This window comes from Scatophagus argus, chromosome 7 (assembly GCF_020382885.2).
Source record: "Scatophagus argus isolate fScaArg1 chromosome 7, fScaArg1.pri, whole genome shotgun sequence".
Classification (NCBI taxonomy): domain Eukaryota; kingdom Metazoa; phylum Chordata; class Actinopteri; family Scatophagidae; genus Scatophagus; species Scatophagus argus.
Window position 1 is genome coordinate 26385706 of NC_058499.1, and position 144179 is coordinate 26529884.

The 144179-nt window shown below is 41.1% G+C and overlaps 3 protein-coding genes and 1 non-coding gene across 9 annotated transcripts; 2 read left to right on the forward strand and 2 right to left on the reverse strand.

Annotated features, from left to right (window-relative positions):
- The first annotated feature begins 1397 nt into the window (after positions 1 to 1397).
- Positions 1398 to 32794, forward strand: pard6a (par-6 family cell polarity regulator alpha). The gene is made up of 6 exons (XM_046394479.1): positions 1398 to 1910; positions 12433 to 12655; positions 24223 to 24512; positions 25837 to 25962; positions 28995 to 29194; positions 30662 to 32794. The coding sequence occupies exons 1-6, from the start codon at positions 1797 to 1799 to the stop codon at positions 30981 to 30983; spliced, it is 1275 nt and encodes a 424-aa protein (XP_046250435.1). The 5' UTR covers positions 1398 to 1796; the 3' UTR covers positions 30984 to 32794.
- On the forward strand, positions 3834 to 3997 carry LOC124062628. Its single transcript, XR_006843967.1, has one exon. It is a non-coding gene; the product is annotated as a U1 spliceosomal RNA (small nuclear RNA).
- Positions 32795 to 54116: 21322 nt separating the features above from the next.
- tesmin (testis expressed metallothionein like protein) lies at positions 54117 to 95746 on the reverse strand. 5 transcript variants are annotated; one of them, XM_046394473.1, is made up of 13 exons: positions 95577 to 95743; positions 94658 to 94863; positions 94279 to 94371; positions 93654 to 93744; positions 93459 to 93563; positions 91109 to 91232; positions 81325 to 81353; positions 81146 to 81231; positions 80327 to 80398; positions 58500 to 58602; positions 56229 to 56366; positions 55549 to 55649; positions 54117 to 55062 (listed from the first exon to the last, which is right to left on the reverse strand). In XM_046394473.1, the coding sequence occupies exons 2-13, from the start codon at positions 94855 to 94857 to the stop codon at positions 54882 to 54884; spliced, it is 1323 nt and encodes a 440-aa protein (XP_046250429.1). In that variant the 5' UTR covers positions 94858 to 94863; positions 95577 to 95743; the 3' UTR covers positions 54117 to 54881. The 5 variants fall into 5 exon arrangements, with proteins under 5 accessions (XP_046250429.1, XP_046250432.1, XP_046250433.1 ...); XM_046394476.1 differs by lacking the exon at positions 94658 to 94863; XM_046394477.1 differs by lacking the exons at positions 93459 to 93563; positions 93654 to 93744 and having other exon boundaries at positions 95577 to 95745.
- Positions 95747 to 105376: 9630 nt separating this feature from the next.
- On the reverse strand, positions 105377 to 113771 carry gal (galanin/GMAP prepropeptide). 2 transcript variants are annotated; one of them, XM_046394482.1, is made up of 7 exons: positions 113274 to 113771; positions 113070 to 113150; positions 112324 to 112378; positions 110693 to 110764; positions 108076 to 108162; positions 107130 to 107201; positions 105377 to 105958 (listed from the first exon to the last, which is right to left on the reverse strand). In XM_046394482.1, the coding sequence occupies exons 2-7, from the start codon at positions 113148 to 113150 to the stop codon at positions 105897 to 105899; spliced, it is 429 nt and encodes a 142-aa protein (XP_046250438.1). In that variant the 5' UTR covers positions 113274 to 113771; the 3' UTR covers positions 105377 to 105896. The 2 variants fall into 2 exon arrangements, with proteins under 2 accessions (XP_046250438.1, XP_046250439.1); XM_046394483.1 differs by lacking the exon at positions 110693 to 110764.
- Positions 113772 to 144179: the final 30408 nt, after the last annotated feature.

Consider the following 144179-nt stretch of genomic DNA (forward strand, 5'->3'; position numbering starts at 1 on the left):
ACTAAGCTGTGTGATCTTGGACTGAACTCCTCCCTGTGCAGGTGGATCCACAGCTTCCTTACTGGCAGACAACAGGTGGTACGTGTGGGCCCCCATAGCTCCTCCCCCCTCACCCTCAACACTGGATCCCCCCAAGGCTGTGTGCTGAGTCCCCTGCTGTACTCCCTGTGTGTCCACGTCAGACAGCAACACCATTATAAAGTTTGCTGATGAGACAGCCATTGTGGGATTAATCCACAACAAGGAGGAGGCTACAGGAAGGAGGTCACCCACCTGGAGAGCTGGTGCCTGGAAAATAACCTCCTGCTGAACGTCAGCAAAACTAAGGAGCTGATTGTGGACTACAGGAGGAAGCAGTAGAAGGACATCCGTCCACTCTGCATTGGCGGGTCTGAGGTGGAGAAGGTGGACAGTTTTAAATACCTCGGTGTGACCATCACACGGGACCTGTCCTGGTCACTGCACATTAACAGGACTGTTAAGAAGACCAGGCAGCGTCTCTTCCACCTTCAGAGACTTCAGGCTCCCCCTCAAGGTGCTCAGGAACTTTTACACCTGCACCACTGAGAGCATCTTGAGTGGGAGCATCACCACATGGATGGGCAGCTGCACAAAGCAGGACCTCTCGGCCCTTAGGAGGGTAGTCCGCTCAGCTGAGCGGACAATCAGAACAACTTTACCCGACCTGCAGGACATTTACATCAAATGATGCAGGTCAAGAGCTGAGAAGATCTTCAGGTAGCCCCATCACCCCGGACACTCACTCCTCTCCCTGTTGCCATCAGGCCGTCGGTTCTGCTGCCTGAGAACCAACACTGAGAGGATGAGGAAAAGCTTCTTCCCCCAGGCCATCCGTCTGCTCAACAGTGAGCGTTAATCTGGACAATTAGCTACTCCCACCTGCACTAGATGTAAATACTGTACATGTAAATACTGCACATTTTCACTTTTTTAATTTTATTTTATTATTTTTATAAGGTTTCTATTTTACAATATTTAATTTTACTTTTTCTATTTTACTTACCTATTTTTGGTAGCAGGGACAAAAAGAATTTCACTGCACATTGTACCGTGTATGATTGTGTGTGTGACAAATAAACCTGTCTTGTATCTCTTGTATCTTGTGTCTTTATTGATCATCCATGTTATCGTCTAATACTATTTAGCTTGGTGTTTACACATGTAACGCCGTGAAATATTTTCAGCGCGATGAAAGTCACTTTAACATTCGATGGTGTGGTCAGTTATAATGGGATAATGGCTGTAGCCTAAACTTGCCAAAGGAGGAGCAGTGTAGGTTTTCAATTGTCACTCCAGTGCTTGAACAAACAGCGCTAAGTGTTACATCTCTGCAGCTATTGATGTCAGCACCGCAGTACACAGCACTATGGCAGCCGAAATGTAGATCAATCCATGTATAACGTTGTCTTACTATTGCTCCAGCGTCATGCCCCGCCCCCTTTGTTGTGTCCTCCTGTCTCGTCAGATTGAAGGAGGAGGACAGGGAGGACGGGTCACACTAGCACCTCAAATCTTATACTGGATTTACCTGACTCCACCTGTCGCGAGAGCTGAGTCATTTAGTGTCCGTGTTGGTAGAGAATGATAACAATACGCTCTGACACAGGACGACACGAGACACAAGCAGAGGACCGAGACCTAGCTGCTATTTAAAACGAGTGTTGCATGAAATTACCACCCCGGCTCTCATGGCCTCCTTTATGTTCTGAATGATTTTTTTTTTTTTTTACTTTGACCGCGTACAAAGTCGGAAACAGCGACCATAATTCCGGTCGATGGTTTTATCCGCAGTGCCTCAGCCAACCAGCCAGCCGAGGAGCAGAATGTCAAGGCAGCAGCACCGGGCGCTGTTTAAAGTCACCGACAGCGTGGTGGAGGTTAAGAGCAAAGTGAGTAGCAGGTCATTCGCGCCATGTTTCACCGTTAATTTTGATGATAAAGACACTATAGAGGGTCTGGTTTTGTGCTACATCTCTGACACCAACGACATAACAATCAGCTATTGTTCAGATAGGATATATGATTTCAGTCTCCTTGGTTCTCTAATAAACAACCTGTTTTACGGGTTAACGCCAATAACACGTTCTGCAACAATTAAAAGCGGTTGGAGCAGAAGTGACAGACGGTCTGAATGCCCCCGTAAGCAGACAGCCAGAGCCGAACGTGCTGTGGCCCTATTCATCCTGCATTTATCCCTCTGTGTCATAACACCCATACTACGATTTACCTTCCCTCTGCTCTTTCAGTGTCTCTTCGTTCATCACTTCAGTATCATTCAGTTACTTCTCAGCTAAGCTGTGCTGCTGTAATAGTGTAGTGTAGTAAGTGTAACTGTAAGTGTTGTATCAGTGTTGATTTGTTAGCAAACTTACAAAGGATCTTAAGCTTAGGCAGTATTTACCTTGTAACTACATCTAGCCTACACACTTTGTGTACTTGAGCCTCTATGTTTGAAGTAATGGTGGTTATTTTAGGCTATTTGTAGGAGGAGACAGGCGTTTACAGCAGTCAGGTCAAGTCAAGTCAACTTTATTGTCTTTATTTAATATGCTATACATGCACGACATACAGCACAGATGAAATTTCAGTCCTCTCGGACCCAAACAGGCAATATAATAAAAATAAACATTCTCAGGTAAAAACAAATAATAGGTAGGTAGTAGGAAAAAAAGACATAAAATAAACAGTCAACGGCAATAGTGATAATAGTAGATAGTAGTAAGATGAATAAAATATAAAATACCCAGGCAAGGTTAATTATAGTTGAGTGTGAATATTGTGTGTGTGTGTGTGTTGTGTGCGTGTGTGTGGGCAGCTAACTTAATAAGGATTATAAGGTCGGCTACATTCACGACATTCCAAACATCCAGCTGTTCGAATATGATACATAACGACGTTGACATCAAGGGGTTTCATTTTCAATTAAAGTCAAGTTAATTTACACTTTAATCCCAGTACACAAAATATATTATTCAGACAGTATTGGGGATCCTTATTTTAATCTACTTTCATTTGGTAATTCATTGTATTTGCTTGATTCAGAATCAGAATTCCTTTATTTATCCCCAAATTCTTTTTTGTACAGACATTGCACTTGCGGTTTTTCCGACCAAGAAAGAAAGTGAAAGATATAAAAATAGGGTAAACAACAAGATAAGTATAAATTTAAAAAAATACATGTATTTACATGTGTAACAATGTACAATGTGTATATACATTGTATATAATCAGTGTGTAAATAGTGTATATTGCTGTAGGAGTTTCCGAAAGTCTTAATTAGACGCAGCAAGCGTCCATTGTGTCCATATGTCCTGTAAAATGAAGACTGAGATTCACGCATGCAGGCATACTTTTCACACTTTAAGGACATTTCCACTGCTGTTCCTAAGCGAGAACAGATTGCAGAATTACACTTTTTCAGTGCTGCAGTTTAATTTGCTGTAGTTTGCAGTAGTTGCCTGTTGCATTCCAGAGCAAGGCTGTGCTGAAGCAGTTGTAGTAGATGATTTCTCTGTTGTTGACGTTTGCTCTTTGTATTATTTTTATCAGCCAAATAGTATGTGAAAGGCATGTCACATACTGAGACTGGGAGTGCCTTCTGACCTGTTTGTTCCCTTCCAAAAGGATCACAGTCAATTTGTCATACAACTGTTGCACTGTTCTAAGTCAGTGTTATGTCAGCTTTCAGAAGCCATGCAAATGACATTGATTGTAGAAATATAATTTAACATGGGCCTCGCACATTGGCTTGGTAGTGCGCCCTTGAAAATGTTCACACTTCACATGCCAAACTGACTAACATGCTTACTAGCATACTTACCTGGCAGGGGAGATACCATGATCAAGAAGGTGGTTCACCCAGGGCGAGGCTCAGCCATTGCACTCCGGTTGTGCTGACCCCTGCGAATTCCCCAAATGTGGGAATCTCGACTGCATAATTTCTGGTAGTGGGGGACTGCGTTCGCGCTCTCCCCTGATAGGGGGCAGTCGTGGATCAGCGGTTAGGGTGTCGGACCCGTAACCGGTGGATCGCTGGTTCGATTCCCCGTCCCGGTGTCCATGGCTGAGGTACCCTTGAGCAAGGTACCTAACCCCCACTGCTCCCCGGGCGCTGCACGCGGTCGCCCACTGCCCCGGGTTTGCTGTGTGTGTGTGCACGTCACTTGGGTGGGTTAAATGCAGAGAACAAATTTCGTTGGAGTGAGTTCCCTCCAATGACAAGATATGTCACTTTACTTTACTTTATGCATGAAACTTGAAAGGCATATGTAACACCTCCAGACCTACAATAGTGTCTCTTGGGTTGGTGTCAGTCATTTTGAATTTATTTTAATTTTTTTCAGTTTTTTGGGTCATCATAATTCACACAAGAAACTGGGACTGTTGTGGAGGGCTTCACAAATAGGCTGGCCCCAGTTCTCCTCAATATGAATTATATCTCTTTATAAAAAGTAGAAAATGGTATGGTTTCTTAAGAAGAAGAAGAAGAATCAGCTTTATTGACAGTATATATATTTTCACAAACACACACTGAATTGGTTTTTTGCCTTAGTTGAACACACATGCAACACCCGACAAATTACATGCAGTGAAACACACACAGGAGCAGCGGGCAGCATCAAGTGGCCGGGGGACAAATTGGGGGTTGAGTGCCTTGCTTAATGGGGCAGTCGTGGATCAGCGGTTAGGGTGTCGGACCCGTAACCGGTGGATCGCTGGTTCGATTCCCCGTCCCGGTGTCCATGGCTGAGATACCCTTGAGCAAGGTACCTAACCCCCACTGCTCCCCGGGCGCTGCACGCGGTCGCCCACTGCCCCGGGTTTGCTGTGTGTGTGTGCACGTCACTTGGGTGGGTTAAACACAATTTAATCAACATCCACAAAAACAAATCTGAAAATGTGCATGTTTTTGAAGTATTTCAAAAGACCAACATTAACTTAACAAAAAAGTAATGAGTACTAATAGCTACTGCTATTTTGTTTATGGTGTAATTACCTTATCTGCTGTTTTTCAGACCTTTTTTCTTGTTCAGTGAGAGTAATCTAGACTTTTAATGGGCTTGAACAAGTCCGCTGAAATCAGGTTGAATGTTTGAGGTGGTTATGCAAAGCCTGGAAAACTCACCATGCAGTGCTTGCAGAGGTGATCAGCTAATGATGTGGCTTCATTCAGTGTTGGCATGTGGATGAGGATGTTCCCCTCCAACTGAAGAAGAAGAAGAAGAATCAGCTTTATTGACAGTATATGTATTTTTACACACACTGAATTCGTCTTCTGCATTTTAGTTGAACACATACATGCAACACCCGGCAAATTACATGCAGTGAAACACACACAGGAGCAGTGGGCAGCATCAAGCGCCCAGGGAGCATATTGGGGGGGTTACGTGCCTTGCTCAAGGGCATATCAGCCGGCTAATGAAGGGGGGGGGGGCATTTTTTCTCATTAATCACTCCACCACACTCATTAATCACTCCACCAACACCCAAATTTTTCCTGCCCCGTCCGGTGGGGGAATCGAACCGGTGACCCTCCGATCACAAGCCGCTTCTCCAACCTATAGGCCATGGCTGCCCCCAACTGGCTTGAAAGAAACTGCAACTTTCTTATGAAAGCCCTCACCAGACTAGGGCTGGGCGATATTAGAAAAAATGATCATACGATTTTTTTTGTTCAAAATGTTCGATAACGATATATAAAACGATATACATGAAATCACTATTTTTTCATTCTTTTTTAATTGGATTGCTGTCTGCGAGAAGTGCTTGCGGCCTGGGAGTCGATAACGAGGGTCGATCACTTTCATTAGATTTTTAAACCCGGCTGTTTCGACAGTGCAAATTGGCTGCATGCCTTTTGCGATGAATTGTGTGATGGCATGTGTGATGTCTTTGTGTCGTTTCGATGTTTTTTCATACACCATGGCGCTGGAAAGAGCGGACTGTATGGTTTGTTGATCAGCCTTCCTCTTATTGCTGGTCGAGGGGGCTTTACCAACCTGGCCGCACTCTGTGTGCTCTAATGGGTGATATTGTTTTAAATGCTGAAATAAGTTGCTGGTGTTTCCTGTTTTAGTAGGGACGTGACTTCTACACATTTTACACAGGACTTTGCTCTGTTGTTTATCCGATTTCAAATAGCCAAAGTACCTCCAGACAGCCGAGCCCTTCTGACCCTTCTTCTCAACGATTTCCTCCTGGGAAGAACTGAGGCTTAAATGCTGTGCAGAACTCTGCCCAGCCGTATTTTCGCTCATTTTTATATAGTCTTGCCTGGTTGGTTGGAGACACGCTGTAGTGGCTGCAACCACTACGCTATAGAATCTTTGCCGCAAACTTTGATGAGATGCTTCTGTTCTGTTAGCCACCACAGCGGGCCGTGTGTGTATGTTTGTACACACAATCTAATGTGAGTGACGTGGTGGCTCTCTTCAAAAACTGATGGGCTACGTGCGTCAATTTTTAGTTATGATTGGCTACTCGCTTGCCCGTGAAAACGTTGGAGATTTTTTTTGTGAAGGCGTGCGCTATCGAATGTTATCGAATGTGTCTTAATTTCTAATCGTATTAATTATAAATCGCGCTTAAAATCGAAATCGAAAAAAAAATCGCCCAAGCCTACACCAGACTGTATATTTCACGTGCAAAGAGGCCCTTGCCTTGCAGTTTGGTATTTAGTTCATTCAACAGCAACATTTATCCAGTTTGCATCCGAGAGCTCTGGGATGTCCTTGCTTTTCCTCTGACAAACTCCTGAATCTCTCTTCTCAGGTTACGCACTTTGCCCAGGTTGAGCCATCTGGCAGTTGTGTGATAGCCCATGTCACCATGCTCCTCCAGACCTCCAGACAACAAACTGTCTGAGATTCAGTGCTCTTGCTCTGATGAAGTTCACCCTTTTTTTACAACATCATAGCGTGATTAATTTTAAACATTGATCTAGCAATGCAAAAATACAATTTTCTGATATCTGCTCTGGGTTCATTTCAGTTACTTTATTTTGTTTTTCCCTGTCAGATTTAAGAACCATCAGTTGTAACACCTGCCAGTTTGTCCCATTTCAATCCCAGCTTGCCCAAGCATGCATTTATCTCAATGAACGAATCACTCTGCCTCATTGCCCCCTTCATGGACTGCATTGCTGCCAGCTCCTGTATAATCTATCCCCAGTTATTCCAGATGAGTAACTGGCCTGTGTCACAGACATCACAGCTCTCCTCCAGAGCCAAGGAGAAAGAATCAAAATTGCTTGCTGTGTTTTGCTGATGAAACTACAGATTTTCCCATGTCTTCAATCCGTGTTGTTATGGTTTGCCTGGGGACAGCGCCACATTCACAAAGGCTTCCTGTATATGAGGGAATATTTTCACTGTATATTCCACCAAACATTCTTTGATAAAGTTTCCAACAGAGAATTGTTTACAATTTCTTGTGTTTTTGTCAAATATTACAAAGCTTTTGCAACTTGAGACGCCCGTGCCCACTCAGCATCAGTTAAGTTCTTGTATTTCTCTGCATGTTTAGTCTTGTAATGATTCAGATTGTAACCCTGAAACTGATTCAGATTGTAACCCTTAAAGAGCAACTAAATCCCAAAACCACTTTTTTGGAAAATCAATTTCAATAGATATTTAATACTGTTACTGACCAATTCAGGTCCAAACTTGACATTTTAGCGCAAAGTATTTGAATTTTACATTTTGTGTTATAAATATGCATAGCAACTGCCCTCTACAGGTTGAAACCCAGTTACTGCAATTGAATTTTTGAGTTACTAATCTGGAGGCATGTGGCCCTGACATGTGCAGGCGTGCCAGGGCTCAATAGATGTTAGATAGAGATAGATAGATAGATAGATAGATAGATAGATAGATAGATAGATAGATACTTTATTGATCCAGAGGGAAATTCAAGCATCCAGTAGCCCATTACAGCAGTGTAAGTTAGTCAAAAGTAAGCAAACAAACAACCAAACAAGGCCTAACTGTTAGAGGGCAAAATAGACTAAACATACAAAATATGCTACAAAAGAGAATAAAAATCCACAGTGTAAACATATGTAAACGGATTGCTACTCAGAAATGAGTTATAAACTGCAGGTTAATTGTGCAAAAAAACATATAAGATAAGGTGTGTAGGAGCCAAATGCAATGTTATGGGGAAGCATGGTGACTCTGTATTTGTTGTGGTTACCACAGGGGCGCTGTGGTCGTTCAGGCCATAAAAGGGTATATATGTAATGAGAAATCGGGAGCCATCAGGTGTTGTGTGACACCTGGAAGGGCAAACATTTTTTTGACCGCTAGGACATCGCTAGGGCACATGTGTTGTTGTTGGAGGATGAGTGGACACATTTTTGTTGCACCAAGAATAAACCTCGTATGATGGAGCAGTCAATGGAGACGTGTGGACTCAATCCTGATCAAGAAAGAAAATCTGGACAATTTAGCGTGTCAGAAAGGTCACTCCGGGGTCAAACCCCTCAGTAGCTTGTAGTATACTAAGCTCCTATAAGGTGCATAGTGGAATAAATGTCCAATAAATAAATGTGATTTTTTACACCTGATGTGACTCAGGCACTGACTGTCGCTTGGATCGTGACCCCTGAACACCCAGATGTGTTGTAGAGTCTAATGGCCAGGGGAACAAACGAGTTGCTGAGTCTGTTTGTGGAGCAGGTCAGAGACGGCAGCCTGGTGCGGAACTGATCAGAGTCCTGTGCAGGGGATGGGAGGCGTTGTCCAGTATGGACAGGATCTTATCCAGGGTTTGTTTTTCTGTTACTGACACCACAGAGTCCAGCTCTGTGCCCACCACAGATCCTGTCCTCTGCACCAGTCTTGTCCAGACGTGTTGAGTCCCTCTTCCAGCACACCACAGCATAGAAGCTGTCCAGATGTGGATAAGAACTAAAAGAGGTTTCTAAAGGTGGCAGTATATTGGCTATCGTGGAGAAATATTGATTGATTTTTCTCTAATGTTAGTGATTTTATTGGTGAAGAAACTCATAACGTCTTCACTACTAAGAGTTGCAGGAATGCAAGGCTCAACAGAGCTGTGAGTCTTTGTCAGCCTGGCTACAGCATTAAAGAGAAAAAGAAAGGAAAAGGAAAAGATGAACGTTATTGATCCCGCAGTGGGGAAATCCACTTGTTGTGGCAGCTCACAAGGACAGAAGAGGAGTGCAAAAAGCAAAGAGTGTGCGAAAACAGTTACAAAAGAATGGAGGTAGAATAAATTAACAATTTACACGGTAAGTAAAAACAGTACACTATAAAGCTATATACGTATAAGTCCTCATAAGGGAAGAAAAAGGACTAGACCACAGAATTATACAGTCTAACAGCAGCGGGAATGAAAGACCTGCGGTAGCGCTCCTTCCTACACTGAGGGTGTAGCAGTCGGCCGCTGAAAAGAGCAAAAAGCAAAAAACAAAACTAATAAAAGTGGTGTCCCTGTGTGCACATTTGCTACAGGAATCAACCACAGTAAACAAAACACATAAAACACACCAAAAAACAGTAGAAAAACTAAGAAGAAGAGAAGAGGGGGCAGAGCTGCCACAACTTGCTGCTGCTCCTCCAGCACCATCTTGAAAGTATAAGATGAAAAAAATGTGGGTTGTTCTTGTTTTGCTCTATTAATGAAGGGCCTTTTTATATGTCAGTAGACTATCTTTCCAGGCCCTCTGAGATTCAACTGATTTGGAGGAGTACCACTTCCTCTCCATCTGTCTTGATACTTGCTTCAGTGTTTGGATATTTGAATCATACCACAGAGCTAGCCTCCTATGATTTATAACCTTCTTTTTCAGTGGGGCAACAATCTCTAAAAGTGTTTGCAATGTGGCTGCAGTGTTGTTGACAAAGCAAACAATTTATGCAGGAGTAATATTTAAATCGGTATGTTCTATTGTACTGTTATGGACTAAAACTAATCAACAAACACAAGCAACTATATTACAGCAAATCAAAAGCACACAGGTGATATGTGGATGTGTGTGAGTGGGTATGCGTGTATGTGTGTGTGTGTGAGAGAGAGAGAGTGTGTGTGTCAGGGAGGGGGAGAGGTAAAGATGGCGGACAAGGTCACGTGAGTGATGTGTCTCACCAGGTTCAATATGGTGGCTATACTGTGAGGGTTTTAACCAAGAGAGTGGGGAACAACATGATCTAACACATATCCGACAACGAGATGGTCAGATGGTCGTGGATGTCCGAAGTGTGCATAAGAAGGTTAGTAAGAAGGGAAGAGAAGAAGAAGAGGAAGCAGATAAAGCAAGAGGATCCTAACTATCACTGAGGCATTATAAACTGGCTTATTTTACCACAGGGTAACTAGACAGGCAGACTATTTTTGGGTGAGCAAAGGCAAAGGGAAGAAAAACAACGTGAATTAGAAGTCAGTGCAACAACCTCCTTAAAGCTCTCAAACAAACATGAAGGGATCTAAATAACCTAATTGTTGAAAAGATTGAGTCCAATTTAAGGTTCATTAATGATCAAAATTATAAAAATGGTAGCAGAGCGGACTGTTAGCATTAAGACTTAGGAAACAGTAATTATTCAAGAGAGTTAAAAAAATAAAGGTCAATAACTCAACACTCACAAACCTAATGAAATTTCACAGTCTTTTGCTGACTTTTATAAAACTCTGTATAGACATACAGATACTTACACAGATGACCAAGATGTGGCACATTTTTTGCGAGATATCAGATTAATAGAACTATCTGAGCCTATGGCAAGGGAGCTGGACGAACCAATCATTAATTAATTCATTCATTCATTTTCTATACTGCTTATGCGCCATGGTTGTGGGGGGGCTGACTAAGGGCGAGAGAGTCCAGGGTGTACGGGGTACACCCTGGACTGGTTGCCAGTCAGTCGCAGGGCTGACACACAAAGACAGACAACCACATACTCACACATTTGCAACTAGGAGCAATGTAGAGTAGCCAGTTAATGTAATGTGCATGTTTTTGGTATTGTGGGAGGAAGCCGGAGTACCCGGAGAAAACCCACGCAGGCACAGGGAGAACATGCAAACTCCACATAGAAGTACCCGAGTTTTCATCAGGCCCATTTCATTGCTGAATACAGATCTACACATTTAAAATTATTACAGAAATTATATATCCTGACCAGACTTGGTTTATTAATGGAAGATACTACTATGTAGACGATATCTGAAGATTATTAAACTTAATGACCCATCCAAAAGTTAAGCATGAGGAGACAAAGACGCTATGAAAGCATTTGACTGCATTTCCTGGCAGTAGTTATTCCAAACACTGAAACAATTCCAATTTGGCACCAATTTCATTAAGTGGATACAAAAGTTATATTCTAATCCACAATCTGCAGTTAAAGTGAATGGATTCCTTCAGACCGCTTTGCACTAGAACATGGCTGTAGACAATCACCCTTGTCCCTATCACCGCTATTGTTTGATATCAACACTGAACGACTAGCACAGCTCATAAGGGATGACAATAACATAAAGGAGTTAACAATAAGTGGAGAACATCATAAAATATCAACGTATGCAGATGAGATACTTCTGTATTTAGCCAAACCTGCAACAACAACAACAACAATCCCACACTTAAAAGGTCTGATCTCGACATAAGGATATTTCTCACACTATAAAGTTAGATATCTTGGCATTTATATCCCAGCATTATTTGAAAACTTATATGATGCAAACTGCAACTGCATAATTCTAAATATTAGTCAGGCCCTCGACTGATGGTCTGTACTGCCCCGTCTTTATTATTTATAGAGTACTTACGCATGTATACGTTATACGTTTCTCGTGAACTTGGCTGTGCGTCCTAGCACTGACTTTTCGTGCATGTGCAGTGCAGTGCAGTGTGCAGTTACTTACTGTGATAACAATGATACAATGATACAATGATAGAGACAACTTTAATGACTTAATGAGTGCAACTCATTTGAGTTTTTTTCTTAATGTGCTTGTGTTTTGCCTGTTTGCATGTTTGCTCTTAGTAAGTTGCAATGGACAGAGCTTTCTCAGATACCTCAGTTTCTCTCTTTCCTCTCTGTCAGATAGTCACAGACTGTCCTGGTTCTTTATTAGAAATATTACTGGCAAAGTATAATATACAAACACATGTTAATTTACAAAAACATTTTCAACCCTAATGGCAAGCTCAGACTTTTAAAAACTTTTTAAAATCTGAACAGATTTTCAACTGGAGCTGGAATAAATGCACGTAGAGAAACTTCAACACAATACAGGATATTTATTAAAATTATGGTGTCACAAGTCTCTGTGCACCACCTCACATGACATCACCTGATCTCTCATTCAAGCAGATGTAAACAAAAGGAGACTGACCTAAAATTGGAAACACCAGTTAATGCTTTTGTTTATTATTTTCTTCAGTTTGAAGCAGAATACCGTCGCTTTGCCTTGAAGAGGAACGGACCAGGTGCCTTCCAGGAATTTTACCACCTACTCCAAACTATCCATCATATCCCTGGTGTCGATGTGCTGTTGGAATATGCTGATGTCCATGGAGACCTCCTTCCAATCAACAATGATGACAACTTCCACAAAGCTGTCTCATCAGCCAGTCCTTTGCTCCGCATTATCATAACCAAGAAAGGTAAGACAAGTAAGCTGGTTTCAGAAACAGTCACAACCCAGCATCTCTTAATCACTAACTAGAACTCATAGAACAGTTTGGGATGAGTATAGGCTTTTCTTGGTGCCTAGCTGCTCTACATGTTTGCTTTCCTTACTTGCTTTCAAGAATGGTAATGAAGACCATGTAATATGGAAGAAATTCCAGCCCCTGAGTTGAATTGAGAGATTATTTTGTCAATTTATTTGTCTTATAGTAGTCAGCAAGATATAGAGAACCAGAACCATTAGAAGACTTGTAACAACAGAAGATTAACTTTTAGACTAACTGTTTTTTTCAGACATTTTATGGTGAGCTGAGGTAACTGAGCATGGCTTCACAGTGCATCCATCCATCCATCTATTTTCTATACCGCTTATCTGTCAGGGTCGCAGGGTTCACAGTGCAGATATAGGTTCGAATCTCAGTCTGTGCCCCTCTGTGTGCAGTTTGCATGTTCTCCGTGTGTCTGCGTGGGTTTTCTCCAGGTACTCTGGCTTCCTGCCACAGTCCCAAAAACATGCACATTAGGTTAGGTGTGAATATGTGTGCATGTGTAGTTGTCTCTCTTTGTGTGTCAGCCCCACAACTGACTGCAGGACAGAAGTCAATAATTGCTTCTGGGATAAATCTCTTGACTTGTCCAGCAGTTGAGGAAATAGTAACCACTACACTGTAATACATACATTTACACTCCCATTCTCATATTCATTGTTACTTTTCTGCCACTTACACTCTCTCTCCCTCAAACACACACACCTTATGCACTGCCCTGTGCAGGAGTAACATTTATGTTGCTCTTGTATGAAATGTTAACTTGTAACCTATTGCACAAATACTTTTTCCAGTGTTATTCACATTTCTCTCACTTTTCATCAGTTTGGCACCTTACAGATTGCGAAACGAAGGACTTTGTGTACATCTATCCATCCCTCTCCATGCCTCTTCTATCATGTATTATTTGACTAATTATTGTTTACGCTCCTGTCCTGTTGTCTCTCAGCACAGCTTATCTTGTTGTGTCTCTCTCTGTCTTGCCTAACTCATGATATAATGATATTTATCTGCTCCTTAGTAGGCTGCTATTGTTGTTCACAATCACAGACTGCTGCAAGTTTAATTAGATTAACTTAGTGGTCTGGAATATAGAGGGAGAGGAAGACAAGTAGAAAAGGAAGGTTTTAAGGCTGAGAGACTGAGTATAGATAGAATGAAATCAACTTCATGTGCTGCAGGGCCATGCATTTTATCTTGCAAGCTCAGCAGCCAAAACATGTAGAAATAATTGAGAAATCCAGTCCAATAAAATCTCAAACACACACTAGGAACTAGGAACTTGCACTAGGAATAATGGTGTAATTGAATCTCCGTTGAGCTTTAGAAGCCAGCCTAACTGGCCAACTAAAAATCTCCTCACCCAATCACTTTTTTTCCTCCCTGAAGTGTAAATGTGTTTATGCACTACATGGACAAGAATAGAGAGAAAGAAGAGCAGCAGTATGTTTTCTCTTGTTAAGTAATTCAAAGTAGTTTCTGCAACATTTTAGCAGCTCTGTATACAATTGCGTTGTATTAAGAGTTCATCGTTTGTTTATGTATGTAGTGTATTTGTATATCTATAAGCATTAACAAACTAGTGTGGAAGGTCCATGTAGAGGATATCTGCTGTAGACACTGCACTTCCTGAGAAGGCTTAGAGCCTTTAATATGAGCTGGGAAGTGCAGCTTTTTTTCTATCATGCAGTGGAGCAGAGCCTTCCATGCAGTGGTATCTCTAAATGTTTTTAAGTCAAAGGTTAGACATCCTGCTCCTGTGAGATTTGCACTGGTATCTCAGTGTTTGACTGCCTTTTTTCTCAAACTGGTGTGCAGTTTCTGCTGAGAGCCTGTTTCTCATGCTTTCACTATCTTTTATGTCTGTGAATTACAACTTGTCTGAACTTTATTACATATTGGATGAAAACTGACTCACTTCATTTTGTTGTCAGCCACACTTCTTCTTAATTCTGATGGGGGGGCTTTTTTAGTGATGCTATTTCTGTTGCACGCTACAAATTGGGCAGCATGTATGGATAGGGTAACCTTGTGACAAGAGGTAAGGAGTCTGTTAGCTCTTCGTGAACATGATCAAACATGATGATTTTTCACAAATCCTGTTTGGCCTTCATCAGTTAGTTCTGGGAGAAGATTCTCTTGCAATAATTGTTGTGTACAGTTTATAATCTATGTTGAGAACTGAGATAGGCCTGTAGCTACTGCTGTATTCTCTGATCTGATGATTGTTGTAATGATTGCCTCCCAGACTTGAAATAGACTATGAATTTCTCCATTTGCACCTTTGAAACACAAATTTGCATTAATGATAGTTATTTTTGGCCTAAGATGCTCATCCTCCTCCTTTTAAATAGAGGGAATGATTCATGACCTAATTCATGACAATTTAGCACATTTATTTTTCTGTATATTCAGCTCCTAATAACAGCTAATTTTCAGATGCCAACATTCAAACTAGTCTGTAGACAAGTGAGTGTCTAGTTAGACAGTTATTTATTGTTTTCAGTGTTTTCCAGGGAAGAAACAATTTCATATCAATAAACAGAGCACTAAACTGTTATAATATAAGCATTCCTTTATGTTTACTTTTATATTCTTTAAGCTTTTAATTACTTATGAGTGATGAATTTTTTTTAATTTAGATTATAGCCTTTGTTTTTGTTTGCATTTGATCCTTCAAAGCACTTTGTAAAGTCTGTTTCAGTATCAGCTAAATAGATTTCTGTCTTTACACAGATCTGTTTTAGAGATCTTTTTTTTTTTTTTTTTTTTTTTTTTTAAAAAAAAGTACTCCAAATGAGCAGGCGAACAAAGACCGGGTAAAAGTTAAACTGTCTTTACTCAGCAAATATTCTCAGAAACAAATAGTATTCTTCTAAAGTCCAACTAAAAACAACCCAAGTCTGGGGGGACAGAAAATGCAAAACGCATCCAAAAAACAGGTAAACAAACGTAGTCCAAAAAATCCAAACAGAAGGTCAATCTGAAGAAACAATTGTTAATTCCAGAGAACGTATAACACGGGAGAAGATGCATAGAACCTGACTAAGTACCACTTCATGAGACAGTATAATCTGACGAAGGTGGAGTGGGAGAGCTGGTCTTAAGTAGCGGAAGAGATTGGCTGACGATGAGAGACAGGTGTGTGGGTAATTTGCCTGCTCCGCCCAGTTTCAGTCTGGTTGGACTGATACATGAAAACACTGATGAACCACTGGGAGATCAGGAAAAGGGAAAAAAAAGAGAAGAACAAAAGAGCAACACAATACAAGATAGTGATCCTAACAAGATCTTCTGACATTTAGTCATTCTGATTTGTTCCCACCATTTGATGCATAAAGAGGCACATCAGAGGACAATAAGAACTGCTGAGAAAATCAACAGATGTCCCTTGCCTTCTCTGGAGGACATTGCCAGCTCCAGATGTCTCAGCAGAGCCAGGAACATTTTAAAGGACAGTACGCATCCTCGATACAAACTGCTTGCCCTCGTGCCCTCTGAGAGGAGATATAGGAGCCTGAAAAGCAGGACTGACAGATGTATTTTATATATTACTTTATACATATATGGTATTTTATATTTTATATTAAATCACACATTATATATTGCCCTTATGGCTGTATGATTGTGGATATTGGTAGTTGTGTGAATGGAAATCTTTTATCTTTTATGCTTTACACTGTTCAGATGAGGGACATCTAATTTCATTGGGCTGATGTACAATGACAATAAATCATTCATTCATTCAGATGGATGATGTGTCCCCAATTCCTTCCACTGTACAAAAGTGAAATCAAAATAAATACAAGCACTGCTATGTTGCAGTGATGATGTCATTCGGGGCCTGAGTCTGTGCAGTAGTGATCAGGTGGTAGAGCTGCAGGATCAAGTTCCCACCCTTATATCTGTCTGACTCTTATCATGAGTAGAGCTCAGCTCAGTCAATTGTGAGTTTTCAACCCTTTTTATAGCATCAGATATTTTAGATAAAACCAAATTTATCAGAAATATGAACTTTTCCACATACACTGGTGTGATAAGAGCGAGCTAAAATTACAGAAACCATCTTTGGGATAAATTTATTTGATGCGTACCTAGAATTTTTACTTTGATCTGTTTCCCCTGTGCTAACATGGAGGGGGAAGAACCTATACTGTAGCCAGAAACAAAGGAGCAATCAAGATGTGCACTTCTGGGGAGCTGTCATTTCTCGTCTCGTCTCATCTTCCTCCACTTACCCTAATTCGGGTCGCAGGGGCAGCAGCTTCAGCAGGGAGGCCCAGGCCGTTCCTCTCCCTGCCCAATTTCACGAACTCATGCCGGGGGATGGGAAGGCATTCCCAGTCCAGATGATAAATATAATCCCTCCATTGTGTCCTGGGTCTACCCCTGGGTCTCCCCTGGGAGAAGTCAAGTCAAGTCAAGTCAAGTCAACTTTATTTGTATAGCCCATTTTTACAAGTCGAGAAAGTATCCTAACCAGGTGCCCGAACCACCTCAACTGGCTCCTCTCTGTACTCTGAGCCCCTCCCGGATGTCCAAGCTTCTCACCCTATCTCTAAGGCTGAGTCCAGCCACCCTGTGGAGAAAGATCAGGGTTGGTGAGGGTTGGAACATAGATTGACCGATTGAATCGAGAGCTTCACCTTCTGGCTCCGTTCTTTCTTCACCACAACAGATCGGGACAGCGTCTGCTGTGATGCGATCCACCTGACAATCTTTCGCGTGTGGACACACTGTGACAAGCACAGATGTTCAATAACTGAATACAACTCAGGCAACCTCCCAGTCACACCTCTCCAGGTCACACCACCGTTGCCCACGTGAGCGTTGAAGTTCCCCAGTGGAACAATGGAATCCCTGATAGGGGCATCTTCCAGCACCCACCCCAGGGACTCCAAAAAGGGTGGGTACTCTGAACTGCATAAGCACAAACAACAGTCATGACGTTCCGTTCCCTCAACCCACAGGCATAGGAAAGCAACCCTTTTGTTCACTGGGGTAAACTCCAGCATACAGGCAGAGAGCCATGGGGCTTTAATTAAGCCCACTCCTACCCTCTGCCTTTCACCCAAGGCAATTCCAGAGAAGAGAAGAATCCCACCCCTCTCAAGGAGACTGGTTCCAGAGCCCAAGCTGTGCATTGAGGTGAGCCCAACTGTATTTCTCAACCTCTCGCACCATCTCAGGCTCCTTCCCTGCCAGTGAGGTGACATTCCATGTCACTAACAGCTAGCTTCACCAACCAGGAATTGGACTGGCAAGGTCTCCACCTTTGAGCTGTCATGTCATCCATGTTTATTTACATTAAGTGGTTTCCACAGAGACGAAATTATACACCTATGAATAAAATCTGACTAAACACATTTTTCATGAGCTGGCAGATTGTAGACCAGTCAGTTAACCATTATTTGCCACTTTTAGAATAATATTCCATGTGACATCAGATACTTTTGTACTTCAGAATTTTCAAACATAAAATTAACAAGTTGTATAAAACTTGTATTTTGACAGTGTCACAAAGCGTCACTGACGCAGAGTCTTTTAATAATTTAGAAATTCAAAAAAAAGCACACACTTATTGTGGCAACAGGAGCCAGAAAACTGTGGTGAAAAAATTTGGCATGACATGACAAGACAAAACAAGGCATGGAGACGAAACAGAAGCTACGAACTGACAAACAGTGAATGGGAAGACGAGGACTAAATAGACAAGATAACAAGACACAGGTGAAACACATTAGGTAGGGGCAAGCAATGAAGGGGAACTGAAGTAAAGCTACATGAAACAGAGACACACAGGGGAAGTGATGCTCTCAAAATAAAACAGGACATGACAAAAACCTGACCTGTGACATGTGGAGCAAAGCCAAAAAACAAGACAACTAAAACTAACACGGCGTGACAGATATTAATATTTTGTTGGTCGTATTTGTACATTTAGCAGTAGCAGTCTGCGTCAAGCACAGCAGGAGTTCCAACCACAGTTCATGAGAACCTGTGAGACAAGAAAGCACAAAGATTTCAGAGGAAGAGGCCAAGTTAGTAAAATGCATTAATAGGACAAGAATGTTTACAGGAGGAGATGGATAGCCTATGGCAGCAACCAGTGAGCAAGACTCTTCTATTTAGGCATTATCCCATTATCTGCTATATTTGTTTGCCATTGTTAAACTTCATAAAAAAGAGAAGAAACTCTTGAGCCTAATTTTAAGAATGGCATATAATTTCCATCCACTATTGTATTAGTTCTATCACAGTGATGTGGAAACGGTGTGGAAAACAGTGTTAGTGTTTTTAAATTTATGTCTTGAACAGTATCTCAAGGAAATTCAATCGAATGCAACTGGACTTAGCTATTTAGTTTAGTTTAGTTATTTAGTCCCAGCCTAGTCAAGCGAGCATGAACTGATGAAGCCTCTTGGATGAGGGGTGAAACGTCTTCAAAGACAAATAACTAAGTCCAGTTGCATTCGATTGAATTTCCTTGAGATAACCATGACCTGGGTGAATGAGAATATTCACAGGCTTATTGTCTTGAACAGTGTTAATGTCCCAAACTTAACACACCAGGTTTTTGTGTGTGTTCTGTGTGCACTGATCAGCAGTTTGTGGAATGTTGAATCCTTTGGGTCCTGTACATTGAGAGTGGGAACCCCCACCTGGTAGGAGGGTGGATTCGGCTTGTTCTGGTGTATCCCACAGATTCTCGAACAGTTTGGGATCTGGGGAGTCTGCAGACTCGGTCCTTGAGACATTCCTGAGCAAGGATGGAGTACGTAGTCCAGCTAGGAGGAGCTGAGTGTGTGTGTGTGGGTGGTCTGCAATGTTTAGATGGGTGGTGGCTTGATGTTTCCTACGCCAGCAGTGAGATGTAGAGCTTTTGCTCAACCCATTTTTTATCTGATTTCCTCATTTCTATGAAATGTTCTGCAGAATGTTGTATTAGAGGTTATCTGCGAACTGGGAGAACACCCCATGCTGTATTGATTATGACATAGGTAGCTGTTCCTGAGTTCTAATCAAATAGTTTATAAAGACCCTCAAGGAGGCTAATAGGTCTATGAATAAAAGGTGTTGGGATTCATAGTGACATAGGAAACCTTGGGTGTACAGATTGTGTGAGCATCTCCACTGAGCTGTTTTGGTTTGTGCAGCAGCACAATGTGAGAACAGTTTGGGTGAAGGTTGGATAGTTTTCTGGTTTTGCAGGTGCAGCCACTCACAAGCTTGCCTTAACATGTAGCTAACATTACAGATTGACTAATCAAATATTATACAGAGTTCACATTTCAGTCTGTAGTCTGTAGCTCATCAAATGATTTAAATTAAATAGATGTTCAGCTGAGTTTAGATCTGTTACAACTGAGACCAGTATGGAAAGATCTGCATTCATTCAACTGTTTTCTTCAAACTGTGGCACTGAAATCAGAAGGAGGTATAATGTAAAATTTTTATGTAATCTGTTGAGTGATGAGTGGTTGTGAGCAGTGCTGTTATTATTAACAGAAAGAAGACATGCTGACAACAGAGAGGGTGTGGCTGCTGCATTTTTTTCTTTCTGGCCGAAAACTTTAGGGAGTTTAGGAACAGTATGACTGAAGGCCTATCACCCAGTTTAATGATGGCTATGTCACAAAGAAAAGGAAGAATTTGTACATACTGTTTACTGTGTTCATGTTACTCCCAACAAGTGAGTATATTATAATAGTATAATTATTATATTATAATATTATAGTATAATTTTTTGAGTATATATTTTAGTATAATTTGTAATTTTTATTAGTTTTAAAGTATACATCTCAATGCACTCTCACCGAGTGCAACTACCACAAAACAAGTAGTAAAACCCCCAATAATCCCACCTCCCAAAGCCCTACAGTGGTCATCCAGGCACCAATTGGATCACATCATATGCAGTTGCTGACACAATCAGCAAAATTATTGGGGTCCAGTAAAATTGGTGAAGACTTTTGAACTGAATAAGCCTCACCCTCAAGCCCCTTGACATTTTCCGCAAATTGTCACATATCCTATACCATTCCTATTGATTAAATGAGACTCCAAAGTCTCTTTCCCAGGAGAGTCTCAGGGCTGACACATCCCAGTCCCCTCTACATTCCATCAACATCTGTAGTATTTAGCTACTTCATGTCCTTCACCCATTACTTTGAGTATTTTGTGTATTTCCTCTGCAGATCTCAGTGATCGCAAACTCAATCCACAGGTTTGTTTTATGGCATGTTGTAATTGGAGATATTTCCAGAATTGTGTCCTGGGTAAAATATATTGCTGTTGTAGCTCATCAAATGATTTAAATACACTAAAGTTGAATAAATGTCCTAGTATAAGAATACCCTTTTCCACCCAAACTTTCCAAATAAACACTTTTTCCAGTTATATGTCTAGGGTTTAGCCAGATACTAGTATTCTTACTTAAGTAAGGGTCAAACTTCATCAGCCCTGATATTCTCCTTCATATCCCCTGAAGGTGGGTTATGATTGGTTATGTCTTCCCACATTTAGCAGGCTTAGCAGAAAAGAAGTGAAGGAGCGGGAAAGGGGCAGACACAGATTGTTCTATATACTATACCATAGGTGGGGGCTCTCTCTGGAGGCTGTCACACTCTGTGAGTTTTGTTTGTGTCTTACCTTTTGATTTTTAATCCACATCATGTTTCATGTTTGTCACTTTTTGTCAGTTTGTTGCTTTTCGTCTGGATGCTATTTTTTTGTCTTCATTCCAGGAATATCTTGTCTAGTCATGCCATGTATCATCACTACAGTTTTCTTGTTCCTTTTTGCCACAGTAAATGTGTGATTTTGAGTTTTTGAAATACTAAAAAGACTATTATTTTAGACCCCTGTCTCCCTGCCTCTCTCTGACTCTGCATGGGGGTTCAACCCTCTTCACCTGACACCTGATCTTGACAGAACAAACTGACCTAAAATAAACCATGATTCATTTGGGGGCACCGGCTGGCTATCAGGCCCCCTCCCAGTCTTGAACACACCTGGAAGGTGCACATGAGCTGCAAGAGGTCCAGGGTTAGGCTGCAGTCAGCGACAGGCTCCCCACTGCCGGTGCCTATCTGTGTTTGCCCAGCGCCTGTGTCTCCGGTGCTGACTCCACAGGTCAGGCCATCTGCCGCTGTGGATGCCTCGCCAGGACGCCGTGTCTTGCCAGACCTCCATGTCTCGTCAGATTGCCAGATCGCCACTTCGGGCCTCCACTCCACATCACACCAGCCTTCCATGCCACACCAGGGGGCTTTGCCATGCCAGGCCGCCACGGCATGCCAGGTCAGACCGCCTTGTTATGTCAGGCCACCACAGAGCCCAGTCTTCAGCTTGCAGGGGACCCAGCGGTGGCTCTGGGATCGGCGGATCATCCAGGCTCAGCACTCAGACCAACTGAGGCCCATGTCGGGTCTAGGCCCAGCATTTTGTGGGGGTGGGGGTCTGTGTGAGTTTTAAGTTTTGGTTGTGTCTTGCCTATTGATTTTTAGTCCACATGTCATGTTTCCTGTTTCTTGTCATGTGTATTAGTTTCCATGTATTATGTTCCAGTTTTTTGTCATGTCCTGTTTTATTTTGAAAGTGCCTCTGTGTGTCTCTGTTTCATGTAGCTTTTCTTTCATCTTAATTGCTTGCTCGTCCCTAATGTGTTACGCCTTTGTCTTGTTATCTCAGCACTAAGGTGTGTCTCCTGTAAAAATGCTATATCGTCCTGTTTAGCTTTCAAAATGGAAAATGTCTTTTTTCTCTTGATTGGGTGTCCCAAACCCTTTACATTCCAAGTGGAAATGCACAAAAATACCCATCCTGAGCAAAAATTTCAAATAAACACATGGAAGTCTGCCACTCAGCTGCCGTATGCCTATGGCACTTATCCTGGTATGACTCCGGTGTGTCACTGACCCCTCCCCCCCAGTAAAGCGCATAACTTTGAACTCTGCACTGCCTCTTCCAACAGAACAAACCTTCAAGTCCATGATCATCGATTGATCCGCTGACATACCCTCGAGAACCGACTGCACCGACCGTATTAGGTTATCGTGCCTTAGTTTTCTCAAAACATCATGCTGTAACCTTTACGATTTCCATAGTGTCCTTACACCGGTATTCCCTGAATATACTCTATTGCCTTTTTAGGATCTTCAATGTGCTTTTGTGTCCCTTTGTAATCAAACCTCACAACAGCTGGGTATAGAAGCACAAACCTTATGTTCAGCTGTAGCAGAGCCTTCTTATCTTCTCTGAATTTATCCCATTTCAACTGTGTAGCTCATGCAAAATCCGGGAATATCATGATGCGCTTAACCTCCCAGGTCAGCTCAGGCTTGTTCCGCGCAGTGCGTAGAATGAACTCTCTGTCAGCTGAGCGCAGGAAACGGACCTGGAGTGTTCGTGGTCTCTCTCCTGGTTTTGGATGTGGTGTCGGGGCTCTGTGTGCTCTGTCTATCTCCAGTAGTGGCACAGTCTCATCCCAGCCAAGAGCCAGTGCTATCAGCTTCTGTATAAACGTGGTCATAACCTCACTTTCTTTCCTTTCCTACCTTCGGGGATACCCACAAAACGTAGATTCTTCCATCTGCTGTGGTTCTCCATTTCCTCAAGTTTGTCGGGTAGGTGTTTCCATCTCCACTTTAGTGGTGGGTGAATTAGCGTCCATCATCTCCCTTTGTTTCTTGTACTCATCCTCTAGCCACTCCACAACTGTCCAAAATGTTTTTAATATGCATGGCTACTATAGTATGGATACTATAAAGTACCAGCCACTCCACAATTGTGGCCCCAACTAGAGGCCAACTAGATGCTCCTTTCACAACACAGTTTTTCTTAAGTGGGTTTGTGTTTGCATTTGGTCAGGTCAAGAAACCTGTTAGGATGACACAACACTGGCCCGTTGTGAGAAATAACTGGCAAATTAAGTGAGATTATTTTTTTATCTTTATTTTATTCAGTCAAGCAACATAACAGAAGGAAAACAGTGTCAAGGAGAATCCTAAACACGTCATGGTGTTGTCGAAGTGATGAAGCGAAGTTTCACACCCACAAACTCAAACCACCATAACATCAATGAGAACCATATACGTATGTGTGTGTCTGTCTGTGTGTGTCATATGTGAGTGATGTGAGGAATAGGGTTTAGACTTGAGGGTTCACTGATCTATGAGCATGGGATGCATGGTGATTGCTATTTTAGCACACTGAAGCATTGATCCTGCTATCACTCAACACAGATTTAAGGTATATTAAAATAAAATGGTTTACTGTTTGCTGCAGTGTTAGCATGGATTGCTGAGTGGATTGTAGCACGATTTTATGCATTTCTATCATGACACATGAATAGTGAGGCAAGTTTCCCGGACCATTGGCATATTTGTTTTAATTAAATGAAAAACATCCCCATAAGTGTTAAATTTTTTTTAATTTAACATTGCAATAAAAGTACTAAACTGTTCTCTCCATCCTTTTGTGTCTTCTTTAAGAGGATGAACCTATAGTTTTTGCCACCAACTCCCTCCAGAGGCGTAAAAAGGGGCTTGGCTTAACAGGACTGCGCACCGCTGGATCAGGTTCCACCCACTTAAAGAACAAACCGGGCCTTATGATTGGCCTGCCACAGAACTTCAGACAGATCTCGTCCATTATTGATGTGGACATCCTACCTGAGACACACCGACGTGTGCGGCTCCACAAGCATGGCACCCACAAACCACTGGGCTTCTACATCCGTGATGGGGTGAGCGTGAGGGTGACACCACAAGGTGTGGAAAAGGTGAGATGGATGATTTGATGTCAGTCTATTGACCATTCTACCTTTCAAGCTGACAAACTTGATGATTAGTTGACTAAGATGCAACCCCCTCCTTCAAATATGTTTGTATATGAGGGCCAGTAAGACGTCTTTTTGCAGACTTTCTCTAAAAACAGACCTTCGCAGTGGTCTGGCCATCCAACCAAACTTAGTAACTAGGCAAGAGGGTCAGCAAGAGGATACCTTTGCCGCCTTAACTGGATGTAGTCTCAAGCAGTTTTTTGTTGTGTACTAGATAACTAATCACAGTAAATGAAAAGATTCAAAAATATGGTAGCAGTGATACAACAGGTTGGATCTCACATGTTCGTTTGTAGAGAATATAATTGTATAGAATATAATGATCATGCTGGATGCTATATGAAATGTTGGCAGAGAGAAAACAGCTGCCAGATTTGTTTAAGTGTAGAAAAAAAAGGTTATGTCCATGAAGCCCATCCTTTGTGAGCCGCAGACAGAAGAGAGCCATGTGTTGAGACTGAGCAGCCCTCCGAACTGCTCCATTCCTCAGCCACAGGTGGGGGTGGGGCCAAAGATGAAAACACTTGAGTAGAACTGTTCAACTGTATTGAAAAGATGTAGGTAGTAGTAGGATGTAGTTCATCAATGGTTTGGGTTAAGTGGAGACAGCTGTCACACCCAGAAGAAGAAGTGAGTGGTGTCATGTTGGAATAGATGATGGCTAGAAGACAGGATATGGGTAGTTTCAAACTGTAACTGGGGAACAGAGAGAAAGGAGGCCAGTACATGGACTAAAAGTGTATAGTTTGTTTGTTTGTAACTGTTGGCAACACTGCAGCAGGGAAGCCGCAGTCAGTAGGGTCTCAGGCACTTAGACCAAAGATGTTGTTTTGGTAATCCATGGACAGATATTACATAGTTTTGTTAATGAAAGAAAAAAAAATTAAAAGATTACAATAGTTAATGAGCATACAGGTCAGTAATAATAAGAAGTCATAGAAAGACATAGCAAACAAAGCAACAAGGTTACATTTCACTTCTTGAAAAGTACAGCACAGTATCACACAGACATAAACACTACTCATACACAAAAAAATAATCAGTCTGGCACAATAAAATCACAGCCACAATGAAAGATAACACGTGCAGTTACATAAGGTCAGACCAGCTAAACACTTTTGACATCAACACAGCAGCAGAATGCCAAGAATGTTAAGGACATAATAGTAAATATGTAGATTTGTTTATATGAAATCTAACTGTGCTGCAGAGATATGGTGCATCTGACACTTGTCCTTTCCCTTGTGCTCTATCCTGCTTGCAGGTTCCAGGGGTGTTCATATCTCGCCTGGTACGTGGTGGGCTCGCAGAAAGCACAGGGCTGCTAGGAGTTAATGATGAAATCCTTGAGGTCAATGGTATTGATGTAGCAGGAAAATCTTTGGATCAGGTAAATACAGTGCCCATTATAAAGCTTGTTGAAGACAAGGCCCTTGAAAAGTTCAGTAATGTCACCATGTGGGTTTTCAGTTTATGTATTGAATCAGGTACTATATAAGACATTCAAGAGGGACAGAAGAGCATGTCTACAGGATTCATTCATTCATGGGAAATGGTAAAATGATAGAGTAGAAAAAAAATAGAGAGAGTCATCAAGAGCAATTTAGGATTTAGTATGTTGCCCAGGGACATCTCTGTTTTTTGAACACTTTATTTGTACTTTTTCAAGAATAACATAATCACACCAACATAATTACACATACATGTGCCCCCAGATTTGGTCATAATCCCTAAGTGTGCCTCTTTGAGTTAATCTTAATTTTTTTATTTGAATGCACGTCATAACTTCTTTTAACCAGGAAGATAATGTCTTTCCATCTAATAAGAATTAGTCTTCTCTCTAATAGTGATGTAAGTGCAATCACATTTAACTGATGTGGGGCAAATCCCTGCTTATAACAATGATCTATTATCTTCTTAGATATACATGAATACACTTCAAAAATGAAAATTCAGAAATTCTAAGGAGTTACATGACCAAAGCATATAGCTCATTGTTACTGGAGATTGTTTACATCTGGGACAGCTGTCATCAGAAATAGAGCATTTTTGACAATTTAAGCTCCTGCGTAACCTTAAATTGTAGAAGGCAGTAATGAATAGAAATGGAGGATGTATGAATACGGCAAATGCGTAAGTCCCAGATTTCATTGAAAATAGTCATTCTGAGATCCAGTTCCCATGGTTCTTTCATTTTAGTGATGGAGAATTTTTGTGCTGAACCTGATCATAAATTTTTGAAATTTCTGATTTAAATTGTAAGCAATCTTCAAGAAGACAATTAGGTGGGAGAAATGTTGTATAATATTTCATAGCAAAACTTCGTATCTGTGAATATCTGAAAAAATGGGAACTGGGAATATGACAGTTTTTAGTTAAGGTATCAAAGGAGACAAATGAGAAAAAAAATCTTTCAAATAGACTGTGCCTCTATGCCAGAATTTAAATGCATGATCTATCTGGGCTGGAGTAAAAGTATGATTTAAAGTAATACGGGTCAAGCTGAGAGCTTTAAAGCCAAAATGGTGTTGACACTGGAACCAGGTGATGAGAGTGCTCTTGATCACAGGATTTTCAACAAGGTTGTTTGACAGTTTTCACACTTGACATTTGACAGTTGCACACATGGATAAGCTGGTATTTATTTCCATAGTAGACCAGACAGGAGCCACACCATCTCTAAATGTGGAGATCAAGTTGGTTGACAAGAAAATGTCAGCTCTCCGTGTGATTTATTTTATATCCGGATATTTTACTCAATTTCTGAAGTAGTTCCAGAGCCATGGGAATGGACTCTTCTGGATCTGTATAGAAGGAGATTGTCCACATATAGCAATAATTTGTGGGTAACGTCATCCCTACAAATCTCTCCCCAGATCTTAAAGAGACAGCATGAAATTCAATTGCCAGGTCAAACAGCAAAGGGCTGAGGCGGGGCAGCCCTGTCGAGTGCCTCTGTGAAGTGGGAAATATTCCGATATAATGTTGTTTGCGTGGACTGAAGCTATTGCTGATGAATATAAAGTCTTAATTTAGGAAATAAAACATGGGCCAAATCTAAATTTATCTAAAACAGAAAATAAGTATCCCCGGTCAACATAATCAAAGCTTTTTTGGTGTCAAGTGAGATAATGCTTTTGGGGGGGCAAATGGAAGAGTGAGAATATAAAATATTGAGCAGACGACACATTTTTAACAAAAGACTGGTTATAATAAACCTGTCTGGTATGTGTGAATAATGGTGGGCAAAACTTTATCAAGACGGAGGGCGAGAATCTTCATAAGGATTTTATAATCTACATTCAATAAACTAATTGGGCGATAGGATTCATATCGTTAGGGGTTTTTTATTTTTCTTGTGAATGTCTGATATTGTAGCCTAGGTTAACGTGTGTGGTAATAAGGCTTTAGTATGTATTTCAATGAACACTTTGCAAAGCAAGGGTGAGAGTTAACTTGAGAATGCTTTATAAAATTCATCAGAAGCCCAGCAGGGCCTGGAGAGCTCCCACTTGGTAAAGAGCCAATTGCCTTTATTATTGTGTGGCGTTCTGAGATTGGACTTTCAAGAGTTTTCCATTGATCCACACTGATAGTCAAATTTGATAGATAGTGTTTATATCAGAGGGGTTACAAGTATTTCGAAAGGTATAAAGGTTTGAATAGTATTGCTTAAATGCATCATTAATCTTTTTGTGCTCTGTTTCTAGTTGACCAGATTCTAGTTTGATTTCTGGCGGGAAAGAAGTTTACTAGCCTTTTCACTGTGCTCAAAAATATGCTGTTTCTTTAATGAGGATTTTGAATTCTGATTCTGAAGTAGTTTTTGTTTATACGGATCTGCAGTGGGTTTGGTTAGGTGTTGTCCAGATTAGCAATGAGTTTCGTAAGTTCTAAAAGACTGTTTCTGCATTTCTTTTTTTATGTGCAGTATATGAAATAGTTTGACCATGTAGATAGGTCTTAAGGGACTCCCAAGCAGTAGTTTTTGTAATTTCTGTAGCATTATTAATTTCAAGAAAATTTACGATGTGATAGAAGTGCAAAAGTCTTCATCTGATGATAGTGACGAGTCAAATCTCCATATCCGCTGAGGTATATGACTGTCTCGAAAAGAGATATTCATTTGACCCAAGGACATTTCTATGCGCGGACTGCAGGGGCCAGGCACTGAACCACTAATATCAACCGACTGCTGGAGCTGATATGAATGAGTTCCATGGCAAATGCCCCTAAAAATGAATTTGGAGTTGTGTCAATTTTACTTTCTCACTTTTAACTTTTACAAAGTGTCAGAGTTTGTGCTGAGCCACCAATTGTTCCGATTGGTGGCTCAGCACTTGTTCCAATTAGTGGAACAAGTGGAAGCAGTCCTTGCATTTGTTTCTTTCAGAGTTAAGATCCTCACATCTGTCATTTCAGGTTACAGACATGATGGTGGCCAACAGTCACAACCTCATTGTGACTGTCAAGCCAGCTAACCAGAGGAACAATGTTGTGCATCGTGGGAGTAAAACCTTAGTGGGTAACTGTGGTTCTGTGGGCTCAGCTGGATCTACGAGCTCTGTTCCATCACATAACTCACCAAGCCCTGCTTCTCAGAGCAACCCTATTTTTGCAAGGTATGATATGTACAGGAGACCAGTAACGCTATTGATAAAAATTACCGCATGTTGTTCCAATTTTGTGACAAGAAATTCTGCACAAGGGCCATTTTTTCTCAGAACATAATGTATACAAGGGTGTAAAAGTCTTTAAAACAAAGCACTGAGACAATTTTAACCCTCAATTGTAATGACAAATATGACATTGATGGGAAAGAAAATATAAGGATATGTTGCATTTATGACCCTTAAGATCATGAAAAATCTGCCCCGAGGTCTCCTCCGAGACAGACATGCCTAAAACAATTTCCCAGTGAGATGTCAGGGAAGCATCCTGATCAGATGCCCAAACCGCCTCAACTGATTCCTCTTAATGTGGAGGAGCTGGGGCTCTACATGAACTCCCCTCGGATGTCCAAGCTCCTCACCCTATCTCTAAGCCCAGCTACCCTTGTATTCGCGATCTTGTTTTCTCTGTTACTACCCACAGCTTGTGACCATAGGTGAGTGACCGTAGACTGACAGGTAAATTGACAGCTTCGCCTTTGGCTCAGCTCTTTCTTAACCAAAACGGAACAGTACGGATCCATCGCATCACAGCAGACTCTGCCCCACCTGTCAGTCCCCCATTCCATTTGTCCCTCAATCATGGACAAGACCCCAAGATACTTGAACTCCTCCACTTGAACCGGCAACTCTCCTCCAAACTGGAGTGGACAATCCACCCTTTTCCGGCCGAGAACCATGGCCTTGGACTTAGAGGTGCTGATCCCAACCACTTCACACTCAGTTGTAAACTTTCCCTGGAGGTCACTCCTGACACCAGTAGAACCATATCACTGGCAAAAAGCAGAGCTGTACACCCTCGACCACTTGACTGCACCTAGAAATTCAGTTTTGCTTGAGAGCAAAACATGCTGATGTTTTTCATATGTCAGTTTAAACTGTGGCAGTATAATACAGCTTCAGGACAATCAACAGACAACAAATAATAATCACCTATCCATTATATGTGTCACTGAAAGCTGCACAAACCAGGATTATAAAATAGACAATGGGTCACATGACTCTGAACCCACACAGAATCAGCAGCAGCTCTGCAGAGATTGTCAGTGTCTTTGTTTTGTTGTGTTTGTTTTGTTTAACTAATGTTTTTGTCTCATGCTCTCATCACCCTCGTTCCCAACAGCAGAAGACAGGTGTTTACAGAGAAAACTGACTGTACACTACATACTTAACAGTAAACAGCAGACAACTGACAATTAAAGAGCAGATGGTGAACATAGTGGAGCTTTTGGCAGAGAAAGGGTCAAGTATTTTTCTCAAGAGTTGGTGGAGACCACATAAAAGAGAGAATAAAAGCAGCTTTAATAAACTGTATCTAATGTTTTTTGGTACAGTGAGGTGTTCTACTTCTGTGATAAATTGTAATTTATAGATTTATTCTATGATCATTATTCACCCTGTCATCTGTTGTTACTGCAGCAGCAGCATTGCAGAGGGTGACAGTGATGATGAAGATGATGATGGCGACCTCATTCTGGAGAATGACAGCCTGACACACTTTGACTCCCAACGGGTAACCTACAGTAACAACACTAACCTCAACAGAGACTCACCTAGCAACAGGCAGCACAATTCCACTGTGGCTAGGCCCCTTCCACAAAGTGTTTCATCACCCAATAGCAGTGGAGCAACCCTGAGTGACAGCTTCATGATAATGTCTAGTCACAACGGAAACCCAGCCCACACATCTGGTAGCAGTCGAGAAAGCATGAGAGAGGACGGCAACATAATAACACTGTAACCATGACATTACTGCACTGTAACATTGAGGAACCACAAAGTGCTGTAATCATGTCAACTACAGGTGGCTGTGCTCCTGTCACAAAGATAACAAACTGTGGATGTAGCCTGAATTTTTGACAGCAGCATACAGACAGAGGACACAGGCTCCTGCTACCTTCTTACAATCCACAAGCAGAACAACATTAACTTTATATACGACTGCAACATAGATCATGTATAGAGCTGAACTGTCAGTAAGGAGATCATTTAAATGCCATAATGTATTGATCATAATGTAATTGATCAGTCTGGACATTATAGAGGGAAATAATTGCAAATGCTCCTGTAAATACCATATGCAAATTTTTGAATGTATTTCAGAAATCATCTGTATTCTGAAATTATCTGTTAAGTGCTACAAAATCTGCAAACCAATTGAACTAATTAGAAACATCACTTTTAAGTGAAGGATAGCCGACTCTTTGACAGTAAATGAAAAATGGCATGTAAAATAATAGTGGCTCTATTTTCTTGGTAGCACAACACCAAGCAGTGCTCTGACAGTTTGTTATGACTTGTCTATGCCTGGCTGTGTGATATTTTGGTGTCCAGCCAGGGGGCAGAGTGAGAGGGGAAGTGGAATAGTCGTTCAAATGAGGCAGCACAAAGTGAGTTGTTGGTATTTTAGTGGAAACTGGTGCTTTGACCTTGAACATCTCAGACCCATGTCTGTTTATAGAGCAAACTAAAATAAAGTGTGCAGTAGTAAAAGAATAATCTTAAAAATGAACTATTTAAAATCAAATTTTTATGCATTTGGTAATCAGACAACATTTATCTATAAATGAAAGTAAGTGTTTCCTACAGTATCTGTTCACAACTGCTCCATAAAGTTGAAAAGCTTCATCTTCAATGTATTATATCCCTGCAGCCATGGAAAGGCATGTGGAGACATTTATTATTTATTGAAGTACTACTCAGGGTTCAGCTGTTTTAGAGCAGTGAAAGCAGTGATGTGGCTCAGAGCTTATTTGTAATAGTTAAGCTTTTTAACCAGATGAGCTTTCAGACATTAATCATAATTCATTTCCTTGGTTTAGTTCAAGGTAATGATTATTTAATGGTGGTGCAGTGGTTAGCACTGTCACCTCACATTCAGAGGATTCCAGGTTCAAATCCTACCTGGGCCCTTCTGTTCAGAGTTTGCATGTTCTCCCTGTGCCTGCATGTTTTTTTTCGGGCTACCATGACTTCCTTCCACAATCCCAAAAATACACACATTAGGTTTTTTAGCTAATTTTTAGCTACTCTACACTGTCCCTAGGTGTGAGTGTGTGCGTGTGTGGTTGTCTGTCAGCCCTGTGATCGATTAGAGATCACTCCTGGGTGTACCCCGCCTCTTGCCCAAAGTCAGCTGGGATAGGCTCCAACCCCCTTTAACCCCATGGATAAAGAGGTATAGAAAATGGATGGACGTTTAGTTTTGGATTTATAAGAAGCATAAACATGAGTTCCCGATGTCCTCCTCAATCAAACAAACTCTAATACACATCCATAAAAACACAAGCACACTTTTAACCATCAGGGAGAAGGGGTCAAAATGGGGAAATTCCTGTCATTCTTGAATAGTGCAGTGCAGTAGGCCTGTGTATGTGTGTGTGTGTGCGTCTGTGCATGTATGTGGCCATGTCTTTGTTGTTGTAGCTCTAGGAGTGTTGCCTTACAGTCAGAAATGTTGACTGACTCAGACACTGCACCCTTTCTTTACTGTCTTCCTCTGTCTCACATTCTGCTTCCAATTAAACCAAAATTTTTGGTCTGTCTGTCAAACCGAATTAGTGTCACAATAATTTTGACAAAATAGTAGCAGCTTTATGATGTAGTTCTAAGAGATCATACGTGATCATTAATCCTCTCTGTCGCTTGACCTTGTCCCAGCTACAGTTACAGTGTATGTTATAGTGTACGATTTATCGGAAATAAAAATCTTTATACCTGAATAGAAGTATTGAATACACAGCTCCATAGCAGGCATAGTTATTTGTTGATCTTGTCCAACTCAGAACACTTTTGCTGCCCTCAGGAACAGAGAGGAAATGGTGAATCTTGAACATGAGTCAAGCAAACCTTATAGAGATATAAGTCTTATATTTAGAATCAGAATCAGAATCAGAATTTCTTTATTAATCCCTGGAGGGAAATTCTTGTTTCTACAGACAATTGCACATGCAGTATTCCCGACCAAGAAAGGAGAAAAGTGCAGAGTATAAAAATAGGATAAACAAAAACTAAAATCTCAAGCACAGGTATTTACAAAAACTGTATTCAAATTTTTTTAAGAAAATTTAAAAATACAGGTATGAAATAGAATTAATAAAAATTATAAAAATTAATAAGCTGAAAACTTTAATTGGTTTAAAAGCAACTATTTTGATAAATATTTCACATTGGAAAGTAGCCCTTTTCTTACTTTTGAAGTTCATGTTAAGCACTGAGTCAGGCAAGTCCTATGCTCACTGATGGCTGTTTTTCTAGCAGTAAGAGTAAGAGTAACACAGTAAGAGTGGGATTTCATCTTCATCCTATCCATAGCTATCTGAATAAAGCAACAGGAAAACAAGTGACATATTTGTCTCCTGTTGTGTCAGAGTTCAGTTCAAATTACAGTTGTAGATTGAGCTTTCCCACGGGGGCAGAAGTAGATGTATCATTTCAAATGAAAACCCACTGGAATAAGGCAGTGAGCATAGAAATGAAAACCTCAACACTGGACCAGGTTGAATCCACTTAAGTCAGCAGGTCTTTAAGAACTAGCAAATAGCTGGATTAATTTAAGGCAAGCATGAGAAGTGCCTTATGCATTACTAGGAGACTGAGCGGACAGCCAGGAAACTGACCTGAATATATTTTGTTAAAGTTTGACATCAACAACTGCACACACACACACACACACCCAACACAATCACTTTTTTATTTTAATATATGTTCCTGTAAAACACAATTGTAAGATTATGAAACATGACCTGGGATAAGTTTTTATGTAAGAGAAAAGTTTTTTATGTAAGAGAACATTTTATAATATGTCAGAAATGTGGTGGGTATTTTTCCTGTTCTTATACTTTTGAATTGCATATGAGAGGAGGCAGGCAACTGACGGGGGAGTGTGCCTACAGGGTTGTTGCTGGGTGTGTTAACATGCATGCAATGTTCTGTTTGTTTGTGTTTAGCAAATGTTGTTTTAGTAGCTTGATTAAAGATGAATAATGTCTTTTTTAGACACAGATATTTCTAAATTAAACTTAAAATTTAATTCTGCTTTAATTTGTAGTAAATGCATGTCTATATGAAAACCCTGTAATATTCCACAAAATTAAGTTCCATTGGTGTGCCTCACAGTGCAGTCATTCCAGGGTTTAATAGGCCCCCCTGGCTTATGAGATCCAAGATCAGTGTTTCTCTGTAGCAAGGACATGTGATAGAGCTATTTCTGTCTATTCAACTGCAGTCTGGTATTGTCAGGTGTGCGATAATTCATACTCTAGATCTTCTATAAATAATCAAATCATAGATCTCATGTACAGACAAAAGCACCACTCTTGTGTCCTGGACTTTTTGTGGACTCCCCAGTTTCTATTTAAACTTTAATTTGATCAGAAGTACATTAATTCTAGAGCCTTGGATTATTTATTTGTTTGCATCTTACAACACGGCTGCATGCATCATCTTTAAGTTTTTTTTAGAAGAAGAATCAACTTTTATTGACAGTATATATATTTTTACATACACATACTGAATTTGACTACTGCATTTATCCCATCCTTAGTTGAACACACACATGCAACACCTGGCAAATTACATGCAGTGAAACACACACAGGAGCAGTGGGCAGCATCAAGCGCCCCGGGAGCATATTGGGGGGTTAAGTGCCTTGCTCAAGGGCAGTCAGCCGGCTAATGAAGGGGGGGGGGGCATCACATTAATGACTCCACCACACCCAAATTTTTCCTGCCCGTCCGGTGGGGGAATCGAACCGGTGACCCAAGCCGCTTCTCCAGCCTCTAGGCCATGGCTGCCCCCCAGCAAGCCCTGTCCTGGTTGGGTTTCCTTGTTTAAACAATGTCAACAGCTGATTTTATATGGTTTGGTAAGAAGCTTCCAAGTTAGTACTTTTACATTGTATAGGGCCTGAATGAATTTTAGGAAAGTTTATTTTTCCATCTTTGATGGAGCACTGTGTCAGTTTGGACCTGTCTTTTCACTTGATTAGACTGGGCTTAACTCTGTCTTGGCATCTTACTCTGGATAAAAGCACAAACAAACATTGAGCTGATCTCATATTACTGGATTGGTTTGATAGAGTGAAGAAGTGCATTAGAAAAAAGTTTAAAAACTGGATGATGTGAATCACTATTGGTTTTCCATCCCCCATTGTCTTTCTGGTGATACAAAGCTGAAGAAGAAAAACAGAGTATGGAGTACGTTTGGAGCTCAAGCCACGATGATATCTCAAACAGAAACAGAAAACAGTCTGTGCTTGTGATGGTCATGTTGCCATTAGGTCAGTTTGGAGACATTTTGGATAGTCATGTTATTATGTCCTCCCCTGACTGTAAGAGCTTTAAGAAGACAAACAAAGTGCCTTATCAGCCTGATGGTTAGACATGTGTCATATCTGGAAGGTGCACCAAACAGGAGTCTGTAGATAACTGTGAATTAGGGATGCACAACATTTATTGGACATATTAAATATCGACCCAATAATGGGAAATTTTATATTATCGGCTACTGGCTAATGAAGTCTAGCTAATAATAGAGGCAATAATATGAAGCCAAATTGCTTTCACTGACCTCACGAACATGCAACTTTAAATTTGGTTACACCAGTAAACACGGGCAGAAGGAGAAGAAGCACGGCATGCTGTTGTTGCTCTCATGACATCAATCTGCTGCACCTGGGTGTTGCCATACACTCTGCAGACTCTTGTGTTTTTTTAGTTTCAGAGAGCAGGAAAAAAAGTCTTTTAAGACAACAAAGCTCTGAAAAATTAAATTGTCCATCTTTGCTCACTACATCTTAAACTTTCTCATCCTTACATGTGCATAAACTATTACTTATTAATCTCTGAAAGACTGATGAATTTTCAAAATACAAGAAGTGAAATTAACTCTTATCTGTGCGGGCTGAAAAAATAAATATCATGCATCCCTACTGTGAATGTCATTTGGAGGTGAAATAAGATGATTTTCAAAAATAAAGTGTTAAAAGACATAAAGATTATCAATGGTTGTAATATATCACATTCCGTTTTCATTGACCTTATGCAAAGACCCCTTAGTTTCATGTCTTTCTTTCTTTCTTTTTTTTCTCATTACTTTTATTTCTCTTTCATTTCTGTTCTTGTAATGGCAATACTTCCCTTTGTTTGCTCTGCTTTGTTTTTCTTTTCATGTATTGTCACCACCAGTATGTGTGTTTTAACATACAGTAGCAAATGCCTGCTCACAGAATGTTCACATTGTATAATATTGTATGGTTCATGGACCTTCTTTGGGATGAATCCAAGTTTAAATTCACACCACTCTCTCTCAGCGTAAATAAATTAAGTAGAATTAAGCTTGGTTGAATTTTTGCCCTTCTAAAAAGTGGTACTGTCAGTTAGTTAAACCAAGCACTGCTGTTATCTACATAACTGGGGCTAACAGAGGTTGGAGGAAATGGGCCTTAGAAATTGTAAAGAGGTTATAGAGAGGCAGAGAGGTCACAGTATCAAGTTCTCCTGTTCTAATGCTTCTGTTTTTATTTGATAAATAATAATTTGATTGTTTATCAAAGAGTAAAAATACAGAAAATAGATACTGTACTCTATGAGACAAGCTATGAATATGTATTTCCTATTCATTTGCCTTACTTTGGATTAAAATAATACTTCAGCTAAATTTGGTATTTACTGTAGTCATGTGGGTCTGATAACATCCATGTTATTAAAATATGTATTAGACTATTTTTTACTATTATAACAATATTAGTTAAATGCTGGCTGTAATGAGCACGTATGGTTTAAGTTACATCACATGAGGGATTACTGGTGTAAAAAAAACTGTAGAGAGAGTGGGAAATTGACTTTAAAAATCTTGGAAACTTCTTACTGTCTTGTGAACTGTGTCATGTCAACATTAATTTCTACTGTCTTTGAAAATATTTTGATTTGCATAGATTTACAAATAACCTAATTTTTGCCTGAAACTGTTTCAATCACTGTTTTTCTCACAAATGCCACACAAATCTGTGTGTGTTCTGCCCTTTTCATTAAATCCCACAATCAGGATTTTTACTGATGACTGACAAAAAGACACACTGCAACCAGGAAGAGATGTGAAGACAAATGTCAATCATTTATTCAGAACATTACTTTATGTTGTGTTATATAGAGGCAAAGAGGCAAACAGAACAATTCAGTGAGAAGACTACAAAATTGAGTGTTTGTACTTATAATAGCTTGGTCTGGTTTTGCACTTGTGGCTCTACCTGTCACATTCAATAAAAACTGGACCCTGACCGCTGTGATCGAACTTGAATCCGTGATTTCGAACATGTCTGTTTGACAAGCTGTGTCTCATCTCTCCTGGAGCTAGTGGATAAGGACTTTCTCTGAGCTCACCATGCGACTAGGTTTACTGAATTCCTGCGACTGCAGCCTCTGGATGCCTACACACACACACACACACAGCATCAAAAACAAAGCACATACCTAATTACAAACTGAATCTGAATCTGGACTGGATGCATCTTGTACTGGTTTTATGAAGAGATTTAAGACAGGTGTGTTGTGTCTGTGTCTCATTAACTGTTAAATGCTCAACAATTTTCACTAGGTAGTCTTTAACTGAGTCAGCCTCTCCTGCTGGGCAGGGTGTGTACAGTGGGTTTATCAGAGATTTTTATCTGACAACAGCTGCCTTTTGTTGTTGGTGAGAGTACTGAGATTCAGCCATACAGTAAATTTGCAGCAAAATGAGCAACAATGAGATAAAATCAGCAGGAAAGCCCAGTAGAATTGCAGTTTGATGCTAACTCTGTTGATCGCTACAAGCACAGTAGTTATTTGATTCAGAATCAGAATCAGAAATCAGAATCAGAATTCCTTTATTTATCCCTGAAGGGAAATTCATTGGTAATATGTAAAGAAATATGCACCTTTAAGCACACAAATCCAGGAAGTGTGAAATGATATACTATACCTCTGAGTACTGCATACCAGCCTTGCAGACCTTGCTTCAGAACAATGTTGTCATCCTCTGACACAAACCTCCTGCCATCTGAGAAAAAGAACAACAGAAAACAGGCCTAATCTGATCTTGTTCTTATATGTACACTGATCAGCCATAACATTATTACCACACGCCTAATATTGAGTAGGTTCCCATTTTGAGGCCACAACCGCCCTGACCCGTCAAGGCCTGGACTCCATTAGATGATGTGGTATCTGGCACTATATCAGCGGCAGATCTTTTAAGTCATGTGAGGTGGGGCCTGCATGGATCAGACATGTTTTTTCACTACATCCCATAGATACTCAATTGGATTGAGATCTGGAGAAGTCAGTACCCTCGGACTATTTTTTTTTTTTCCTCAAACCATTCTTGAACCATTTTTGCAGTGTTGCAGGGGGTATTATTCTGATGAAAGAGGCAACTGCTAACAAAAAATACCATTTGCATGAAGGGGTAGTACTTGGTCAGCAACAATACTTAGGTGTTTGTGTGTGTGTGAATAGTTTCAGGTTTGGTGAAGAATTTCTCAGTAGATAATAAATCTTAACAACAAAACCACATTAACAGAATTATGCAGCAAGATGAATTTACAAACAATGCATAATTTTTTCATAGGTAGACCTACAAGGTTATGTCAGTGCTTCATGCACTGATATGGCAGATAAGAACTTGCTGGAAAGATATGAAACACTGTACACTGAAAAAATTAAAAGTATGTTACTGAAAAGAGCTTAATGAAGAACCAAACAACTTCAGCCAACTAAAATAAACTGTACCTGTAAATAAACTGTAATGATAGCTGCTGTCACTGTTGTTTTCATTAGATGTCTGATAACACAATATGTTAAATAAGATAAAAGTGATTTAAAGATTAAATTGTGACAGATAATTAATTTGTGAATCTCCCAATCCCCTGCTCTTTCTGCCCCCAACTGCTAAAACTGCTAAAAGGCAGCTTTTCTGTGCCTGTGAGGCCAAGTGCTTGATTTTCACTGTGTGCATGTGAAATACTGCTGCTACTGCTAAATGCAGAAACAGATTTAATCTCTTCAACACTTGTCAGTTGGATTGAATGGGGAATGCTCTGTTGCGACAACACAGTCTATGCTCTTCCCTGCCATGTCTGTGTCATGTCCCTGATCCATCTGTTAAGTTTTAATCTGACATTTGTGTAAGTGCTGCGTTTCACTACGGCGTTGTTAGTAAAAACAGACTCACCTACTTCCAGGTAAAATATCCACTTTCTGCTGGGCTATCCTGCATAGTCCAAAGAAATGAGTAAGGTAAACTAGGGTGCACATCGGGCTGTGGAGGCTTACATCATCACTCTGACCAAGATTTGGCTGATTCGGTTACAATCGACCAAGAATCTGTTACCAACTTCAACCAGTGTTGCACAGATAGTCATCTACTCCTCAGCATCACCATGGCAAATAATCTCATAACCCACAATAAAGAGGTGGTGACCCCTCATTGCCCCACTTCTATCCCTGGCCTGCCATTAGGGCTGGTGGAGAGCTTAAAGTACCTCAACATCATTCTGGAGAATAAGTCATGCCATTACTACTGTTTAGTCATAATCTGATTTAAATCTGTTACGACTCAGTACAGCTACTACCATTATTGTTACTACTATTGTTATCAAAATCACCATAATACCTTCTGTATACTTCATTGTCATTATCGATACTTCTGGTATTATTACTGCTGCTATGCATCTCTGCTTGTGTGCTCCTTCTCTCACACCCCACCCCCTCTGCCTCTCTCCCTTGCTCTCTCTCTCTCTCTCTCTCCTGCGCTCTCTCTCTCTCTCTCTCTCTCTCCCTCTCTCTCAACCCAACCGGTCAAGGCAGATGGCCGCCCATCTTGAGCCGGGGTCTGCTCCGAGGTTTCTGCCTTCTAAAAGGCAGTTTGTCCTCGCCACTGTCGCCAAGTGCTTGCTCAAGGGGAAATGTTGGGCTCTCTCTATTTACAATTCAAGAGTCTGGTTTAGACCTGCTCAAATTGGAAAGTGTCATGAGATAACTTTTGTTGTGAATTGGCGCTATATAAATAAACTGAATTGAATTGAATTGAATTAAAGTGAGCTTTGATCACCTCATCACAGATTATAAACATTGCCAAAGAAGACTTAATGCCATTTGCAAACTTCAGGCTCTCTAAGTGAAACTCCACCTCCCACTTCCTTAGCTTGACATACTGTAATAGAACTGAGTTTATGTCTTGTTTTGAATGCTATTTTTGTGCAGAGACTGGAAACAAAATTGCTCTTCACTGGAGGAAGTGTGCATAAGACTTTCATGACACTGACATAAGCATGACATGACCTGTCTTTATGAATATGTATGATTGCTGCCATAACTTGTCATTAAGTCAGTTACAGCATTTCTGATGCAAGCAGACAATGTTTGACGTGTTTTTTATGACACCTTGACATTAACCAAGACAACATAACCTGTTGCCATGCCAGAGCAGACCTAATTAGCAATCTCTTTTGTTCAAATGTTTTATTTATTAAATAATTAAAATTAATTTTTAATTTAATTTAATTAAGTCATGAAATCATCATGTAATTATTTTGCTACTTAGATAAGTTGTGTTGGAGGTAACTTGGTTTTTGATGTCGCAATGTCGCAAGCTGGGCATTTTTGTGAGTGTTGGCCAACACTCATGCCTCATGACACAGCCAGCGAATGACCCAACAAATTCCCTTACCTATTCAGTATTCTGAAACAGCATGCAATATTGTTTAGTATGTATGAAATTTGGCATGAAACCAATATTACATAAATTGCATACTATCTAAATATTACATTATGTAAGCTTCAGGACAACAATGTAGGTGTTTCACATAATGCCGCCATTTGTTCTTGGGATGAGGCAGAAGACAGGCTGCAGTGGCATATTGCTGCCCCCCAATATTTGTTATTAATGATGAAGTGAAATGGGTGTTGTTAAAGGCTGATCCATAAGCCCTTTAGAAGAAGAATGCCTGAGTGGCAGCCCTTCAGATTTTAAGAAAAGCCTTTATTAGTCCCATACTGGGGAAATTCACTGTGAGTGGAATGAGTGGAGACTTGTGTCATTGTAAATGTCCCCTAAAGTATGAACATTCAGAGCCTTAAAGTACCCAGGACGCATCTCATCCACTCCCGGTGCTCTGCCACTGAGGGGCTTCCCAACTACCTCAGTGACTTCAGCTTGGGTAATGAGTGGATCCGCCTCTGAGTCCCAGCCTCCACTTCCATAATGGAAGACGCATCAGCAGGATTGAGGAGATCCTCGAAGTATTCCTTCCACCTTCCAACAATATCCCCAGTCGAAGTCAGCAGCTCTCCACTTTCACTGTAGACAGTATTAGCAGGGCACTGTTTTCCCCTCATGAGGCGCCAAATGGTTTGCCAGGATTTCTTTGAGGCCAACCAATAGTCCTACTCCATGGCCTCCCTGAACTCCTCCCAGAACCGAGTTTTTGCTTCCACAAGCACTCGGGCTGCCGCACGCTTGGCCCTCCGGTACCCGTCAGCTGCCTCAGGAGTCCCACAAGCCAGCCAGCCTCGATAGGACTCCTTCTTCAGCTTGACGGCATCCCTTACTTCCGGTGTCCACCACCGGGTTCCGGGATGCTGCACGACAGGCACCAGAGACCTTACAACCACAGCTCTGAGCAGCAGCCTCCACAATGGAGGTGGAGAACATGGTCCACTCGGACTGTCCCCAGCCTCCCTCGGGATCTGGTCAAAGTTCTCCCGGAGGTGTGAGTTGAAACGGAGGGTTCCGCCAGACGTTCCCAGCAGACCCTCACAATGCACTTGGGTCTGCCAAGTCTGTCCAGCTTCCTCCTCCTCCAGCGGATCCAACTCACCACCAAGTGGTGATCGGTGGACAGCTCAGCCCCACTCTTCACCCAAGTGTCCAAAACATATGGCCGAAGGCCAGATGACACGACCACAAAGTCGATCATTGACCTCCAGCCCAGGGTGTCCTGGTGCCATGTGCACTGATGGACACCCTTATGCATGAACATGGTGTTTGTTATGGACAAACTGAAACTAGCACAGAAGTCCAACAACAGAACACCACTCGGGTTCAGATCGAGGAGGCCGTTCCTCCCAATCACCCCCCTCCAGGTGTCACTGTCGTTGCCCACGTGGGCATTGAAGTCCTTCAGTAGAACTATGGAGTCCCCGGTCAGAGCACCTTCCAGTACCCTTCCCCTCCTTGAACTGCCACCTTAACATGATGGAGGGGTTTGAGCACCTGAATGATCCTAAGGGCTATGTTGTCGGGGGCTTAATGCCCCTGGTATGGTCTCCCAAGGCAAACAGGTTGATAGGTCAGACCAAGAGTGGTTCAAAAGCCTCTGATGAAAAATAAAACAACAAGGACGTGTACGTCGCCTGGATTGGCGTTACCGGGGCCTCCAAGGTGAGCGTTTGGTGGCCGGTTACAGCCCGAACAAGTGACGTGGGCCCGCTCTCCCGTAGGCCCACCACCAGCGAGAGGGTTCAGAAGGGGCCGTTAGAGTGAAATCTGAATTTGAATCTAAACCTTGTTCACGTTCACAGAGCTTGAAAATTACTAAATACAATGAATGCGCTCGATGAATTTTGACAAATGTTTATAAAATCATTGACAAGACAAGCTAAAGTCATAGAAAACAGTGTCTGGACATTTTTTATGCATTTAAGCATTCATGAAGGGTCAAAACAAACACATAGAAAGCATGCTTCATACAGTATGTGTTCATATATTGTACATGCAGTGTGGAAAATAATTTGAACTTATAGGGTCCTGTGATAGGGTTATTTATGGGGTTATGGATTAATGTCACCAGATGACAACTGTGCAAACTCCTCTGAAGTAAATTTTTCAGGAGGTTAAATCCAAAATAACTTTAGCAGCATTTAGCAGCAGAGACAGGTAACGTATTTGCTGTTTGTGACAATGATTTAAACTAATACATTTGCATTAGATTTGGAAAGCTGACTGTATAGATGGTGTATTTTGTTTTTTAATCAAAGCAGAGTGTCTGCTTTGTGGTTAAACTCACGTTTGCCCTTCAAGTACATCATAGACTGAGGACCCCAGTGGATGTTCAGCTGAGGGGAAAGAAACAACAACAGTTTGATTTGGTAAGAATGTGGGGTACAGGAAACCAAAGGAAAATGTGAGCAGCTGTTGCTGCTGAGGTTTACCTTTTGTGCATGGCAGGACTCTAAGAACAGAGAGATGACTAAAGAACACGTCCAGACAACTATGACTTTTATCTTCTGGAACAAGAATAGGCATACAACACAAATCATATACCCCATGGTCATTCTCTGTTATTGCTGCACAGTGGTGGAGTGAAGTTAAAATCTCAACAACCCTATGATTAATTTCTTTAAAAAGAAAATCTTGTACTTGCAGAACTTGTAGTATAGCATGGAACACACTTTTACTTATTTGTTTAAAAGGGATACATGCTTATGTGATTGGAATGCATTTATTGCAAATTACCTTAGCCAAAAAATTCTGGCAAGTGAAAGTCATGTGATATACAGTAGCTCTCTTTTTTGGTGACAGACATCCAGCACATGCAATGATAAACATCATATAATAAGATATGAAATATGTTGGGTGATATATGGGGGAATATACTGCAATGTCAAAGAGGTTTGGACTGAAACAAGAAAGGTGCAAATGTTATCAACTGCACATTGTACCCTAAAGAATCATTTACAATTTTAATTTGTTACTAGAACTGATGTTCTGTGCAGTTTGCTTAAGTGTTAACTAAACATGCATAATATACAATTAATATTAGTATATTTTTAGACACATTAAATTCTTGATACAGATGACGTATAGATTGACCAATAAAAAACACAGATTGTAGAATGATATTGTGTCCATACCCACTGATGTACAATGTAATAAGTTGAACACCTCTTTAAAACAGAACAAAAATGAACATACATAAAGGACTCATTACTGTTGTTGACTGCATTTAAGAAGAGGACTGTGTTCAAAATCTCTGTACAAATGTATTCACCATATAGGCTCCTCAGAAAAAGTAATGCCTACAGCAAGTAGACTACTCTTTCTCCTACCATAATTCACTGCTCCCTATTTTATAACTCTCACCTGTCAGTGATGTCACTGTAAGTATACTATGGAATGTTTGTTATACAGTTCAAAGAATAGTGAAAGAGTCAACGGGGAGGTGAATCCTTGTGTTTTTATTTTTTCTCAGAAGGATACATAGATTCCTCTGAATCTGAGGACAAAAACATGTCAAGTGAAAACTCAGCTTTTTAGTCTTCATTGAATCTGTTATTGTGCCATTTGATTTATATGGTATTTATTTTTTTGAAAACACAATTAGAATCATGATGCTCTTTTTGGTTAAGAATTATAATTGTTGGCATTGTTCTCAGTATCATGGTTATTGCTATTGTTATTCCTTCTTTCCTTTTATACATTTTCATTATTTTACTGCCTGCTTTGTATTGCATTTGTAAATATACATGTGCATGAAAAGTGTGAATTTTTTATTACTGTTATATATCAACTGATTTTAGTCATCATTTATCAAGTGAAAATAAATATTGATGGTCACGGTCTTGATTTTGGTTAAAATTACATTTTAAAACAGTGGTCATTTATTTGCTTGCATTAAATGATATATCAAATATCCAATAACCAAATACCTTAAAGAAATGTGTGTAATAGCAAAGCACTTTCAAAATACAAAATAAGTAAAAATCAAGTCAAACTGAGTATATTAGGGGCATTAGAATCATTATATATTAAATAAAATTATTTAATTATTTAAACACATCTAAGTCTAATATACTTCAGTTAACCGGTTAGTATTACACAAATAAATTCAACCGAAAGTTGACTGTTACAGAACAACAATAAAAAAGCTAGAAATATCAGGAATATCTGTATTGGCACAGTTTTAAAGGAAGAAATTTGCAGCAGATTGAACGTAAAAACAACATTGAAAACATGCACTTGGTTCCACTTACCATATCTACAGTGAAAGTAGCTGGTCCAGTCGCAGCATGTGTGTATGGTGCAGACCAGTGTCCCAGGCAGCTTATATGACCCATCACCAGAGAAGGATCGATCCTTCACCCCGTGAGGCCTGGCGGGACACCTGTTTACTAGAGGCTAAAAAACAGCACAAAGCACAGGCTGACGTCACGATTGTGATCAGCATTGAGGAACATCAATAGTACGGACCTGCTATGTAAATCCTACAAGGGGTGGTTTACATGTTTGTGTGATGTTTTCCCAATGAGTAACAAACAGAGGTATTTCATGTTGCTGCAATTTTTATTTTCATTAGAGGTTTCCCACTATCAGGAAATTACCTTATTTCTGAAAGTGCCGAGAATCTCTTTACTTTCACAATAGTCTGAGTCAACAGCCTTCATCATCTAGTCCTATAGTCCTAGTCCTATATAATTTAATAAACTGGATTTGGTAAATGCATGAATATATACAGTTAAAGAAGAAGAGAAAACAAAGCATCTGAAGAAGTCCATATGGCAGGATTAAGCTGTGGGCCCTGAGGCAAAAATTTGGTGCTGGACATAATGTAATTAGTAAAACAAGATTTTCACACCTACACACACAAGATAAGTTTAGAAAAACAGGGCCTTACAGGTTTCAGACCCTGGAAACACTGAGGGTTCTTCCATTGGCCAAGTCAAGTCAATCCGTTGGCATTTCCGTTACCAGCTTCAATATGCCGAGTCAGGCTCTGAAATGGATCATCTCAAGTCAAAATGGGCTAGGTCATCATTAAGGGATGAATCAGCTTCTACCTAGTTTTCTCTTCCTCTTCTAGAAGCATTTAATCATTCCATATCTGTTTTTGAACAATAAGCAGCAGATGTCAAGTAAAATCACAACAGCCTGAAGATCTATAAGTAGATGGCTACCAACAACCACTGTGCAATTGTAAAGAGGGCACTGCTTTTACACATCATTGACTCAAGTGTGAGCACTGTAGGGTTCTGGATGTTGTAGGGTTGGAAAGTCTATGTCAAGGTGCTGGAAAGGAGAATCTATCCCTTAGTTGAATCTCGGATTCAAGAGGAACAATGTGTTTTTTTCCCTGGCCATGGAACATCGGGGGCTGTAGAGCTGTAGTTGCCACAGGTCATCCAATCTGCTGGAGTGCAAGCTTGGTTCATGTTGCCAGCAATAAGTCAAACCCACATTCCCAGTTAGGGTTGGACTGCCAGGGCTGCACCTTTAAGTCTGAAGTCATGATTTGCAGTAGGAAAAAGGTGGATTGTCCATTCTGGATCAGAGAAGACTTGCTGCCCCAAGTGGAGCACTTCAAGTAACTCTGGGTCTTGTCCACGAGTAAGGGTAAAATGGAACGGGGGGTTCACAGCAGGATCAGGGCAGCATCTGCTGTGAGTTGATCCTAGTGGTGAAGAGAGAACTGAGCCGAAAGGCAATGCTCTCTCGCATCCAGGAAGTATACACACCGCTTCACTTATTGCACATTTTGTTATGTTACAGTCTCATTCCAAAATGGATTAAATTCATTTTTTCCCCAAAAACTACACAAATTACCCCATTATGACAAAGTGAAACATGATTGCTTGAATTTTTTTGCAAATTTATTAAAAATAAAAAAACACACAAAAAAACTCTGGCTATGGAGACATGGAATGTTACCTCAATGGGGGGGAAAGAGCCTGAGCTTGTGCGGGAAATTGAGCGGTACCGGCGAGAGATAGTCAGGCTCATTTCCATGCACAGCCTGGGCTCTGGAACCCAACTCCTGGAGAGAGGCTGGACTTTCTTCTACTCTGGAGTCGCCCATGGTGTGAGGCGGCGAGCTGGTGTAGGCTTGCTTATAGCCCCCCAGCTCAGCCACCATGTGTTGGAGTTCTCCCCAATGAACGAGAGAGTCGTTTCCCTGTGCCTTCGGGTCAGGGATAGGCCTCTCACTGTTGTCTCGGCCTATGAGCCAAACAGCAGTGCAGAGTACCCAGCTGTCTTGGAGTCCCTGGGAAGGGTACTGGAATGTGCTCTGACCGGGGACTCCAAAGTTCTACTGGGGGACTTCAATGCCCACGTGGGCAACAACAGGGACACCTGGAGGGGCATGATTGGGAGGTATGGCCTCCCCGATCTGAACCTGAGTGGTGTTCTGTTGTTGGACTTCTGCACTAGTCTCAGTTTGTCCATAACAAACACCATGTTCATGCATAAGGGTGTCCATCAGTGCACATGGCACCAGGACACCCTGGGCTGGAGGTCAATGATCGACTTCGTGGTCGTGCCATTTGGCCTTCGGCCATATGTTTTGGACATTCGGGTGAAGAGTGGGACTGAGCTGTCACCTGGTGGTGAGTTGGATCCGCTGGAGGAGGAGGAAGCTGGACAGATTTGACAGACCCAAACACATTGTGAGGGTCTGCTGGGAACGTCTGGCGGAACCCTCCGTCAGAGGGGTTTTCAACTCACACCTCCAGGAGAACTTTGACCAGATCCCGAGGGAGACTGGGGACATTTAGTTCAATTGGATCATCTTCTCCACTCTTTCTTTGCATCAGGTTTTATGTGGAGCGTCAATGCATAGCCATTTTCAGAGCTCTCCAGAGATGCTCAATAAGGTTCTATTCTGGGCTCTGGCTGGGCCACTCAAGGACATTCACAGAGTTGTTCCAAAGCCACTCCTTTGTGATGTTGGCTGTATGCGTAGGTCGTTGTCCTGTTGGAAGGTAAACCTTCGCCCCAGTCTGAGGTACAGTGAACTCTGGAAGCAGGTTGTCAACAAGGATGTCTCTGTACATTGCTGCAGTCATCTTTCCCTCGACCCTTACTAGTCTCCCAGTTCCTGCTGCTGCAAAACATCCCCACAGCATGATGCTACCACCACCATGCTTCACAGTAGGAATGGTATTGTGCCTGGTTTCCTCCAGAAATGATCCTGGTCATTCATGTCAAAGAGTTCAAACTTTGTTTAGTGGAGTGCTACAGAAATGGTTGTCCTTCTTAGGAAATAAAAAGTTACGGAGGAAGAGGGAAGCTTTGAAACAACGGAGGCTTATGACTAAGAAGTTTAAGCCATGTCTCCCCTCTATCGTCATGGGAAATGTGAGGTCTTGGGACTTGGGAATAAGATGGACGAACTGACGGCACTGTCGCAGAGTCAGAGGGAATACCGGGAGTGCAGTTTGGTGTGCTTTACGGAGACATGGCTGCACCAGGACATACCCGATGACAATGTGACAGTAACGGGCTTCCATACGGTCCGTGCAGACAGAGACTGCGCTGCTAGCGGTAGGCACAAAGGGGGAGGGCTTGCCATGCTCGTTAACAACCGGTGGTGTAATCCAGCTCACATCTCGGTGAAGAAGCGCATCTGCAGCCCGGATGTGGAACTGTGTGCCGTTGGACTACGTCCATATTACTTGCCCAGGGAGTTTTCACATGTTGTCATGGTGACTGTTTATGTTCCCCCCTCTGCAAACCCCAGCATGGCATGTGAAACTATTCACTCTGCATTAGCCCAGATACAGACTCAGCACCCGAGTGCATTCATTGCTATCTCGGGTGATTTCAACCACACTAACCTGTACAAAACACTCCCCACTTTCACTCAGTTTGTGAACTGTCCTACCACAGAGGGAAGAACAATAGATCTGCTGTATGCTAATGCAAGGGATTGTTACAGCTCTTCCACCCTCCCCCACTAGGCAGGTCAGATCACAACCTGATCCACCTCTCCCCCTGCTATGTGCCTCTCGTAAAACGTCTGCCTGTAACTTCAAGGTCTGTGAGGAGATGGACAGACGAGGCCAATGAGACACTCCAGGGCTGTTTTGAGGTGACAGACTGGCAGGCACGTCCAGGACATTGATGGGCTCACTGAATGCATCAATGCCTACATAAACTTCTGTGTGGACACCATTGTCCCAACCACAACTGTAAAGTGTTACCCCAACAACAAGCCGTGGGTAACCAAGGACATCAAAGCCATCCTCAACGACAAGAAGAGAGCTTTCAGAGCGGGCAATAGGGAGGAGGTGAGAGCTATTCAGCAAACCCTGAGATTAAAGATCAGGGAGGCAAAGGAGAGATCCCGGAGGAAGCTGGAGTGGAAACTCCAGCAGAACAACATGAGAGAGGTGTGGAGTGGCATGAGGACCATCACAGGTTACGGGCCAAACAGCGGAGGAGTTGATGGCGGTGTGGAACGGGCGAATGAGATGAATCAGTTCTTTAACAGATTCAACACAGGGACCCCAATTCACACTTCAAACGACTCCTCAGCAGTACGGTTGCAGAAACTAGCCACTCCAGCCTCTCTCCCTCCCCCCACATTCCATCTGGATGGCCTCACTCACACCTCATCCCCAGAAGCCTTGGTGGACCACTCTCACCTGGGTATAACGTTCACTCCTCCCCCACCCACCACCTCAACGATGACCTTTACAGCTGAGCAGGTGAGAAGACAGCTGCAGAGACTCCGTGCAGGCAGAGCTGCAGGCCCAGATGGTGCGAGCCCCAGGGTCCTGAAAGCCTGTGCCCCCCAGCTAAGCGGAGTACTTCATCATGTCTTCAACCTGAGTCTGAATCTTCAGAGGGTCCCCATGGTGTGGAAGACGTCATGCCTTGTTCCTGTCCCGAAGACGCCGCGTCCCAGCGACCCCAAGGACTACAGGCCTGTGGCTCTGACGTCACACATCATGAAGACCCTGGAAAGACTCGTCCTGGAACAGCTCCGGCCCATGGTCCAACCACTTCAGGATCCCCTTCAGTTCGCCTACCAGCCCCGCCTTGGAGTGGACGATGCCATCATCTACCTGCTGAACAGAGTCTACACCCATCTGGACAAGCTGACAAGCACTGTGGGAATCACGTTCTTTGATTTCTCGAGTGCGTTTGACACCATCAAGCCGGCTCTGTTGGTCGAGAAGCTGACAGCGATGCATTTGGGTGCCCCACTGGTGTCCTGGATCGCAGACTATCTGACGGGCAGACCGCAGTATATGAAGTGCTGCCTGTCAGATGAAGTGGTAGTAGTGGTAGTGGACAACTTTGTCACATGGAGCAGGAAAATCCACCTACAGCTCAATGTGACAAAGACCAAGGAAGTGGTGGTGGACCTGAGGAGGACTAAGGCTCCAGTGACCCCTATCAATATCAAAGGGGCCACTGTGGAGGTGGTGGAGGAGTACAAATACCTGGGGGTGTACTTAGACCACAAACTAGACTGGTGCAAGAACGTGGACATGGTCTACAGAAAGGGCCAGAGCCGCCTCTACTTTCTGCGGCTGAGGTTCTTCAACATCTGCAGGACGATGCTGAGGATGTTCTATGAGTCGGTGGTGTCCAGTGCCATCACATATGCTGTTGCCCGCTGGGGCAGCTGCCTGAGGGTGAGGGACACTAACAGACTCAATCGAATCATTAAGAAGGCCAGCCATGTTGTGGGAGAGGAACTGGACTCTCTGACAGTGGTGTCTGAGAGGAGGATGTTGTCCAAAATAAGAACTATACTGGACTTTCCCTCTCACCCTCTCCCCAATGTGCTGACCAGCTACAGGAGCTCGTTCAGCAAAAGACTCTTACTGCCACAATGCACCACAGAGCGACACAGGAAATCATTCCCGCCTGTCGCCATCAAACTGCTAAACTCACTCACGTTATATATACAATGTATATATTGTTTTTTACGCACCTGTATTTTTTATTATTTTTTTTTTAAAATTTGAACACATTGTAAATACCTGTACTTTGAGATTTTAGATTTATGTAAATACTTTATCACTTATCCTGTTTCGTTTATCCTATTTTTATACTTTTCACTTTTCACCTTTCTTGGTCGGGAATACTGCAAGTGCAATGTCTGTAAGAATAAGAATTTCCCTTCAGGGATAAATAAAGGAATTCTGATTCTGAAGGTTCTCTCCTCTCCACAGAGCAACTCTGGAGCTCTGTCAGAGTGACCATTGGGTTCTTGGTCACCTCCCTGACTAATCCCCTTCTACCCCGATCACTCAGTTTATTTGGGCGACCAGCTCTAGGAAGAGTCCTGGTGGTTCTTCTTCCACTTATGGATTATGTAGGCCACTGTGCTCTTTGGCCCCAGATCTGTGCCTCAACACAATCCTGTCTCAGAAGTCTACAGACAATTCCTTCACTTTGTCATTTTGAGGTATTTTGTGTGGAATTTTGAGGTAGAAAATTTAATCCATTTTGAAATGAGACTGTAACATAATAAAATGTGGAAAAAGCGAAGCAGTGTGAATACTTTCCAGATGCACTGTATGTCCCAACCTTCACCCATGGTCACAAGCTGTGGGTAGTGACCAAAAGAACAAGATTGTGAATGCATGTGGCTGAAATGAGCTTCCTCCACAGGGTGGCTGGGCTCAGTCTTAGAGACAGGTTGAGGAACTTGGACATCCAGGAGGGGCTCAAAGTAGAGTAGCTACTCCTCTGCATACAGAGGAGTCAGTTGAGGTGGTTCGAGCATCTGGTTAGGATGCCTCCCGGATCTCTCCGGGACACGACAGGAGGCCCAGGCCTCCCTGGCCTGGAAACGCTTTGGTGTCCCCCCAGATGAGCTGGTGGAAGTAGCCATGGAGAGGACCTGGATAAGCGGTAGAAGATGAGACGAGACATAGAAACGCATACTGAACATATCAGCTGATGGGGCATGCACTTGGAATGATGCATTTTGGAAATTGGCTTATGGTGTTGTATTGTACCCACTGCAGTACAGGTCTCAAGGGGCCACATCAGAGTAAGTGTTTACAAACTCACTTTATTATAGCATATAAATAGGGGGCAGCCATAGTCTAGAGGTTTGAGAAGCGACCCCAGACTGACTGGAAAAATTTGGGTGTAGTGGATTAATAATGCTCCCCAGGCACCTGAAATGGCAGCCCACTGCTCCTGTGTGTTTCACTGAATGTTGCATGTGCGTGCATTTCAATTAGTGATGGGTTACATACAGAGAAGTCATTTCCCAGCTTGGGATTAATAAAGTACAATAAAAATGTACTAAAATCAAAGGGAAAAATCTTCAATAGAGTCAGATATTTCTCCACTGTCGAAAAAGGGGGGGAAACAGTGTCCCACTAACAGAGAGGAGGGGTCCAAAGGTCACCTGCAATTGTTGCTTCATCACGGTGCGATCTCAGCTTCTGGTTTATTTGAAACAGCCTGACACAATGAAAACTTGAATCACAGCCATTGGTTCACAGTAAATATCAAGTGCACTCGACCCACCTCATACACAGACAGAGCAAGTATATAAGTAAGGGTACAGTGGTATGCAGTTAAGATAAGATAATCCTTTATTAGTCCCATTACTGGGAAATTACAAGTCGTATTTATACTCAATCAATTATGCTCTTTGCAAGCTTAGCAAAACTAACCAAAGGGAGAAATCTAGTTTGATCAATTGCACATATTGAAAACATGTTGGGCATAGCTTGGAGTTAGGAGGTAGAATCAGGAAGTTGTTTGTTTCATCACCAGATCCAGCTGCATGTCAAAGTGTCCTAGGCATGATAATGAACCCCAGATTTTTCTCTTCCATCAGTGTGTGAATGGCTCATGATAGAAATATTATGAATAGGAAGTGCTGCATCACTCTTGATGAGAAGGACAGCACCTTACATGGGAGATTCTGCCATCAGTGTATGAATATGCAAATAAGTGAGGTGTTGTGAAACTGATTTACCGTTTTATCATTTATACTTACTAAACATTACTAATTTGTGTCCAACATACTGAATTTTTTATTTGTTACGCTAACATATCTTTTGAATGTTAACTTAAAGGAGTTTTATTTTGTTAAGTATACCCAATTAATGTCTGATAAACAAATGGCAGATGGCAAACATGAAAAACTGCAGCCTATCTGCCTCATCATTACATATTGGTGACAGCACACTGATAGTGGAGACTGCTCCACGATGACCTACTGGATTCGGGATGGTGTTAATACACAAATTTGACATTTATCTGAAAAAAGAGTAACAGCAGAGCCTGGAATACTGTACAGCAGCAATTTTGTAAGGCTCTGACCCTTCATTGATATTCTATAAGCAGGTTATAGGTGATTAGTTTTAGGCCAACACAGAATAAAAATCCAGTATTTCAAAGACGGATTTCTCCCAAGGAGTGTGGACATCAATTAGACAAAGGCATTATATTGGGAAATAAAATGTGCACAAAAATTACATAAATAACAATATAATTGAATATTATTATTGTTGTCAGATCATGTTCATGTCATGCCTGGCGTTTTTTGTTATGCTTTCTTTTGATTTCAGTCCATGTGCCACGTTTCATGTTTGTCTGTCATGTGTTTCCATGTTTTATGTTCAAGGGTTATGTCATGTCCTGTTTTATTTTGAAAGCGTCTCTTCCCGTGTGCCCTGTTTTCATGTAGCTTTGCTTTTGGTTTTCTTGATTGCTTTCTCCCTCCTAATGTGTGTCACCTGTGTCTCGTTGTCTTGTCTATTTAATCCTCGTGTTCCCAGTCACCTTTGTCAGAGTGTTACTTTTTGTGTGGCTGTGTGATCATACCAGGAAACTGCCTCGCCTCGCCTCGTTTTTGCCAGGAGATTTGCCACAGTTTGCCTTTAGAGTTTTGAAGTCACAGTAAGATCGACCCTGCTTTTGTTTAGTTTTTTTTTTATTAGAAAAATAAAGACTCATTGTTTTTGGACCTCCGCCTCGCCTTCCTTTTTGACTCTGCATCGGGGTTCAGCCTTTTATGCGTCAGCGACGCAGACAATCGGGACAGTTCACCCCATATCAGTTCTGCAAAAGACCCACCTCAAAATTAGATTGTCTACCTCTATTAAATTTAAAGTCGGTGACCGGTGAAACATCAGATGTTATAAATATTGCTTTATTTTGGTTGCAAAAGAACTGCAGCTGAAATTAATGAGCTGGCTAACACTTTCACATTTACAAGAATGTTGATAAATGTGTAGTGTCCTTATAAATAAATAAATAAATAAATAAGTGTATCTGTTGAGCCAAGAAATTCAATTCTTCTGAAGTCTAATCACAAAGTAAATAAGTAAATACATAAACAATATGTCATTACATAACAATAACAACAATAGCAAAACTGAATACAAAAGAATAAATAAATTAATTTTCAACATTTTTCAGATGGATTTACATTGCAGATTGGTCAATACATTTTATTGTTATTTCTAAACAACAGCAATGTGTTACAGAAGACAATGACTTATTAGAATATTTTACAGTATTTACTGTATAAACTACTGAATGTTTTCATCCATGCTGCCTCTAAATGTTGAATGCTCACTCCAACAGATGTTTTAACAATAAAACAAAAAAATTCCCTCCCTTCAGGAGCACACCAATATTGACTAGACTTTCATATTTAGCTGTAAAGCTTCTAAGAATAAGTTATGAGGGTGTAGTTGTAAAATTAAGGCAATTTTGCAGTCACAGATTAAAAAGAAAATCAACAATCAAACGATCTCTAAATGTTCTCAACCCCAGTGTATGAATTTAAATATCCATATTAGTCTAGTTAAAAACACAGGGCTTTTCTTAGATCCTAACCAGGTGAGGTTCTGACCCAGAGATGTCTCCACAGTATAATTCTCAGCTATTATTATGCATTTTTCTTGAACATGGCCTTGACAATCTGTTTGAGACAATGCTCAAACTCATCCAGGACCATGCGTTCAGCGAGGGCAAGGTTCTGGACATCCCTCTCAGCCTCCTCAGCCTGGGCCAGCAGACAGATGCACACAGCCTCCACAACAGCAGGGGTTATCACTGATACATGCCATCTGAACACACATATGACAGACACACACACACACACACACACATATTAAAATGACATGTAAGCCAATTTGTCTGTTGTGAACATCACACCATCCATCAGTGACCACTTCAAAACCATATCCCAAACTTATCTTACTTTTTCTGAGGTTTCATTGACAAAAATATCACCCAGAGTAAGGTAATGGTAAAACTTGGCCACACAGAACTTATTGCTGTTTAGCAGTGCCAAAAGTAGCAAAAGAGAGAAAACATGGCTTTGATCAATGCTATGACAGGGCTGCACTAAGACAGAAATAAAGAAAGAATGATATGATGTGAAGTTAGATGAAAAAAATCTATGATATAAAAAATAAAATGAAGAACTGAGAACAAATCTATTCATATTTTCTTAGACATGGCAGTAGGTTTATTTGTTGGAACAGGCGTTACATTAGTATACCAGCTGTAAAGCTGACTATGATTTACTGTGTAAAATCTGACTGACTCACTTGTCCTTGACATTGACAGTCTTCTCTTTGAGGCCAGTTTCTGAGTGCTCATAGTTTCTGCAGCCAACACATTTACAGCTGGTGGTACATTTGATGTTGGCCTGCACGCACACACAACAGCATAACTCATCTTGAAAACTGGATTAAAGTTTTGATTTTTTTGTTTTGCTTAATCACTCAGTTTGGGAGGACTGCTTGCTCTAGGCAGACTTACACGTGCCATATTCCTTCCATTTCTTAATGATGGATTTAACTGAACTCCAAGGGATGTTCAGTGACTTGGAAATTTGTTTTGTATCCATCCCCTGACTTATACTTTTCAATATGCCTTTCTCTGACTTGCTTGGAGTGTTCTGTTGTCTTCATGGTGTAATTATAACCTGGAATACTGTGCCTGGACCTTCCAGACACAGGTGTCTTTATATTACAATCACTTGAGACATGCACTGCACTCAGGTGATCTCCATTTCATTAATTGTGAGACCTCTAGCGACTACAATGCGGTGCTGTACCAGGGGGCTAATGTATGTCTAAATGTGCCCTCGGATACCTCCACAATGGATTGGCCCTCATCCCATTTGGTTGACGGTTCTTTTTTTTTTTATGATTTCTATAACATCTGTTGAGCTTGAGTCACATTGTGTGTGAATGTGTGAGAAAGAGAGAGAATGTGTGTAAACCTCATAGCACTCGCAGTAGTTCTTAAGGCAGCCAGAGCGTTTACAGTTGCAGCCTTTGTTGTGCCGGCCTTTGGCCTGTCCTGATTTCCCACCAGCAATCTTAGACCTGAAGGCATCTGGATTACGACCTAAACACGACTACATGACAAAACCAGAAATGATTATGACTGAAGGAGAATCTCAACATTCTTCAAACAATATTATACATGTAACTCCCACTCATGGTAATGGCTTTTCCCGCCAGCAGCGGCCTCCCCCCAGCTGGACATTTTGAAAAGAGCTCAGAACAGCTGGTTCGACTGATCAGTGTAACAACCAAGGCCTACTGTTTAAAATAGGGAGACAGAGGCAGACGTTTCTTTCTTCTACTAAAATATTCTCAGTTTTATCTGAGACCTGAAAGATTGTGCATGAGATTAAAGTATAGACTGAGAGAGAACATGTCTCCCCACAACTGTCTTCCACTAACAATGCTGATGAGTTAGATTAATTAATAGTGTGAAACATGTCATCTTGACTGACACATCAAATTGACACGATCAACAATCTGTCAACTCTACTCTCCATGTCTTGTTTTCTACTGCAGCTCAAACAACAGCAGCAAACAACTGATAGTGTTTCAGCTGTTAATGACGGCTTAGCAATCAGCTCACACAACAGTCAACCATTCTGTACCATCTCATAGCTGGAAAATGATTCAGTATTTCCCATTATCAATGTTTCATAACATCAGGCAACAATGTCTGTTAGCTCAGAAAAGATAACTGAACATGCGTTCATATACATGAAATGAAAATCTTGCTTTCCAGCAGCAACCTTTGCAGGTAACCAGACAGTCCAGACAGTATATGGGTGTGATGACACCCTCTTGGGCAAAACAAGACAATGATGACCTTTTCTCTTAAGATTCAGGTTTAACTCTGGACTGGAAAATGATGAATTGACTACTGACTACAGACATTACATATTACATTGTAAAGCCAAAACCATTGTATAGCCACTAATTACCAGGCAGCACAGCCAAAACTCAGTGTTATATTTTATTTTCTTTTCTATATTTTATGCTTCCTACAATTTCTCATTTGTGTGGACTGCCACATACAAGCATTTATATATAAATCAAGGAAAAACTTTTGTTTTGAGTCATGAGTCATTTAATTTCCCTCAGGATCAATAAAGTATTTATCTATGAAGGGGGTATAAAGGGACACCAAATAACAACCGAATCTGTACACTGTAAAAAACAAAATGAAGAAAAAAATAAACAAGATACAGAAATTTGTAACAGAATTTCTGAAAAATTCTGTGTCTCAGTTGTCTCAATCTTTGTTCAGTCTTTGTACTGACGTCTTCATGTTCGGAAGCCACTACTCCACCATTTGGTCACTGCTTGTATTACAGACGTAATGTAACAACCAAATATAGCTGCTAGATGGACCATGGGGATATTTCAAATTCTTAATGTTTTTCGTAGGTCTTGTGCTAAATAGCAGGTCAGTGATAGTAACTATAGTAACAGCGTGAGAAGACACCATTGTGGTCAGTGCTTCCAGTTAGTCACTTGCTAAGTAATAGTCAGTTTGGTCCAAACACATTTTCTGTAGCTTGGTGTGCCAAGGATTCTGTCAAAGTCAAGTTTTTAATTTAACAGTTCAACACTGTTAAAGCATGGCAGAAAGCAGTATGTGCAGTATGCTTTATTTATGTGGCTGGCTCTTCTGATTGGCTTTTATAGAGATCATCAAGCAAATTATTCATGACAAAATCAGCTAATAATGACTGGTGGCTGATAAATCAAAACACCCTTTATGCTTTTTTTATATCTTTTACTTCATTCCCATCTTTAAACTCAGTATTGACTAAATGATGTTCAAGTGCTGCCTGAACAGAGACAAACAGAAAAAGATGCACCAATGGCAATCATAGCAGTGTGCAGGTAAAAATTAGCCTGTCATGTTTGCATAACAGTCTATCAGACCAATAAATACTTGTGACTACAGCAGATTCATTTACTGTAGTCACAATGCTGATTGTAACCACACTGAAGACAAAAGCCAGATGTTAGTGAGATTTTTGTCCAGGGTGAAAGAGATATAACTTATAAATAAGACAATTTTGACTGCCCATCAGATATATCCCTGTTTTCTGCTTTTGCTTCTGTTTTATTTTCTTTCTATTTATTGGTCCCTTCATGAGTCTTATTGTGAAGCACAATCAGGGAACTGCTGGACGCTTATGTAAATTTATGACGCCTGTAAAAGCATTGCAAACCTTAATTGCGTTGTGACGCTTCAACTCATGCTCTGGATTGTTGTGGCAGTTAGAGCAGTCACAGTTGCTGCACATCACACCATTGGCAAAACACTCACAGTAGCTGAAAGAGAACAAAATATACATAAATTACAGTACAGGAGCAAATCAGTTATAATTAACAAAGGTAATTATGAATTATTGGCTGGAGTCTATCCCAGCTGACAACAGGTGAGAAGAGGGGTACACCCTGGACTGGCTGCCAGTCAATCACAGGGCTGACACACAGACTATCACACATGCTTACCCATCCACACCTAGGCACAATGTAGAGTAGCCAATTATGTTTTTAGGGATGTGGGAGGAAGCTGGAGTACCTGGAGAAAACCCACACAGGCACATGGAGAACATGCAAACCCTCTTGTTGTGAGGCGACAGTGAGAACTGCTCTACCACCATGCTGCCCAAAGCCCAGACCAATAACCAAAATAACTCTATTTTCAGGCTGCTCCAATAAGATTAATCCAGAATGCTGCTGTATGCATACTCACAAGAAATTATATGAGAGATCATACACTATATTGCCAAAAGCATTCACTCATCTGCCTTTACACACATAAGAACTTAAGTGACATCCTATTCTTAATCCATGTTGTTCCAACAAATTTGGTATGGAGTATGGAATTGTCCAAAATCTCTTGGTATGCTGAAGCATTCAAAGTTCCTTTCAATGGAACTAAGGGGCCAAGCCCAGCGCCTGAAAAACAACCCCACACCAAAATCACCCCTCCACCAAACTTCACACTTGGCACAATGCAGTCAGACAAGTACCGTTCTGCTGGCAACCACCAAACTCAGACTTGTCCATCAGACTGCCAGATGGATAAGCATGAGTTGTCACTCCAGATAACGCGTCTCCACTGCTCTAGAGTGCTTTACACCACTGCATTCAACACTTTGCATTGCACTTGGATGCAGCTGCTCGTCCATGCAAACCCATTCCATGAAGCTTCCTACGCATTGTTCTTGAGCTAATCTGAAGGCCACAGGTTGGAGGTCTGTAGTGATTGACTCTGCAGAAAGTTTGCGACCTCTGCGCACTGTGTGCCTCAGCATACACTGTAATTTTACGTGGCCTACCACTTCGTGGCTGAGTTGCTGTCATTCCCAATCGCTTCCACTTTGTTATAATACCAGTGACAGTTGACTGTGGAATATTTACTAGTGGGTAAATTTCACATCTGGACTTGTTGCACAGGTGGCATCTTATCACAGTACCATACTGGAATTCACTGAGCCCCTGAGAGCGGCCCATTCTTTCACAAATGCTTGTAGAAGCAGTCTGCATGCCTAGGTGTCATGGAAATGATTGGAACACCTGAATGTAATTATTTGGGTGGGTGAGCGAATACTTTTGGCAATACAGTGTATCTCTCCCATACTGGCTTCTCACCGGCTGCCTGTAAAATCCAGAGTTGGATTTAAAGTTTTTCTCCTCACGTACAAACAAACACTCTTAATGGTCAGGGACCATCATGTCTTAAAGAGCTCATAGTACCCTATTATCTGACTAGAACTTTACACTCCCAGAAAGCAAGGTTATTTGTGGTTTTAGTCTCCAAAAGTAAAATGGAACCAGAGTGTTTAGTTATCAAGCTCACATGGAACCATCTACCAGTTTCAGTCGGGGAGCCAGACACCATCTCTTCATTTAAGAGTAGACTTAAAACTTCACTTTTTGATATGTTTTATAGCTAGGGCTGACCTCGGCTAGCCAGATGGCATTCATCCCACCTGGGGTGGTGCGGCTCTTATTTCTACCAATATAGCCAAGTTTGTTAGTTTACCCTGACAACCCAGTGTCGAGGCCAGGACGCAGAGTCGCTGTCTTACACACTTCCCTGCTGGTTCTGTAGGACTGCCGTCCTCCATTAAAAGTACAATAAATAAAAATATAAATATAAAGTTTAACAGTCCCATAGAAATAGTATCAGTGTCCAACTAGTCCAACTTGCTAGTCCAACTAGGACAAAATTAAAGAAGTGTTAATCAAAACAACCTCATAAAAATGCAAACTAGCAATTATTTAGAACCAAAAAATAGGACAATCAGATGTGGATTATTAAATATATGATCCCTCCACTCTAAATCCCTCCTAGTCAATGATCTAATTATTGATCATCAGTCCGATATATTCTGTTTTACTGAGATTTGGTTACGGGATGAAGAGTACGTTAGTTTAAGCGAATCAACTCCGTCTGGTTATATTAACTATCATGTTCCTCGAGGCACAGACCAAGGAGGAGGAGTGGCCTCAATCTACCACTCCAGTCTTCAGATTAATCCCAAACCTAAATCTGTCTATAGTTCATTTGAGAGTCTCACTCTCAGCCTGTCTCACCAAAACTGGAAGTCAGAAAAGCCAGTTTTATTAGTTGTTGTGTATCGCCCACCTGCTGCTGCTTATTCAGAGTTCCTGTCTGAGTTTTCAGACTTCTTATCTAGTTTAGTGCTCAGTACAGATAAAGGCATTATAGTTTATAACGTTCATATGGATGTTGACTTTGACAGTCTTAAGACAGGCTTTAACTCACTCTTAGATTCAATAGGTTTCCTTCAGATAGTAAATGAACCAACACACTCTCATAATCTCACCCTTGATCTGGTTCTGACTTATGGCCTAGAAACTAAGAACCTGTTAATTGTCCCTCAAAACCTTCTCCTTTCAGACTATTCACTTTTAACTCTTGAGCTAACTCCAACAGACCTTACAGCAAAGAAGAAAAAGGTTTACTATAGCAGACGCCTCTCTGAGAATACTGTAGACAGATTTAGGGATGCAATCCCATCACAGCTCCCTTCAGCACCATGTACCAGTAAAACAGAGCGTACTGATTTAAATATTACTCCTGCAGAAATTGTTTGCTTTTGTGGCAGGTAGAGTGTTGCTCCACCTCCACTCCCAATTGTCCCACCTGACCCTGATTGCGCACCTGTTAATTGGCCGCGCTCACGCCAACGCGCACACATTGCTGTCTGGCGTTCACTGGCGGGGTCTTTGTCCGGTACTGTGGTGGTCGGCACCAAACGGTGATTCGCATGGTAAGTTAAGGTGATGCTATGACGGAGTAAGTTATGTATTTATTAAGATCGTGACGGCGGTGGTTATCTCTTCGCTTTATAGCGGCGTCTGCTGTGTCGTGTGTGGTGCAGATCCCCTCGTGAGGATTGTTTGGTGGTGTGCTCTTTCTGCCCTCGCCGTGGGACGTGCCCACATAGTGCGCAGTGTGTGTGTGTGTGAGCTTTCTTCACCTGGGTAAGCTTTCCCTCTTGTTCTCTCTTTTACTACAACTTTGCTGGGTTGTAGCTTGAGTCAGTGCCCCCGCTCTCTGTCCTGCTGCAGCACTTGAGGCCACAGTTAGCGCCTTCCCTCCTCCTCTGGCGCTCCATGGAGGTTGCATGGCTCAGCCAGTGACGTGCTCCACCAGCTGAGACAGACACCGTGAGACAGCGACTTACCGTCTCCAGCCCTGGTGCAGTCGCTCCGTCTCTGCTCCGTCTCTGTGGAACCGATACCGTGATTTTATGCAGTTTCGGGTCCCTCACTCCACTACCACTCTCGTTTGGATTGATTTTGCTCTATGACTTAGTTTATTTTTTTTCCCTTATGTTGATTTTATTTGACTGCAAATTGTTTCTTTGGTTGTTCATTTAGTTGAGGGTGGGTTTTAAGTTTGTGTTATTCTGTTATTTTCTTTTCTGTTTGTATATTTGTTTGTTTTGTTCCAATTAATGATTTAATTGGTTAATGGGGTTAGTTCTTCTTGTTTTGTGATTCGGTTTGAGTATGTGGGTGTGTGCATGTGTATATTGTATTATTCTATTTGCCTGAGTGCCCCCCCCCCTTTCATATGCCTTATTATGATTTTGTTTGTTTCTTTCCCAGGGCAGGAACGGGGCGGCAGACGTCCCCGGTGGTGGTTCTCCTCTCACTCCCTATACTCTGGCATGGCATGTGGTGATTTGGTTTGGAGTGGTTTTCTTTTGTTTGGTCCCCCTTCCCCCTTGCCTTCGTCTGTCCACAAAACCAGTGCTAGCCCTGTCCCTGTCATTTTGTTTATATTTCGTTGCTGCATTCAGCCTTAGGGGCAGTTGTGGATCAGCGGTTAGGGTGTCGGACCCGTAACCGGTGGATCGCTGGTTCGATTCCCCGTACCGGTGTCCATGGCTGAGGTACCCTTGAGCAAGGTACCTAACCCCCACTGCTCCCCGGGCGCTGCACGCGGTCGCCCACTGTCGCCCAGTGTTCCATTGTGACAAACGACAGTCGTTGAGACAGTCGTTGGGGATGGTAAAGTTGGTTTCGACTTCGTTACTGCTCTGTTGTGTTGTAACGACAGTCGTTAGAGTCACATGGGGTCCTTTGTGAATGGCAGTTTTCCTTAGAGGCTAAGGTGTGGAATCTCCTGGGAAGAGATGAAAGGGCAGCATTGTAAATTGGAGATAGGTGGTGTCGCAGACCTCCTCCTCTGTTGAGAGATGGTTTTTCTAATTTCACATAGATGGCTTCTTTTACTCCTCTTTCAAACCATCTATCCTCTCTGTCCAAGATGTGGACATTGTTGTCCTCAAACGAGTGAGCTTTCTCCTTCAGGTGTAGGTATACAGCAGAATCTAGGCCTGAGGAGTTGGGCCTCCTGTGCTGATACATGCGCTTGTGTAGTGGTTGTTTAGTTTCACCGATGTAGAGGTCTTTGCATTCCTCATTGCATTGGACAGCATACACCAGATTGCTTTTTTGAGTGTGTGGTGTTCTGTCTTTGGGATGTACCAGTTTCTGTCTGAGTGTGTTGCTGGGTTTGAAATACACGGGGATCCGGTGCTTGCTGAAGATCCTCCTGAGTTTTTCTGATACCCCAGATACATATGGGATGACTATGTTGTTTCTTTTGTTCTGTTTTTCCTCCTCAACCACCTTGGTGGTGTTCTTCCTGGAACCAGCTGCAGTTTTCACAAAGGTCCAACTGGGATAACCACACGTTTTGAGGGCATCCCTCAGGTGTTCATGTTCTACCCCTTGGGCCTGTGAGCTGGTGGGTACCTTATCAGCTCTGTGTTGCAGAGTTCTGATAACACCAAGTTTGTGTTCCAAAGGGTGGTGTGAGTCGAAAAGGAGGTATTGGTCTGTGTGTGTGGGTTTCCTGTATACCCCAATGTGGAGGCTCCTGTCCTTTTCTATATGGACGTCACAGTCTAAGAAGGGCAAACTATTATTTTTAACATCTTCTCTGGTGAACTTGATGTTCCTGTCCACTGAGTTGATATGTTCAGTAAAGGCTTGCACTTCTTTCGTTTTGATTTTGACCCACGTGTCATCCACATATCTGAACCAGTGGCTCGGTGTTGCTCCCTCAAAGGAGTTCAGGGCTCTGCGTTCCACTTCCTCCATGTATAAGTTGGCCACAATGGGAGATACTGGTGAACCCATGGCACAGCCATGTTTTTGTCTGTAAAATTTGCCATTGAACTGGAAATATGTGGTGTTTAGGCACAAATCCAGGAGTTGGCATATGTGTTCTGGTCTGAGTTTTGTTCTGTCCTGGAGAGAGTCGTCCTGTGTAAGACGCTCTCTTACTGTTCCCAAAGCTTCCATGGTTGGTATACAAGTGAACAGAGAAGTCACGTCGTAGGATACCATGGTTTCATCTGGATCCATTTTTAAGTTCCGGACTTTGTTCACAAATTCAATAGAATTTTGTATATGGTGGGGGGTGTTGCCCACCAAGGGAGCCAGGATGTTCGCCACGTGTTTGGCAATGTGGTAGGTGACCGAGTTAATGCTGCTGACAATGGGTCTGAGTGGAGCCCCTTCTTTGTGGATTTTTGGAAGTCCATATAAGCAAGGGATAGAATCTTGCGGATAAAGACGGTGATATTGTCGTCCATATAGAAAAGGACAGGAGCCTCCGCATTGGGGTATACAGGAAACCCACACACACAGACCAATACCTCCTTTTCGACTCACACCACCCTTTGGAACACAAACTTGGTGTTATCAGAACTCTGCAACACAGAGCTGATAAGGTACCCACCAGCTCACAGGCCCAAGGGGTAGAACATGAACACCTGAGGGATGCCCTCAAAACGTGTGGTTATCCCAGTTGGACCTTTGTGAAAACTGCAGCTGGTTCCAGGAAGAACACCACCAAGGTGGTTGAGGAGGAAAAACAGAACAAAAGAAACAACATAGTCATCCCATATGTATCTGGGGTATCAGAAAAAAACTCAGGAGGATCTTCAGCAAGCACCGGATCCCCGTGTATTTCAAACCCAGCAACACACTCAGACAGAAACTGGTACATCCCAAAGACAGAACACCACACACTCAAAAAAGCAATCTGGTGTATGCTGTCCAATGCAATGAGGAATGCAAAGACCTCTACATCGGTGAAACTAAACAACCACTACACAAGCGCATGTATCAGCACAGGAGGCCCAACTCCTCAGGCCTAGATTCTGCTGTATACCTACACCTGAAGGAGAAAGCTCACTCGTTTGAGGACAACAATGTCCACATCTTGGACAGAGAGGATAGATGGTTTGAAAGAGGAGTAAAAGAAGCCATCTATGTGAAATTAGAAAAACCATCTCTCAACAGAGGAGGAGGTCCTATCTCCAATTTACAATGCTGCCCTTTCATCTCTTCCCAGGAGATTCCACAACTTAGCCTCTAAGGAAAACTGCCATTCACAAAGGACCCCATGTGACTCTAACGACTGTCGTTACAACACAACAGAGCAGTAATGAAGTCGAAACCAACTTTACCATCCCCAACGACTGTCTCAACGACTGTCGTTTGTCACAATGGAACACTAAACGAGCTTATGACACCACTGGTCATGTGAATGCCTCCACAGAGGTTAAATACCTGGGTCTCCACACCAGCTAGTTGGACTAGTCCCAGCCTAGTCAAGCGAGCATGAACTGATGAAGCCTCTTGGATGAGAGGTGAAACGTCTTCAAAGACAAATAACTAAGTCCAGTTGCATTCGATTGAATTTCCTTGAGATAACCATGACCTGGATGAATGAGAATATTCACAGGCCACTTCCAGGGGTGCAATTCCCCAGGTAGCCTTGTCGGGCAACCTCCCTTCTCCCTCCCCATTTGGCCACACTTTATCAACCACACTGCAGCCACTTTACACACGGTTTTAGATGAGGTTGCCCTACCGAGAAAGAAGGTTACAAATCATAGGAGGCTAGCTCTGTGGTATAATTCAAATATATGAACACTGAAGCAGGTATCATGATAGATGGAGAGGACGTCAGCTGAATCCCAGGGGGAAAAATAATCTATCTATTGAATTATAAAAAGGCCCTTCATAAAGCCAGAACAGCTTATTATTCATCATTAATAGAGCAAAAACAACCCATGTTTTCTCTTTAATGCTGTAGTCAGGCTGACAGAGTCATAGCTCTGTTGAGCCTTGTTAAGACTTCATGAGTTTCTTCACCAATAAAATCGCTAACATTAGAGAAAAAAATCAATAAAGATCAATAAAGATAAGATTAATCTCAGTGTTCCACAGGGTTCAGTGCTCAGGCCCATCCTCTTCACCTTATACATGCTCCCTATAGGAAATATTATTCAGAAACATGGCATTAACTTTCATTGTTATGCTGATGACACCCAGCTGTACTTATCCTTAAAGGCTGAGGAAACAGAGCCATTAGCCAGGCTCTAGGCGTGTCTTAAGGATTCAAGGAGCTTTACTATCATTTCACACATGTAGAAACATGAGGTGGAACAAATTTAGTTTCCCTGGTCCCAATAACCCACAAAATACGAATTACTATATGAAACAACACTATATAAATATAAAAACAACCAGGATGAAAAAGATATAAACAGTGGCAGGAATGGCAACAATATTTACAGCAATATTGCGGTATTGTACAAATGAAAGAGTAGTGCAAATATGAAATGAGTAGTGCAAAGTACACATGGGCATGACTTCCAATTTCTTATTACTCAGACAAAACTGAGGTCATTGTTTATGGCCCCAAACATCTCAGAAGTAGAATATTAGATAAAATATCTTTCTGGCATTACTTTGGCCTCCAGTACAACTGTGAGGAACCTCGGCGTTATCTTCGATCAGGACATGTCATTTATTCATCATATTAAACAGACCGCCTTCTTTCACCTCCGTAATATTGCTAAGATTGGGAGTGTCCTCTCTGAGTGATGCTGAAAAACTTGTCAATGCTTTTGTTAGTTTTAGGCTGGACTACTGCAACTCATTACTATCAGGATGTCCAAACTACTCTATTAATAGCCTGCAGCTAATACAGAATGCAGCAGCTAGAGTTTTGACAAGAATCAGCAAAAGGGATCATATCCCCCCCATCTTAGCTTCTCTTCACTGGCTTCCGATAAAGTTCAGAATAGACTTTAAAATTCTCCTACTTACATATAAGGCCCTAAATGGACAAGCCCCATCATACCAGCAGGATCTAATAGTCCCATATATTCCCAATAGAAAACTCAGATCACAAAGTGCAGGTTTACTTGCAGTTCCCAGAATGCATAAAAGTAAAATGGGAGGACGAGCCTTTAGCTATCAGGCACCCCTGCTGTGGAACCAGTTGCCAATCTGGGTTCGATAGGCAGACACCACCTCCACTTTTAAGACTAAACTTAAAATCTTTCTGTTTAGTAAAGCATATAGTTAGCCTCAAACAAAGTGTGTAGGGTTGGTTGGCATAGTTACACTCACTTCTTGATATATAGCCACAGGTAGAATAGGTCTGACTAACTGTTAATCTTTAAATCTCTATCATAGCTATTTAGTTTTGTGTCTCTCCCTCCCTTTCTCTCTCTCTCTCTCTCTGTATCTGCAGGTATCTCTCCATCCAGATCTTCATGTTGAACTGCATCCGGCTCTATGACCAACCCAATGTCTACTGTTGACATCTGCCTATCATTCTTCTGTGCACCGACTATTGGCGGGGTGGTTCTCCCTTGTGGGTCGAAATTGAACTGAATTGAATTGATAGGATAGTGGTTTTCAACAGAATATGAAAAATACATGAATGATACAGCATTTCATTATAATTTCATTATTATAGTTTCAGTCTTGTGAAATGTTAAAATCAAATATTGAGGTAGTATCAAAAGTGAAACTGAACAGATGAATGAAAATTTTACATTTTTATGAGTTGAGGTTTTGTTTTACTTGTCTTTTTAGTAATGTTGTCTAATGTTGTTAACTGCTTTCCTGCCTGCACAACATCCATTGCACGTCTGCCTGTCCTGGGTGAGGGATCCCTCTTCTGTTGCTCACCCTGAGGTTTCTTCCATTTTTTCCTGTTAAAGGTTTTTCTGGGAGTTTTTCCTTAGTCGATGTGAGAGTCGAAGGGCAGAGGATGTTGCTGATGTTATGTTATGCCCTTTGAGACAAACTGCTTGTAAAAATGGGCTATACAAATAAAGTTGTCTCGTCTTCTCTTCCAATGACTGGCGACCAGTCCAGGGTGTACCTTGGCTCTAGCCCGTAGTTAGCTGGGATAGGCTCCAGCCCCCTCGTAACCCTGATGGATAAACGGTATAGAAAATGGATGGATGGATATCCTTCCAGATCCTTAAATTCCCCCCCACCACGTCTGATATGGTCTGAAGTTGTCTGGTGAGGCTTGCCATGAGCATAAGCTGCCTGATAATGTTATGCAGCTTTTTGGCACATCAGCTGCATACTCGTTTAAGTCAGCTCCCTCAGGTGCTGAAGGTGCCATAGAAAGCCTTGACCAAAATGAAGATGACCTACTCTTTCTGTGAGTCATTAGAGCATGTGTGTGTGTGGAGGGAACCTGAACCTGAATTAGGGCCAGACAAGTTACCAGTTTTTCTATTGTCTTGGAGCCTAAGGTTAGAACCTAAACCAAACTTAAGAAAACTAAACCCAAAAAAAAAAGAAAAACTTAAAGACAAACAAAAAAAAAAACACCTTAAAAAAAAGTAAAGTAACTCGGCTAGAGTGTCTCTTTTGGGTCACTTTGCCGATCCCAGGCAGGGATAAAGAAGGGTTGGAAGTAAAGCTAGCAATTCCACCCCACATAACAATCTTTTGATTAAATTTGATATTCTAACATTTAACAATACAGGACAAAACTGATTTATGTAATACAGGTCTAGGCAAAGCATTAAAGTCATGAAGTCATTTTGTGAAGGGATTGCCTACTCTCTCCCATGTTATTCCTCTCTCCTACAGCATTCATTACAATTATATGCAAATTAGGTGTTGATGTCATTTAGGAAATTCTAGCGACTTTTAGGACAGCCAATAGCTACTTTCCTTATTGAGGAGTTGGCAACACTGTGTACCGGTGAGGAACCAGCAAAAGGTTTTTAAATTGTCTTCATGGTAATTAAGTAACTTTATGATCTGAGCATAATTCTGTCATCTTTACTGAAGGGCAAAGGCAGCTGTTGAAATCACAGAAATGTCCTGCTTCACACCTATCCGCAATAACATTAGAGATGGGCAATGTGTCACGCCCTGGGTTTCTGTCTTTTGGTTTTTGAGTCCATGTGTCATGTTTCATGTGTGTCTTGTATTTCCATGTGTTATGTTCAAGGTTTTTCTCATGTCCTGTTTTATTTTGAAAGCATCACTTCCCCTGTGTGTCCCTTTTTCATGTAGCTTTTTTTGTTTATCTTTGATTTCTTTCTCCTCCCCTTTGTCATGCCTGGTGGTTTTTGGTTATGCTTTGTCTTTTGATTTCTGTCCATGTGTCATGTTCCATGTTGTCTTGTGCTTCCATGTATTATGTTAAAGGTTTTTGTCATGTCCTGTTTTATTTTGAAAGTGTCTCTTCCCCTGTGTGCCCTGTTTTCATGTAGCTTTGCTTTAGTTTTCTTGATTGCTTTCTCCCTCCTGATGTGTGTCACCTGTGTCTCGTTGTCATGTCTATTTAGTCCTTGTCTTCCCAGTCACTTTTGTCCAAGCGTTGAATGTCATTCGTATCTTGCCAGGAGCTTTTTGCCATGTCCTTCCATGCCATGCCAGGAGTTATTTTCCCACAGTCACAGTAAGTGTGAGTTTGTTTTAGTTAGGTTTTGTTTTCTTAAATAAAGACAATTGTTTTTTGGACCTCCACTACGCCTGCCAGCTCTTTTTGACTCTGCATCGGGATTCAGCTAATTTCTGCGTCAGCGACGCCGACACTTCTTGACACCCTTATGTGTTTCACCTGTGTCTCGTTATCTTGTCCATTTAGTCCTCGTGTTCTCTGTCACTGTTGTGAGTGCGTTTTATTGTCTTCATGCCAGGGTCACGACTCGTCATGACCATGACCATCACGTCATGTTTTTTTGCCACAGTTTTTGTTGATTCCAAGCCACAGTAAGTGTGTGCCTGTTTTGTTTTGTTTTGTTTTTGATAATAAAAGTTAAAGACAGGGAGGCAGAGGTCAAAATTAAAGTTTGGACCTCTGCCTCCCTGCCTCTCTGAGTCTCTGCATTGTGGTTCTGCTCTTTCTGCGTCAGCGACGCCGTATTAGCCTTGTGACACAATATGTTATTGTTTACGATATATCATCCAAAACATTCCCCACAATAAGAATATGTCATCCTATGATAAAAACGATAAATTTCCATTGATGACGTATGTACATGCGCGACACAGCCCAAACGTGTGGAATATTGACAACAATGGCGGAGCAGATATGCCGGGCAGCGAGGAGCTTGTTCCTAAACGGGGATCCAGCTCCATTATCTGAAAATGGTTTGGTTTTAAAAAGTCTGACACGGAGCAGCAATTTACCACGTGTAAGGTTTGCAAACAAATAGTGCATACAAAGGACAGTAACACGACTAACTTGGTCCGCCACCTCAAGCACAAAAAAAGTGCCAAAAAGTTTTAATACATTTTTAATAAGTAATAGATTCTGTTCTCACATTTCAGACTTGTTTGTTTGGTGTCACTCACTACATTTTTGCAGTACAGGTGTACTACTTGAACTTAATTGATGTGGTTTAGGGGCCTTTATTATTATTTTGGTGATAGATTTATAGTCAAAAAGATTAGACTGAATTGGTTTTAATTATTAATTAAATTAATACCAGAAATTATCAGGATAAATTTTTTAGTCCACATCACCCACCCCTAAACATTATTACCACTTTCCTAATATTAACTAGGCCCCCTTTTTTGCTGCCAAAACAGTCATTCATGTAAATTGCAAGCTGTAGTCTCCATGGATCAGACTTGTTTTCCTAGCACATCTCGCAGATGCTCAAGTGCATTGAGATCTGAAAGATTTGGAGGCTAACACCTCCAACTTCTTGTGTTCCTCAAACCATTCTGGAAACATTTTTGCAGTGTGGCAGGGAACATGATCCTGCTGAAAGAGGCCACTACCATCAGGGAATACGGTTCCTTAAGGGGTATACTTGGTCAGCAACAATGTTTAGGTAGTTGTCATGTGTCAAATTAAAAACCACATGAATGCCAGGGCCCAAGGTTTCCCAGCAGAGCAATGCACAAAGCATCACACTGGCTTCGCCAGCTTGTCTTCTTCACATAGTGCATCCTGGTCCTATGTCTTCCTCTATTAAGTGATGCACACACATCTGGCTAGCCCCACGATGTTAAAGAAAACATGATTCAGACAGGGCCAAATTCTTCCATTGCTCCATGGTCGAGTTGTGATGCTCATGTGCCCATTGTAAGTGCTTTTGGCAGTGGAAACAGGTCAGCAGGGGCACGCTGACCAGTGTGCATCTCTGCAGCCTCTTATGCAACAAACTGCAATTCACTGTGTGTTCTGACACCTTTCTGTCAAAACAAGCATTATTTTTTTGAGCTACAACAGCTCTTCCACTGGATTGGACAACATGGGTCAGCCTCTGCTCCCTGTCACTGATTCACTGGTTTCTTTCCTTGGCCCAATTTCGGCAGATCCTGACCACCACAGACAGGGAACATTCCATCTGGGGAAGAGCTGGAGCTTTGGAGATGCTTTGACCCAGTCATCCAGCGACCACAATTTGGCCCTTGTCAAAGATGCTTAAATCCTCACATTTGCCCATTTTTTCTGCTTCCAACACATCACCTTCAATGAGAAAATGTGAACTTGTTGCTACTGATAGTCTTGATGAGTATACAGACACTGTAACCTCATATATCCAGTACTGCGAAGACAGTATTGTGCCAACACGTACGCGGGGTGAGTTATAACAATGACAAACCCTGGTTCACAACTAAACTCAAACAGGTGAGGCAAGGCTAAGGCTGCATTCAGAAGTGAGAATAGACAGCTACAAAGAGGCCAAGTACAGGTTTAGCAAGGAGATGAGATGTGCTAAATCACTATACTCTGAGAAACTTCAACAGCAGTTCTCAGCTAACGACTCAGCCCCTGTGTGTAAAGGGCTTAGGCAAATCACCAACTACAAGCCTAAAGCCCCCCATAACGACCTGCGCCTAGCCAACAGTCTGAATGAGATCTACTGTTGCTTTGATCAATTCAATTCAATTCAGTTTATTTATATAGCGCCAATTCACAACAAAAGTTATCTCATGACACTTTCCAATTTGAGCAGGTCTAGACCAAACTCTTTAATTAAATTGTAAATAGAGAGAGCCCAAAATTCCCCCTTGAGCAAGCACTTGGCGACAGTGGCAAGGAAAAACTGCCTTTTAAAAGGCAGAAACCTCGGAGCAGACAGCAGATGGGCGGCTATCTGCCTTGACCGGTTGGGTTGAGAGAGAGGGAGAGACAGAGAGAGAGCAGGAGAGCGAGAGAGAGAGCAAGGGAGAGAGGCAGAGGGGGTGGGGTGTGAGAGAAGGAGCACACAAGCAGAGATGCATAGCAGCAGTAATAATACCAGAAGTATCGGAAATGTAGATAATGATGAAGTATGATGAAGAATAATGAAGTATACAGAAGGTATTATGGTGATTTTGATAACAATAGTAGTAACAATAATGGTAGTAGCTGTACTGAGTCGTAACAGATTTAAATTAGATTATGACTAAACAGTAGTAATTGCAGTAGGTTTCGAGCAGGACGACAGCAGGACCGCAGCAGGAGGTCCAGTCATGATCGATAGGAATCTGCGGGACAAGAAAGCACAGGGACTCCAGGGAAGAAGTTGAGTTAGTAATATGCATTAATGGGACATGAATGTGTGCAGAAGGAGAGGGAGAGGAAGAAAGAGCTCAGTGCGTCATGGGAGGGCCCCCGGTAGTCAAAGCCTATAGCAGCATAACTAGGGGCCGACCTAGGCCAGCCCTAACTATAAGCTTTATCAAAGAGGAAAGTTTATAGTCTACTCTTAAATATAGAGAGGGTGTCCGCCTCCCGGACCGAAACCGGAAGATGGTTCCATAGTAGAGGAGCTTGATAACTAAAGGCTCTGGTTCCCAATCTACTTTTGAGGACTCTCGGAACCACAAGTAGCCCTGCATTTTGGGAACGCAAAGTTCTGGTGGGATAATAGGGTACTATTAACTCTTTAAGATAGGATGGTGCCTGACCGTTCAGGGCTTTGTAAGTGAGGAGGAGAATTTTAAAATCTATCCTGAATTTTACAGGTAGCCAATGTAGAGAAGCCAGAACAGGAGAAATATGGTCTCTCATGCTGGTTCTTGTCAGTAGTCGTGCTGCAGCGTTCTGGATTAGCTGGAGAGTCTTTATAGATTTATTGGGGCAGCCTGATAGAAGGGAGTTACAGTAATCCAGGCTGGAGGTAATGAATGCATGGACTAATTTTTCTGCATCTTTCTGACTCAGGATGTGCCTAATCTTTGCGATATTGCAGAGGTAAAAGAATGCAGTCTTTGAAATATTTGCTATGTGCGAAAAGGACATGTCCTGGTCAAAGATAACTCCTAAATTTATTACAGTGGAGCTTGAGGCCACAGCTAAGCCATCTAGCAATGCAATATCTCTGCATAATTTGTTTCTAAGGTGTTCGGGGGCCAGAACAATAACTTCAGTTTTGTCTGAATTTAGAAGTAGGAAGTTGCTGGTCATCCAGGTTTTTGTCTTTAAGACATGCCTGAAGCTTGACTAGCTGATTTGTTTCATCTAGTTTCATTGATAAGTACAATTGTGCGTCATCCGCATAACAATGAAAATGTGTATGGAGTGTTTCCTAATAATATCACCAATGGGGAGCATATACAGGCTGAATAATATTGACCCAAGGACAGAACCTTGGGGAACTCCATGACTAACTTTTGTGAGTGTGGACGATGTATCATTAACATGAACAAATTGAAATCGATCTGATAAATAAGACTGAAACCAGCTTAATGCAGTTCCTTTGATGCCAATTAGGTGTTCCAATCTGTGCAGTAATATAGAGTGGTCAATGGTGTCAAATGCAGCACTAAGGTCTAAGGTCTAACAGTACAAGGACAGAGATAAATCCCTTGTCTGATGCCAGGAGGAGGTCATTTGTGACTCCTACACACACCCCATCAACAGCAACATTCACACCCTCCACACCCCAGAAGACACCTCACCAGAGTCCACCTCGTACCCCTCCTCTTCCACCACACCTACAACCCTCTTAATCCTGGAGGAGAATGTAAACAAGCTGTTCAGGAGAATGAACCCTCACAAGGCTCCTGGACCAGATGGTGTGTCTCCCTCAACCCTGAGACACTGTGCAGACAAGCGGACACCAGTGCTCACAGACATTTTCAACACCTCGCTGGAGTCATGCTGTGTGCCAGCCTGCTTCAAATACTCCACCATAGTTCCAGTGCCCAAGAAGCCGAGGATCACTGGACTTAACGACTACAGACCTGTGGCACTGACGTCTGTAGTCATGAAGTCATTTGAGCATCTGGTTGTGTCCCATCTCAACCGACCAACTTGACCGTCTGATGTCCTGGTGCGGCTACAACAACCTGGAGCTAAGATAAGAATAAATCTAAAAATCTAAAAATACAGGTATTTACATGTGTTAACATTTTTAAAATACAGGTATTTACATGTGTGAAACAATTTAAATATAAAATATAAAATGAAAAAGTAAGTGTGTCCGTCACAGTGCAGAGTTTAGCAGTTTGATGGCGACAGGCAGGAATGATTTCCTGTGTCGCTCTGTGGTGCATCGTGGGAGTAAGAGTCTGTTGCTGAACGAGCTCCTGTAGCTGATGAGCACATTGTGAAGAGGGTGAGAGGGAAAGTCCAGTATAGTCCTTATTTTGGACAACATTCTCCTCTCAGACACCACTGTCAGAGAGTCCAGTTCCTCTCCCACAACATGGCTGGCCTTCTTAATGATTCTATTGAGTCTGTTAGTGTCCCTCACCCTCAGGCAGCTGCCCCAGCAGGCAACAGCATATGGAACTAGACACCACTGACTCATAGAACATCCTCAGCATCGTCCTGCAGATGTTGTCAGAAAGTAGAGGCGGCTCTGGCCCTTTCTGTAGACAGTGTCCACCTTCTTGCACCAGTCCAGTTTGTGGTCTAAGTACACCCCCAAGTATTTGTACTCCTCCACCACCTCCACAGTGCCCCCTTTGATAGGGGTCACTGGAGCCTTAGTCCTTCTCAGGTCCACCACCAGTTCCTTGGTCTTTGTCACATTGAGCTATAGGTGGATTTTCCTGCTCCATGTGACAAAGTTGTCCACTACCATCCTGTACTCTCTCTCATCCCCCCAAGTAATACACCCAACCAATGCAGAGTCATCAGAAAATTTCTGAAGATGGCAGGTCTCTGTGCAGTGCTCAAAGTCTGTGGTGTAAATACTGAAGAGGAAGGGAGAGAGGATGGTCCCCTGTGGAGCCCCGGTGTTGCTGATCACTTCATCTGACAAGCAGCACTTCAGGCGCACATACTGCGGTCTGCCCAATAATCGCTGTCAGCTTCTCAGCCAACAGAGCCAGCTTGATGGTGTCAAATGCACTAGAGAAATCAAGGAACATGATTCTCACAGTGCTTGCCGGCTTGTCCAGGTGGGTGTAGACTCTGTTCAGCAGGTAGATGATGGCATCGTCCACTCCAAGGCAGGGCTGGTAGGTGAACTGAAGGGGATCCTGAAATGGTTGGACCATGGGCCGGAGCTGTTCCAGGACGAGTCTTTCCAGGGTCTTCATGATGTGTGACGTCAGAGCCACAGGCCTGTAGTCCTTGGGGTCGCTGGGACACGGCGTCTTCGGGACAGGAACAAGGCATGACGTCTTCCACACCACGGGGACCCTCTGAAGACTCAGACTCAGGTTGAAGACATGATGAAGTACTCCGCTTAGCTGGGGGGCACAGGCTTTCAGGACCCTGGGGCTCACACCATCTGGGCCTGCAGCTCTGCCTGCACGGAGTCTCTGCAGCTGTCTTCTCACCTGCTCAGCTGTAAAGGTCATCGTTGAGGTGGTGGGTGGGGGAGGAGTGAACGTTATACCCAGGTGAGAGTGGTCCACACAGGCTTCTGGGGATGAGGTGTGAGCGAGGCCATCCAGATGGAATGTGGGGGAAGGGAGAGAGGCTGGAGTGGCTAGTTGCTGCAACCGTACTGCTGAGGAGTCGTTTGAAGCGTGAATTGGGGTCCCTGTGTCGAATCTGTTAAAAAACTGATTCAGCTCATTCGCCCGTTCCACACTGCCATCAACTCCTCCTCCGCTGTTTGGCCCGTAACCTGTGATGGTCCTCATGCCACTCCACACCTCTCTCATGTTGTTCTGCTGGAGTTTCCACTCCAGCTTTCTCCGGTACCTCTCCTTTGCCTCCCTGATCTTCAATCTCAGGGTTTGCTGAATAGCTCTCACCTCCTCCCTATTGCCTGCTCTGAAAGCTCTCTTCTTATTGTTGAGGATGGCTTTGATGTCCTTGGTTACCCATGGCTTGTTGTTGGGGTAACAGTTTACAGTTGTGGTTGGGACAATGGTGTCCACACAGAAGTTTATGTAGGCATTGGTGCATTCAGTGAGCCCATCAATGTCCTGGACGTGCCTGCCAGCCTGTCACCTCAAAACAGCCCTGGAGTGTCTCATTGGCCTCGTCTGTCCATCTCCTCACAGACCTTGAAGTTACAGGCACACGTTTTACGAGAGGCACGTAGCAGGGGGAGAGGTGGATCAGGTTGTGATCTGACCTGCCTAGTGGGGGAGGGTGGAAGAGCTGTAACAATCCCTTGCATTAGCATACAGCAGATCTATTGTTCTTCCCTCTTTGGTAGGACAGTTCACAAACTGAGTGAAAGTGGGGAGTGTTTTGTACAGGTTAGTGTGGTTGAAATCACCCGAGATAGCAATGAATGCACTCGGGTGCTGAGTCTGTATCTGGGCTAATGCAGAGTGAATAGTTTCACATGCCATGCTGGGGTTTGCAGAGGGGGGAACATAAACAGTCACCATGACAACATGTGAAAACTCCCTGGGCAAGTAATATGGACGTAGTCCAACGGCACACAGTTCCACATCCGGGCTGCAGATGCGCTCCTTCACCGAGATGTGAGCTGGATTACACCACCGGTTGTTAACGAGCATGGCAAGCCCTCCCCCTTTGTGCCTACCGCTAGCAGCGCAGTCTCTGTCTGCACAGACCGTATGGAAGCCCGTTACTGTCACATTGTCATCGGGTATGTCCTGGTGCAGCCATGTCTCCGTAAAGCACACCAAACTGCACTCCCGGTATTCCCTCTGACTCTGCGACAGTGCTATCAGTTCGTCCATCTTATTCGTGAGTGACCTCACATTTCCCATGACGATAGAGGGGAGACACGGCTTAAACTTCTTAGTCATAAGCCTCCGTTGTTTCAAAGCTTCCCTCTTCCTCCGTAACTTTTTATTTCCCCTGCATCCTCTGTGAGTCTTGATCCAGCATTCAGCAGGGATTACTCTTGGTGTTTTCCCTGGAGCGGTGGCCGGCTTCAGGTCCATCAGCTGATCCCGAGTGTAAACAATGCGGGCAGCGAGGAGTTGCATCGCCGCACCAAAAAGTGTAGTTCAGCGATGAACAAAAACACCAAAAAGACCCACAACTTTTCTGGTGTATGGTGGGTAGAAAAACAGTGTAGTTCAGAGTAACAGAAAGTAAAAAGAGTCGCGAAATATAATAAAAAACTGTAAAAAACAGACAAGATCGGGAGCGTCTGTAACAGGTTGTACACGTATCGACGCATGTGATGCTCTTGAGGTGGGACAGAACCAGGTACTCAAATGACTTCATGACTACAGGTCTGTAGTCATTGAGTCCAGTGATCCTTGGCTTCTTGGGCACTGGAACTATGGTGGAGTATTTGAAGCAGGCTGGCATGTGGCATGACTCCAGAGAGGTGTTGAAAATGTCTGTGAAACCTCTTCACTTACATGGCAATAAATACAATTCTGATGCTGATATATCTCACCCACTGCCAGGTGCCATTGTAACAAATAATAATGAATTTCATTCACTTAACCTGTGGTCATAACATCATGGCTGATCGGTGTGTGTGTGCGTATATAGCCCATATGTTGGGTGACCGGGGAAACCTAATAAGTGAGCTGCTGGTACAAGGCTTTCGTGGACAAGGCCAGAGAGAGAGAGGATACATGCAGAAAAAAACAACATCTACGTTAACAGAGAAGTAACTACTAGTACTACTACTAGTTTACTACTAGTGAACTACTACTACTAGTATCACAATGAAAGTATCAAGTCGCTCGTTATCGCTAGCTATCACAACTAGAGATTAATGAGGTACAACAACGATACCATGGCCAGGGAGAGCCAGGACAACAGGTCAGGGGGATAATATCATCAACTCCACACTCCCCAAAGCCCCAATAACAGACACAGGGTCCGTGAACACAAGGGCAGCTGACCTGAGAATAAAGATAATGACAAACTGGATACCTGGGAACCTGGATACCCCTGTGGTCGACTGCCATAATTAATTGACAAAGTACCCTCTGAAAGAATGGAATGCAGCACTACAGAATATCCCTACTAAGTCGATAACCAGAGACCGGTGAGCTCACGTACACCATAGCAACATCCAAGATCAGGGCAAAATGGAGAGATGTCAGTTAGCTCTCAGAACTACAGAGAGGCGTGATAAAGAAAGGACTACCAATGAAGTCTACACCTGAGGCACTGGAGACTGCCAGACAAAAACTCAAAGCACTGACTTCCTGCCTGAGGAGATACACGAGAGGCAGAAGCTATGACAATAAATAGGATGTTCTCCATGGAACCATCCAAAGTGTGGCAGGGCAAAAACATGAGAATAGATCCACTCAGGGCTGAGACTGAACAGTACTTTGGGAGAAGGAAGTATCACATCAGTGCTAGTGGCTCTAAGAGCAGAGCACAGTAAATAGGTAGATAGACATTTTATTGATCCCGAAGGAAATTCAAGAGTTCTCCCAGTAATCTCCCAGAACAAGACCCAATGACCATCACAATGGCAGGACATCCAGCAGAGATTGTCAGGCATAAGGAATGGACACCGGTCGACAGAGCAGTCACTCAGGACTGCAAGATCAGCAAATCAACCTGTTCACCGCCTGGATTGACTACAAGAAAGGGTACAACTCAATGCCACACACACGGATACTGGAATGCCCGGAAATGTACGTCAACAGGGAGAGAGAACCGTTTACGAGAGCAATTTTCTCTGCATTTTCTGCAGTAAAGAATTTTTGTACCATTGGAGTACTTCAAGCCTGAAATATCACCTTAATATCACCTTTGCAGTTAGACTGGAGGCCCAAGCTACCACAGCCCCTGATGTTAGCGTTAACAGCCAGCCTCATCAAGCCGCACTAGACCAGGCGTTCCGACACAAACTGAGAAAGTCTACCTGTGACTGACTAAGTAAGTCCCTTGCAAAATTGCAATGGACCAGAGAGCAGTTTCGCTGGTAGAGGACAGGGGGTGAGCAGAGGCTCTACTGATACCAAAATGTGGATAAATGTTCTGATTCTGAAACAATAGAGAGTCTAAGTCTATGCCAAATATTCATTGGTTACTCCATCTGCCAAAATTCATTTGAACTGAAATATTTTTAAATACTTTCACAGCAAAAACTGATGTATGCAATTAATTAATCAGATGTATATCTGTATATCTATATATAGATATAAATATATTTTAAATTTATCAACCATATTTATATTCCCTGGCAGCAGCAGATTCCCCTCAAGCACTACAATGCGCTGTGAAATAAAATCAATGATCAGTAATTACAAACACTGTTGATAGGTTACTATGAAGCTGCCAAGAAAATATTAGGTTCAGTAAATGTCTGCTGTAAGTCAGGCTGGTGAAAACAGTCTGGCCAGTTACTGTCCTCTCAGCTCCCCAGCAGCTGCTGACAGACAGCTGCATCTGTAGACTGAGATTACACCACCACTCTGGACCTTGATGAGTTCAGTAAACAAAGACAAAGGCATGTACTTGGTAAATCCTTCAGAGAGAGAAGTTAGCTGTTTGATGTAATATGTTTTATGGTCATTCTTTAAGGAACAGATTCAAAGGAAGTGAAAACACCACAATTATTGCAGGGATGTCAGAGAAGCCTTGGGGCAGCAGTGGCCTAGAGGTTGGAGAAGCGGCTTGTGATTGGAAGGTCGCTGGTTCGATTCCCCCACTGGACAGGCAGGAAGAATATGAGTGTGATGGAGTGACAATGTCCCCCCCCCCCCCCCCAATATATGCAGCCCACTGCTCCTGTGTGTTTTACTGCATGTTGCATGTGTGTGTGTTTCAATCAGTGATGGGTTAAATGCAGAGACGTAATTTCCCAGCTTTGGATTAATAAAGTATCTTAAAAAAAAAAAAAAGGATGTTGACTACATTCTGCTATGAAGACAACTGAAAGTAATAAGATCCACTCACAGTTTGAGGCACTGGGATCTGGTGCAGTGACAGGGTTTCCGGCACTTTGACTCACACAAAGTTGCAACAGTTCTATGAAGGGAAAAGGAGAGAATATACCTGTGTTTCCACATTAGTGGAAAAGTCATCAGCTACTGACATACTTGATAGACTTACACAACATACAGTCTCTTAAAAACCTTAGTGAGGCCTGCATTGTTTTATAATACATGTATCAAATTAAGTTCTATATTAACAGTTCCTTTACACTATCACACTTTATTTGCTAAGCATTTCAGAAAGTAAAAGTGTTAATAATCAACAGCTGAGACATTAGAGCAACAGTTAATATTTCAAAAATCAGTACAATCTACAAATAACTGGAATTGTCACAAAACTAATAAAAATAATAAATAAATAAATAAATAAAAATAATAATAATAATATAAATAATAAAAGTTCTTTTAACCAAAACATTGTATTTTTTCACTACAAGAACCTGCCTCTTTTTATGTATAGAAATTAAGCTGATTTTAAAAAGGTCAGATTCATGTCTTCTAAAATCCTTTTCCACTGTGTTTTACAGATTTAAGTTGTAACCAAAAACAATTTGGCATTTATATTAACTATGGACAAGTAAAAGTATTGTGCATGAGTGGTTGGAGAAGCTTATATGGGATTTCCGAAATGCATCATTACTGAAATATATCTTGACTGTCATGCATCAAGGTAACAAGCTTGGCAGCGCTTGAGGGACTTTACTAATAGATTTTTAATTGCCTAAGGATGTCTGTGGCTTAGGCAACAGTCACATTTTGGCTTCAATTCCACAGTTCTTACTGTGCTGTAGGGGGTTGAGGGTGCATGTTCACTGTCTCATCTCTGGAATCATGCAGTGTACAAGTTGTCTGCTGATACTGAGGAAGCTATATATGAATAAATGATTGAACATAAAAATAGCAACTCATTAGTCAATCAATACATAAAATGTGAAGCTGGAACAGCCTTTGTTCTCCCACCTGGCTGAGAGTCCCCAATGCACTCACACCTGGAAAATACAAAGCAAACGAGAATCACTGCAAAAACTCAAATTCAGTTAACCATGTAGAAATTTTCAAAATGTCGGTGAGTCACGTATGGGCCACCGCTGTATTCTGAGCTGAGATGTGTACGGTAAGTACAACACAGATCTATGAACCTCTTTGGATGTTTGGACTTTTTTTGGTTTTTGTTTAACTCTTTCTCAAGAGTAAGAGTCGAGACCCAGACTGGAGAGCAGATAAACCACTCTTATTTGCTGAGGTGTACTGTCCCCCAGTGCCTTATTATGAGTTCTTAGATGAATTCCCTTCTATCATACTTAGCAATAAACTCAGACAAAGTAATCATAGTGGGAGATTTTAACATTCATGTAGATGTTGAAAATGACTGTCGAGCTTCTGCATTCAAATCACTGGTAGACTCAATTGGCTTCTCCCAGAGGGTAAATAAACCCACTCACTCTTTTAATCATAGACCTGGTGCTAACCTATGGCATTGAGGCTTACCACCTTACAGTTGTCTTGTCTTTTACATCTCTCACTGATCATTAATCAAAAAATTAAAACAGATCAAACCGCTGATTTACAAATGATCAGTCAGACTAGTTAAGAGAAATAAAGCTAGGTCCCATGCAATGTTAAGATTGTGACAAAAGGAGGATCCACAGTGCAGACACCGACACATTCTGTGACCTTTGTCACAGAACGCAGGGAAAGCAGCTCATTCAGGGAATGCAGAAAAAGCAGGAAAATGCAGAACACAGGAATCGTAGGGCATCAAGGAAACACTGCACTCACAGATGAAAAACAGTCAAACTGATAAGAGACAAAAGGAGAGCACAGGTATAAGAGACAAAAGGAGAGCACAGGTATATATAGAAAAAGGTCTGGACAGGTGAAAACAATCTGGGTGGGGCAAGCAATCAAAAAGGAGGCAAAACAGACAAAGGCAGGAAGTGAAAAGGAAAACTGTAAAGGGGAGAAAAACTAGAAAATAGAACAGGAAACTAACTAAACAAACTCTCCAAACCATGACGGTAATCCGCCCCCCCCCCCAAGGAAAGGACAAAGCAGTGACAGCGAGCCAGTCTACAGAGCGCGTTATATTTGATCTGTGCGCATTGTTTATTTTGAGAACGTGCGCTCACCTGTGCATCACTTATGTGCGCTCATTAACAGAAATAACATGTAACATATGAGGCTTATTGAGCTAATTATTTTCAAAAGCACTTTTTTACATAACAGCGCTTGCTTTTAATTTCAATGGCAACAGTGTTGTTGGTCTCCCTTTTTAGCCAGCGCATCAAAGTCTGGAATTAGTTTTGTTGTGGCAATTCTCAGGATGGATCTGAGGTGTTGGTCTGTTAACTTGGATCTGTGGCTGGCTTTGTTGATGTTCATGGCGCTGAAGGTCTGTTCACACACGTAGGTTGAGCCGAACGACGCCAGCATCTTCTGCGCTGTTCTCCGGAGATTTGGAAACGCGGCTTCATTGAGTGAAGCTGTATTTCTTCACTTTTGCTCCGGCCTCTTTCAGCGTGACTAGTGTGGGAAAATGAGTGAATGACTTATTTAAAATTTGCCTGGAGAATAAAGCCAGCTTGGATTCGAAGGCTTTCACGTTTGCGTACATGTCGTGCACAAACTGATCCTTCCCCTGTAGTTACATGTTGAGCTCGTTCAAGTGTGAAAATACGTCCGCAGCAAACGCAAAGTCAAAAAGCCAGCTCTTGTTGCTCAGCTCAGGAAATTCATCAGCCTTCCCCAGGCGCTCCAAAAATGCACCAATCTCCTCTTTGAGCTCCCACACTTGTTGAAACACTTTGCCCAACACTTAACCAGCAGACACGGGAGTGATAAAGCAGGTCCTGGCAATCCGCAAGAGTTTCCTCCAGGAACGTAATGAACAGATGGTGCTGAAGTCTCCTTGCACGCATACAGTTGACGAGTTTCACGACAGGATCCACAACATGATTCAGCTGCAATACCGATTTACATAGAGATTCCTGGTGGATGATGCAGTGGAGGAAAATAACATTCTGTTCAGGATTTTCATCTTTCACTTTATTCTGGATTCTCCTCAGCAGGCCAACGTTTTTCCCCGTTAAATTCAGAGATCCATCTGTGGTGACGTTGATAAGTTTACTCCAAGGGAGTTTCATATTTTCCATGACAGCAGACACCCGGTCAAACAAGTCCTCTCCCCGTGTTTGTCCTTTCAGAGACTCCATTGTCAAAAACTCTGTTATTTCAAAAGTGTCGTTGATCCCTCGGATAAAAATGAGGAGTTGAGCAGTGTCTTTGACATCGTGAACGATCTGCCTTTTTCTTTAAGTCGCTGATGATATCTTCATCTATTAGTTCCATACGGCGAGTCACTGTCCGGCGTGCTAAACTGATTTTTTCAAATTTGTCTTTGCTCTCTGGGCACAAAATACCTGCTGTCTCCACCATACATTCTACCTATGTTTCTGTCTCTTTGCTCCGCTCTACTTGTCACACAAAGTCTGGCAATGGGACACCTTCCTGCATGGTTGTGGCATGGTGTGGCTGTGTTTATTTGTGATTTAGAACATAACCACTGTGAAGGACAAAGTGCCATCTCAGACTGATTTGTTTCTTGAGGTTAGATGAAGAGAGAGTTATATCAACCAGTCAGATCCCATAACAGACCACAGTAACTTCACCTACTACTGTCTGCAATATTCTGAGTTGGATTTTGTAGCTACTGCAATTTTTATCCATTTTTTTCTCTAAAACCAAGCAAAAGTAAACTCTGAAAGCTTGACACAGGATAAAACAGATATCAAAGAAATTAATCAGCCAAAAACGTAATTACCACAGTTAGCCTTTGTATGACAGAATGCACTTGATGGTAACTTGTGCAATTGGCTTTGAGCTGACCTCTAGCGTTGTCTTCCACAGCCCCATCGAGTTCGTCATGAAGGCTCTTAGTGTCCTGTTGATGTTGTACATTTCCAAAATTTCTTTCTTCCAAAAGTTCTGGGAGACTGCTGTGGTCTGTTCTTGGATCCGCAAGTCACTGAGCACTGATGTTATATGATGCCTCCTTCTCCGATATGTTCTTCCAGTACTGTCTCAGCCCTGGATGTATCTATTCTCATATTACTGCCCTGCCAATGTGAGTACACCTTGGTTGATTTGGTCGACAACATCCTGTTTATTCTAGCTTCTGCTTCTCGTGTGTACCTCCTCAAGTGGGCAGTCAGAGCTGCCAATCTTGTTTGTTTGTTTTGTTTGTTTGGCAGTCTCCAGTGCCCCAGGGGTAGACTCCATTGGTAGGCAGCTCTTCATCACACCTCACTGTAGTTCTGAGAGCTGACTTATTTCTGTTTTGCCCTGATCTTGACTTCCCACCTCCTCTTCCATGGGGAATAGTACTCCTTGTAACTAACCATGTAGCCAAACTGTTACTGTTGCCATAGTGTACATCACCTCATTGGTCTCAGTTATTGACTCAGTAGGGACAGTCTGTGGCACTGCATTCACATCTTCTAGCGGACTTTTAGAAAGTACTTTATCAATTAGCCGTGGTAATCGACCACAGGGGTGTCAGGTATCCAGCTATGTTCATTCTCAGCTCTCCGCCCATGTGTTCAGGTTCTCTTTGCCCATTATTGGGGCTTGGGGATGATGATACCTCCCTGACCCATTGTTCTGCCTCCCCCTTCCTGTAGCATCGTTGTTGCACCTAATTGATCACTAGTTGTGATAGCAGTTGCCATTTGTAGATGTTAGAATACTGCGCTAATAGTTGCTTCTTTGTTAGCACAGATGTTGGATTTCGAAGCATCCATATATCCCAAAGACAAACTTTGAAATACATAAATATTCATGTAAAATAAAGTGAATGTCATATGGTGTGACAGATGCGTCACATGGTGTGACTTGGGGAAAAAAACAGTCATTGTATTGTAACTTTCTGGTTTGGTGTGGTCCTCTTCATCATTAAGATGTCCAAACTATTGCCCGTTTAAAATATACGTAGATTATAGTGTCACACCATATGATGACCATTACGCAGACAAAATGTATTTGGACAGAATTTGTTTTGACATTATACACAGACACCAACACTTTATGTGGCTATTGACAACACATTATTATTTTATAAGCACTGGAGAACTATCAAATATTTATAATTTATTTGGAAATATGCTCTTATGTGTGAGGGCACTCACACATATGACATTTTTGATGTTTGGATCAAAACTCTAAGTAGAAATCTTAATATACCCACCTTTGATAGTATTGTACTATATCTTTTCAGAGGAACAGCATTTAAATATTCTTAAAAAATATAAATTTTTACCAGTCTGCGACACATGGACAGTTAGAATTGTGTTATTCGTCAACAACCCATCTACGATCCTCATCGTTGCCCGTTTCTTTGTGTTTCTTCAAAAGAGCTTGAACAACACATCTTGAAACCCCAGTCTGCTTTGAAATCTTTGTCTGGGAAAAACCTTGTTGATGCAGTGTAACTATCTTGTGTCTTGGTGCTGTGCTCAGTCTTGCCATGGTGTATAACCTGTGACATGAAACTGTCTTCCACAACCTCACCTTGGTAGCAGAGTTTGGCTGTTCCTCACCCAGTTTTAAACCTCCTACACAGCTGTTTCTGTTTCAGTTAATGACTGTGTTTTAACCTACATGTGAAATTGATTGATATTTATTTGAACATAGATAAACAAAAAAGAAATGAAACAATCACACAATGAAACAACAAGAATTAACACTTATTTATGTTCAAAAGGAGTGGGAAGAAGCCAAAGCTTATTCAGTCTCACCCCTTCTCCCTACTTCAATATATACTATAATAATTTATAGAATAGTGATATATATATATACACACATATATACATCGATACACATATGTTCATCATACAATAATGTATAATTTATAAGCATGCATACATACACACACACACACACACACACACACATATATATATATATATATACATACATAAACACACGCACATACATACCACAATACCGAGAAGAAATAAATAAAGAAATAAATAGATTAACTTAACAAGTACAGCCATATTTCTAATTGTTAAAGCCCTTCTTCCAGCCTGTACTCTGTGAGAACCATATATTTGTACCGTATTTTAAACTGGGTCATGCTTGGACATTGCTTTAACTCCAAACCCAATCTGTTCCACAACCTCACTCCACAAACAAAAACACAAAAACTTTTTAATGTTGTACGGACCTTCTGATGTTTTAAATTGAACTCTCCCCTCAGATTATAACTCCCATCTCTGTTATAAAAACATTTTTGTATATTTCCAGGAAAGAGAATATGTATTGCTTTGTACATAATTTGTACAGTTTGAAAATTAACCAGGTCAGTGAATTTGAATAATCCTGATTGTAAAAATAATGAATTGGTGTGATCCCTATAACCAGCATTATGAATTATTCTTATGGCTCTTTTTTGCAGAATGGATAGAGGTTGTATTTTACATTTGTAAGTATTTCCCCAAACCACTGCACAGTAATGTAAATACGGTAAAATCATTAAACAGTAGAGAATGTGGAGTGACATGTGGTCCAGAATGTGTTTTACTTTGCTCAGAACAGAAATGCTCCTTGACAGTTTGCTTTGTACATGCTTTATGTGTGACTTCCAGTTTATTTTGTCATCCATTATTATATATATATATATTTTATGATTGACTGTATCAAATGCTTTTGTAAGGTCTATGAATATTCCTATTGAATGCAGTTTTTGATCTAAAGCGTTAGTAATCTCCTCAGTTGATTCTATCAATGTCAGTGATGTTGAACTATTGGCTCTAAATCCATATTGACTATCAGAAAGTAATTTATGTTTTTTTATGAATTTGTCTAATCTGTTGTTGAATAATTTTTCTAAAATTTTGGAACTGTGGGAGTAGGGAAACAGGCCTGTAATTTGTGAAGTGATGTCTATCCCCAGTAATATACAGCGGCACAACTTTAGCAATTTTCATTTTATTTGGAAATTTACCAGTTTGGAATGATAAATTACAGATGTATGCTAATGGTTTTGAAATCCCCTCAATGACCTTTTTAACAACTTTCATGTCGATTTCAGTTGAATCAGTAGTTACTTTGTTTTTACATTTATTTACAATATCTATTAATTCTTTTTCTTCTACTGCTGTGAGGAACATTGAACTGGGATTTCTCATTATGAGGTTATCATCCCAATCCTCAGCCAACAACGGATCACGAATTTTTTCCGCCAAGTTTGGTCCAACATTTACAAAAAAATTGTTAAAGCTGTTGACCACATCATCCATAATGTCATTTCTAATATTGTTACTAATAAAATATTGTGGGTAACTCTGTTGTTTAACACCTTTTTTAATAATACTATTTAATATGTCCCATATTCCTCTATTATTGTTATTGTTTATTATTGTTTAGTCCTTTGTTTTATAAATTCTCTGTATAGTGCATTTTTCTTTTTACAGGCATTTCGTAATCCTTTTGTGAGCCACGGTTGGTCTTTACATTTTTGTTTCTCATAGTATTGTTTTATTGGACAATGTTGATCATATAATGATGTAAATATACTTTAAAAAGTTTCGTATTCACTATCGATGTCACTTTCATTGTATACCCTTTCCCAATTTTGTGCCAGTAATTCATTCTTTAATGTGTTCATAGTTTCCTCTGTCCTTACCCGTTTGTATTTCACTTTTTTTTTCCGGTTGTTTTTTCTGGTGAAAACTAGTAGGTGATCACTGATGTTATTAATTAATAATCCGCTCACTGTATTATTCTCATTATCATTGGTGAATATGTTGTCGATTAAAGTAGCACAATGTGATGTAATTCCACTAGGTTTAGTGATTTTTGGGTATAAACCCATACTGTACACCATATTGATAAATTCATCAATAATTTTTTTGTTATTTGGATTGAGTAGGTCAATATTTAAGTCACCACAAATGAAAACAACTTTTTGATTAGTTTTTGAAAACATTTCCCCAGTCCAGTCCTTACATGCTTCAACACTAGAGCCTGGTGCTCTGTATATACAGCTGATTATGATATTTTTACTTTTTTCCTCACATACTTCAATTGTTATACATTCTAATAAGTTTTGAATCACAGTTGTCATATGTTCTACTATTTTGTAACTCCTCCACTCTTGTTCTTTCTGTTTACACAGTTAAATTCATATCTATCCAGTTCAAACTCCATTCCTTTATCTGTATTGATCCATGTTTCTGATATAGCAATAATTGTAAATGTTTTTTTAAGTTGACTTAAATATTCCTTTATGTTATTAAAGTTTGCCTACAGACTCTGCCTACAATTGAAATGGATTATTGATAATTTACTGTCCATTGTAATGATCTGGTTAAACTGTTCATCTGTGTAGTAGTAGCAGTTGTTATTAACATTAAAAAAGAAATTATTGTCCGGATCTATATCTTGCTCCAGATCCAGTGAATTATAGTCAGTGTACTGAAATGTACTCAGCTCCATGGAGTGGCTGTCATGGACGTATGTTGTATTTGAGTCATCATACCTTATAGTCCGGATTGGAGTGATCATTCGTATTTGTCCAGTTCGTCGATGTTCCTGATGACCACAACTTTAGCTTGCTCTGGTGTCCCGTTTAGTTTGATGAATACTTTACAGTTTGATGTCAAAGTATGTTGGATTTTTCCCTGTTTTTTAATGAGGAGTGCTTTTCTGGCGATGTCGGCATTTCGTTTATTCAGATGCTCATTGATAAACACGTTTGACCCTTTTAATTTCCTTCCTTGTTTTAACAGTGTGGTCTTGTGTTTTCTGTTGGCAAACCTTATGATGACGGCTCGTTTGTCGTTGTCATCTTTTCGGGACAGAGGATGGCATGCCTCAATGTTGTTACGGTCCATATGAATTCCTTTAGATTGTAGGAAGGTAACCACCTGTTGCTCTACGGAGCTTACCTCCTGCTCACCGGGCTCCCCTCCATTGTCATCGGCCACCGCCCGGGTTTGATATGGAGTCCGGTAACAATCACATCATTGATCCTGGTGTACTGCTCCAGTTCCGCCACTCAGTTCTCCAGTTGCAGCAGACGCCGGTCCTTCTCGAAGTTCTGGATCCGGAGAGTCTTTACTTCCTCCACCAGGTCCATGATGGTTTTTTGCTGCTGTTTCACAACAGAAATCTCTTCAGACAAAAGGTCCAGAGATTTTTTGATCAAGAAACTCTTCTCGGACTGGGAATCGTGGCCAGGCCAGACGGTGGGACCTCCAGGAAAGCAGGCTCCTCCTCCCACAGCAGCCGATACTGGAAGCAGCTGAAGCGGCAGGGGTCTCCCTTAGCATGCGTCGGCGGTGGAGAGCTAGAACTAGCAAGCGAGGCTGTCGAACTGGCATCACCAACAGACTGAAAAGAAACCCTCACAGAACTGCACTCCCGTCTATCCTTTTATCCAACGTTCGCTCATTGGAAAATAAAATGGACTACCTCAAACTGGATTTAACCACACAAAGAAAGGTGAGAGACTGCAACGCGATCATCCTCGCTGAGACGTGGCTTCACAACACTGTTCCGCCATTCCGCCACAGCGCCATTCAACTGGAAGGACTAACAACATTCCGCGTGGACAGAAACCACGCCAGCACGGGTAAATCTTGGGGAGGTGGTGTGTGCATTTACATCAACAACAACTGGTGCACAAATGCTGCAGTTATCATAAGCCACTGCTCAGAGAACATTGAGTTTTTAACCCTCAACTGCTGCCTGTTCTGCCTGCCGAGGGAATTCAACACCGTCAGCATCACAACTGTTTACATTCCACCCAGCGCAAACACGAAGGAAGTGCTCTCCATCCTGTACCTGTACTGTCTGTGAGTACACTACAAAACACACACCCGGACTCAGTCTGCATAATCGCCAGCGATTTTAATCAGGCCAACTTAAAGACAGTACTGCCACACTATCACAAACATGTGAACTTTGCAACAAGGGGGGAAAACACTCTTGATCAGGTCTACACGAACATCAGACAGGCCTTCAGAGCAATCCCACACCCCCACCTGGGATCATCAGACCATCTCTCTGTTATGCTAATTCCAGAAAATCAATTTCCACTTCACAGATACAAAAGATCCAAGACGCCTGTGGCAAGGCATCCAGTCAGTCACAGACTACAAGCCAGCCCCCTCACTGTGTGAGGACAACACAGACTTCCTCAACTCACTTAACACCTTCTTCAGCCGGTTTGAAGATAATAACACAACAACACCTACAAAACTGTCTTACCTACATGTTTAGTTTTAGTTTTAGTTTTTAGTTTTTACTGCACATTGGAGACTGGTAAAACACAATCTCAATTTTCTGCGCTAACCCCTGTTACATAGATTTTTGACAATAAAGTACACTTTGACTTTGACAAACTGATTTGTTGTGTGACTTTAGATGGTTAGAGTGAAATCACCTGGGCAGATACAGTAACTTTACTTACTGCTTTTGAACAATGCATAACCTCAGTATCATATTATCAGTTTAATAGAAAAAGAACTGTTTGTCTTTTGAGAGTTTTGAAAATCATACTTCAATAGATTTGTAAATACCCTGGTATACGTATTGCTACTGCCCAATTCTATTGTGGAGACAGCATGTATCACAAATTTTCAGTCAGGACACAACTTTTTTGCTTTTGTCTGTCTTTATTTGATACAGGGCACAAAACTAAACTGTAACTAACATGTAAGCTATGTGAACTTGTGCTCACCTTTCTCTTTAGTTTGGCTGACATCTCCTTGTTGTGTTGTAGATTTCAGGGCAAGGAACACAGGTTTGGGATCAAAGGGATTAACCAACACAACCGGTCCACCTCCACCGACATTACACACCACCTGCACAAATAAGAGAAAGATTGCAACAATCGAATGGTTATTGATACTTGATAAGATAATCAACAAATTAGTTGAAAATGCTGCAAAATCACTGAGAACAACACCTGACTATGTTGCCCCCCTAAAAAAACAGTGGAGTGTGCAGGTCCCTGCTACGAACATTTTATGATTCTGTGGAACTCTCTGCTATTCACTACGCTGTAGTCTGTTGGGGGCCAGGTAGCACAGACGGGGACAGAAAGAGACTAAACAAGCTGGTCAAGAGTGCCAGCTCTGTCCTGGGCTGCGCACTGGACTCCGTGGAGCAAATGGGTGAGAGGAGGATGTTAGTCAAGCTGACATCCATCATGGACAACAATGGTATTGGTCAGGTGATGAGCATTGCCTGGTTTCCTCCAGACATGACGCTTGTCATTCATTCCAAAGAGTTGGAATGACAAGGAGGAATGACATGGAGGAGGTCAGAGAGATATGGCGGGGCGAGGTTGTGATGGTGAGCCAGTGGAGCAGTTGTAAAATGGATCTAATGTGATGTGAAACATGATCCACCTAGCAGTTCCCCCTCCTCCTTTTCCTCTTCTTCCTCTCCCATCCTCAACATCAACATACAGTTCATTATTTTATGTCACTGTGTGTCCAGTTCTCTTCGTAGTTTTGTGTCTCTCCCTCTCTTTCTCTCTCTCTCTCTGTATCTTTCTGCAGGTATCTCTCCATCCAGATCTTCAAGTTGAACTGACCAACCCAATGTCTACTGTTGACATCTGCCTGTCACTCTTCTGTGCACCGACTATTGGCGAGGTGGTTCTCCCTTGCGGGCCGGGGGGGACCCTGGGGGGGGGTTCGGGCTCTGGGTCTCTGTGAAACGTCTGGAGGCGATCTTGAGTGCTATATAATGAATTGAACTGAATTGAATTGAATTGATAGGATAGTGGTTTTCAACAGAACATGAAAAATACATGAATGATACAGCATTTCATTATAATTTCATTATTATAATTTCGGTCTTGTGAAATGTTAAAATCATACTGAGGTGGTATGAGAAGTGAAACTGAACAGATGAATGACATGAAAATTAAAAATTTTTATGAGTTGAGATTTTGATTTACTTGTCTTTTTAGTAATGTCGTTCTCATGTTGTTAACTGCTTTCCTGCCTGTACAACATCCATTGCACGTCTGCCCGTCCTGGGTGAGGGATCCCTCCTCTGTTGCTCACCCTGAGGTTTCTTCCATTTTTTCCTGTTAAAGGTTTTTCTGGGAGTTTTTCCTTAGTCGATGTGAGGGTCGAAGGGCAGAGGATGTTGCTATGTTATGTAAAGCCGTTTGAGACAAACTGCTTGTAAAAATGGGCTATACAAATAAAGTTGTCTTGTCTAGTTGTCTTGATAGATGGAGGGGTGTGGAGGGGGTGTGTGTGTATGGAGGGTTTTCTGTGGGAGTCCAAACAGAAGGGAGTTACAATAGTCTAAACAGGAGATAACTAGGCTGTGAACAAGAATGGCAGTGGAGTGAAGAGTGAGGGAAGGTCGGAGACGGTTGATGTTAGAGATATGGAAGTAGGAGGACTGAGTGACCTACATCCTACTGATGTAGGAAATGAAGGAGAGAGTGCTGTCAAGGATGAACCCCAGACTCTTTACCTGAGAGGAGGGGGAAATGGAGGAGTCATCCATGGGAATAGAGAAGTTATGGACTTTAATGTGGATTTTGTGCCTGTCAGAAGAAGTTCTGTTTATACTGTTAGATATATTACTACAGTACAAAATACAGCAACATTAATTCTGTCCTTTATCTTTTGTTGTTGTTTTTTGAAATAACAAATTTGAATCCATATGAATCTTGTGAAAATCAGTCAACAGTGAGATGTTTTGAAAAGCTACTCTCATGGATTATAAAATACGTTTCAGTTATTGTAGGACCAAAGTTCTCCTCAATTTACAAACTCTACTCTAGTCTGACACAAAGGCTTAGGATCATGATCGTCACAATACTAGAGCTCACAGATTTACATTTGACTACCTATCATACAATATTTGATTTTTATTGGATATCACTATTATCATCAATACAGGTATATCAGTACACCTCTAGTTCACATACTAGGAGACACACGTAAATTAAATTTCCATATAGAAATAGAATGCAACTTGATGAGATCTATTCTTTTTCATTAAGAATTGATTCAAATAAAAATCTGTTTTTCCCTTGTGTTTACAGGAGAACTTACAGACTGTGTGAGGTGCGATGTAAATTCAGTCAGTCCCTCATGAAGCTGCTGATGGTCCAGAGCTTGTGGTACACAGCTATTGGCTACAGGGGCATGCAAGTCCCCCTAAAACATAGAAGCCACACTCATATACAAAACAAATAAACGCTGTAAAAGTACTGTATTAAACTGAGAAAATTAGTTCTGAATACCCACTGCCATCATGCTGCAAAGAATGGGTTCACTAGTAAACCAAGGAGCAAAAACTGAGTTGGGATGGCTTCCTTCTGGTAGACCAGGCACTGGGCTGAGGAAACACAAGTCATTTTACCTTTCCAAACACATCATTTCCCTTCTACACAGGTCTGTACATACTGAAGCCTGGATGAGATCCTCATGTCATTTACACTCATCTAAACTAAAATTATCGTACTTAAATATACTACAGCTTGGGCATTTACTTAATTGATTTTAATGTTTGAAGTCTCTCAAAGTGATCCAAATTACACAGTATATGAGTATGTGTATGATTTGGATATGGTCACAACATCTTTCAAATTAATCAAATGGCATTTGTTTCAGATAATTAATTTAATTTCAAATAATCCCAGTGAAAAATGGTTCATTTCATGATGCTTATATGCCCTTACATGCCCAGTCCTGTCATTCTTGATATCTCCACCAGACTGTTGAAGAAAAACTGTTGATTGGCACAAAGATTTTAGTATTTGTTGAAGACAGCATGTTTACTGATCCCCAACATCACGACACTTACTTAGTTAAATGACTAACATGCTACAACAGAAGACAATCTAATCAGTGTAAAGTGAATGAGACTTACCCAGTGAGGTGGCAATACTGGCATAATTGGGGCTCCGTGCAGTAGTCTGAATAAGTCAGTTGACACTGAGTGAACTGACATGGACAGTGGAAGCTGCAACCCAAAAATTTGATCAGCTGATTAGGTCTATGTAAATTAATGTGAAACAATACATTAGTTACAGTTAGCACAGTATAACTTGTGCATGTTTTATTTCTTCAAACATATAGTGAGGTCAGGAAATTTGTACAGTAATGTGGCCTTAATAGGAAAAAATAAGATTTATGAGCTGAGAGCAATTTACGTAATGTTGACAGAGAAACTGACAGAAAGGGTTTTCATACAAATCATCAAAACAATAAAATCTCACAAATGTTTAGTGAGTGAATGAACATTACACCTTAAACTGAGAGGGTCTATCATTCCTTGCTGGACAGTACGCTGGGGAGGATAAGGAAGTAATCCAGGAAGACTGACATCTGAAGGGGGATCTAGTAGGTGGTGTATATTACTGTTCTTATCACAGCCACAATCTCTTGAAGATGGGTCTGTCAAAGGGCTATTCATCCCACCAGTCTGGAAGATGCCTGCTGTAATCATAAATTTCTGAAATACAATGTTAGTCAGGGATTCACTGTAACATTTTATAGGTAATAAAGGTAATGAAAAATATAATAATAAAATGATATATAGTGATAATAATAAGTAATAAAGGTAAGGTAATAAAATGTAACTCTTCACATTTATTTAACCTTAACTGTCGTATCACTGGAGTATCTTTGAGCTTTTTGAGCTGAATAATGTCTCATGAATATAAAATAGCCTATGTACCCTTGCGTTGTAGTCTGCCTTATAGCCAAATCCACAATTCCATGGCATGTGTTCTCCTCTCTAAATACTATGTTTTTTTCTTCAAGTGTCCATCCATAAATTAGTTACGCATTGGTTAGCATTTCGCTATCAACGCTGCCTAGCTAACTGACTGCACAGTTTAACGTTAATAAGCGTTAGCCGCATTTAAATTCGGTACGTTAGTATCAGTCGAATGAAAGGCTGAGCTCTTGGTAAGTTACTGGATCAATATATTTTTTTTAAACTTCAGCTAAGCTTAGAGATATAAGATGAAAGTAAAGTCATATGTTTACTTTACCAGTAGTGGTGCTTGTTTAGTCTTGAGTAGTTTGAGGTTAAAATTATGTTGATTAATTCACACGAAATATATACACGATTTCGGCGCATGTAAACTATTACAGTCGTCAGTGTCCGTGGAAAATCCCCTCAGAAGCCCTACGCTCGAGGATGTGGATTTGATTACTTACTTGTACGAACGTTGCGTGGCTCTCGGACTGCTGTTAAAGGTGAGTAAACGGGGTGCACTTGCTACATACTTGAGACATCCCAAGCGTTTTACTGCGGTCAAACCAGCCTGAGACTCCAAAACGCGGTCAAGCCAGCCTCCGTATATAAGACACTATGGTAATAGCAAGCTCGAACCGATTTCACAATAAAAGCAGTGTCCGGGAAACTAGGCAAAGTTACATTCAATCATCAAATGAATAACATAAATATAATAACTGAATAAATGTATGAGCGCGTGTCGATGTTTTAACATGCGAGTAATTACATGTAGGCTACTCTTTGAAAATACAGCATTTTAAACAAAGAATTTTCATTGTCCATATGTGATTCATAGGGAGAAAATAGTAATAGAATTTAATTAAATAACAACCTATTCTATAATAAAAAGAGGATTTTTTTTTTTTTACAAATTCATGTATTTATCTAAAAATAACAAAATGAATGAATGAATTATTTTGATATTAAGATTGGCTATAAAAATATGAATTATAAAATGTAGCCCCGCTCATTTGGGAGCAACAGGCAGTGCTGAACATTAGATGCAGTTATTATGTGGTCTTGACTTTCACTTTTTTTCTTGGTCGGGAAAACTGCAAGTGCAATGTCTGCACAAAAAAAGAATTTCCCCTTGGGGATAAATAATGGAATTCTGATTCTTATTCTGATTATGTGTTTATTAGGGCTATCAAGCAATTAAAAAAAATCTAATTAATTACATGCTCTTTGATTAATTAAAGAAAATTAATCACATGCATCAATTTTTGCTGTGAAAGTATTTAAAAATATTTCAATTCAGATGAAGTTGGTAGGCAGCTCAGTGGTTAGCATTGTTGTCTCACAGTCAACTCCACCCACTTAAAGGACTGGTTCTTTCACTCTTGCCAGATTGTACCAACTTTCTAGTGGTTTACATGTCAAACCAGCTCTTTATTTTGTGCATTTTTTTCTTGTGGAAACCTTGGACTAACTTTTGTCTCTTGTGCTCATGTTCATCTCCCTGACTCAGCCTGCCCTGCCCAGCTCTTGCTTCATCTATTCTTCTGTCTTTACTGTCTGGAAACCTTCCATGGATCCCTGGCTCAACCGCTAATTAGTTGACTCTTGTAACCTGTTGAACATTTGATCTCAGTAAACCCTCCTTTTAGACTTGTATTCTATGGTTGTGAGTTGTTGTCAGCAAGGCAGTTTGGAATTTGAAACCAAATTCCCTTCTGTGTAGAGTTTGCATGTTCTCCCTGTGTCTGCGTGGGTTTTCTCCAGGAACTCTAGGTTCCCCCAGTGTACCCTGCCTCTCCCCTGTAATTAGTTAGGATAGGCTCCATTTAATGGGTATACATGCATAACGAACGATCAATTAATTCAGTAATAATTATAAATACAACACACACCAACCTTGTGCCTCCTCGGGGGGTTGCCATAATGAACTCAGCCTTTTGATGTTTTGTCGTTTCTGTTTTGTTGTCTTAAATTTCTTTCTTATAACTTAAACTTTTATCGTTTGCCGTTAATTCCTTCCTATCCAAGTGGCCTTTTGGTTTCCGCGGCAACGCAACACAAGGAGCCAGTAGTAGTGGTTTTCAAAATAAAATCTCTCTATTTACAAAACGGAACCACCAACCAACCAACGGGCGCAACCGATCATTACATTTTCCATTTTTTTATTACAAGAAACCCAATTCATGAAATTTATACATGTAAGAATATCATGTTAAAAGCATATAAAGCAGATTTTGTTGATATTGTTGGGATCTCTAGCCATGTGCTCATGAGAACAATAGAGAGGCCTACATGTAACCCAAGAGACCTGAACTAGAGTGACTGACTTGTCCATCACTTTAAAACCCTAGGTCACAGTTTTCAACTCGCAGGACGAGAAACAGACTGCTTTGTTTTTTTGTAACTTTTTCCCTTTTCCTTCTGCCAACGTGGATCGCTGCAATCAGCCGATCGTACGTTAACGAGCCGTGCGCCGACTTTGTTTAAGGACGAAACAAAGTTTTTTTCTTCACCGATGATTTTCCCCGCTGCCGCCGAGGGACACACAGTGATACGCCGCATCGCCTGAGGAGCGAAGTAACAGATCATTACCCCCTCGTTGAGGACAGCGCTGCGAACATTTAAGTGGATTATTATTTTCCAACTCCGAAGGACCGGAGCAACTCACAGTAAGAGGCTTATGTCTGGGCGAAGGCATTATTAATGCAGAGAGACATTATTAATGCAGAGACATTATTAATGCAGAGGCAGTATTAATGCAGAGACATCGTTAAGATAGAGTTGCTAATGTCTGATTTTCGCTTGTAAGTGCTGCAATCATTTAATTTTTGTTACCGATCATCCAAACCATCAGTTGCGTGAGCTCGCGCATCACCGGTTAAAAGACCAATATCTGAGCAGATAAACTCCGGACACGCCCCCCGCCCCCGCGTCATCCCTCTGCCATCTTGGCCTCCATCGCCATCTCTCTCTCTCTCTCTCACACACACACTCCTGTATATATGCACACCTATGTATAGATATACTCTTGCTGCTGTATCTGTGTTATCTTTGGTTAATAGTTAATGTGTGTTGATAAAACTTAGATTATAATAGTGTTTATTATAAAGTGATACTTATCTCTGGATGGTTGTTGCTGGTTAATAAATCCTGTTATAGTTTAACCTGTCGTCTGTGGTTATTGTGAATGTACTTGTAATAACAGCTGGATTCATGACAGTCAGTGCTCGGAATCATCCTTCATAATTTTATAAGACTGTTATTTCCTATTTATTAATTTGGCTATTGGTCCCTGGTGACAGGGTGGTGCTCCGATTTTTATGTGTACGAAGCATACACTGATTTTTGCTTTAATGATTATCCCCCATAATCACTGACTCTTTTTTATTAAACAAATCTCAAGGACTGCCTACTTCATTGCAAGAATCCGGCATATCCTTTCCATAGATGCTGCTGAGAAGCTCATCCATGGTTTTGTTTCCTCCAGGCTGGATGACTGTAATTCCCTTTTGTCAGGATGCTCTAAAAAGTCCCTCATAACTCTGCAGCTCATTCAAAACTCTGCAGCTTGTGTTCTGACTAAGACTAAGAGGCGTGACCACATTTCTCCCATGTTGGCCTCTCCACATTGGCTTCCAGTAAAATTTAAAGTAGAATTTAAGATCCTGCTTCTAACCTATAAAGCCGTGCATGGTCTGGTACCATCATATATCACTGATCTCATTGAACCATATCAGCCCTCTAGGATGTTGCGTTTCTTAGATTCAGACTTACTGGTAATACCACAAATCTCCAAATGTAGATATGGAGCCAGGGCCTTCGGTTATCAAGCTGCTCTGCTGTGGAGCCAATTGCCGCCCAGCCTCAGTCCGGGCGGCAGACACCCTCTCTATGTTTAAGAGTAGAATTAAAACCCTCCTTTTTGACAAAGCCTTTAGTTAGGATTTTTCAGGCTCTGCCTGGACCAGCCCCTAGTTATGCTGCTATAGGTTTAGATTGCTGGGGGAGATCCTTAGACACCGAGCTTTCAGAGCAGGGGGACTCACTCATCATGTCCCATCACTGGTACAGTACTAACTCACCCTCTCCCCCGGAGCTCTTGTGCTCCATCACTTAGCACTTTCGGAGCATGTTGCTGGATCCAGAATCTCCTACCCCGCCCTCCTGAGGCCTGGTACTGCTGCTGGATCCTGAGCCCTCTATGGCCCTGCGTACTGCACTGATAGTGCTGCTGGATCCAGAACCCTCTTCATGGCCCTGCCTGGATCCTGCTGCTCCTGCTCTGCACTGTTCTCTCCCTCCCAGCTGGTCGCAGCAGAAGGCCGTCTACACTGAGTATGATTCTGCTTGAGGTTTCTGCCTGTTAAAAGGAAATTTTATCTTGCCACTGTCACCAAATGCTTACTCAGTGTGGGGTTTTGCCCTGGGACTTGTTTCTCTCTGTTTCTCTCTTCTTTTTTTTGAATGAGTTGTTTACACACCTGTAAAGTGTCTTGAGATAACTGTTAAGAATTGGCACTTTAAATAAAATTGAATTGAAATTGAATTGAATTGAGCACCTTTGTCTAAGTCCTGTCGAGGGATGTCATTAACATACTAGGATCATTTTCAGATGCTTTTGCAACCTGCTGCATGAACATGTGGCCAGACACTGATGAAACTGATGTCTGCCTCAATAATGTAACAGATGTTTCTCTGTGTGTTCATTTGTATGACATGGCAGGACTGCGTCATGCTTTGGAATTGTATTCACTATTGTTGTACTATTTCACAATATTATATTTTTACATAATATGAGCACATTTTACTGGTATGTGCAGAAGCTTTTCAGTATACTTTGTAAAAGTTCTCACTAGTTTACATGAGAGCTTTTCAGTTTCAGTGTACATAAAAGCATTTCACATATATGTGTGTGAGTTTTCAGTATGGTATGTGAATACGTTCGGTTTCATATGTGCATGTGAGAAGAAAAGTATATGCATGGTATTTCTGAATAATGTCCCTAACAGCACATCATACCTGCAACCCATTGTTGGTTTAGACCAGGGGTCGGCAAGACGTGGCTCTGGAGCCACATGCGGCTGCTCAGCGCCTCCCTAGTGGCTCTCTGGAGCTTTTTCAAAAATGTATGAAAATGGTAGAAATGGGGGGGATATATATTTTGTTTTAATATGGTTTCTGTAGGAGGACAAACATGACACAAACATTCGTAACGTTTTGTGCTGTAAAAATGTTTATAATAAATATTAAATTTCAACATTTCTGTCAACGATGATGTGCGTCATAGCCTGCGACACACGTTTCAGCGCGGCGTTGTAAACAAACCGGCATGTGTGTCATGGGCCATGGATCCCAAAGGGAAAAAGCGAAAGATAGCTGATGAGAACAGAGGATTCAAGAAAGAATGGACCGAATCATTTGCTTTCATTGCCGATGCGGAAGGATTGCCTGCATGTTTGCTTTGTAATGAGAAATTGTCAAATAACAAAAAGAGTAATTTGGAAAGACATTTCCAGGGAATTTGCAGCAGACCACCCAGTTGGGAGTGAGAGGAAAAGTGCGATTGTTTTACTTCTGGAGAAATTAGAGGAGCGCAAAGATAGATTTAAGAAGTGGATTGCATCTCCAAACTCCACTTCTGCTGCTAGTTTTGTTGCAACCCGGGAGATAATAAAGCGCGGAAAACCGTTCACAGATGGTGAGTACATGAAGGATTCATTCATCAAATTGGTCATTTTGGTAAGCTAATATAGCTAATATACACTTACAGCCTGTGTTCCCTTCATATAAGGCTTTTAATTGCTCCAGACAGATTTGTTTTTTTGTTTTTTTGGTCCAATATGGCTCTTTGAACATTTTGGGTTGCCGACCCCTGGTTTAGACAGACAACGCAAATGACACAACACTGCCATCTGGTGTTAACTTTCATACTCATGAAAAGCTTCCGCCTTTCATTTTGTGTGATCTGGCACATCCTACCCACACACGTCTAGGTATCAGCGCATTTATCTACACTAGAAAATACACTCTTGTTTACACACCTTTACCTTTTTCTCCTTATTTACTTTTTACTGTTCTGACTCTTTTTATAACCGGTTATATGTGTCTGTGGAACACTTCACAATATGACAGAGCTAGACATTAGGTAAGAATAAGAGGTAGCAGTTATTCAGAGAGAGTATAGGAGAGAAAGAAAAAGTTGTAGTTTAAAGAGTTTTAAAAAATGTATACCAACTCTAAAGCATTCAACATTTTGAGAAATAAAGTTAATGTAACTGGACAGTAGCCTAATTCGATTAGCTAAGATATGTGATTTTTTTCAGTCTGTTGTATGCAGATTGTATGCTGTTAGTCTTGTCGATATGGTTGTTTTTGTGTTACTGAGTGTATTTATTAAGATTATTTCTTGCTGTCCATTTTTTAGAGAAGCTATTTTCCCATCTTGGCACATTGTAATACTATATGTACTGTGAACATCCTAGTGGATCATTTCTGTTCTATTGTTCAGACCTTCTTGCCTTGGTTGCATACTTCTGCAGCTCAGACTTGGATCTGGAGTCCCAGAGCAGCTGGGAATTATTAAGCATTAAGGGAGCATTAAGTAAATACCCAGCTTCATCACGTGCAACTGGAGTGAAGGTAACTATTCACAATATAACGACACAGAATTCAGTTATGTGAGTAACGTGGTGGTTTCTGCTTTTAATTTCTTTATCTTCACAAAGTGAAAGGCTTTAAAACTGCTGTGCTTTTCAAATTGCAACTCATCATAGATAGTGGGGAAAATGTTGGGAAGGTGTATAGCTGCTAATATGGTGTTGGATACTATCTTTTGTACAGCTCAACACCTTGACTAGGTCAAGCCTGTCAAAGGAGGGCCTTGTATAAACATTCTATTTCCTGACTTGTTTGGGCCATAGCAAAAAACCCACATAATATACAGAAAAACTCCATAGCAATCTGAAAACATAGACTCTAATATGTTCTTGCTTTATAAAGTTGTGTTGGCAAACACATTATCAAACCATTTGCTTATTTGTTTTGTAGAAATGTGAATGTATGTTATAGAATTAGCAACATAGGCTAATGAAGACAACTTGGCTATGTTAGCAAACATGTTAGCTATTGTCAAAGTCCTGTTCCTTCACAAAACACTTGTTCTGTCTTGTGTTACTGAAATTGAATTTATTTGAAATGAATGTCTAGTTTAATGTACGTTCCTTGGAAAAGCAGTCATATAGTATATGGGCAACAATGCTAGCAAAAGGTATGCTGTGGAGTATGTGATCCAGAAGACTACAGGAGAATACAATGATGAGTTCGCCTCTGTGTTGTTCAGTATCATGTCCTGTTTGTCTCCTGCTTGTGTCTTCGTGTTTCTTGAGTCTCCCCAAATAGATTGTTCAAAAAGTGTATGGAGTGCCACAAGCTGCAGGAATGGTTTCCACATCTCTTTGATTTTTGCCATGCACCATGAGACAAACTGGCACAAAAGCACTGATAATCTGGTATAAATGATAGAAATGATACAAGAAGTGGTTTTTAGAGGTGCAGTAAGATACTCACTGTGTTCATGCAGTATTATTGAAGATAAGCACATTTCTTTTCCTGCAGATTCCTTACAATAGTTGTTTGTCTGGTGTCTGTTATTTAATTTAAATTTCTAATTTCTACAGCTGAAAGTAAATAGTAAAATAAAGTGGATATCTGACATCAGATATCAGTTTGTGTTACGTACATTAGATACTTGTTCCACATGTTCCCTGTTGTGTCTAAAGAGAGTACAAGTGAGATGAGCAGAGATATACACACTTAGGCAGAGGAGAAGTCCCTATCCTCCTATACAAGTCAACAGTCCTTTTGACTTCATTTTTGCAGAAGAACCAGCACCATGATTATCCAGACATATACAGATACATATAAAGCTTTCACGTTACAACTTAATGACGTTATTATAAAGAGAGGTTCTACATGTTGGATTCAGAGCAGAGGAGCAGAATCACTGCTGACTGTCACAGAGATGTGCACTGCTCATCTCTGCAGTATTCATGATGAAAGCTCAACAGATTTTCAAAGACCCCAAGATACTTGAACTACTTTGGTTGCAACTTGCCACCTACCCAGAAAGACCCTTTGCTGATTTCTGGTGAGATTTGCTCTACCTTCCTGAGATGTCAGATGGTTTGCCCAAACTTCCTCAAGGCCAGCTGAAAGTTCTTCTCTATAGCCCCAAACTCCTATCACACCTGGGTTTTTTCTTCAGCAACTGTTGAAGCTGCAGCTCTCCTGGTTGCAGGTTGAAACATAGAATGAATGGGTGAACTGACCTCATTGTCAGCATGCCAAGGGATTGCTCAATAAGCAGCTGTGTGATTTTTGTGTATAAAGTTAAAAATGACATTGACATCGCAAACTCCCAACTCTTTTGATAAATTAAATAGTGCATAAGTAATGAAAGCAGTCGAAGGTAGAAAGGCAGAAAAGAAGGAGGTTATTTGAGTAAAGATCACAATACACAACAATTATAAACTCAGAAAAGGAGTAATATGTCAAAATCTTTCACATTTCAAAGAGTTCAGTACAAGTTAACAATGCCGAAGCTGAAAGTATGCTGAACTACTAGCATTTCAAAGTGGAGTTGATTTTAAAAAGAATGAAGAATGAAAATTGCTCCATTTACTTGCACTGTAAAACAGCTGAAAAAAAAATTATTTTAAATAGTACGAAAGGCAGAAAAAAAACAAACGAGCGTGTACATAAGTCCATTTTGATAGTTGAATGAATTTCTGTAGCTGAAACTGTGCAGAAGTGTCACACCGCGGTGAGGTATTGTCTTGTTTTGGGTTTTTTGTCTCGTCGTTTCCTGTTTTATTTTGAAGTATAACTCTCCTCTCGTTTCAGGTCACTTGCCCTTCCTCGTGTCTCCAGTCTGATTGTCTTCCCAATTACCTGAGTGTTTCCACCTGTTTCCCATTACCCTCGTGTGTTCAAAAAGTCTGCGTTTCCCTTGTCTTGTGCCAGTGTGTTTCGTCTTTGTATGATCACGCCAGCGTACCTTGCCACAGCCATAGAAATCTTGTTTAGAATCTCTTTGTTGAATCCTCTGTCTTGAGTGATTTTTTGTTTAATCTTTTCATAGCTCAGCTTAGTATCTAGTTAGATTTTTGACATAGCCTTTCCTCTTTATGAGTGATTTTTTGTTGTAGATCTTTTGATAGTGTGATTTTGTTTTTCCTCCTTTGGAGTGATTTTTCGTTCATAGTAAGTAGTATTATTCCTCCCTAGGCAGCGTTTTCTGTTTGTTAATTCTTATAGCCTGCTTTCGTTTCCTCGTAGTTTTGTTTATGTTTCATAGCCGTGGGTTCTCTACTAGAGAAGATCGCACGACAGGTAATTTTCATAGCCTCTCTGTAATATCACTCTGCCAAGAGGATTTGCCACAGACATTCACAATAAAGATTGATCTTGCTACACGAGTCTCTGCATCTGAGTCCTGCTCCGAGCCCCTGCCTGACAAGAAGTAGTAGCCATGCAAAAGTGTTGGAAGAATAATAACTGGAGAAGATGTGAATGATGTGATTTGATGTGGAAGAGCTGACACAGGTGGCTTTAAAAGTTAAGTAATAAGAATAATATTTAAAAGATGTGGAATATTTGAAAGTTTGGTGAAAAGCTGATGCTAAACTGAATTGCTGCTTCAATTTGAATGAATCAATACAAATACCTGGAAATGTGGGCAAAGTTAGAGAGATGCAATATATACTGGAAGCTGAATGCTAAAGTGTGTTGCTTAATTAATGGCTGAATCAGCATTCACACTAATTGTAGTAAAATATGTCAAAATGACATTAGTAAGTCAAGATTTTGATTTATGTAGGGTCTCATAATTTTGAGTCACAATGGGTATCTTTATTTTTGTCATTCAGCTTTTCATCTTTTTTTAAATGAAATTCTTTGCAATAATGGGCTTACATATAGTTAGAGGGCAAGGAAACAGATATAATAAAAGTCAATAAGTAATCGTGCATGAATGTACCAAAGTAATTTCACTGATTTTGATGGTCAAGATGATGAACAAGATGAACTCCAAGGGTAGAGAGAATCTACAGTTATTTCAAGTGTACTGCAATTATTAAACATTAACAATATTTTAAAATGGTGTATAACTTTAGTCCTTGTGTTTCATGTTTATCATTGAGATTGTTCTCAACGAATGGAGAAGCATCTGAAACACTTGTTTTTGACAAGGTTACTAAAGCAGGTTGTACAACCTCCTGGGAATTCAGACATTTTACAGTATAAATAACAAATTGTGGAATGTATCACTCGTTTTCTCAACACAGTGGTATCTGAAATGTAAATGATAAATACTGTGATTGTAACTAACGGAAAGAAAGAAATTCAAGTTGCCCAGTGAGTCCAGTGCCATTTGCTTGTTTATTCACTTCATTCTTTTAAATCAGATGATATTCAGTGTATTCAAATGATAATACAGTGTTGGTTTCTGAACAGACGTCCCTATTACTTAGAACCACTTGCAATCAGTGGCATCATATCACGTCAGTGGTATGAAAGTTTTATTTACACAGGAGCAGAAAGATGTGAAATTTATATTGAGGGACAATCAGCCTCTATCACAATGAGTTACAGAATCAGGTTTTTGGTAATAGGACAAATTCAGAGTGTGAATGGAACTACAGTAAGGTGACATTTAGGCCAGTGGGTACAAATATAGCAGAAACATAGACTTGAGCAGAGGCAGGTGAACTGGTGAGGCAGAAACATTAGGGATTGGCCAGTTCATCTGATGTCACAGAGGAGGGTAAGCTGTCCAAGACTCCCATCTCTGTAACCACAGAACCATACAATGATACATTTCTTATGTAAACATTTGTGTCAGAGAAGAGGTTTCTCAATTAAACCAGTGTCTAAATCTTCAAAGCTATTATGTATTACCATAGACACCAACATCTACCAGATATGGCATATATCTTTGTGAAATCATTAAATGCTGAATGTTTCACCTAAGTGTCCTGTTGTCCTGCTTTGGCAGAGCATATGAATGTCACTGATTATTCAATACACATTTTTATCCACAATGTTTCTCAACTACTAGCTATACAATGGTATTTGTCTATGACAGTTGTCACATCCAGTGCTCATCATGAGGACAAATTTTGCGTGAGCAGACAGTGTCTAACTATCTAATAGAAACAGATTGGCATGCCATTTTCTAAGCTCATTTATGCAAAGGGAACAAACTCTTAAATGGCATTGACATAGTGGCACCCTCAGAACAAAAAGTACATTTTAACTCCACTTATGGTGGCAATATATCCATCCAACACACAGGGCCAACACACAAGACAAACAACCACACACTCTCACACTCACACCTAGGGGCAATTTAGAGTAGCCAATTCACCTAATGTGCATGTTTTTGGTATTGTGGGAGGAAGGAGAAAACCCACGCAGGCACAGGGAGAACATGCAAACTCCACATAGAAGGGCCCAGACCGGGATTCGAACCTATTCGAATTAACATTCCACCCTCTAGAGCTTGATTCCAGGCCTTAGCATTTTTTTGCTGGTTTTTAGAGACAGGCCTGATACAGATCAATGCCAAATTTGGCCTCATGTACATATATTGTGGATGGGCTCACACCTAAAGATTTTTTTAAATTTTAAATTTAATATCCTATCATTACACTGATTATAGGCATTGATATTTTGAAACTGATAGAAACCTGATGGAAGATTATTTCCATGTTTAACATATAGCTGGAGAGGTGCATTTATGGGCTGCCACATAGATACGAATAAAGTTTCTGAATCAAACATTGACTGTTAAATATCCTATTTATTGCAAGATACAACTATTCTACATTATTATATCCACAACATCCATCTTTTTAGATCTACATAATGTACATACCGTAGCTTCTAAAGGCAATACTACCCACAGACTTATGACATCAGTCCTCACTTTCAAGTTAGTTAAAACCTAAATCACATACCTTTAAGTTTGAGGTACGACAAGAAGTCAATGACAGTGTGGATGATGTCTCCATCTGCTATTTTCTGGGAACCTGTGGAGGCAAAGGAACAAGGTCATGTTGTCTAATGATGGTAATATGCAACAAAGTTTGACTGGAGCTCTGGTAAGGACATATATAATAAGTTAAAAATATATATCTCCAGATACCAATATATCAGCTTGTTTGTCCCATTATCATCTCTTGTCTGTCTCAGTTATAAAAGTTCTTGTCTGATGTATCGTAAATCTGGACACATGGACAGACACAGCCAGAACAAGCTTCTCCTCCATTCTCTAGGTAACCAAGGAATGACACAACGAACATCTTCCAAGTGTGATGATTCCATATTTTTTGCCACGGGCTGTATATGGGGTCACAAATGAGCAATTAGCATCTATTTGAAAAGTTCAAATATTTTCAACTCGAAATACTTGGAAAAGCTGCACATACACACACACACACACAAAAAAAACACCAATAGGTCTAGCAAGGTTACTGGGAGCAGTCTGGTGTCATGTGTTGCCTTACGTGAAGAGCTGTACATTCTTAGGGTGACTCTTTGAGTCTGTGTAAATGGAAAGTAAATCTTATTTTAGCATGTAATAATAATAATAATTAGTGTGTAATTAAATGGTTGTTGAATGTAATGATAATAATAATAGGTAACTGAACTGGTGTCTCGGTTGTACAACAAACACAATTTGTTCTCAACCCTTTTTGAATTAAAATTTCAAAATGCTCTTTTAATTTCTTGCTTAGTAACAGCCCAACAGTTCACTGTTGATATGTTGAAACTCAGTACAGGTCAGTCAAATGAGCAACTTTTTTTTTATTTCAGGGGTACAGATCACAGGGTGTGTTTTTTCAGAAGAAGACTGTCGTATTTGTGGGTGTGACAGACAGGCAGACAGAAAACCAGACAGACCTGTTCTAAAGTCCTCCTCTTGGACCATGTCCCTCTTGCCAGCCAGACCCGACTTGTCTCCTAGTGTCCTGTGTCCATCTATTCCATCTGGACAATAAGGAGTGATCAAAATCCATACATATGAACAGTAGATAGGGCAACTGAGCATGAATGTAATTATCAGCAGCTCCAGGTATATTTCAACTATGAATATTTTTTTTTTTAGATTTGCTTGAAATTATAAGACCTCTTGACAAAAGAAATGTATTTGAATATACCAAGCTTGAAATGTTGTGTACAAAATGTACGTATTAACATTTTATCCTACTGTGTCAAAAGCATCAAAAATTAGACACAGATATACAGGGCACAACTCTACCTAATTCTCATAAGAGCTATTGCTGTGCACTTGGTATTTGGTTTGTAACGGTTTGGTTCCATTTCCAAACTTTTACAGGCCAGCTGCAGGGCTTGGCTCATGGAATTGCAGTAAAACAGAGATTTGAACACCAAATAGATAAAAAGCATACATTTAAAATAGGACAGACAGCAATTTTAACCCACAAACAAAAAACGAAAGCAAAATAATTTGCTTAGCCAGAGTGGTTGATGCATCATTATTTCTCACTGTATTTGTCTTGAAATTATGTACCTAGTTTTCATAAGTCTATAGGTCAATGTGAAATGCTTTGACACAGTCGTGGTGTGTCATTTTTCAAAGAACAGCAGTCATCTCTATGGGTGCAGCAGAGGTCTGCTACCTCACCACAGTCAGCTCTGTTGCAGCAGGCTTATTTTCAAATATATATATTTATGCATGTCATGTTTGGCAATCTATGCATGTGTTGGAAGGAAAGACACAGTTTGGCTAAGAGTCAGGAAGGCATTCAAAAATATAGCTGCTAGCTTAGCACAAAGACTGGAAGGAGCATAACCCTAAGAAAAGAAAAAGATATGCTTGCATGAAACTCATATTTACACATAAAACATGTTTACATGTTGTATCTTCTTAGCTGGTCTGCTACAGAATAATTTGGTTTTGTATTTGTATTTATTAACAATTAGCTTGAAGGCAAACTTTGATTTGATAATTTGAAATGAGTTTCAAACCTGATTTCTCACTCCAGATATGTTGGCTGCTCAAATTTGAAAGTCTTTCGTGTCACTTGCAACAGGACACACAATGGTAACATTAAATCCATAGTACACCAGAACAGATCAAAATCCATGCTACTACTAGCAGACCAGTATGCAGGACAACAAAGGAAACAACTGTGGACAACAACAACTCTGTGGACAAATTGAAATAAATTATCTGCTCTGCAACTTGCTTGGAGAGAGAGATGATGGATCTCCATTTTTAATTCTTCCACACTGAAAAGCATTGCCACCAACATTGTTTCTGAAGCCATGTTGTTACCATAGTAACCCATGTAGACAGGTTGGTGATGTCTGAACATACAAATCCAATCTGATCATGTGCAAATAACACTGCAGACAATTAAAGCTAAAGCTAATTTAATAAACAAATCTGATCTCCCTGCAGTCTGAACAAAGTCTAAGTGTTGTCAAATGAGGTACAATCTTGGGCTCACATAGAACATTTTTATGGTTGTTAGTTTTCTGATTGAGTGATTGAAAATGTATATTGTATAATCTACCAAAAATATTAACTTTAGCAGCCTGTTTTCTTTGATTTTACAGTCTTTTCCAGATATGTATCTTTATCTTTGAAGTACACAGTCTAAGTGGTGATGTGTGAGTACAGCGGAGTGACATGAAGTGGCTGCTAGACTCATCTTGAAGTTTTTCTCATTAGCTAAATTAATGCTTCAGTAAGTAGCCCCTGCATCATGTGTATGTGTGTGTGTGTGTGTGTGTGTGTGTGTGTGTTGAACTACATGTTAAAAGTCCAATTAAACTATATGATGTAGAAGTGGGAAAAAAATATATTTATAGGTTTTGTCTTTGTCTCTTGGTGTTTTGGTCTTTACATTTAATATTATATATCCTGCAATATTAAATACCATGTATGAATCTGAATTATTATGTGATATGTTTTTTAAAAAATATAATATATATATATATATATATATATATATATATATGTTATATCTTTTCTTGAACAGTAAAACTTCCAATTCCTATTATAATCAGTTTTGTGGTTTCACTAAAAAAAATCACAGTGAAGAACAGGACTAACAAATGTTATGAAAGAGAAGTTCTTTGATAAGAACTTCTTATCATGGTTTCAGCCAATAACTACTTCATATCTGGTAATGACTACTTAAGGTGTAATTTGGTGTACTGGCTCACAGTGGGTTGACTGTTTTAGAATAATGCATGAGTGATTAAAGGCAGAAGAGCAGAAAGTTTTCCTGTTCCTACCACTTAGTCAACATTATTTACAAACAGTGGTATTGACAAACTGTGCCAACAGACACACTAAAAGAAAATCAACATGAATTCTTTACTTAAAGCACAGAGGAAAATGCAATGTTTGGATGCAGAGGCGCAGACAGCACTAAGAGCACAGATGTCCTGATGAGTGACAGAAGCAGCTAAAAGGTGGGATTTTGTACAGAGCAATTCCTGGCCTGACACCAAGGCCCTGCAGCGGTGTATGTTTCTATCTTACATTGAGTGACCAGCTCGTCTCTGCCTCTGGCACTGGGAGAATCCTTTATCTGAATTAGGTGATCAATACGACCTGAAACACAGGATGAGGCAGGAGCAACCTTTACCTGGGCTTCACACACACACACACACACACACACACACACAAAGAGACAACATTTTGAAAGTTCCTGTTCTGCACTGATTTGGAACCCGCAATTTTGTAAGAACAAACACACACACACACACACACACACACACACACACACATACACACACACAATCATGCACATCTGGATACCCAGTGTTCACTTAATGCATCCTCTGAAGGTAATGAGGCAATCTTTAAATTATACTAATAGAGCTGACACAATGGAAACAGTGCATAAGGATAAAGAAACAGAACAGCACTGATTCACAGAAGATGAGCTCGACTTTTATAAGCCATGTTTCATGGGCAACGTTTACCTGTAAGAAGATAGAAGATGCTCTCTCATATCTATCAATGACATGTGAAGCCAGCAACCAATTTTGCTTAGCATAAAGACTGTAAACATGGAAACAGATAGCCTTAATTTGTCTAAAGATGAATGATGAATGAATCTGCCAGTACCTCCAAAGCTCACTATTTACCACCCATTTAAACTGTCAATGTGATGTTTTCATACTGTCAACAGAGTTGATCTGGTGAACATAAACATGACTCCTGTAATGCATGCTAAAACTGCTTTGTAATGTAAATAGTCAATCCACAATTATCTATAGTCCCATATCAGTCATTTTTGACAAAGCAGAAAATGCACAGGTGGAAACAACACTGATGATTGCTTACCTCCATCAAGTGTCTCAGTAAGCATGCACAATACCAGAGTCCTGAAACTGCTTCACACAAATGGAAAGCTGCCATCATTGTCATGTATGTCTCCTGTGCTTTTCCTGTCAAAATATGTGCTGACTTCACATTCATCATGTCAGCCAATCCTGTGTAATCTGCTGCCTGCTGTTATGTTTTTATTATCACAATCTCTGTTTTTTTGCCTAAAAACCCTAGCTTGTAGCCTTACATGTCTTATTAATTCTATTCTTTTCTGTGGTTGATAAAGAGTGCCTCACTCCATGTTTAGCCCTTGGTAAATAAATAAAAAAGGTTTGGACTGGATTTTAGTCATATGATGTCCTTGTGTTTCAAAAACTTGAAGAACGCCCAAAGATAAGTGAGTGTTAGAAATGAAGTGATGGGGGTTAGTTTAATATCACATAGTTAAAATCTGCACAGGCTTCTGGAAGAGTGTGTTAGTAGAAACACTGTTCAAGATACCGGTGTTATATTGTTGTGGAGCTAAAACAGTAATAATATATGAAGAACGGCATATTAATATTCCATGCTTCCCACACCCAGAAAGTATAGACGATGAATCAGTGTCAATATGACTGGACAGTAGTACTTACCTAATGCCCAGTATACTGGTCTGACCCAAAAATTCAATAAAACATGAGTTTATTCTGTCATGTGTTAGAAATTCTGTTACTTGACTAAGAGAGAGAAATGTTTTGGACGTGTGATAACATGATTATGTTTCAGATTTCCAGATGTGCTGATAAACAGAGATTACTGATGCAGTGTAACAGAAGGCTGTGCCAGTCAGTACTTACGGGGACCTAACAGGTAGCCAGCACTGTTCAGAGTCCAGCCACGTTTCTCCTTTGCCTTCACAATCCACAGACACACAATGATCAGATCATGGAACAAAACACTTTACTGTGATGCTGTTTTTCTTCTTCTTCATCATGTCTTTTCAAAAATAAAATATGCTGATATTCACAATACGTTGGTATGTATTTATTTATGTGGTCTACCCACCATCATTCTACGGAAAATCTTTGAAGACACATGCACACATTCTTCACACATCTAACAGCCGACTTTACCCCACATTACTAGGTTACAGTCCCTGACCAAGAAATTCATATTCAAGCTGTTTCTATTTGTCTTCATTTCTTTCTTTTTTATTTTTTGGACTCACTGACCTCAATATAATTAACTACTCAAAACGTGAGGATGTATCAAGTACATATTTGACTTCCACATCACTTGTTGCCAGCATAGCTACATTTTACAGCACAAGTAGGATACTACATCATATTTATACATATATTTCCATCTTTATACCCAGTCATTGTCTTTTTTGTCTCAAATGTGTTATTATACGTTGTAAATTTCATATGTGTTTAATGTTTTGTTTAGTTATTTTAGGCATTTCTATTGATAAGTTTTACGTGTTATGTCGTAGTGTCTTTTCATGTTTTGTTATCGTTACACTGTATCTTTGAATGATTTGACATGACCGGAACACACAATAACACTAGAGCTTTCCTGAAAAGTGAACTTGAAGACTTACCGCTATGACCAAGCCGATGGTCTCAGAGAGAGTTGCGCAAAAGATGAGCGACGCACAGAAAATCCCAAAGCACCTCTGCATCTGCGAAAGAGACAAGCGACAAATTATCTGCACCAACAAAAACTGGGAAACATTTCTACTGGAGATGAATCCAGATTCATGAACATACATTTTCTTTTCCATACAACAAAAGGAGATATTTACTTTTGGTGACTTTCCCGTTTTTTTTGTGAATCCAGCAGGACGAGTCTGTTGGTGTAGTTCGAATGAAATGAGGTCTCCATCCACCTTTTATGTAATTCCAACCCGACCCCGCTGCTGTCAGCTGGCGTCAGCAGCCCCCTCCTGCAGACAGGAGGGGCAGGTCACGAACACACTGCACAACTGAATTCAAAAATATCAGATCACATTTTAATATCATCAGATTTGTCTTTGTTTGGATTGGATTTAAAAAGGAAAGACATTTTTTACGAGCTTCATTGGTCTCTAAAGTAACCGATGGTCAGGAAAACATCCTAAAACATTTCATCTATTAATTAACTCAGTTATATTAATCAGCTATCTTTTTTTGTTGTTGTTAAAATTTAGAAATATGTATGAAGATGGTATACACTCAGATGTCAGTTTATTTCTTTCAGGTAGGTGAAACTATAACACAGTCACTTGCAAAAATGCTATACAATAAATCCTTAATTCATCTAATTTTTTAATTAGATTTTTCCCCCTTATTTAGTTCGCGCTGCTGTTGAATTCTGTCCTCTCCCAGCCATTCACAAAATTATCATTTCCATAACGCTTCTTAAAATTAACAATGAACGGGCATATAGCCTATGTAGCACTCATATTACACAATTTAATACATTTGTAAGGTATACAGAAACAGAGCATTGTTTGACATTAGACCCGTTCGACATGCGTTCGACATGAACTGCACTTCGCATGGAAAGCGGACGAGAGCAGACGAGAGCAGCAGAAGCGGGGACAAAATGCAGCGGTACAGTTTCCAGTGGCTTTCAATGAACATACAGGAAGTCACACAAATATTTATATCCGTTCAGCACTATTTGTAAGCTACTTGTAGTTTGCCAACAACTTTAGGATAGCAATGGCAGAAGAAATCGCGTATGCGTTTTTGATCAGTGATGAAATTTGGACAGAAGAGATACCTCTACTTTTTCATGAAGTTGAACTGGAAAGGCGAAGGTGATTTATTTAATGTAAAGAACTGAAATTAACCTGAGCATACGGCAACTGATAAAGTTCATTTAGTCTACTCTGGTGCTTTGTATTTCTTCTGACCATCGTCTATTGAAAACCATGTATCACTATGTTTCATGATTTTCAAATTAATGGTAATAATTCAATTCACTTTATTTATAAAGTGCCAATTCACAACAAAGGTTATCTCATGACCCTTTCTAATTAGAGCAGAGCAGAGATTCTCCTTCATCTAAGGCAAAATAAAACACCCTTTAAACAATTTAATAATGAGTGACTTTGTTGAGAAGTCTAAAACAAGACTTTATTTCTTATTATTAATTTTTAAAGGTGATGTTGTCGACTTACATGGTTTTCACTGGTGAGTTATCAGTTCATAACTGCTCCCTACAAGCCCAATGAATTCATTAAAATTCTGTAAAGAAACAGTTTCATTATTCTTCTCCTAGGTTGGTTCCAAAAATACCTCATTTTGTTGAAGAAGCCATCCCATTGTACAGTGTAACTACCTTCAAAAGTCATTTCAGACTATTAAAGAAACAAGTGGAGGTAGGCTTATTTGAAGCATTTCAAGGATAATGTGTTATCACAGCTTCTGTTATTTGCATATAAATTTGATCATTTTCTCCTCTTTGCTAATTAAGACCCTCTGACCACACTGGGATCATTACACATGAACAAACAGCAAACTGATTTCCTTGTGTTCAGTGTGAACAGTGTTCTCGCCTGTCAGTTTTGTTCCCTGGTCAACACAAATCTGTCCCATCACATTTCATTGTACAAATGTGATTTTTTTTTCTTTTTTTCATTTCATTATACAAATGTGATGGACAAGTTCTTCACACATTTAAGCTAGTGTTTCAAGCAGCCGTACTAACAAATACAATATGAGCTGTCAATGAATATCACATTCCCATCATCAAACTACACTGCGACAATACCATAGTGTATTACAACAGAAAACAATTCTATTCCATCATTCTCACCGGATTCTGTGACAGTGAACGACGCTTCTGCCATATAAATGTAGGTCACACGGGTAGGTTGGCATGATTCTAGGGCATTTCGAAACACAAATTTGGCACACTTACTGGAAGAAACCTCCCAGTCCCTCTTCCCTGAAGGAATACACATCAATTCAATTCAATTCAATTCAGTTTATTTATATAGCGCCAATTCACAACAAAAGTTATCTCATGACACTTTCCAATTTGAGTAGGTCTAGACCAAACTCTTTAATTAAATTGTAAAATAGAGAGAGCCCAACATTCCCCCTTGAGCAAGCACTTGGCAACAGTGGCGAGGAAAAACTGCCTTTTAGAAGGCAGAAACCTCGGAGCAGACCCCGGCTCAAGATGGGCGGCCATCTGCCTTGACCGGTTGGGTTGAGAGAGAAGGAGAGAGAGAGAGACAGAGAGCAGGAGAGCGAGAGAGAGAGCAAGGGAGAGAGGCAGGGGGAAGGAGCACACAAGCAGAGATGCATAGCAGCAGTAATAATGCCAGAAGTATCGGAATGTAGATAATGATAATGACATTGAAGTATACAGAAGGTATTATGGTGATTTTGATAACAATAGTAGTAACAATAATGGTAGTAGCTGTACAGAGTCGTAATAGATTTAAATCAGATTATGACTAAACAGTAGTAATTGCAGTAGGTTTTGAGCAGGACGACAGCAGGACCGCAGCAGGAGGTCCAGTCATGATCGCTAGGAATCTGCGGGACAAGAAAGCACAGGGACTCCAGGGAAGAAGTTGAGTTAGTAATATGCATTAATGGGACATGAATGTGTGCAGAAGGAGAGGGAGAGGAAGAAAGAGCTCAGTGCGTCATGGGAGGGCCCCCGGCAGTCTCAGCATAACTAGGGGCCGACCTAGGCCAGCCCTAACTATAAGCTTTATCAAAGAGGAAAGTTTTTAGTCTACTCTTAAATATAGAGAGGGTGTCCGCCTCCCGGACCGAAACCGGAAGATGGTTCCATAGTAGAGGAGCTTGATAACTAAAGGCTCTGGTTTCCAATCTACTTTTGAGGACTCTCGGAACCACAAGTAGCCCTGCATTTTGGGAACGCAAAGTTCTGGTGGGATAATAGGGTACTATTAACTCTTTAAGATAGGGTGGTGCCTGACCGTTCAGGGCTTTATAAGTGAGGAGGAGAATTTTAAAATCTATCCTGAATTTTACAGGTAGCCAACGTAGAGAAGCCAGAACAGGAGAAATATGGTCTCTCATGCTGGTTCTTGTCAGTAGTCGTGCTGCAGCGTTCTGGATTAGCTGAAGAGTCTTGATGGATTTACTGGGGCAGCCTGATAGAAGGGAGTTACAGTAATCCAGTCTAGAGGTAATGAATGCATGGACTAATTTTTCTGCATCTTTCTGACTCAGGATGTGCCTAATCTTTGCAATATTGCGGAGGTGAAAGAATGCAGTCTTTGAAATATTTGCTATGTGCGAGTTAAAGGACATGTCCTGGTCAAAGATAAATCCTAAATTTCTTACATTGGAGCTTGAGGCCACGGCTAAGCCATCTATCAATGCAATATCACTGCATAATTTATTTCTAAGGTGTTCGGGGCCCAGAACAATAACTTCAGTTTTGTCTGAATTTAGAAGTAGGAAGTTGCTGGTCATCCAGGTTTTTATGTCTTTAAGACATGCCTGAAGCTTGACTAGCTGATTTGTTTCATCTGGTTTCACTGATAAGTACAATTGTGTGTCATCCGCATAACAATGAAAATGTATGGAGTGTTTCCTAATAATATCACCAATGGGGAGCATATACAGGCTGAATAATATTGGCCCAAGGACAGAACCTTGGGGAACTCCATGACTAACCTTTGTGAGTGTGGATGATTTATCATTAACATGAACAAACTGAAATCGATCTGATAAATACGACTGAAACCAGCTTAATGCAGTTCCTTTGATGCCAATTAGGTGTTCCAATCTGTGCAGTAATATAGAGTGAGTGGTCAATGGTGTCAAATGCAGCACTAACAGTACAAGGACAGAGATAAATCCCTTGTCTGATGCCAGGAGGAGGTCATTTGTGACTTTGACCAATGCTGTTTCTGTGCTATGATGAGCTCTAAAGCCAGATTGAAAAGTTTCAAATAAGTTATTATTTTGAAGAAAGTCGTATAACTGATTGGCGACTGTTCTTTCAAGGATCTTGGAAAGAAATGGAAGATTAGATATTGGTCTATAGTTGCTTAAAACCTCTGGATCAAGTGTGTGTTTTTTAAGGAGAGGTTTGACTACAGCTATTTTAAAGGACTGGGGTACATAGCCTGTTATCAGGGACAGATTGATCATGTCTAATAGATAGGTGCTAAGTAAGGGTAAAGCTTCTTTGAGAAGTTTGGTAGGGATGGGGTCTAAGAGGCATGTTGTTGGCTTGGATGAATATACGAGTGAGTATAGCTGATGGGGATCAATAGGTGAAAAGCAGTCAAGATGATTATCTGTTTCTATTGTTGGTTCAAAGACACTAGTGTTTGATGTTACATCAGTATCAGCTGAGGTCAGCAGGTGCTGAATTTTGTCTCTAATGATTAAGATCTTGTCGTTAAAAAAGGTTATAAAGTCATTGCTGCTAAGGGTCACAGGGATACAATTCACATCATTGGCAATTCCGGTTACCTGCTATCGCGACAACTAATGAAGCACTACAGGAACAATGGCCACCTAATCACCAGGCAGAGGCATTTTAATAAAGCTTGATGCAGCTTGTGTGGTCATTTAGCATGCTTTCAGCATTTAAAGTTAAAGGCTGAAGTGTCTTCATATGAAAAAAGTGACAAATGTCAGTGCAACAGTCATAACATGCTGCATTCTTCACAACAATGTTTTACAACCAGGTGATCAACTTGACGAAGAAGAGCAGGGTCTCCCTCAACTCAGGGGAGACATTTATGAGCCACACCCACCGCAACCCAACAACCAAGATAGGCATCATTGCAGAGACATGATTTGTACCACTATTTAAGGATTGGATCCATCTTCACACTCAAACATTTTTTAATTTGATTTTTCATGAGCTGGTGTGCAGTATGCCACAGGGTGATATAAGGCATCTCATATCAAATGCCAAGTTTTTTGGGGTAAAATCAAAATACCTCATTTGTGTTAATTGTAAGACTATAAGGCATTAAGTTATTACTTTTTGATTGAAATGCCTCTACAGTGCATCTGGAAAGTATTCACACCGCTTCGCTTTTTGCACATTTTGTTATGTTACAGTCTCATTCCAAAATGGATTAAATTCATTTATACACATATACAAAATACTCCAAATGACTTTACTCCACTTAATGATGCTACGCCTCCAGGGTTTGTTTACATCTCTCAACCCCATGACTTCAGCCAAGGCGGAGGTCTCACGGTAACCTCACCTGTCTGTTACTGATTTGAGGCCACTGTATGTCAGCTCTCTGGACCTGTTCTCACTATCGTAGCCACCCTGTATCGCCCACCAAAGCCTAACAGGGATTTTATAACTGACTTTGCTGTCTTCCCGATTCACCTCTTCACACTATCACCAAACATAATACTTCTGGGAGATTTTTACTCTCTCTGCACCTTGGTTCACTCCCACTCTTCGACAGTTAAAAGCAAAAGGACGTCAACTTGAAAGACTCGATAGGAAAACCGGTCTCACTGAGCACAAGCACATGTATTCTAACCATATTCTACACTACAAAGACTGTATTTCTCAAGCCAAATACATCTACTACTCTGGTTTAATTCGATAGATAGATAGATAGATAAATAGATACTTTATTGATCCTAAGGGAAATTCAAGAGTTCAATAATTAGTTCAAATGACGGAAACGCCAAGGCCCTTTTGTTCCTCCTTACGAACATCACAAAACCCCCGTATTCACTTCCTTCTCATCTTTACTCCTCTGATTTTTGTAATACTATGGCATCATTTTTCTCTGCAAAATTAAACATATTCACCAGCAACATACACCCACCTCTGCTCCAAATTCACCTGCCCCAGTCCGATTTGCCCCTACCCATTCACTCCCAGCATTCACCCTACCCCCAGTCAACGAAATTATCAAACTTATTCAAAAATCCAAATCCTTAACCTGCCAATTAGACCCCCTTCTTATCATTCTTGTAAAGGCCATCCTCCCCTCTCTGTCCCCTCTCATCATAGATATAGACATCATCATTTTCAACAACACAGTGTCTACTGTGGACTCCTTTAAGTTCCTGGGAACTACAATCGCCCGGGATCTCAAGTGGAAGTCCCACGTAGACCTAATCAGGAAAAAGGCCCAGCAGAGGTTGTATTTTCTGCGACAGCTGAAAAAGTTCAACCTGCCTCAGGAGCTGCTGACCATCTTTTACACCTCCATTGTCCAGTCTGTTCTCTGCACTTCCATCACTGTCTGGTTTGGATCGGCCACCAAACAGGACAGAAACAGACTGCAACGAACAATCAGGTCTGCAGAAAAAATCATCGGGGCCGACCTGCCCTCCATCCAGGACTTATACCAGTCCAGGGTCAAAAAACGGGCAGGAAGCATCACTGCAAACCCCTCTCACCCTGCACACAAACTATTTGATCTGCTTCCCTCTGGTAGGTGTTACAGAGCTCTGTATGCCAAGACTACCAGACACAAAAACAGTTCCTTCCCCCAGGCTGTCTCCCTGATCTCCCCGTAAACCACCTGCCATTGTGTGAACCATCACACTGTTTGCACTACCTCATTCCACTGTTTGCACTACATGTATATATATATATATATATATATATATATATATATATATATACTTTTCTCTTGTAAATATTTTATTCTTATTTTTATTATTATTATTTTCTATTTTGTATTTTGTATGGTGCACAGGACAGAGAAAAATCCGGAGTCAAATTCCTTGTATGGTCACACATACTTGGCAAATAAAGCTGATTCTGATTCTGATTCTGATTCATTCTTCCCTTACCACCCCAACTCCAATACTCAAGAAAGCTGGTTCAGATCCCAACAATGTCAATAATTTTTGTCCTATTTCAAATCTTCCATTCATCATTCATTCTAATAAGATGCATTATTATTATTATTATCATTATTGTCATTATAATGACAAAGTTAAACAGGTTTGCGTGAATTGTTTTGCAAATTTATTAAAAATAAAAAAACTAAAATATAACATGTATATATGTATTCACACCCTGTGATCAATACTTTGTTGAAGCTCCTTTGCCAGCAATTACAGCCTCAGGTCTTTTTGAGTATGATCCTATAAGCTTGGCACACTTATTTTTTGGCAGTTTCTCCCACTCTTCAATGCAGAACCTCTCAAGCTCCATCAGGTTGGATGAGGAGCGTAGGTGCATAGCCATTTTCAGATCTCTCCAGAGATGCTCAATAGGGTTCAAGTCTGGGCTCTGGCTGGGTCACTCAAGGACATTCACAGAGTTGTTCCAAAGCCACTCCTTTGTGATGCTGGCTGTATGCTTATGGTCGTTGTCCTGTTGAAAGATAAACCTTTGCCCCAGTCTGAGGTCCAGTGAACTCTGGAGCAGGCTGTCAGCAAGGATGTCTCTGTACATTGCTATAGTCATCTTTTCCTCAACTCTTACTAGTCTCCCAATTTCTGCCGCTGCAAACATCCCCACAACATGATGTTACCACCACCATGCTTCACAGTAGAAATGGTATTGGCCAGGTGATGAGCAGTGCCTGGTTCCCTCCAGAAACCAGCTTGTCATTCATGCCAAAGAGTTCAATCTTTGTTTCATCAGACCAGAGAATTTTGTTTCTCGTGGTCTGAGAGTCCTTCAGGTGCCTTTTGGCAAACTCCAGGTGGGCTTTCATATGCATTTTACTGAGGAGTGGCTCCTGAGGAGTGCTGCAGAAATAGTTGTCCTTCTTGAAAGTTCTCCTCTCTCCACAGAACAATATCTCTCTGTCAGAGTGACCATTGGGTTCTTGGTCACCTCCCTGACTAAGGCCCTTCTACCCCAATCACTCAGTATAGTTTGGGGGCCAGCTCTAGGAAGAGTCCTGGTGCTTCCAAACTTCTTCCCAGGCAAAATCAGCAGATGAAGGACAGACACAAGAATACACTTCAACTTTTAGTATTACTTCTCTTATTAACTCAGTGAGTTGTTGTTGCTGCTTCCCCAGCTCTTGTAATTGTATGTGATCATTTTTTTTCTCAAATCTTCTTCATTTTTCCTTCAGTCTCCTCCACCTTGCCAATTCCGGCCTGACCAGCGCTTCCAGAGCTCAGCATGAGCCTTGTACACATCATGGAAAGATTATCTTTTGTGCTTTTTGTACAGTTGGTTGTGTGGTTTGGGGGACAGTCAAGGGATCAGGCTGCTGATCATCAGTATCTTGTTCTGAAGTGAAGATTGAGTCTGTAGAGTCTGACTGGGGAACAGGGGTGTAGAAATAATGGTGCCTGGGGGTGCACCCCTCACCCTGTAGCCATTAAATATGTTATCCATTTGCTGTGAAAGGACACAACAGAATTTCTGTAAAATGTCAGACAGGTACAAAGTGATAATTTGATGTGATGAATTACGTCCTTGACCACAGTTTCAACTATGAGTCACTGATCAGGCCCAAAAGGTCAGCTGTAGGTGACCAAATACTGAACAGAAAAATTAGCCACTGATAATCTTAGGAAAGTATACCCACATTTAAGATGTACATACAAAGCAAGAACTTACCCTGTAATATTCCCAGGTAATTTTTCACTTTCCTGTTGCCCAAGATCTGTCTTTTGCTCTTTTTGTATGTTGTTAGGTTTCCTATTTTTTTCCTTATTTTTTCACATGTGAATATGTAGCTTTTTGGCAAGGAAGGCTTAGTCTAGTTTTTTGTGGAAAGGCCATTGCAGTGGTATAAATGTTGGTATGTTCTGGCATTTCTATTTCATTATACAGTCACTGTACCTACCTGGTACTCTTGTCATTCTGGCTGTGAGGATGGAAATGGGTAATGGCTGAATCTAGCTAGGTTGGGTCTGAGTCTGAGCTGAGGTGAAAGAAACTGTGGGCTGGGGAAATTGAGTATTTGCTGCAGAGAAAGAAAGCCAGAAAAATGGAATGAACCATCCATGTGCATTTAAATATTCGTATTTGACATATTAAGAGTTTGCCTTGACTGTATCCTGAAGCTTTTACTTGCTCCATTAATAGCATAGTTGTTATCTGGAAAAATAGATATTATTTCGTAATTGCAATCCAAGTTTATGATGGCATTAAGGTATTTTCCTTTTTTTTTTAACTCACTTGATGCCAGTCTTTCAGCTGTCTCTGTGCTCACTCTTAATTTGATGGCACCTTTGACATCTTTGAAAGATGACAAACCATAACTATTAACTATAACTTGATCCATTTTTGATGATATAAACCAGGTTCTTTATTAACCTTAGCCTGCAGTCGCAGCTCTCATTGTGTTTTTTAATCTTTATATGTTTGTTGTTTTATTCCTGCTTGTTTGTTTTTCTGATTACCCACAACCAGTCATAAAAGGTGTGACAATGACTGGATTTAGTTTTAGCACTTTTCTTTGCGTTTTTGCTGTTACCCTTACTATTCTGTTACTGTTATGCGCGAACAGCTGATTGTCCTGTGTAAGCCCTTGCTGCTGCCTGGAGAAAGACAGAACTGTGGTCCCGCAGGAGTTACGGAGGAGACGCCGGGATTGCAGGTCCGGAGCCAAACGGAGGGAGAGGAGGAGAAGACATAAAGCAGCGGCCCCAATGACCATAATGGGAAACGTGAGGTCTTTGGGGAAGAAGATGGACAAACTGGTAGCGCTTCAGCAAAACATGGCTGCACTCACACATCCCGGACAACAGCGTTGAGCTCCCAGGTTACAGTTTGGTACAGGGTGACAGGGACAGGAACGAAGACCTCCGCAGCGGCAGGTGGCCTGGTCCGCGGAGTCTGTGCGGCTGTGGGGAGCCTGTCGTTCGGTGCAGGCCTCCCCTGGACCTCAAGCGGTACATGTGCACCTTCCATAGGTGTCCCAGACTGGGAGGGGGCCTGATTGCCAGTCTGGTGCCCCAAAAAGGAGACTCTGCGGGGTTCATTTTTAGGTCCGAGTGTTCTGTCAAAAAGGGTAGGTGTCGCTGACGCAGAAATATACTGAACCCCGATGCAGAGTCTAAGGTCTTTATTAAAGAAAACAAAACCTAACTTAACAAGCTCACACTTACTGTGACTCGGAAACTATGACTAACTGTGGGAAAAAACTCCTGGCATGGCATGGTATGGTATGACACAAAAGACATACAACGCTCGGACCAAGGTGACTGGGAAGACAAGGTCTAAATAGACATGATAACGACACAGGTGACACACATCAGGAGGGAGAAAGCAATCAGGAAAACTAAAAGCAAAGCTACATGAAAACAGGGCACACAGGGGAAGAGACACTTTCAAAATAAAACAGGACATGATAAAAACCTTTAACCCTCTGGAGCAGGGGTCTCAGACTCGCGGCCCCCGGGCCAACTGCGGCCCACGGGACGATAATTTGCGGCCCGTCTTAATATGAAAGATTAATGTTAGTGCGGCCCGCAAAATTGATATGAATGACACCTGTTGTGTGCGGAGCTGAATGAACCAATCACGGTTAGGTATATGGCTCTGGTGGGCGAGACATCGGCCGGGCTGTCCGGTGCCTCGCTCGCTCATTCATTCATTCCTCCAATCAGCTGCGCGGAGGAGAAGCCGTGAAGCCCCTCACTCCGCTCGGCGCCCTCAGTCCTCGCTGCTCTCAGCTCAGAAAGGAAGGAGGCGCTGTAATCTATGATCCAGACTTCGTCTGTGTCTGTAGCCATCTCCATCATGGCCGATCGCGCTCAGAGAGCTGCTGTGTGTTTGTTCTTCTCAGAAACTCCGACCTACTCATTGTAGGCGCGTCGCGAGTCAAACTGAAACTTAACAGTAAAGCCGGGTATACACTGTGCGATTTTTTTCAGTCGCGGCAAAAGCTACTGCTCACACTGTACGAGTGAATCGCTCAGAAAATGCTCCTGTCTGTTAAAGTATCCGACTTGCGCATGCTTGAACTGCGTGGTGAATAATAAACGGAGCGGACTTTCATGTCTTGTTCTCTGTGTTTGAACATGAGCATGACAGCTCCTCAGGACATGCTGGACTCAACCGGACCAATACAGACAGTCGCCACACACACCACACTACATCACTGTGGCTGATTGGCTGAACCAAACACACAGACTCCCTGTCAAAATAAGAGCGTCAATAACACCGTCACTGTCAAAATACGCTGTATATTACCACAGGCTGAGGTAAATGACGGAGGCTCATGCGTTTACATGACACGATGGACAGCGAAACTGCGCATGCGCATTTCGCTGAAGCGCGAAGTTAAACCTGCGAAGTTAAACTTGAGACTGACTCCAAGTGGAATCACATATTACAGAGCCCCAAAGATGTCTTTTTCAAAGCCTGCAGTGAAGAGAAAGGTCGGTGATGAGCACAGACAATTTCAGGAGAAATGGGAAGCGCAATATTTCTTTGTTGAGCACAGGGGCGCCCCAACATGTCGTATTTGCACTGAAAAAGTTGCAGTGCACAAGGAATACAATTTGAGACGTCATTACACAGCTAGACATGCTGAGGAGTACGAAAAATACCAGGGAGATGAGAGAGTCAACCAGGCTGCCAGTCTTAAAACATGTTTAATGAGGCAACAAGATTTCTTTAAGAAAGCAACCAAGGAGAATGATGCAGCAGTCGAAGCTAGCTACGTCATTAGTGAGATGATTGCTAAAGCAGGAAAGCCATTCACAGAAGGTGCATTTGTCAAAAAGTGCTTAATACAGGCTGCACATATTGTCTGTCCAGAAAAGAAAGGGCAGTTTAAAAACATCAGCCTTTCTGCCAACACCATGGCAGAGCGCATTTCTGACCTGTCAAGTGACATTTATGATCAACTGCATGAAAAAGCAAAATGTTTCAGTGTATATTCAGTGGCCCTCGATGAGACCACAGACATCACAGACACTGCCCAGCTCGCAATATATGTCCGTGGTGTTGATGACAATTTTGAAGTGATCGAGGAGTTGCTGACAGTAATTCCAATGCATGGCCAGACCACCGCTCGAGAAATATTTCACCAGCTGTGTCATGCCATTGAGAATGCTGGTTTGCCATGGAAGAGTTTTGTGGGAATAACAACCGATGGAGTCCCATCAATGACAGGGAGGAAGAATGGACTGGTAGCACTTGTTAAAAAAAAACTGGAAGAAGAGGGTGTGGAGGAGGCCATAGCTCTGCACTGCATTATCCATCAGCAGGCCCTTTGCAGCAGATGCCTTAAGTTTGACAATGTGATGCCTGTCGTTGTGAAATGCATCAACCAAATCAGATCCAGGGGCTTAAAGCACAGAATGTTCCGTGCTTTTTTAGAGGAAATGGAGTCAGAATATGGGGATGTGCTCTACTTCACAGAGGTACGTTGGCTCAGCAGGGGAAACGTACTGAAGAGATTTTTTGAGTTGAGAGCAGAAATAAAAGACTTCATGGAGAAGGAAGGGGTGGCTGTTCCTGTGCTAAGTGATCCCAAATGGCTCATGGACTTAGCTTTTCTTGTTGATATCACACATGAGCTTAATGTACTGAACAAGAAGCTACAAGGCCAGGGGCAACTTGTCAGTGCTGCCTATGACAACATGAGAGCATTCTGCACAAAACTTGTGTTATGGAAAGCCCAGCTCTCTCAGACAAACCTTTGCCATTTCCCAGCATGCAAGGCACTTGTGGATGCAGGCACATTATTCAGTGGAGAGAAGTATGTTGAGGCCATTTTGAAGCTACAGGAGGAATTTGATCACAGATTTGCGGACTTCAAGACACACAGAGCCACATTTCAAATTTTTGCGGACCCCTTCTCCTTTGATGTGCAAGATGCCCCTCCTGTGCTTCAAATGGAGCTCATTGACTTGCAGTGCAACTCTGCACTCAAAGTTAGGTTCAGGGAGATGAGTGGAGAAGCAGACAAGCTTGGGCAATTTTTGAGAGAGTTGCCACCCAGCTTCCCTGAACTTTCCCGAGTGTTCAAGCGGACCATGTGCCTTTTTGGGAGCACATACTTGTGTGAGAAGCTCTTCTCCACCTTGAACTTCAACAAGTCCAAGTACAGGTCCAGACTGACTGATGAGCACCTTCAAGCCCTACTGAGGGTCTCCACTGCTTCTTCCCTCAAGCCAAATGTGGCTCGGCTATGTGAGAAGAAGCGCTGCCAGGTCTCTAGCAGCAAGAAGTAGGCAAGAGAAGCCTTGTTCAGAACAGTTCAGGTTTAATGTTATATTCATGTTCAGAAAGTTTAAGGTTAAATAACTATCAATACAGACATTTGAAACTGAATAAAAATAATTAATTTCTCTAATCAGCCAGTCAGTCAGTTAATATGTGGTTTCTTCAGTCGTCTGTATTTGCTGTATGATCATTTTCATTTATTTATTTAATTCATTATTTTGTGTTAAAAATAAAGGTATTTGAGAACATTGGAATGTTTTATCAGCGCTTTTCTTGTGGAAATCCTGATGCGGCCCAGCCTCACCCAGGCTTTGCCTCCAGCGGCCCCCAGGTCAAATGAGTTTGAGACCCCTGCTCTGGAGTCTTCTGTTTAATTGTCCGTTTTTGAATACTTTTGATTTTACCTTTATATTTCAACTTACAAATGGTTTACCTTGCCTTGTTTGGTATCATTTTTTTCAGAACAACCTCTCAAGTGTGACTTTACTGTTAATTTTTCATTTTGACATACTGTATTAAAAAATGTAATCTCCGAGTGGGAAAAAGTTTGATTTTTCACTGTGAAAATCACAAAAATTCTTAATGAGCAATTTTTATAACTTAGAATGCAAATATAAATTGTAAATTTAAAATAATTATGTGCAAATTTAGCAAACAAGAAGTTATTTACAACTATTCACCCTAAAATGCAGGAAATGCGTCAGGCGTTTTGTACAGTAATGTACAGTACAGCTATAGCACAACACAATCCGTGTCACAATAAAATACACCACAACTTATTTGTAAATCCAAAGACCAGAAAAATGACTAAACTACACACTAAACACACTGCACTACACACTAACTACGCTAAACTACACTCCAAACACGCCAAATGTCACAAATCAAATCTCAAAACGTGTTATCGCCGTTCACAACCTCTCGTTCGCTGCCGTTTCTCCGACAACTTTTCCCTAGCAACAAAATGCCATGTGTGGCCAATCACACATTCTGACTGGTTCCTGTGGTGTATTTTTTGACCAATAGGAAAGCGAGTGTCATGTTTTCTTACAATGAGCCGGTGTTTACTGTGTTTTCTTGCATAAAACTCGGACCAAACGTGGCGACAATGTTGAGGAAAAAACATCGCGTATATTGTTTATCATAACTCGGGTTTTACTTGGCATATTAAGAAAATTTAAAAACTTATATATAGTTTGAAGTGCCCACTTTTGACTCAAATTAAAACAGAGACTCAGCGAGGCTGCGTCTTGCAGCTACGTCATCTTAAATCGGTCACATGACAAGGACGCGCCGGCGCGTCCGTCGACTACATGGAAGCACAAGACAAACATGGAACATGGCACATGGACAGAAATCAAAAGACAAAGCATAACAAAAAACCAGGCATGACAAGCTTATTGTGTGTATTGCTGCTGCACTGTAATTTCCCATCTATCTATCCTGTCTAACTATCTATATTCTGATCATTTTAGATGTGTAGAAAAACAAACTTTGTACCAACATATTAGCGACACTTTTTAAGCTCAAAGTGATAAACTTGATAAACACAAGTCTATCACAACCTGTTATTGCAACTTTGCCCCCCTGCCCCCACAGAGACCCATGCGTTCAGCCTGACCTGACAGGTGTGTGATGAACACCACCTTGGAGCATTCAGTCCAGAATAAGGGTGCCTGTAATTTGATGTGAAGACCATACTATACCAGGAAGGCTCACAGCAGTGGGAAAAGGGGACTGGAACTGAAGTGTGCTGAAGAAATTCACTGAAGTTCAACACAGAAGTTTGTGACCATAGGTGACGGTTGCGACGCAGATTGACTCGTAAATTCTTTACCACTTCAGACTGGTACAACATCTGCATCACAGCCCTGCCATCTCCCACTCCATTTTACCCTCACTCATGAACAAGACCCCAAGATACTTGGGGGTGGGTAATCCACCCTTTTCCAGCTGAGAACCAAGACTTCATTCCAACACTCACCTGCAAGCCATCCCAGTGTGAGCTGGAGGTCACTGTTCGATGACGCTAAAAGGACTACATCGTTGGCAAAAAGCAAAGATGGAATCCTATGGTCACCACCCTGACACCTTCCACTCCTTGGCTTCCTTTATCAACTTGACAGCTTCCACCCTCACTGTTCATTCAGGTTTTCCGGGTCTATCAGGCATTCTCCCGTGGAACCGGATCCAACTCGCCTCCAAATGGGGATCAGTTGGCAGCTCTGCTCTTTACCAGAATGTCAGGAACATACAGCCACAGATCTGCTGCTATAACTACAAAGTCAATCACTGACCCACGACCTAGTGTGTTCTGGTGACAAGTGCACTTGTGGACACCCTTATGTTCAAACATGGTGTTCTGTAAAATAGGCCTACTGTGATTTGTGTTCTAGTGTTTATATAATATCAATGTATATAATATAATATATTTGTAGATTAGCCATCTCCTGCAAAGCTGAAACTAGAATGTGGAATCTCAAAAGAGTTAAAGCAAGGCGTCTGGACTTGTGAAGATAGGCTTGAAGACGTTTCGCTGCTCATCCAAGCAGCTTCATCAGTTCTGCAAAAACTGACTGGCGGGGAACAAATATATGTGGGAGTGACTAAGGGAAACTAACTAAAACAAAGGATCAAATAGCCCTGCAGATTGGTCTATGTAGTTGGACAGACCAACTTCACCATAGACGCTCTACAGACCAAAACTGAACACACTAAAACAGCTGGCCACCCTTCTACCCACCCAAGTGATGGATGAGGTCACCAAACTGAACACAAAAATCCAGACCATTCAACACAACAAGGGTAAGGAGAGACAAAAACTCAAATTTGAAAAACTCAAATATCGCTATACCAGATCCAACACAACAGACACACACACACATGGAGGAGACAGGACCACTCACCTGAACAACAACACATCCAAGACAAATGGGTGAAAAACCTTTCAGACAGGGAATTGACCCAGCCAGAAAAGGATGTGTTGGCCAAAGGACTCAATTTTGCCATTTCACCACAACATATCCCAGTAGTGGACCTCATAACAGCCACTGAGTCGGCCATCAGAAACAACAACCTGACAGAGACTGAAGCTGAACAACTCCGTATGAAGGTTACAACCAACCCTCTCCAGTGCTAAGGTTCCCCCATTGAACATTTCTACAGAGGAATGCAAAGCTTTCATTTCCTTGCAGAAAGACCAGGACATCATGATCTTGTCTGCAGACCAAGGAAGATGCACTGTCATTCTAAACACACAGGACTACCACTCCAAAGTGGCCGCCCTCCTCAGCGACACAGCCACTTATGAAAAGCTGGATTCCAGGATTTTGTGAACAAAGTCTTGAAATCATCATGGACCCAGATGACACCATGGTCTCCTTTGATGTCACCTCTTTGTTTACGTGCATCCCTACCTCAGAAGCCACTCAGATGGTAAAAATATGCCTTTCACAGGACAACACACTCAAGGACAGAGCCAGTCTATTTATTTATTTCTGTTTATTAGACCTTTGCCTAAACACTACGTACTTTCAATATAAGGAAAATTTCTACAGGCAGAAGCATGGCTGTGCCATGGGATCGCCGGTGTCTCCCATTGTGGCCAACCTGTATATGGAAGAGGTAGAAAGAAGAGCTTTGATGTCCTTCCCTGGAACACCTCCCTCCCACTGGTTCAGATATGTGGACAACACTTGGGTTAAGATCAAGACCTAGGAAGTGGAACGTTTCACGGATCACATCAACGCAGTGGACCACTACATCAAGTTCACACGGGAGGACACCAGTAGAAACAATCTAGCTTTCTTGGACTGCTCTGTCCACATTGAGGATGACAGAAACCTTAATGTGGAAGTATACAGGAAGCCCATCCACACAGACCAATACCTCCTGTTTGATTCACACCATCCACTGGAACACAAGATGGGAGTCATCAGAACCTTACATCACAGAGCTGAGACAGTCCCCACCAGCTCAGCAGGACAGATGAAGGTACACCAACACCTCAAGTCAGCCCTAAAAACATGTGGCTACCCCAACTGGGCCCTCACCAAAGCCACAAAAAGGATGATAACAGAAAAGGGAGCAACATTGTCATTCCCTATATATCAGGATTATCAGAAAAACGAAAAAAAATTTTTAAAAACCATGACATCCCGGTCCATTTCAAACCGATGACTACTCTGAGACAGAAACTGGTCCACCCCAAGGACAAAATTCCCAGGGAAAAACAGAGAAACATCATATACACCGTCCAGTGCAGTGAGGAATGCTCTGACCTTTACATTGGTGAAACAAAACAGCCACTCCACAGAAGAATGGCACAGCACAGGAGAGCTACCTCCACAGGACAAGACTCAGCAGTCCACTTACATCTTAAGGAAAAGGGACATTCCTTTGATGACAAGACATTCTCGACAGGGAGGACAGGTGGTACGAAAGAGGGGTCAAGGAAGCCATCTATGTTAATTTGGAAAAACCTTCACTTAACAGAGGTGGTGGACTTAGACATCATCTCTCTTGCCCTTACAATGCTGTCCTCCCTTCCATTCCTAGGAAGTTTCACCCCAATTCACACGACAACCATAACAACAATAGGTCGTTAACCGGTCATACCCAAACTCATTAACATTCCTGTAGCCACTAGCCACTCGTTAGCCTCAGATAGCCAGTCGTCAGACAGGCTGTCCAACTACATAGACCAATCTGCAGGGCTATTGGATCCTTTGTTTTAGTTAGTTTCCCTTAGTCACTCCCACTGAGGGGTATATATTTGTTCCCCACCAGTCAGTTTTTTCAGAACTGATGAAGTTGCTTGGATGAGCAGCGAAATGTCTTCAAGCCTATCTTCACAAGTCCAGACGCCTTGCTTTAACTCTTTTGAGTAAATATGGCCTGGATGACTGAGAACCTCCATAGAATGTGGAATGAATGGATGGCACATCCCCATCTGAACTGGTCATCATCTGCTTGCGTTTTCAGCTGTTATCACTGTACCTAACTTCTTCTACCTAACTTAACCTAACTAAGTTCTCACACAGAGCATGTGTGCACTTGTTTGGTACAGTGCTCATTACTTCTCTGGTGCTAATAAGACATCAGTAAGGCTGTACTCCTTTTGTTATTGTGACCCTCAGGACAACAAAGAGAATTAAAGTTAGAAGAACCTATTCACAAACCCAGAGCAAGAAAAAAACACAAAATTTTTGTCATATAAAAACTCAGAAAGCATACTGTATATACTTTACATCTTCCCTGCAGTGGTCAAAATAAACAATTTGTGACAGTTTAATATCCTAGTAAAAATGACTACAGAGAGGAAGGAAGGCCTTTCATGCTCTCTCTCACTTTCCATTTTCTGTGATAACACACATCACACACTAACTTGTGCAGGGGACTTCCTGGCAGCACAGTCCCCTGTGGATTTACTGTTACTGGCTGTAATGGTCACTGGCATCAGACATGATGGCGGACATTACCACAGAGTCAGGGAACCTGATGATTATGAAGCAGAGACAAATGCAAGGAAATGTCACATTTCAAATAAGAGGTGAAGGAACACTGAGAGAGGAGAACAAAATAAGAACCAAGGGGATAAGGGTGAAAGAGGATGAACAAAAGAATTAGGAAAAAAGATGAGAATGAGTTCACCAAGCACTTCAAGCAGGCCAGTACCATATTAATTACATCTATACTACACAATTCTGGACCTCACAATCTGCATCTAATGCCAAAGTTCAGTGCCAAACAAGAAATAGAGAGAGCAGGAAAGTAAGGCTGGATTGGTATGTGGGGAATCTGACCAGGTAAGAGACTGGTTTGTGTCTGAATGCAGTCCAGGAATTAATGTTTCCGTTTTATTAACTAAGTGTGCTCCAGTGGTCTGACTTGTTATGTTTGGTGTCACAAAGAGCTCACAAAGAAATAACTTAGTATCAGTGGTGTCAAAAGTACATACATTTATTACTCAAGTGGAAGTATAGATACAAGAGTTTAATAATAGTTTGGTAAAAGTTGGTAAAAGTACTGACACATAATTTCTACAGTACAGAAGTATGGGGTTTAAAAAAATACTTTAAAGTACAAAGTAACCAATTAAAAAAAAACAAAAAAAACAACATTTAAGGGCAAAACTAGGTGGAAGTCACATCACTATAGCGACTGCATATTGAGCACCATCCGCAAATGTTACAGTCTACGATATGATGTAGCTGTAATATTGTAAAAAATATTAAAATAAAAATATTGTAGGCATGTTTTTAAGCACACTTTCTTTGAGTGTAAAAGCATTCCCAAGCTTAGCTGCTTAAGTGGCATGAATCTGTGAGGACTAGGGATGTAACAAAATTGAACGGGAACACTGGAGTAGCCTTCCCATTATATTTTATTATTCAATATATATCAATAGCCACCAAATTCAGCCACTTGGTTTTTTAGACAGTTTCATGCTTATTTAGACTGTAAGTGTTTTTCATTGTTGTGTTGCAGTGGAAAATTATCCAGTCATCCGGATTACCACCAAAATTTAATCATATGTTCCTTGACCCATCTTCCACCTTTCCTGAAAATTTCATCAAATTCTGTTCATAACTCTTTGAGTTATTTTGTACACAGACAGGCAAAACAACGCTGGCTAAAACATAATCTCCTTGACTAAGGTAACAAAACATAAGCAATCATTCCAAGCAAGGATTTCCTCTATTATTATATCATAAAACAAACAGTAAGACCATCCAACGACTTCAAACAGTTCAGGTATGGCCAAGGATGCAGTAGGAGTACTGGTTGCTTTTCCTCCTGGCTACCAACCTCCTCGCTGCCGGTGCTCCCCGACATTTTGTTTGGTATTTCGGCTTTCTCTGGCACGGACATATTCTCCAACACATATGTTCCAACACTTAACTGCACGTGTGTGCATCTTTCTTGTTTCTGGGCATGTTCATTTGTCTCGTGCAGAGGAGATGTATCACGTCCAAGCCAATAGGATGTCTGGTATAGGTTATTACTCCTTATCAAATTGTGTCTATCTGGATAGCACTACAGCTTGGACGCTTTTTTAAAAGAAGAGGCATAAATGAAAGTAGACTGTTTTCAAAAGTTAATTAGTAGAAAGTACAGATATTTGCGTGAAAATGTAATGAATAGAAGTAAAAAGTAGGCGGAAAAATAAATAGTGGAGTAGAGTAGAAATACCCAAAAATTCTTAAGTACTGTAACAAAGTATTTGTACTTCATTACTTGACACCACAGCTCATTATATACATTATTAGTATTATTAGACTGCATCTCAACTACATGTTAAGAATAATAACAGGTAGAGACAGGATGAACAGTAGGTGTTTTGTACAATAATAATAATAGTGGTACACAAAGGAGGATACAAACACAGCAGTTTTAACAATGATCAAGAAAAGTAACCACACTTACATGCAAGTGTTATACCGTGATTATATTGTGCATTAGCGGGGACAATTTGGTTATTGGCAAGTAATATCAATGATTATGTATGGGTAATAATCATTGAAACAAATAAGGATATTCGTTATACACACAAAATCGGGGCACCATTCATCCATCCATCCATTTTCTATACTACTTATTCATCAGGGTCGCGGAAGAGCTGGACCCTATCCCAGCTAACTAAGGGAGAGAGGCAGGGTACACCCTGGACTGGTTGCCAGTCAATCACAGGGCCAACACACAAAGACAGACAACCACACACTCTCACACTCACACCTAAGGGCAATACGGAGTAGGCAATTAACCTAATGTGCATGTTTTTGGGATTGTGGGAGGAAGCCGGAGTACCTGGAGAAAACCCACGTAACATGCAAACTCCACATAGAAGGGCCCAGACTGGGATTCGAACCTGGAACCTTCTTGCTATGAGGCGACAGTGCTAACCTCTGCACCACCGTACCGATAGCCAAATTAATACGTGGGAAATAACAGTCTCTTAGGAATTAATGACAGGTGAATTTGAGCACTGACCGTTATGATACATCACACATATAGGTGTACGGGTCAGAGAGAGAGTGTGTGTGTGTGCGCACGCATACGGGGAGGGAAGAGAGAGAGAGAGAGAGAGAGAGAGGGAAAATGGCGATGGAATCACGTGAGTGAATGGGGGTCGTGAGAATGGGCAGTGGCTGGGCAGCAGTGAGGCTATCAAGCTGGTGACTAGCCGAATGGGAAGCAGGCTGGAGGCTAGCCCACTCAAAAACTGGAACTGATGGGATGAAAGAGAATCTGATGAAGTTGATTAGTTTCTGGTGTGGTGTCCATGAGGTTCAATCTGATGGTCGCTTTCTACTTTTACTTTTTTTTGTACTTTTTGTATTGAAGAAAACTGATTTGTGCTTGTGCTGTCAATTATTATAATTAAAATAATAATATATAATTAAAAAAAATTAGACAGCATTAAACTATGCGTGGTATTGTAGAGCGTATTAACAATCCACCTTACACAGTGGTTCCACTCATTAGTGCAGTGAAGGCTAGAATCGTTGTCTGAATTCCTGGTTCTTCAAACTTTAGGCAGAAAAAAAAAAACTGACCTGAACAGCAGATCATGAAGAAAATTAATAAATCACTGTATTGATACAAATGGGAAAAAAATGAAGCCCCACAATGACTGTAAATTGCAAAGTTACTGCAACGGTTCAAAATGGCAAAAGTGCTGCACCTTTTTTCTTCAAATTATCGCACTCGCTCTGGTCACTCGCTCCCTCTTAAAGGGAAAGTATCACTATCACTTCTTAAATGCATGTTTTTCATTATTACCATAAAATTATTAATAAACTTTTTTAAAATGAATAGTAGAAGTAAGTAAGTACTAAGGTAATGGGCAGATTTTTAACTTACTTGCCTTATTTATGCATTTTAACCCATTATTTATGCTTGTCTGCATCCTATTTTTTAATGTGGGCTACAGTATGTTTAACATTTGGTTAAAGATAGAGTTGAGGTACAGCTGCCACAATAACTGTTTGAAGACTAGTCATCATAATCGTAAAATATCTTAATGTTACCTGTTTTCATTTGGGACAACTTGTATTTTTGACTAAACCACTAGGTGGTGAGCGAGGTAATCTTTCTGTTGATGTCATTTGCAGTCAGCACAAAGAATCTGGTAAAGGCTGCCAAGAGCTGGTCATGTTTATGAGAATTTAGGGGCCAAGTCAACATTTTGAAATCTTTATTTTGTTTCTCAAATCATTCTTGAACGATTTATGCAGCATGGCAGGGCTCATCATCTTGCTGAAAGAGGCCTCTGCCCAAAGGAAATACCATTTCCATGAAGAGGTGTGCTTGGTCAGCAATAATGTTTAGGTAGGTGGTCACAGTAATGTCCACATGAATGGCAGGACCCAAGGTTTCAAAGCAGAACATTGCGCAAAGCATCGGCTCCCTCTGCAAGCTTGCCATCTTCCCATAGTGCATCCTGGTGTCATGTCTTCCCCAGGTAAGTGAAACACACTCACCATGCCATCCCCACAATGGAAAAAAACAATTTAGAAAACAATTCATCAGACTAGGATACCTTCTACCATCGATCCAGGGTCCAGTTCTGATGCTCACATGCCCATTTAAGGCACATTTAGCAGTGGACATTGGTCAACATGGACATGCTGACTGGTCTGCAGCTACACAGTCCCATATACAATATGCACTGCATGTTCAGATACCTTTCTGTCTTAATCAGCATTAACTTTTCAAAAAGTCTGAGCAGTAGCTCTACTATTGGATTGGACAACACAGGCCAGCCTTTGTTCCACATCATTGAGCTCCCATGACCCTGTTGCCGAATTACAGGTTTTTCTTCCTTGGCCCACTTTTGGCAGGTCCTGACCACCGCAGACCGGGAAAATCCCACAAGAGCTGCAGTTTTGGAGATGGTCTGAACCAGTCATCTATCCATCACATAATCAGTCTTATGCACTTCACCTGTCAGTGAATATCAGTCAATGTAATCTAGTAATCTACAAATATATTATATTATAAACATGAAGCTTTTAGTGTTTACTGTGAAAAAATATATAACTACCATAAAACACCTACTTTTAGAAGGTTTGCTCAGTCTGTCCCATCAGTTTAGAACAGTGAACAGATAGCTTCACTGATACTACTGAGTATGCATCCATTATCAGGACTTAATGGAGACCCTACAGCATCAGAATTACACCAGAATTTAATATTTACCAAAATACAAGTTTCTTATTGCAATTCATATGTATTTCATTCTGCTCTGCAGCTCCACAAAAGTCAGGTAAGTGAACCAGTGCTAGTAGATGGTAAATGACCCCATCAGCCCTGAAAGAGGTTGTTTGGTTGCAACTGTTGTCAGGTTATTGGGGTAAACTGTATTCTCGATCATGTTCCTGGAACCATCATGAGACAGTAAGTGCTCTGTGGCATTACATCCATGTGGCTAGAGTGTGGATAAAGGGATGCACCTGTTCAGAAACAATGCCAAAGTACACTGTGGCCATTTGATGGATGCTCCATTGAAGTGGTGAGTGTGTGCCAAGAAACTACTCTCCTCACCATTACAGTTTGTATACATTAGATTCTGACCCCATTATCCACTTGTCACAAGAGAAATGACAATATATCAAGCTAGACAAAGTATTTCTTTCTTTCTTTTTGGTCATCTTGTTGTGGTGGTGATGTGTCTACTACTGTCTCATCATCAGTGCAATGAAAGCTGTCCAGTAGGCATCACTTTGATCAAAATGTGTTCAGGTTAATAATGGGATGAATTTAGTTGTGAAGTCTGTTTCAAAGGCATTTTAATGATTTCAGTGCATGTCTAGAACTTTCTTTACACTGATATACAGTCATTGAAATTGAATTTAAACAAAACAGCTTGGCTTAATCTAAAAAAGCAGTTTCCAATAAATCTGAGGGGCTCACAAGATGATTAAAGGGATAAAAAATAGAAACCTCTATTTCTTTCACAAAAATAAAGTAAAAATAATAAGTATGTAAGTAAATAATTAATTAAATAACATGTTTTTAAATGGGTGATTTCTTTCATATTTGTATTTAATTACTCTTTTCCCTTACAAGTTGTAATCCTTAAGTTTTCCACCCTGGATGATTTGGTAAAACCCATGGTTTCTGCAGTGACAGCAAGTAATGTTTAAAATTTCAGCAAACACTGGTTGCCACTTTGTCGGAAATACAAGGGCAGCTGGTGAACCTGTTCAGTACAGTGCAGCAAAACAAACTCACTTTTTTAAATAAAGGAATCAGTCATGCACACTGTGAAAGTAGTTTCCTTCCCAACAGCAGAACATAGTAATAAGAGTTGATTAGCTTGCGGAACAGCTGGAACTTCTCATCTGCAAATCCTCATCTAGCAGCTCACTATAGCTCCAATGAACTCCTCCTTCACTCCCTGTTATATAATTTTAAACTGATCTACTGTCCAAAAATTGACAAAAGGATAACTCTTTCTTTGTAGAAACATTTTTCAGGAATCATTCTGCTCAATGCTAATGACAGTGACAGATACATGCAGTTTCCTATGATAGCTTCATAATAATCCCATGTTTTGCCATTTGAATGCTCTTTCTGTGAAGCAGTAGCAGCAGGAAATCTTGGGTTTAGAGTAACACAACTTTAATACAGTGTTGATTTAAGAGGAAGATAATAACACTTGTACAGATACTGACAGCAATTAATGACTATCCACTCAAATTGTTTATAAACATCATGTTCTCACTCCCAAGTTATCAAGAGTCTAGTTTAGATAGATAGATAGATAGATAGACATTTTATTGATCCCGAGGGAAATTCAAGTTTTTTTATTTTATTTTATTTATTTATTTTGGAATTGAATTGTTTGACATTCTTAATAAACCTTATTGACAAACATTTCATATATTATAATATATTATGGCCCTCGATGGATTTAGGAAAATATCATGTTTTGGGTTAAAATAAATATGTTAGTTACATTAAGTTTACCTAAGATCATTCATGTCAAGTAACTAGAGGGGTAACTACAGCATCTTACATGGAAACATAGGGCTGTCGACTTCCTGGGAAGCAAATGCCTCCTTATTCATCCAGCTATTATGGGTTACTCTTGAGTTGTCACCGGTATCACAGATTTGTGTCTGCTTCATGGTTCCAAAAAATAAAGAGTCCAAATATGTGCATGCCCTCTCTCACCCACCCATTTCTGTGTTTTCATGATCATAATTTCCATCTGTGATAGGAACGCGAGTTTACCAAAGAAAGCTGGCTGATGACAGCATTACTGTGTTGATCAGAAAGGTGTTGTAGTTTACTAAATCTAAACCCTAAAGCATTTTGGGTTCTTTTAAGCTCAGCACTGTGTGAGAAATGTACAGAAATCACAGGAGCAGTCACAACCACCATGATTATCCTCATCACTTAAACCATTTGTCACTGCAAATCTAATGTTTGGTCAAAAACTATTAAGAAATGTCACACTACACAATTCCCTAAAAAATCTTGCTTCATCATTGATCTTTTAGTTTTGTTTGAATCACTGTAATTTCTTTGCTCAGACCTGCAATACAAGCTTGTATTGGGGCTGACAAGATGTTGGTCGATTTGACAGAGTTCAAGAGGATATTGTATCTATATCAGCCTGGATGCCACATCATTGTGAGCTCGATGGATTAAGTTACAAACGGAGTTGAACCTGATCCCCCTGCTCTGGTTTGCCTCAGTATTGTCTTACTGCCGACAATACAGACAGCTGTAGAGGTCTGAATTGAGTTAGAGTGACAGTTATGAATACATCTTGTACACTGTAAACTACTGACCTGTCTGTATCCATGTCTTCAAATAAGGTTTGGTATTACTTAGTGTGTAAGAAATTCATCTTCCACATGAGGTTTTATCCAATGGATCTGCTAACATCACTGGAGGGCTGATAAAATGATGTGACAACCCACAGCCCCTCAAAGTTCTGAAACTCCAGACAAGGCTGTGATAATCCATTTAGGAATTTAAGACACCTCCATGATGTTGACATTCGTGATTCTGAGTGTAATATCTTGACAGTGGATGAACTGGCAAGGAATTTTGTGCACATGTTCATGTTGTCTTCTGTAATATGGGGAATTTTCAAATTTGGGTTTATGACCAAATACCTGAAAAAATACTGATATTTCTGAAAACCTTTGTACTTTGTGTTTAGCAGTAATTGGTAATAAGCAAGTGTTACGAGTGGCAAATGTGCTGATGTCAGCATTTAGCATTCTTTAAACAATATACACTGCTTTCAGTAGTGGTATGGTTGAGAAGCCAAGTCAGTCAGGCCATTTGATGTCAGAGGGAAGGTTCAAACAGGTGAGGATCAAACAATGCAAACAGCAAAGACAAGACAAGACAAGACAACTTTATTTGTATAGCCCATTTTTACAAGCAGTTTGTCTCAAAGGGCTTTACATAACATCATAGCAACATGCTCTGCCTTTCGGCCCTCACATCGACTAAGGAAAAACTCCCAGAAAAACCTTTTACAGAAAAAAATGGGAGAAACCTCAGGGTGAGCAACAGAGGAGGAATCCCTCACCCAGGACGGGCAGACGTGCAATGGATGTTGTACAGGCAGGAAAGCAGTTAACAACATGAGAACAACATTACTAAAAAGACAAATAAAATAAAATCTCAACTCATAAAAATTTTTAATTTTCATGTCATTCATCCTTTCAGTTTCACTTTCCATACCACCTCAATATGATTTTAACATTTCACAAGACCGAAATTATAATAATGAAATGCTGTATGGTGAAATACTGAGGAAACCCCGAGCAGGACCCGTCCTGCAAGGGAGAACCACCCCGCTGATAGTCTTTGCACAGAAGAATGACAGGCAGACATCAACAGTAGACATTGGGTTTGGTCGTAGGACCGGATGCAGTTCAACATGAAGATCTGGATGGAGAGATACCTGCAGAAAGATACAGAGAGAAAGGGAGGGAGAGACACAAAACTACAAGGAGAACTGGACACACAGTTAGTGACATAAAATAATGAATTGTATGTTAATCTGACGAGGGGAGAGGATGGGAGAGGAAGAAGAGGAAAAGGAGGAGGGGGAACTGCTCGGTGGATCATGTTTGTGTCCCCCGGCAGCATAGGCCTATAGCAGCATAGCTATGATAGAGATTCAATTCAATTCAATTCAATTTTATTTAAAGTGCCAATTCATAACAGAGTTATCTCAAGACACTTTACAGGTGTGTAAACAACAACAAAAAAGAAGAGAATCAGTGAAAAACAGGTCCCAGGGCAAAACCCCATACTGAGTAAGCATAGGGTGACAGCGGCGAGGAAAAACTTCCTCTTAACAGACAGAAACCTCGAGCAGAACCAGACTCAGTGTAGACGGCCTTCTGCTGTGACCGCCTGGGAGAGGAGAGATAGGGAGATGGAGAGAGACAGGAGATGGGGAGATAGAGAGAAAAAGGAGAGAGAGATAGAAAGCGAGAGAGAGAGATAGACAGGGAGGATAGAGAGAACAGTGCAGAGCAGGAGCAGCAGGATCCAGGCAGGGCCATGGAGAGGGTTCTGGATCCAGCAGCACTATCAGTGCAGTAGGCAGGGCCATAGAGGGCTCAGGATCTAGCAGCGGTACCAGGCCTCAGGAGGGTGGGGTAGGAGATTCTGGATCCAGCAACATGCTCTGGAAGTGCTAAGGAAAGATGGAGCAGAAGAGCTCCGGGGGAGAGGGCGAGTTAGTACTGTACCGGTGATGGGACATAATGAGTGTGTCCCCCTACTCTGAAAGCTCGGTGTCTAAGGATCTCCCCCCAGCAATCTAAACCTGTAGCAGCATAACTAGGGGTTGGTCTAACTATAGGCTTTGTCAAAAAGGAGGGTTTTAAGTCTACTCTTAAACATAGAGAGGGTGTCTTCTGTCCAAACTGAGGCTGGTAATTGGTTCCACAGAAGAGGAGCTTGATAACTGAAGGCCCTGGCTCCATATTTTCATTTGGAGATTCGTGTTATTACCAGTAAGTCTGAATCTAAGGAACGCAGCACCCTAGAGGGCTGATATGGTTCAGTGAGATCAGCGATATATGATGGTGCCAGACCGTGCATGGCTTTGTAAGTTAGGAGGAGGACCTTAAATTCTACTTTAAATTTTACTGGAAGCCAACTTCTCAGCAACATCTAAGGAAAGGACATGCCTGATTTTTGCAATGTTACGAAGGTGGAATTATGCAGTCCTTGAGATTTGCTTTATGTGAGTGTTGAAAGACAAGTCCTGATCAAAGCTAACACCCAGGTTCTTTATAATGGTGCTAGAGGCAGGAGCTAGTCCGTTACGAAAGGCTATATCATTAGCTAAAGAGTCTAAGGTGTTTTGGACCAACTAGTAGAACCTCAGTTTTGTCTGAGTTCAACAGAAGAAAGTTGTGGGTCATCCAGGACTTAATATCTGCAACACAGGATTGCAGTTGTGTTAGCTGATTGCTTTCATCTGGCTTCATTGATAAATACAATTAAAAAATTAACAGTTAGTCAGACCTATTCTACCTGTGGCTATATATCACGAAGTGACTGTAACTATGCCTACCAGCCCTACACACTTTGTTTGAGGCTAACTATATGCTTTACTAAACAGAAAGGTTTTAAGTCTGGTCTTAAAAGTGGAGGTGGTGTCTGCCTGTCGAACCCAGATTGGCAACTGGTTCCACAGTAAGGGTGCCTGATAGCTGAAGGCTCGTCCTCTCATTCTAGTTTTTTGAATTCTGGGAACTGCAAGTAAACCTGCACTCTGTGATCTGAGTGTTCTATTGGGAATATATGGGACTATTAGATCCTGCAGGTATGATGGGGCTAGTCCATTTAGGGCCTTATATGTAAGTAGGAGAATTTTAATGTCTATTTTTGTCAGGCTGGGGCTCGGAGTAGGACTCAGATGCAGAGACTCGTGTAGCAAGAACAATCTTTATTGCGAATGTCTGTGGCAAATCCTCTAAGCTGAGTGAAATAACAGAGAGGCTATGAAAATTACCTGTCGTGAGATCTTCTCTAGAAGAGAACCCACGGCTATGAAACATAAACTAAAACAACGAGGAAACGAAAGCAGGCTATAAGATTTAACAAACATAAAAACGCTCCCTAGGGAGGAAAAATATTACTTACTGAGAACGAAAAATCACTCCAAAGGAGGTAAAACGAAATCACACTATAAAAGATCTACAACAAAAAATCACTCATAAAGAGGAAAGGCTATGTCAAAATACTAACTAGATACTAAGCTGTGCTATGAAAAGATTAAACAAAAATCACTCAAGACAGAGGATTCAACAAAGAGATTCTTAACAAGATTTCTATGACTGTGGCAAGGTACGCTGGCGTGATCATACGAAGACGAAACACACTGGCACAAGACAAGGGAAACGCAGACTTTTTGAACACACGAGGGTAATGGGAAACAGGTGGAAACACTCAGGTAATTGGGAAGACAATCAGACTGGAGACACGAGGAAGGGCAAGTGACCTGAAACGAGAGTTATACTTCAAAATAAAACAGGAAATGACGAGACAAAAACCCAAAACAAGACAATACCTCACCGCGGTGTGACAATTTTACCGGAAGCCAGTGAAGAGAAGCTCAGATGGGGGAAATATGATCCCTTTTACTGATTCCTGTTAAAACTCTACCTGCTGCATTCTGGATCAGCTGCAGGCTATTAATAGAGTAATTTGGACATCCTGACAATAATGAGTTGCAGTAGTCCAGCCTAGAAGTAGCAAAAGCATGAACAAGTTTTTCAGCATCACTCTGAGAGAGGATGCTCCTAATCTTAGCAATATTATGGAGGTGAAAGAAGGCGATCTTAGAGATCTGTTTAAGGTGATGGATAAATGACACGTCCTGATCGAAGATAACAAGATTCCTCGCAGTCGTACTGGAGGCCAAAGTAATGCCGTCCAGAGAAAGAATATTATCAGCTATTCTAGTTCTAAAATGTTTGGGACCTAGAACAATGATCTCAGTTTTGTCTGAGTTTAATAATAAAAAATTGGAAGTCATCCAGTCCTTTATGTCCTTAAGACATGCCTGGAGTCTGGCTAACGGCTCTGTTTCTTCAGGCTTTAAGGATAGGTACAGCTGAGTGTCATCAGCATAACAATACAAGATACAAGATACAAGATAGGTTTATTTGTCACATACACAATCATACACGGTACAATGTGCAGTGAAATTCTTTGTGTCCCTGCTACCAAAAAATAGGTAAATAAAAAATTTTAATTTAAAGAAAAAAATAATAAAATTAAAATTAAATTTAAAAAAAGTGAAAATGTGCATTATTTACATGAGTGGTATTTACATCTAGTGCATGTAGTGCAGGTGGGAGTGAGATTGTCCAGATTAACGCTCACTGTTGAGCAGACGGATGGCCTGGGGGAAGAAGCTTCTCCTCATCCTCTCAGTGTTGGTTCTCAGGCAGCGGAACCGACGGCCTGATGGCAACAGGGAGAAGAGTGAGTGTCCGGGGTGATGGGGCTGCCTGAGGATCTTCTCGGCTCTCGACCTGCATCGTTTGATGTAAATGTCCTGCAGGTCGGGTAAGGTTGTTCTGATTGTCCGCTCAGCTGAGCGGACTACCCTCCTAAGGGCCGA

Excerpts from the sequence above, each read along its gene's own strand:
- pard6a (XM_046394479.1), top strand. The coding sequence starts at position 1,797 with ATGGTTTTATCCGCAGTGCCTCAGCCAACCAGCCAGCCGAGGAGCAGA. Across the intron at positions 12,656-24,222 it reads CATTATCATAACCAAGAAAG|AGGATGAACCTATAGTTTTT; the intron begins GTAAGACAAGTA and ends GTCTTCTTTAAG. Across the intron at positions 24,513-25,836 it reads CACCACAAGGTGTGGAAAAG|GTTCCAGGGGTGTTCATATC; the intron begins GTGAGATGGATG and ends TCCTGCTTGCAG.
- tesmin (XM_046394473.1), bottom strand. The coding sequence starts at position 94,857 with ATGATTACAGCAGGCATCTTCCAGACTGGTGGGATGAATAGCCCTTTG. Across the intron at positions 93,564-93,653 it reads TTCTTTGCAGCATGATGGCA|GGGGACTTGCATGCCCCTGT; the intron begins GTGGGTATTCAG and ends TCTATGTTTTAG. Across the intron at positions 91,233-93,458 it reads CATCGCACCTCACACAGTCT|GTGGTGTGTAATGTCGGTGG; the intron begins GTAAGTTCTCCT and ends TTATTTGTGCAG.
- gal (XM_046394482.1), bottom strand. The coding sequence starts at position 113,150 with ATGCAGAGGTGCTTTGGGATTTTCTGTGCGTCGCTCATCTTTTGCGCA. Across the intron at positions 112,379-113,069 it reads CCATCGGCTTGGTCATAGCG|GCAAAGGAGAAACGTGGCTG; the intron begins GTAAGTCTTCAA and ends TGGATTGTGAAG. Across the intron at positions 108,163-110,692 it reads AGACGAGCTGGTCACTCAAT|ATGGAATAGATGGACACAGG; the intron begins GTAAGATAGAAA and ends CTTATTGTCCAG.